The sequence below is a fragment of the Elaeis guineensis genome, chromosome 2 (assembly GCF_000442705.2).
Source record: "Elaeis guineensis isolate ETL-2024a chromosome 2, EG11, whole genome shotgun sequence".
Lineage (NCBI taxonomy): Eukaryota > Viridiplantae > Streptophyta > Magnoliopsida > Arecales > Arecaceae > Elaeis > Elaeis guineensis.
Window position 1 is genome coordinate 103,570,920 of NC_025994.2, and position 123,995 is coordinate 103,694,914.

Consider the following 123,995-nt stretch of genomic DNA (forward strand, 5'->3'; position numbering starts at 1 on the left):
TATTTTTATATTTTTAAAAGACAAGTATGTTTGCTATAGTCAAATTTGTTTAAAATATAAATATCATGATAATAATTGAGATAGTGGATAGGGCAAGGGAGGAGAGGAAGTTGGGGAAAGAGAGGAGAGAAAAAAGTTTTGCAAACCGGCAAGATGAAGGAATAATATAAAGTAGTAACAATGGTACACCATATTTGTGACAAAGGAGGTGACAATAATGATTTTGATGGAAATGATAATAGCAATGGAAATGATAATGGTACGAACAACTACAATGATATATCAATAGTGGAAACAATGGTAGTGATATGGTAGCAATAATGGAGGGAGCGATGAACATAGTGTCAATACTGGTAGTAAAAAAAATAAGTTATTTATTTTTAAAAATAATAAAAATAATTTTTTTATTTTTTAATAATTTTCAAAATAAGAAACAAAAATAGTAGTACCAAACTTATTTTTCTCAAATTTTTGTGATTCTATTTTTTTAAAAAAAATAAAAATAAAAGCAATACTTAATAAATTTTTAGGGTGATATCTAAGGAGCATGATCGAAATAGACAGTCTAATGATGCCTATCTTGCCAAGAGACACAGCTATCAAGCATGAACTATAAACCATTGCCAAGAGATGTTTTCTATGATATCATACCATACACTTTTAAAACATAAATCATGCTCGGACATAATTTTGCTGATCTTATCTTATATATATAATATTTGTATTTTTTAAACCAATTCAATGGGAGATTGTTTGCATTAAATTATGGGTGTAACAACGGACCTAGGAAACATAGTCTCCGCATTCATTTGACAACCTAATATCATCTATACTCCTAGTATCAAGGAGCTTGGATCTTTTGACTAAAACATTATTTTGTTTTCATGATTATGAATGTGAGTGGATCAAGATAGATGTTTTCCCCTTTATTCTCTTTCTCCAGATATTGCAACATAAATTCCTTGGTGGAGGATACTTGCCTGGAATTATCAAATGAGCTAAGCAATTTGAACCCGATTTGACTTCAGTTTGAATCATTAGTCCAGATGTACCAAATAAATAGGCTTGAAATTAATTCCAAGACAGGCCAAAAATCAATCTATATGTGTCTGTGTGTGTTTCTATGGGATGGACTTTATTTCTTGAGAGGAGAAAGCTTCCACTACTCTTTAAGTCTAACATCAATAATTAGATGCTCACATCGAAAATTCATATCATTGATCATGATATATACCGCCAAAAATACTTAGAAACCAAAATTACATATTTTAACGATTTTTAATCTATCCATCAAATGAATACAAAAATGTAAGATTAAAATAATATGAGACAATACTTTACTATGATGTAAATATTAAACTATTGATTTTCAATATACATGCTTTTAACACGTTTAGATGATCATTCTTGGTATGTATGTGTGTATATATATATATTTATCATGTATTTAGCATATTAACATAATGAAAATCAATTATTTTTGTGTCTATATGATGGATGGGTTGGGAACCACCACAACACATGATGTCTTATTTTACATATATTTAGTAGTATAGATCATGATTTATATCTCTTTACAGGTAAATGATGCAAGCTTTGCTCCTATAGAGAGATGGTATATACTTCTTCCAAATCCAAAATCAGTAATTAAACATCCAAGCTGAAGATCCACATCATTATTTATGACCTATACCAATAACAGCATTTAAAATTGAAAACTATATATTTTAATGATTTCTAACCTATATATCAAATAAGTGCAACAATGAATGGTTAACATAATATGAAAACATAATATTATGATCCAAGCACTAAAATCTATTGATTATTAAATATATATTTGTTTTAGCATTTGTGGGTCATAATCACTAAAATGGATTCTCAATTTACATTTGCATCATATATTCCAATAGGTTACAAAAATATATATATATATTCCAATATGCTAGCACAATAAAGACTGCCAATTTTTTATATATATGATGAGAGACCTCCAAAATATATGATTATAGCATAAATTATGATCAACGATATGTATCTTCAATTTAAATGTCTCTTTGTTGATTTTAAACTCGAGAAGAGTAGAAACCTTCTTCTTTTGAGCATAGTATATGTGTCTTATATACTATATAGAGCGGACTATCCTCCTGTTTAATGGAAGAAAATTTCTACTCCTGGGTTCAAAATCAGGAATTGGACATTCAAAACGAAGATTCATATACCATTATCTAATCTATGTATCAAAATGGATGCAAGAATATAAGGTTAAAAGTATGAGACTCTGCTTTGCCATCATCTAAGGACCAAACTCTATTGACTTCAATTTACAGAGGTTTTCACATGCACAGAAGGTGACATGGGGGTGCATGGAAAGAAGATTAGAACAAAAACAAACAGATCTCGGCGACGCAAACCAGATCAACTTGGACTATAACGAAACAAAAGCTGCATTAACAAAATTTGACGAAGAAGCACAAGCACCCATAAGCATGATAACACAGGAAGAGCACATAAGATGGCTTGTCAACATAAACGTTCTACCATATATTTTAGCATATAAGCACAACAAAAAACCATCCATTGTTATGCTTACTTGGTACATAAATTGGAAACTCCAAAACAAGTTATCTTTAATTTCTATGTATTTTAATAATATAGACCATGATCTATTTCTCTACATATATAGATGAACTTTGTTTCTCTTGAGAGAGAGAGAGAGAGAGAGAGAGTATCTACTCAAGTCTCAAGCCCAAATCAATAATGGAGCATCCAAATTGAAGATTCACACAATTTAAATATTTTATTTTATATTTTAGTAAGCTAGCATAATGGAAACTATTCTTTTTCCAATTGTCATGACACATAGGATGAAAACTATACATATGAACATGCGCGCATACATTCATGCATTCATACATACATATATATACACACACATACATACACACACATACATATATGTATCGGTGTGTGCATGTGCACATGCATATATATAAAATAAACCTAACTTTTCTTGGGAGTAGAGGTTATTTATTCATCTCAAGTCCAAAATCAAAAATAAGAAATCTAAGTTCAAGATCCACACTATTGATCATAGTCTATACAAATAAAAATATTTAATCAATATAGCCTTGTGATCTCCAACCTATATATCAAGTGGGTGCAAAAATGAATGGTTAAATAACATGAATCCACATTTTGATATGAACATGAAGAATCTACTGATTTTCAATTATTTTTTCTTTTTAGCATATGTAGATAATGAACAATACAAATGGATTCTAAGTTTAAATGTTTTGACATATGTTTTAGTACACAAGTACAACAAAATTGTCCATTTTTTTATCAAAAGAATGCTTAGGTTGGAAACCATCAAAGATGTGATTTTTGGTTTCTTCTATTTATTTATCCAACCAAATGTCAAAAGATAATTATTCCTGTAGTAAGCCCATCCATTCTATACTGGCCCAATAACTTTTTCTTACTCCCTCCAAGAGAAATATTTTGTGCACCGCGTGCGATACAATAAAATTGATGTGGAGTGCACCGCACCATCTCATTGGACCACATAACCCCCATTTTTCAATGCTCATTGAATTTCTATTTTTTTGTTTAAAATTTTGAATGACAAAAATATCTCTCTGTTCTGAAATTATGACATCCGTGACTTGTCATGACATTCTGAGATATATGACTTCTTAAAAACAGGAAGTCATAAGGGAGGAAAGGCATTTTTGTTATTAAAATTTTCATAAAATTTTTAAAAAGATTAATTTTACACCACTGTTACCTCGTTTAAGAAGAAGCAATTCAAAAGCCAAAAATAAGAGGAAAAAGCTTAAAACCAATAACCCAACCACTCAATGAAACTTGAAAAAGGGAGAAAGAAAGCTAGGTTATAAATAGTACTACCAAAAGAGCTTGTACAAAAAGCAAGGGATTAACCATTAAGAACACATCAAATAAATACAACAAAATGCATACCAAATCAATAGTTAGGCTTTAAAAGAGAAGCAGACGTACTGAAAAGGAAAAGAAAATAATGACAAAAGAAGAATAAAGAAAGAAAAGAAAAAGAAAACAACAAAAAAGATCAAAGATAAAGAAACTACAACAAATAAAACAAGTATAGACATGAAAACAGCGGTCCTCTGAGTGGGTGGCAACACTGGAACAGCGGTCCCCTCTGCCATTTAGTGTGGGTGGCAACAGTGGAACAACGTCTGATCTACCGAGCCTATTCCGAGCCGGTTCAATTAAAATGCTACAGAGCAGTCCTCTTCTATGATCATGTTCCACGATCCAAGAAGAAGTTATAGTCAGGATTTTCTACTTGTTTCATTGCGATTTTATCGGGTCACATAGGTGGAAGGTAGTTCATGGATGCCATCATCAAGGTTACCTGTTATGATCACAGGCAAGCCAGCTGAAATAGGGTGGATATTCTCCCTATTCCAGAACTTAGTTGGGCCATCTCAAAGTGGAATGAGATAAGGTCACTTTCTAGAGTGCAAGTAGACATCCACTTCCTATCCTTTCAATCGTTGCAGGCGGAATGGAAAAGCTTGAATCGCACCGTACGCACGCATGCACAGACATGCAGTACTGTCATGCAATTAGCATTCAGGATGGCTTAATGGATGGAGCAAATTAATGCCCAGCAATGAGCGTACTAGCTTATCTTCTATCCAAGTCTATACAACGATGAATGTGCTCACCCACACCGCAGTCATAAAACAGAACTCCCAACTATACAATTTAGCATTCAGGACGGCCTGATGGATGGAACAAAATTACTGCCTGGGACAAGCATACTAGCTTGTCCGCTGCCCTAGTTTAGGCGGCTAAGCAGTAAATAATACAGTGCGGGACTAGTCTTTGGACCCAGTGTGTAGCTTGGAAGTCCTTTCAAGAAAACCCAAAAGAATTCATCTGAAGATATTAGCTTTAAATAGCAAGACCAACAACTTACAAGACCTACGTAATTGCAAAATCTGTGTCAAAGTAGCACATCGTAGAAATTTCAAAAAGAAATCGTCAGAAATATACTGGCTTTAAGATGATGATATCGGCGACTCATAGGACTGAAGTAATTGCAAATATTGGTGTCAAAGTGAGGTAATAACTCCGGGGCCGCCAAAATCACAGCCTTATACCAAAAACACACGAAAAAAATATCCCATTTCTTCCTATAGAATGGAACGAAGAGCTTGCCTTTTACTCCCAGAGGCGTTTCCTTCACTGGAGATGAAGACCATTGAGAATCAAACGAAAGCCAACATCCATTGGGATGTTGAAGAATTGAGGAACATACCTTCTGAGACGCAAGGAAAACAAAAAAGAAATCAACAGGAAGATACTAGTTTTAATATCAATTAATCATAGAAGTAAAATAATTGCAAATTTGTATCAAAGTGGGGAATTCAGAAATTTGAAACCCAAAAGAAACAACAGAAAGATACTAGCTTTAAGATGACAATATCAATGACAGGAAGACTGAAGCAATTGCAAACGTTGGCATCAAAGTTGGGAAATTATATAAATTGCAAGAAAACCGGAAAGAAATCTTAAAGTTCACGATATTACCGACTAATAGCATTAAAAAATTCAAGAAACCAACGCATCGGTGAAACTTCATTAACTTTGAATTCGAAGATCAAGAAGTCATCAAACGAAAAGGAAGGGGAGAAGAAAATAAAACAAAAGAAAAGAAAAGCAACTGTGCAAGAAGATAACGAAAAAGAGGAAGAGATAATGATAAAGAAACGAGGACAAAAATAATAGATTAAACTTGGCTTCTCAAAAAGAAATCTGATCCCTTTCGAACACTTGGAGAAAAGGAAGCAAAGGGGAGAGGAAACATTTTGAAAGAAATCTAAAATAATTAGGGTTAGCCTGCTCAGAAAGAAATATAATTCAGATCGAATTCATGGAGCACAGGGGAGAGGAAATTTTTTTAAAAAAAATCTAAAATAAATAGGGTCAACCTTCTCAAGAAGAAATATAATCCCGTTCGAATTCTTGGAGCAAAGGGGAGAGGAAAGTTCTTAAAAGAAAATACAAAATAATTAGGGTTACCTGTCTCAAGAAAAAATCTAATCCCATTCGAATTCTCGGAGCAAAGAGGAGAGGAAACTTCTTGAAAGAAAATCTAAAATCAAGAAATGAATCGATCGCGCTAGAATATAAACCCAAAAAATTAGGGTTAACCTTCTCAGGAAGAAATATAATCCCGATCGAATTCATGGAGAAAAGGAGAGAGAAAAATTTTTGAAAAAAAATCTGAAACAATTAGGGTTAAACTTACCAAGAAGAAATATAATCCCGTCCTAATTCTTGGAGCAAACGGGAGAGGAAACTTCTTAAAATAAAATCTAAAATAATTAGGGTTACCCGCCTCAAGAAGAAATATAATTCCGTTCGAATTCTTGGAGAAAAAGAGGAGAGGAAACTTCTTCAAAAAAAATCTAAAATAATAAACCCTATATATTAGCAAATTCGATGCGGCTGGAACTGTCAAGTAAGAGACAACTGAGTTCTTCTCGTCACCGATCAGAGCGACCGGAGAAAAGACGACGCCTTCGGCCCCTCCATTCGCAGAGAAGAAGGTCGAGGTTGGAGAGTAGCCGGGGGGGTATTTAATTATTTATAGCAGGCGGGTCGGAGTTTTAAGCTAACCCGGATGACTGAACCGGCTTCAAATAATCCGAAATGGACCGAGACGTAGCCTACAGTGTCGGTCGCTGCATGAGCCGGTTCAGGCGTTCAGCGTGAACCTTCAGCTCGACCAACGGCAGATCTTAATGCAAGTGAAATATGTGAAAGAGGAAGTTAGTGGAAACAATTTTTGCACTGCTGCTTTATTCATAAATAAAGAACTTTCAATGACGCCTGTTGCTGCAAATCTTCAACGAAACAGCCGGCTGAGAGCCGAGATATTGCATCTGAATGTTGGAGGACATGAGATTTTTAAAATCAAATTCGTTCATCAAAAATTATCCGGCGAAAGGTCTTCCGATACGTAAGTCAATAGAACATAAAGAACAGTAGAAAAAAACAAAGTGTGAGAGCCAAGAGTTTAACAAAAAAATCTTATTAAGTCTCCCCACTTACCTCCCTTTATATAAGGTGGGAAATACTATTATTGTGTAACTCTCGTCCTCTAGAATGTAGGATCTAAGAGTTATTATATTTAGTAGACGATTATCTCATTAACTGTTATTAAAACTGAATAATAGATTATTAGTGGATGATTATTGTATCCTATGATCTCGTGACCACAAATAATTAATATCCACGTCGAATAACTGTTGTTCGATTTCTATTCTTTCGGGATCAAAATAATTGGTAAAACATCAAAGAAATCATCAACCGACTATCATATAGGAATGTCGGTTGTATGTTGAACTTAGCCAGCTGAATCTTGAATTGAATCATCAGTTGATATCAAAGTCAGTATAGTCTTCTTAGTTAGTTGACCACTCAGACGATTATGAGCCAAAAATTTATCCCAACAATGCCCATGATCACCAATAAGATGGCCTCAAATAGATCTGATTGCATGAATTCCAACTAATTTCATGTCGCAGACACCAATAAAAGGGAGTGGAGACGTGCAAACCATGAGACATGTAGTTTGCCTAATGATGGTAGAGATAAATATGCCATCATCATACTTTATGTTGTATGGGTATAATTACTAGTAATGCTTAGTTTAATGGCATTTTCTTGAAAAGACATTGGAGCTTCGGTTGATCGGTTATTATGATTCAAGATTCGGCAAATAAATGGACATCCAACAAAATAAGAAAATCAGTATAAAATATAACTGATTTGGATACCTGCAACAGTAGTAGTATCACATTCATGGACACATGCTACCGTACCTTATTCATATCATATTTTTTTTAAAAATATTTGATTGAGGAGAATTAAGATTTAAAATCGAAACGAGAATGGATAATTTTTATTTCAATTATTTGATTGAAAAAAAATTTCATTCTGATTTCGATTCTTAGACTGAATGAAAATGATCTAATCTATCTAAAATTTAATTTTTATTTTTTTAAAAAAAATTAAATTTTTATTTTGATTTCGATCACGGATCAAATACTTCAAAAAATTTAATCATCTCAATTCTTATTCCGATTGTAAATCAAACACATCTTTATTATACTTTTACTTATCCGCTTCATATCTTTTATATTGTAACTTCACTTAGGATGACAGAGGACTAGCCACCCTATATATTGATGATTTCTATGTTCCATAAACCAATTAAAGCACAATGATTCTCCATGCCGGTTTGCACAACTTTCGGCTCACCGTATCTGCATTTCCCTTTTGAATATAAATATATGCATACATTGTTACAATTGAAATTAAAAAAAATTAATTATTGAATAATTGATACTAACTAGTCACAAACCAATTTGAATCTGCTGTGCCATTAAACAAACACAATTTGAGCTGCAAACTTATGATCTATTAACTAATGCAGAGCATATGGTTAGCTTCCTAAATTAGCCTGAACTTTTCAGTTCCTGACCAAAAATCATCGCTCATAAACATCTGATCCAGAACCTATGCATCAGAATCCAGAATGGGGCACCGTTGGACCTTTCACAGGCAGACTGGTGTCACACCGACGACTCAGCGAACTCATTGATTCAATTTTCACATGACAAGACTTCTTTTGACCACCACAAATATCGAGAAAGAATGAAAATTGCCCTTGCAAATGTCTTAACCATTATTCCTTGTACTACGAGCCTGCTTACCTGGTGCTCAAAACACTTGCGATCTCGCAGGCAGCCCCTATACAATTTATATAACATCGAGTACTCCTATACATTTTACATGGTATCGAGTACTTCCCATTTCTTTACAACCAAAACAACAAATTGCGGCTATTACTGACAGACAACTTGCACAAGATATTGCACACAAAAAATGGTGTGGGTGGGGAAATACAAGCAGTCCTCACATTACAGGAGTTGGGTACCAAATGGATTGGTCTGGTGTTGAGGGTTGTTTGCTGGGAAAGCTCCAACACCAACATCACCAAAGGGATTTGATGCGGCCCCAACAACCATATGCTGCTGAGGGATAGGCTGAGCAAACGGATTTGATGGCACCATCATCGACATCTGCTGCTGCTGCTGCTGCTGAGCCATGGCAGCCGTTTGAACAGCCGGAGGGGCAGTTACTCGGTTCGACATCGCAAATGGGTCAGCTGACAAGAATGGATTTGGAGCTGGTGCTCCATAGAATTGCTGCTGCTGTCGTCTATATGCAGCCTCATCATAGAGACTATCTAACGTGAGCTTGTCAAAACCACCACCCTGCCAATTATCAACAGATCACTTTGCCTGATATATTCTTAAACAGCAAAAATAATAAAAGAGGTGTTTCTAAAGTCCAGTCTTCCTAAGAGCAAAATTTCCAGAATTGGAATAATCGATGCATAAGGAAACTTAACATGGGTATAACCAACCAGAGGCAAGTACATGATGAGCACAGTTTGGATGTTGATAACACCTAAGTACTATTCTCAGGGACTCAGCTCTTCTTTCGTCCTTTTCCCAATTGCCCTTGCCTTGATGTCTAACACACACGCACTTTCATTTGCAAGATGCAGTCAATTTATTTGCATATGTCTTGGTATCTATCTGGAGAGAGTCGTTGAGGATGCGAATCTAAATTTTTTTTAAAAAAACATTTACAAATATTCCAAGTGTATCATCTAGCCAAAATTTGCCTGGATGCTTAGGACGACCATTGAAGGAACTGTTAAATCTGTTTTTTCAACACAATGGCCAAAACACTATGGAGAACACTATTTACAAATATTCCAAGTATTATCATCCAGCCAAAATTTCCCTAGATGCATAGGACCATTGAAGGAGCTGTTAAATCTGCTTCTTCAACACAATAGCCAAAACACTGGAGAACACTTTGGGCCCTACAGACAAATACAGAACATCATGGCACAAACTACACCCCCATATTGACTGTTCGTCATAAAAGCCTTGGCATGGCACATGCACGTACCCAAGTATGCCTTGGTACAGGACATACCATCCAACAGCGTGATCTGTCCTTCAGACCTTGGAAACCAATGGGCCCAATGATGATATCCCTTTGTATTTGAGCCTCGATTTTATTCACAATCGAGACATATGCTGTGTCGGTTGCAACAAAATGAGGTCTAACTTTATGGGATTCAACTCAGAGAATCCTCCTGTTCCCCATTTAACTAATGTAGAACACCAAATGTAGGTTCTGAGTATTAACTCAGTTTCAGCACTAAGTGGGTCCTAGATAACATTCTCCTAAGATAATATGAGTGACATTGAGATGCTCCAAGTGAGTCCTAGTTGATTTGGCAGCACAGATCTGAGTTGAAACAACACAAAGAACTAAAAATGAAAGTTTGTTACCACTAAATTGAAAAGTGTGACATTTATTCAAAAGAAATTCAAACCATCAGAGTCCAAAAATGCCAGGAAAAAGTTCTCAACTTTAAACAAAATAAGAGAAAAACAGAAAGTACTCACAATCTGATGCTATCCTCTGCTAAAGATGTAACAGGATTAATGCAAGGCAACAAGTCAATAAGGAATCACACCTTGAGGTTTGACTTGTTGAGCCTACATATGATACTTTTGGATTTTTTTTCCTTTTTCTTTTAAAAAAAAAAGGACTTCTAGATATGTTGTACAACTGTCTCCGAATCTAGGGACTAAGATCAAGCGTCCACGCATGCTACAATCATTGTGGATGACAGTTATAAGCAAGTCTTATAAGCCAAGAAGGTAACCCCTGTGAACCTTTAGGAGGTTATCGATAACAACGGGTCCATTATGCTTGGTAGGCAAGGCAGAACACTTAGGGCAATTATTGCCCAACACATCTCCTACTAGCAAGGTTATATGCCATCAAGCAAGAGATCCATGAAGAGATTGCACTATGAGTTAAGACCCAAAACATAATATTAGACTTTGCAGTTGGAAAGTCTACACCAAAGGGCTGCATGTCGATGACTACATTAAGCAAGATGCTTAAAAATGCTTTGAGGGAAATCTTCTAATAATGATGACATGGCAGACGACTACAAGTTTGAGATTCCTTAGGCTACCTTGGATGTTCAGATACTTACTGATGCACAATGACTGTAGTATGCATTTGTTGAGATGGAATATTATCTGCAACACTTATGGTAGGTAGTAAGCAGCGAATGACCATCATCAACCCAAATAGCACTAAAACCTTCTCCCAGGAAATGATAAACAAGATAAACCTGAAGACCACAGAACAACCAACAGCACTTATGGGCTGTTTGGAATCCTATAATTCAACTCCACATGCATCTCAACTTGCATGCAGCTTGAGTTGCAAGCAGGTTGAGTTGCATATGGAGTTTGCTTGTTTGGATGGTGAACAGAAGTAAAGAATACAGAATTCTGACAGAAAGATTGGATTGGAGACATCAAAAATGAGAAGAAAAGGTCAAGATCCAGCAAGATGACCACATGGAGGCCGGAAAAAATAGATCAGTGGGGAAGGGACGCCAGGAACAGTTGAAAAATTAGGGCAAAGTTAGTGCAATTGGGGATGAGAAAGGCGAGGTGAGCAGTGGTGACAGAGTGGAGGTGGGTCAAGCAAAGAAGGCAAGGGTGTTGTGGTGGAAGGTCCAATGAGGTAGGGAGCATGCAAGGTCAGCGAGGGACGGTGATGGGGAGGAGGCTGGACAGGGTAGGGAAGGTGAGGTGGGCAAGGACACTATGGTAGAAGGTCAGCTGGGTCTGGGCAGGAAACTAGTGGGGTGGGCAACGGTGATAGGGTGGCAGTCGGGTGAATCATAGAAAGGAAGGCAGAAGAAGACACCATCATGGAGACTAGATGAGGTGAGGAGCTACTGAGGTGGGTGAGGGTGGTGGAACAAAGTTCAAGCAAGAGGGAAGGTGAGGTGGGACTTGTGAGAGGGCAAAGGCAATGACAATGCCAAGGGTGGGGGACTTGGGAAGCAGGCATGTGATTAGGGCTTGATTTGAGAGAAGAAATGGGTAAGGGAGAGATACATGCGATGCTGCAGCTTGTCTCGAGCATGCTTTGACAATGGGTCGAGCTGTACCTTTTTGGCTTTAGCTGCAGGTGGACTGCATCTTAACTTGCAGCGTGCAGCTGAGATGCAGTCCTTTAAGCATTCAGCATGCAGTTGAGATGCAGTCCTTTAAGCATTTGACTGGATTGCAACTATAGCTCAACCTGCAGATGGGTTAAGCTTCAGGAGTCCAAACCTTGCTCAATGGGTTGGTACCTTTCTCCTTAGTGCATGCACCCGAAGAGTTCTAGGTTCAATCATAGATGGTTGCACATTCCACCATATTTCTCAAAAAAAATATTTAAGAAAAGAAGAACAAAGGACCGATGGACTCTAACTATAGTTTGCAAGCCTTTTAGAAGATTTAAGGTTTTTGGGTTCCACATGTATCAACAATCATGCAAACTATTCCATCATAAAAAAAGGTATTTCTTTTATGTCATAAAAAAGAAATCCAATTAGCTAGTAATATTAATAAAAGAGGAATGCAAAGGAACCAACCAAATGGCTTTCAACCATGGATGAATTGGTGCTACTGGGTGTAGTAACAAGTGCTAGTTCCCATCCTGATGGATCAAATCCTTTTTCTTGCGTCATACCAGAATCAATGGAAGTAGTATCACCTGCCAAAAGTCACCCATAATAAATATTAAGCATGATGTAGATAAACAACTTATAAATGCGCTACAAAAAAGAAATAACCAAACACACCAGATGGAACAATAGCCAAGGCTAATGCATTGCTTTCCTCTATTGCTGATGCATCAGGATTTGTTTCATTTAATCCCTGTAATCAGGAAGAGATTACAAATTATGTACAATAGACAAGACAATGACACAATCTTCTTAAAGACTTACCAGTAGGTCTCCAGTATCTTCAGTAACAGCCGTACGAGGAGATGCAACCTCAACATTAGATGATGTTGGTTTGGGTTCATCAAGTGGTGGCTTTTCCTCTTCCAAGGGAGCAGAAGTTGTTTCTGGTTTGTATGTCAAAAGAAGCCTCTCTGGAAATTCCTAACTCAAAACAAGAACTTCATTTAAGTTGTTTGAAGTACAAGTAATATCATTACACGAGAGAATGCTATATTAGTAAATATTGTTATGCATTTGATTGATAAAATTGATGACATATACAAAATAAATCAAGCCTCTGCCCTCCCCCCCCCCCCCCCCCCACCAAACAAAAAAAAAAAAAAAAAAACAAATTTCAGAAATAGTATTAGATTGTGTTGGGTGTAAAACCCCCCAGCCGAAGTTCGTGTCAGGAGTGACCCCTCGGGGATTCTACCGGCGCTCGACCTACGGTGGCAGGGAGACTTCGTCCGGACTCCTACGGGAGCCGAACTTCGTCTTCGACTCCAACTACAGGAAGGCTACACTCGGACTCCTACGGGAGCCGGACTCCGTTCCCGATTTCAGCAGCAGGAAGACTTCGTCCGGACTCCTACGGGAACCGGACTTCGTCTCCGACTCCAACTACAGGAAGGCTACGCCCGGACTCCTACGGGAGCCGAACTCCGTCCCCGACTTCAGCAGCAGGAAGATTTCGTCCGGACTCCTACGGGAGCCGGACTTCGTCTCCGACTCCAACTACAAGAAGGCTACGCCCGGACTCCTACGAGAGCCGGACTCCGTCCCCGACTTCAGCAGCAGGAAGACTTCGTCCGGACTCCTACGGGAGCCGGACTTCATCTCCGACTCCAACTACAGGCAGACCTCGTCCGGACTCCTACGGGAGCCGAACTCCGCCCACAACTTCAATCACAGGTAGGCTTCGTCCGGACTCCTACGGGAGCCGGACTCCGTCTCCAATTTCGACTACAGGAAGACTTCGTCCGAGCTCCTACGGGAGCCGGACTTCGTCTCCGACTCCAACTACAGGAAGGCTTCGTCCGGACTCCTACGGGAGCCGGACTCCGTCCCCGACTTCAGCAGCAAGAAGACTTCGTCCGAGCTCCTACGGGAGCCGGACTTCGTCTCCGACTCCAACTACAGGAAGGCTTCGTTCAGACTCCTACGGGAGCCGGACTCCGTCCCCGACTTCAGCAGCAGGAAGACTTCGTCCGAACTCCTACGGGAGCTGGACTTCATCTCCGACTCCAACTACAGGCAGACCTCGTCCGGACTCCTACGGGAGCCGAACTCCGCTCACGACTTCAATTACAGGTAGACTTCGTCCGGACTCCTACGAGAGCCGGACTCCGCCCACAACTTCAATCACAGGTAGGCTTCGTCCGGACTCCTACGGGAGCCGGACTCCGTCTCCAACTTCGACTGCAGGAAGACTTCGTCCGAGCTCCTACGGGAGCCGGACTTCGCCTCCGACTCCAGCTACAGGTAGGCTTTGTCCGGGCCCCCACGGGAGCCGGACTTCCGCCCTGAACTCCTGCTGAAGGTCTCGACCGAGATTCCTCGACAAATGATCCCCATCCAGGCTTCTACGGAAATCAGACTCCAACCGAACTTCGGCCGACAAGTCTGGACCCCCTAGCAGGCCGCAGTAACGGCCACGACTCTGCTCCACTCCCTGCGGCAGATCCTACGCGGCTCCACCACTCCCTGGCAGGCCGCAGTAACGGCCACGACTCTGCTCCACTCCCTGCGGCGGATCCTACGCGGCTCCATCACTCCCTGGCAGGCCGCAGTAACGGCTGCGATTCTGCTCCACTTCCTGCAACGGATCCTGTGCAGTTCCACCACTCCCTGGCGAGTCGCGACAACGGACGCCGCTCCACTCCCCGCAACTGATTCCACGTGGTGAGCCATGGTGACAGCCACGACTCCACTCTGTTACTCTTCATGATAAATTTCCTCCTGGCCCCGTACGGCCCATGACGAGGCGATCATAAACAGTAGCTATCAATCCTTTGCTCTCCCCGTCTATAAAAGGGGACCCCAGATACATTATTCTCTAAGCTCAAAATTCTATCCCAAAACTCTGCTAAAATTTTCGTTCGAGCACTCCATTCTTGTTGAGGCAGAGAACTGACTTGAGCGTCGGAGGGTCTTGCCGGAGCAACCCCACCTCCGGTTTAGACTTTTTTTGCAGGTCCCGGCGGCGACCGCGATTCCCTCGACTCCAGCTTCTCCGGCGCAGGCGGATTTTTGCACCAACAGGATTGGCGCTAGAGGAAGGACTGTGTCTTCGCAGTACCCTTGTTCTTAAAGGAGCGCTCAACGGGACCGCCTCCGGTCATCTTTTCCGGCGTCTTCTCCTCCTTCCCCCACTAGATCCTCGTCCGATGCCTTCTCGCGAAGCATCCACACGGCGACCAACGGCCTCCGCGGCCAGATCTCAGGCTCCGGCCTCGCCTCCAGTTTTCCAGGCCCCACATCCTCCGGCAACGGCCGCCGGCATGGAGCAGTCGAACAATCGGCCTCCGACGGATTTCGCCAACACCATCTCGGAAGAATCCCGACGGGGAGCGACCGACGTATTGGCCGAACTTCCTAAGCGGCAAAAGATCGAGGAATCCATAACTTTCATCGAAGAAGATGCTCAGGGAGTTCAATTTCCTCATAACGACACGGTTGTAGTTTCCTTGAATATAGCTAATTACGACGTCCGCCGCATCCTGGTCGACAATGGAAGTTCGACCGACATTTTGTTCTACGATGCCTTCTCAGGAATGTCCATCCTTGACGACCATTTGAGGCCGATTTGCTCCCCTCTAGTAGGGTTTACCGACGACGCTGTCCCGGTGGAGGGAGTGATAACTTTGACTGTAACTGCGGGTGGATATCCAAGACAATCCAGGGCTCTGGTGAATTTCCTGGTGGTGAAGGCGCCGTCAGCCTACAATGCGATCCTCGGCCGACCTGGCCTCAATGCTCTCCGAGCCGTCGTGTCAACCTACCATTTGAAGTTGAAATTTTCTACCAACCAGGGGATCGGAGAGGTCAGAAGAGACCAAGCCCTGGCCAGACACTGCTACAACATAGCCTTGTAAAGAAGCGACCAATCCGACCCCTGTCCAGTTGATGGGCTGGATGCCCGCGACGACCTCACTGAGGAGAGGGGCGGCCCAATCGAAGATCTGGTTTCGATCCCTTTGAACGACGGGAATGCGGAGCATGTGGTGAAGATCGGCTCCAACCTAGGGGAAGAGGTGCGGACGCATCTCATCGATTTTCTACGAAAGAATGCGGACGTTTTCGCTTGGGTTCCAGCAGACATGTCGGGGATTGACACGGAAGTCATGGAGCACCGCCTGGCCGTCGATCCCAAGCATCGATCGACGAAAGAGAAAATCCGAGGTCATGCACCAGAGAGGCAGAAAGCGATAGCCGAGGAAGTGGACAAACTCCTGAAAGCCGGATTCATTAGGGAAGTCAATTATCCTGACTGGATTTCCAACGTTATCCTAGTCAAAAAGGCAAACGACAAGTGGAGGATGTGCATAGACTTCAAAAAGCTGAATAAAGCCTGCCCAAAGGACAGCCACCCTCTGTCCAGAATTGATCAACTGGTGGACGCGATCTCGGGCCATGAGCTCCTCACCTTTATGGATGCATTCTCCGGCTATAATCAAATCAGGATGGCGCCGGAAGACGAAGAAAAGACTGCTTTCATTACTAACCGTGGCCTTCACTGTTACAGGGTCATGCCTTTCAGCCTCAAAAATGCAGGCGCAACCTACCAATGGCTGGTGAACAAAATCTTCAAGGAACAGATCGGCCGCAATATGGAGGTCTACGTGGACGACATGCTCGTGAAAAGCAAATCTTCCATGAACCACGTCGCCAACCTCAAGGAGGCCTTCGACGCCCTCCGGAAATATAAGATGAAGCTGAACCCGACTAAATGTGCCTTCGGAGTGACCTCGGGGAAGTTCCTGGGCTTTATGGTATCGGGACGCGAAATCGAAGCCAACCCAGAGAAAATTCGTGCCATCCAGGAGATGGCTGCCCCGAAGTCGATAAAAGAGGTTCAGCGCCTTACAGGGAGGGTAGCAGCTCTGAATCGCTTCTTCGCGAGGTCGACCGAACGATGTTTACCCTTCTTCCAAACCTTCAAGCGGCCGAAGAACTTCTGTTGGACCCCTGAGTGCCAACAGGCGTTCGAAGAACTAAGAAGCTACCTCGGTTCACCTCCGCTGTTGGCGAAGCCAGAGCCTGGAGAGGAACTGTTTTTATACCTGGCGGTCTCTCCCCTGGCTCTCGCGGCAGTCCTTGTCAAGGAAGAAGCAAAAGTTCAATGGCCGATCTACTACGTCAGTCGCGCGTTGAGAGACGCCGAGACCAGATATACTAAATTAGAAAAACTGACTTACGCCCTGTTGATTGCAGCTCGAAGGCTCCGACCTTACTTTCAAGGACACACCGTAACGCTGCTCACTGACCAACCGATCAAGGCGATTCTACACCTGACGGATGCCTCCGGGAGGATGGCAAAATGGGTGATCGAGCTCACGGAATTCGACATCAACTATCGACCCAGGCCAGCAGTGAAGGCCCAGATATTGGCAGATTTCATAGTGGAGTGTACTATCCCAGAGGAGGCCGAACCTGAACAAGGTGAAATTGACGGCCTGGAGTCCCGACCGAACTCCCCCAAAGAAGAAGCAGATCCCTCTGGTTGCTTTTGGGCCCTCTACGTAGACGGGTCTTCCAACATGTCAGGCGCAGGTGCGAGCCTGATCTTGATCAGTCCAGAGGGAATCGTCGCGGAGTACGCTCTGCGCTTCGAGTTCCCCGCAACAAACAATGGAGCAGAATATGAAGCTCTGATCGCAGGACTGAAGATCGCCAAAGAGCTGGGAGTAAATCGGCTCCAGGTCCACAGCGACTCCCAACTAGTAGTAGGACAAGTCAACGGAAACTACGAAGTACGGGAGGACAGCATGGCTAAGTATCTTGAAAAGGTAAAGGAGCTCGTCCCTGCCTTCAGTATCTTCAACATCAGGCAGATTCCGAGAATGAAAAATACCAGGACCGACCTTCTCTCCAAGCTGGCAACGCTGGCTCCGGCCGAATTGCCCAAAGGTGTTCTCTTTGAAGTTCTAAAGTGCCCGAGTACGGAAGAATCGCGGCCCGTGATGGAAATTGACCACGAGCCAAGCTGGATCGACCCACTGATAACATATCTCAGAGACGGGGTTCTCCCCCAGGATGCAAAAGAAGCTCGGAAGCTCAAAAATCAAGCCTCCCGATACATCCTTTATGAGGGCAAGTTGTACAAGAGATCATACTCTTTACCCCTTTTAAAATATCTCCGGCCTTCGGAAGCTGACTACGCCTTGTGGGAGGTGCATGAAGGAATCTGCGGAAGCCATCTGGGGGCTAAATCTTTATCCCACAAGTTGCTCCACCAAGAATATTACTGGCCGACGATGCATCATGACTCGATTGAATACGTCAGAAAGTGTGACCGATGTCAGAGATATGCCAACATCCAGAGACAGCCCGCCACCGAGCTTACACCCTTGAGTGCCCCATGGCCTTTTGCGCAATGGGGGATGGACATCCTTGGACCCTTTTCCGTGGCGTCGGGGCAGAGGAAGTTCCTCCTGGTAGCGATTGACTACTTCACCAAGTGGGTCGAAGCCGAACCACTGGTGAAAATCACAGAAGCTAAAGTGCAAGATTTCGTCTGGAAGTCAATCGTTTGCAGGTTCGGTCTGCCAAGAATCCTAATCACTGATAACGGACGGCAGTTCGCGAGAGCAAGATTCGCCGAATTCTGTGAAGATCTAAACATCTCCCACAACTTCACATCAGTAGCCCATCCTCAGGCGAACGGCGAAGCTGAAGTGACCAACAGAACCCTGCTGCAAGGGATCAAGACAAGGCTCGAAAAGGCGAAGGAAACTTGGGCAGACGAACTTTATCATGTGCTGTAGGCGTATCGAACTACCCAAAGACTGCCCACGGGGGAGACCCCCTTTGCTTTAGCCTTCGGAACGGAGGCTGTTATCCCAATTGAGCTCAAACTCCCGTCGGCGCGAGTCGTGGCATTCAACGAACATCACAATTCGCAAGGTCTTAAAGCCAACCTCGATTTGCTGGAAGAAAAGCGGGAGGTAGTTCAAGTTCGGATGGCAGCCTACAGACAGAAAGTCGCCCGCTATTACAATTCCCGGGTCAAGAATAAAGTCTTTAGAGCAGAAGATCTAGTGCTTCGACGGGCCGCTGTCTCGCAACCTCAGGATCGAGGGAAGCTCGCCCCAAACTGGGAAGGCCCGAATGAAGTCAAAGTAGTCCGGCCCGGAACTTACTACCTCAAGGAGCTCGGAGGAGCAGACCTCCCGCGACCATAAAGCTCGAAAAACTTACGAATGTATTACCGATAACTTTATGTTAAATAAAAGTTGCATATCTACATGTCTCCTCTCTTGGCACAAGCCTATATCGACAGGACAGTCAAAACAAACCGTGTCGGAAGCAGGAGGAGAATTTCGTCTCGACAAAGTCGAAGGCCCGATTCTCTCTAGACCGGATGGGGGGAGAGGCCAAGCAACGCCCATATGTGCCCCCACAGTCCTGTTAGGGACAGGAGGAGAACCTCGCCCTAACTTGAGCAAAGCCGAAGGCCCGGTTCTCTTTAGACCGGATGGGGGGAAAGGCCAAGCAACGCCCATATGTGCCCCCACAGTCCTGTTAGGGACAGGAGGAGAACCTCGCCTTAACTTGAGCAAAGTCGAAGACTCGGTTCTCTTTAGACCGGATGGGGGGAGAGGCCCTGCAACGCCCATATGTGCCCCCACAGCCCTGTTAGGGACAGGAGGAAAACCTCGCCCTAACTTGAACAAAGTCGAAGGCCCGATTCTCTTTAGACCGGATGGGGGGAGAGGCCCTGCAACGCCCATATGTGCCCCCACAGCCATTTAGGAACAGGAGGAGAACCTCATCCTAACATGAGCAAAGTCGAAGGCCCGGTTACACCTAGACCGGATGGGGAGAAAGGCCCAGCAGCGCCCATATGTGCCCCTACAGCCGCGTTAGGGACAGGAGGAGAACCTCGTCCTAACCAGAGCTGAAACCTGTTACGACAGAAATAGGGGCAGAACCTCGCCCCGACACCAATTAAGGTCTGGTCATTCAGACCAGAGGGAAAAAAGAGGACCTTCCCAGCGGCCCCTTCGCAAGAAGACTTCGTCCGGACTCCTACGGGAGCCGGACTTCGCCCTTGACTTCGATCGCAAGAAGACTCCGTCCGAACTCCTACGGGATCCGGACTTCGCCCCCGACTCTGATTGCAAGTAAACTTCGTCCGGACTCCTACGGGAGCCGGACTTCGCCCTCGACTTTGATCGCAAGAAGACTCCGTCCGGACTCCTATGGGAGCCGGACCTCGTCCCCAACTCCGGCTGCAGGAAGACTCCGCCCGGACTCCTACGGGAGCCGGACCTCATCCCCAACTCCGGCTGCAGGAAGACTCCGCCCGGACTCCTACGGGAGCCGGACCTCGTCCCCAACTCTGGTTGCAGGAAGACTCTGTCCGAACTTCTACGGGAGCCGGACTCCCGCAACCCCACCAAGAGCAGAGAAAAAAATCCCACTCGAAAATGAAAAAGGAAAAAGGAGAGAGGAGTTAAAAAGGAAAGCGATGGACTACGTCAGCGACGAATGAAAAACAAACAGCATCAAAGATGCAGAGAACCTCGTCTCAGCAGGGATTGGGGTTCTTATCAAGAACCCCAGCTTTCTCTCAACGCAAGTCCGAGATAAGACGACTTCCTCAGGATGACAAAAAGCTCAGGCCTCCGAGCTCGAGCCCCGATGGGGGGCACCAAACCCGAGCGACCCCAGGCAAATCTGAGGCCATGGACGAAAGGACGAATCGATGCGATGGCAATCGGGTACCTCCAAACGACGCAAAGACCGAAAAAAGCTCGGCAAGCGACAATTCAACACATGAATAAAAGAGGTAGCAGAAAATTTTCTTCTCATATTATTTATTAAATATGCATTATAGAGCCATTAAGGCTGAAGGAGAAGGATAACTGGAAAGACGAGCCGATGTGGCAACAACCGGTAACCTCCGGACGACATCAAAAAAAAAAAAAAAAGAGAGAGAGAGAAGGGAATACAACAATAACAATGGCAAAGGAAAGAAGTTCGGCAGGCAGCAATTCGACGCAAAGTGCGGACGAAGTAACAAAATCTCCTTCTCATTTTTCGATTAACAAGATGTACGTTACAAGACCCGGAGGGCCAGAAAAAGAAAACATTACTACAAGACTCGAAAGGGATACACCGGAGACCACTTCAAGCTGTCGACTTCTCTTCCCGGTTCCGTCCTTCTCAGCAGTATTTTCCAGTACGTGTGATAAACCTCTCGGCTCTCGCCCCCCGCCTCGTTCCGCTCCATCGCCGAAACCCCAACCCTAGGGGAAAAAGGATGGGATAGAATTCAGAGGGCAGCGAAGGCAACGGCAGCGGCGACGACGACCTGCATCAAGAAGAACTGGAGGTACCCCAGAGGCCGCGATGGCGCCGGAGGCATGCGCCACCACCGTGTGCTCCATGACAACCACCATCCTAGGTACTCCGACAAGGTCGGCATGCGCTACTTCCACCGTCCCCGCAACAAGTTCTACTGCCCCACCGTCGGCGCCGACCGCTTCTGGTCCCTCGGCCCCGACGACGTCAAGAATCCCGCCACAGCTTGTGACGACAACTCTGCCCCCTTGATCGGTGTCGCCCCGTTCAGCTACTCCGAAATTCTCGGGCGGAACGCCCTCACCGGTTGTCCCCGTTATTAAACCCCTGTTGTTGAAAGAATTCTCCCTCGAGCCCCCTTTAAGGCGACGGGAACCCTCGGTGACAGTTTGACGATCGGAGAACTCGCAGGCCGCTGTTTTCCTCCTCACACTCCTCTTGATCCGTGGCATCCTCTCGAGGTTGGCCTCCGGGGTGGGGGCTCCGGTGGGAGAACCCCTCGGAGAGGCTCGGGGGACTGAAGACGGCGGAGAGCCGATGGGGATGGCAAAGACTGGTGCGAAGGGCGCTCGGAGTCGAAAAGGGCACCGATGGAGTGGCTGAGTGGCTAAACTCTCAGGCGGAAGAAAGGTGTCGACCCTCAAGCGAAGTGAAGCCCCTGGAGGAAAGGCGGGGGCTTAAATAAGCAACAGGACCTGGCGCAGTTATAGTGGCAGATATCCCTAGGTCAACTAGTGCCCGCCACGTGTCCCACTCACCGTGGCATGGGGTTGACCGTTCGCGGACCATTATGGCGTGACGCTTAGGATTACGTCCTGGTGGGAGTTCCGAAAGGACTCTTCGGATCGCCCTAATCGGAAAAAGGCTCCAGCACGCGCGCATTAAATGCCAAGATTTTCGAGGGCGGTCGTGTGTAGAATTCAAGGAAACGACTTCGGCTGTGAAAATTTTCTGTACTTCCTTCGATCGAAACTCGAACTCGAAAGTAGGGGGACTGGTGTTGGGTGTAAAACCCCCCAGCCGAAGTTCGTGTCAGGAGTGACCCCTCGGAGATTCTACCGGCGCCCGATCTACGGCGGCAGGGAGACTTCGTCCGGACTCCTACGGGAGCCGGACTTCGTCTCCGACTCCAACTACAGGAAGGCTACGCTCGAACTCCTACAGGAGCCGGACTCCGTCCCCGACTTCAGCAGCAGGAAGACTTCGTCCGGACTCCTACGGGAGCCGGACTTCGTCTCCGACTCCAACTACAGGAAGGCTACGCCCAGACTCCTACAAGAGCCAGACTCCGTCCCCGACTTCAGCAGCAGGAAGACTTCGTCCGGACTCCTACGGGAGCCGGACTTCGTCTCCGACTCCAACTACAGGAAGGCTACGCCCGGACTCCTACGGGAGTCGGACTCCGTCCCCGACTTCAGCAGCAGGAAGACTTCGTCCGGACTCCTACGGGAGCCTGACTTCATCTCCGACTCCTACAGGCAGACCTCGTCCGGACTCCTACGGGAGCCGAACTCCGCCCACAACTTCAATCACAGGTAGGCTTCGTCCGGACTCCTACGGGAGTCGGACTCCGTCTCCAACTTCGACTACAGGAAGACTTCGTCCGAGCTCCTACGGGAGTCGGACTTCGTCTCCGACTCCAACTACAGGAAGACTTCGTCCGGACTCCTACGGGAGCCGGACTCCATCCCCGACTTCAGTAGCAGGAAGACTTCGTCCGAGCTCCTACGGGAGCCAGACTTCATCTCCGACTCCAACTACAGGAAAGCTTCGTCCGGACTCCTACGAAAGCCGGACTCCATCCCCGACTTCAGCAGCAGGAAGACTTCGTCCGGACTCCTACGGGAGCCAGACTTCATCTCCGACTCTAACTACAGGCAGACCTCGTCCGGACTCCTACGGGAGCCGAACTCCACTCACGACTTCAATCACAGGTAGACTTCGTCCGGACTACTACGGGAGCCGGACTCCGCCCACAACTTCAATCACAGGTAGGCTTCGTCCGGACTCCTACGGGAACCGGACTCCATCTCCAACTTCAACTGCAGGAAGACTTCGTCCGAGCTCCTACGGGAGCCGGACTTCGCCTCCGACTCCAGCTACAGGTAGGCTTTGTCTGGGCTCCCACGGGAGCCGGACTTCCGCCCTGAACTCCTGCTGAAGGTCTCGGCTGAGATTCCTCGACAAATGATCCCCATCCGGACTTCTGCGGAAATCAGACTCCAACCGAACTTCGGCCGACAAGTCTGGACCCCCTGGCAGGCCGCAGTAACGGCCACAACTCTGCTCCACTCCCTGCGGCGGATCCTACGCGGCTCCACCATTCCCTGGCAGGCCGCAGTAACGGCCACGACTCTGCTCCACTCCCTGCGGCGGATCCTACGCGGCTCCATCACTCCATGGCAGGCCGCAGTAACGGCCGCGATTCTGCTCCACTTCCTGCAACGGATCCTGTGCAGTTCCACCACTCCCTGGCGAGTCGCGACAACGGACGCCGCTCCACTCCCCGCAACTGATTCCACGTGGCGAGCCATGGTGACAGCCACGACTCCACTCCATTACTCTTCATGATAAATTCCTCCTGGCCCCGTACGGCCCACGACGAGGCGATCATAAACAGTCGCTATCAATCCTTTGCTCCCCCAGTCTATAAAAGGGGACCCCAGATACGTTATTCTCTAAGCTCAAAATTCTATCCCAAAACTCTGCTAAAATTTTCGTTCGAGCACTCCATTCTTGTTGAGGCAGAGAACTGACTTGAGCGTCGGAGGGTCTTGCCGGAGTAACCCCACCTCCGGTTTAGACTTCTTTTGCAGGTCCCGGCGGCGACCGTGATTCCCTCGACTCCCGCTTCTCCGACGCAGGTGGATTTTTGCACCAACAGATTGGAATTACAACCCAATTTTTCGATCATGTTTGCTTGCATAATTCTAAACAACCTTATAGGACTTAAAGAGTATCAAAGCCTATCACAAAATATGACCAACAAGGAACCTGCCTAGCCACTATCTGTAGCCATTTTTACCATGACCCACATTCCCCATGGAGATAATCCCACCCAAAAACTTAGGTCTTGGCAAAACGTCCCATGTGATTTTGGAATGGGGTACCATCTTGAGTGTCGAAACAAAACCGTCCCACCATCATCCTAGCATCCCGATTGACACATCTTAAGATATTTTCTGTCCCAAGTGTTGAAACAAGACAGGACGGTGGCACACATCCCATTCTATGGAAAAACCGAGACAGTGCAATCCCATGGGATTTAAAACCCTGCTTCCACCATACCTTTATATCTCTTACCTCTTCCCCCATATCAAAGATGGTTTCCCTAACAAAGCAAAGATTCTGTGCAACAAAAATACCTAAAAGACACTAACGAAATGATGCTTTCCTTTTTCATGCATAATAGTTTCAGTTATTAAAAGCATCAGATGCTTGACATGGTATATGGTACCCATGATCCACAAGAAAATTAAAGAAAAACTAGCCAGTTGCAAGGAGCAATTAAGGGAGAACTAAGGTCCTAGTTCCCGAATTCTTAAATTCATCACAGTTAGGAAACTACAACTAAAACAGTTAACTCGATATCCCACCTAATTTCATTCATAAACAGATATCCCACCTAATTTCATTCATAAACAAATGTTAAGAGAACATGATACAAAAGCCCAAAACCAGATTTTGGAGGCCAACAACATTGTATCAAGGGTGTACGACCCATATCAACAGGCATCACTCAGTTCCTTTGGTCAATATGGTCCTTAGCACACTGATTGCTGTACCAACTCACAGCTGGTACTCCCTCGTACGTCAACACTTTGAATCTTACTTGATATACACTCTAATCATGCATAATGTCTGTATAAAGCTTTAAGTGTACAATAGCATATACTATAGTATTTAAGTTTAGCATGCGAGTCCACACACACACATACATACATACATACATATATATATAAACATATATTGCACATACATATGTATTATATACATACACATGCATAAACATATATTAATATATATATATATGACCATTTCTTCCATTTTTATTTGCCAATTGAAAGAATCAGAGCCAATCAAATCTTCCCATAAAAGGTATTAAATAAGGCGAAAGGCATACATCTTAGACATGCCTCTCTGCAGAATATGTATGTATCACTACACATGGTCTTACCGGTTAGCATCAAGCATTTTATGTATGTATCACTACACATGGTCTTAGAGAGTCTCACTTCAAGAAATGATGAGAGGTAAGACTCAAATAAGGCTTTCGTAAAAGTCATCTGTAGTCCAGAAGAATTCTTGAGTGTTCCGTTTAGAGGCATGATGAAAGGTAAGACTCCAATGTAGTTTTTAAATGATGCCTATAATCTACAATATACGTTGTGGTATTGAAGCAACAAATGTTGTGCACAAGCTTTTAAAAACCACCAGAATAGGATGGTACAAGCTGCACCTTACCCTTCTGGCAGAAAACCAGCACACGACATATTGGTACAGGTCACAGTCCTGTATTCTGTCAGTAGCCAGTACCAAACTAGTTTTTTCGCCAAAAAAAATATTTTAAAAAAATAAAAAAAAGAAAAAAGAAAACCTCCAGTACCTGTTTTCAAAACCTTGTTTGTGCATACATTAGCAAAATTCTGATCTTAATAGGTTAAGTTATATCTTCCTTCAAATTTATGAATTATCTAGTTAACAACAACACCAAATTTCAAAGATTCCCTAACCTATTTTAAAAGGTTGAATTTTCACATAGCATGCATGGTAGAAAATCAGTAGAGCCGTGCTCTGATACTGCACTGACTGGAAATGGTAGGTACTATATGACACCAGCACATACATCAAAGGCATATCCATAACAGGAAATAAAGACATTCATAAGCATATTCCTTTGGTACTGAAGGAAAATTGAGTTACATAAAACATATTAAATCAACTAAAATATACATCAAAGATTTAATATATCAATTTGGAAGGAAAAAGGGATGCATTAACTAACCAATTGCTCTCTAGAAACTGGAACCACTCGTGGAGCCTCTCTTATATATTCTTCCATGGTTGCAAGAAATGATTGTGGAGGCTGCAAGATGATTATTAAGAAAATGAGTTGTCAATCCAAATAATAGCCCTAAGAAGATGTGCAAACCATCAGAATTCAGAACCATGTTACTATCATTACTACCTCTCTCAATATTGGAAACTGGAAATTTCTAGCAAGTTCTAGTCCCCGACAAACTTCATAAAAATCAGAAAGACTTCCAGCCTGCGAGACCAAGAAACAACATTCTTCAATAGCCAAAATTTATGGACCCTCTATGCTTGTTGTAGGTGCTCTAACAAGAACCCTACATTATTCCTTTAGTTTCTGAGGGGAAGCCACTAATTTAGTTCACCTGGAAAGAACCCTCACTATTTTTTTTTTTTAAAAAATGGTGAGTACAAATACACAGCATGATGTACTTAAATGTGAGATGGCAGGACTACCTGCTGTCCAGCTTTCTTGTAGATTTCAAGAGCTTTAATTGCTTCATGTCTTGGCATCTCAAAAAACTGAAATGAAATAAAAAGACATCGGAGACAATTTATTGAAACACTTTGTGAATCACCTCAAATATAAGATCTGAAGAACCAGTGAATATTGTATACCTTATCAACAAGGTTGATAATTCCATCATTAATAGCACAATAAATTTTAAAGCTCTCCTTCAATACCTGAGAACATATGATGCCAACAGAAGCATGGCCAAATATTATTTTTCTAATATTTTCATGAAACGCTGCAGAATATATGGAGGACTGGGCATAGAGGTGGTGTGCATCAGAAATAAATCTTGGCATTATAGACAAGAAAATTATGATAGAATATCGAAATAACAGAATAAATATTTAATCTATTTCTAAATAAATGAGTTGGCAATATCCCCAAATAGCTCCTAGCTTTTGCATGTTCATGAGAACCGTAATTAGAAGTTACCAGTTTTCAAAGCATTTTTTCCTCTCCTCAGAACATAATAGGTACAGCTGACCCGAAACTTAAGTAATGGAAAATAAGGAAACCTCATCCAAAGTAACTGGATATTCAACAGCCAGCTGATTTAAATATGATGTGGATAAAGCATTTTGGCAGTTGCTTATGGTACTAATTCTCAGTTTGGTTAACAAAGTTTTTTTAATGTGGCGTCATAAATATAAAGCATTAAAAAAAACTGATATAACTGAGAGAAAGCACCATCAACAGATCACTATTTGTTTGAACTGGAATTGGCAAGCTTCAAAGTAAAAACTGTAGGATGGCCAAAATGCTAGACTTACCAGAGCTAAGGCATACTGCACCACATAATTGCTAACAGCAGCTCCTTCTGGCTGCACATTAAAACAGCAACCAACATTAATATGGATTAATCACCATAATTTGCAAAAAAAAAAAAAACAGATGACCTTTCTTATACAGTTTATAAGCCTTGGTCATTTCTTATCTATTAATTCAAGAATAAGACTAATGATTCTCCAGTTTGTGGCAGAAACACTAACATGGCATCCAATAAGACGATATAATAACTGCTGTAAAGCAGGCAATTGCTCCAACAACTCTTCAATATCCAATTCTCTAGTTCTACTGTGACCCTGACAACAAAATGCATCAAAACATTCATAAAAGGGACAAAATTTTTCATAGCATAAAATGTAGCTATGTATATAGCCATGATATTATTTGAGTAAAATAAAAAAACATTCCAATCTGATCAGATACATAACTACATATACCTTTTCAGACCCTTGAGCAGGCTTTGTCAAGCGCTCCGCTTCAACATCATATTTTAAAACCCTGAAGCATTCTAGTCTTTCCTCTAAAAATAATGCATAACTGCGAACCCAAGCAGAAAAATCCCACGCTGCAAAGTAATAAACGTAGAATGATATAAACTTTCTGATTGATAATAGATTCAGATCTCTGCTCCAAACAAAAGAAGTGCTCTTGTATCATGATTATTGCAGGTGAAGATGAATAACCAATAGGACTCGAGTCATCCTTGAAGTTTGATAATTGAAGGATGCGTCCCCTCTGGGAGAAATTAAGCAGCTCTTCACGGAATGTAGGGTCACCTTCCCTAAGAAGCCTATGGATAACTATGAGTGTCTTCAATGCCACCTGCAGCACCAATGAAAGAAATCAATAATCATAGCACCAATGAGGGAAATCAATAATCATAATGGGAGGATCATCTCCACCAATGTATGCGAGGACTATAAGAAAAAGAATCCAAAAGTGGGACACATGGGTCACATTTGGTTATAGAATAAGTTATTGTCATGCCTCGAATCCAGGACATAACACAACCATGCTACCATGGGGTACCACCCACAATAACACAAAACCAAACATAGTAACCTGTATAAAAACTCAACTCATACAAAATATAATAACAAGGAATCCAAAATCTTCCATCGATTAAATAAGAATCAAGTGGCTGGTATAGAGCTCCTAAATCCAAACTTTAGATGCCCAAAAACCCATAACCTCAAAATTCCATAAAATCAGAAACTAACTCAATAATCAACTAATAAAATAAAAGTCTGCTACAAAAGTCTCTTAGCACAAACTCCAAGTCTAGATCATTCCCCGTTCCTTGTGACCTTGGCTCAGAATAAATGGATTAACTTACTCCTATTCCTCTTTACCCTGAAATAAATTATCCCCCTATATAATGTTTCTGTATTAAGTGAAAAAAGTAGATCAACTTTTAAAAGAAAATACCAATCTTACCAACGAAATAAATAGGTTATTTTTTTTAGTTTCTAGCAGGTTAAACTGGAGTAAATGTGGTAAGAGGGATTTCTATTCCATTTTAAACCCCCTCTCTCTCTTTTAGCCTGCAACAAAAAGCAGCCTTAAGATCACAAAAATAAATGAATGAATCTCTAGAAAGGTCATATGTGTGTTCATTGTTCTTTTATCTCTACAATCAGCTTCTACTTTTTACAACATTTCCACTGCCTCTTATCCTCTTAAGTAGGCTCCCCCACAACACCTTGTCCCAATAGTATGATCTGATCAATCTGCACACACGCGCACACATGCACACTTACACATTGTCCCAATAGTACGATCTGCTCAATCTTGTGAAGTAGCCTCCTTTTAGATTATGATCTACAGCTGGACACATCTTGATGGCCTCGATTGTCCAAAAACAAGGAATGTTAAACCATATCATTAACGATAATCTATACAATTTTAACATACCCAGAGCCAAAATCAATATATTAGGAATCACTTACCAAATCAAGTGACTCATATATGCAAGGTTTTTAATTTCATGATAAATTATTTGCATAGCTAAATATCAAAGCTGAGAAACCACACAATTAATGATAATAATACTTAAAATGCCTAAACACTAAAAGCATATGTTTCTTATCAATGCAAAAAGTAGAAAATAGTGCACAGTTTTCCACAGCCAGTTCAAATAAATTGAATAGTTAAATACATCAAGAAAACAAACTATAAGCATGATATAAAATTTTAGGATACATGCTAACAAAAGGTTCCAAGTCAAAGTGAAAGCAAGCCCTTTATGTTATCTGAAATTGTCCATCATGTGACCACTTGATGCATAAAAACATCAAACACTTAATTTTTGGTTTTTAAGCACTCTCCATGTTTTATATTAAGCTTTCTATTGTGACTTCTCAACTTTGATGGCTCATAAGTATTTTGCAGCCCAAACCCTAGTGGCAGGGCAGTAGCTCAAATCTCTAAAAGTTCCAGGCCATCATATTACAAACTCCTGCACTTGCCTTGCCCCTCAATAGACATGGGTTGGCTCACTTGGGGCTCTACGACATAGGCTAAGATGCGGGGATGTCCGATAAGGTCCAAAGATAAGCCTACACAATTAACAATATAAGTTTCACAAGCCAAAACTGCATACAAATGAACTAAAACAAAATTGATCGTTAAACTAAAGATGAGCTCCATCTAAAGGAACCATAGCTTCATATAACCAAATTGAGACACAGCTAATTTTTGAGTGATAACACAATGACCATTGTAGAAAAGATACTTTTGAGCTGATGCTAGTTTTTGAGTGATAACACAATGACAATTGCAGAAAAGATCCTTCTGAGCTGATTCGAAACATTTCTCATCAATAGAAGAGTGTAAAGCCATTAAACCACTACAGTCTACATGTCATGAAGGGTGCAAAGGTTGACCGCTTAGGGTCCTGTGACATAGAACAAGATGCTAGGAAAGTCTAATAAGGTCTGCCGATAGGCCAATACAATCAACAGTGTAACTGACAGAAATGATGGCCATGCATAGGCGGTCAGGCAGTTTTTTTTTTTTTTTTTTGGATTGTTAAACTAAAGATGAGCTCCCATATAAAGGAACCATTGCTACATAAGGTTGAACTGAGATAAAGCTGAGTTTCAAGTGTTGTAGAAAAGATCCTTTCCAGTTGATATGTGAACATCTTGCATCAATAGAAGATTATCAAATAACTAAATGTCACAAAGGTTGTAGACCATTGAAAAAAATGGTTCATGAAACTTGGCAAGTAGTAATTATAGATATAATCACCAAACAGCAATCCTGCAGGGCAATATCATGTTCCTCATGCTTCATGATCTCGGGAATTATTTATTTAGGAGAATGACTTCCATAGATTTGCACCTAAGATGGGAGAAGACTTTCTAAAATGTTTAACAAAATGCAAAAATATTGACTGTGACATACAGAATTAAGCTCACTAAAAAAATGCATAACTTCAAAACTTTGAAGGTTGTGACAAACTCCTTTTTCCTTAATGTCCCAATAACACAAAGCAAGCATTCCCTTGTCCATAGTAATGCCATCAGAGTGCTCACTCCAAACACATGTAAAAGATGATAACAGATAATTCCAATTTGCTTCAAGAATTATTTTCAAGAAAATTCAATAGTAAGGGGACTCAACATCAAGCCTAAATCCTTGTTGTTGTGTCTTCCAAGAGGCACAAGTGACTTCTAACGGTTATGATGTAGAAAAATCTAGATTGGAAAGGTGAAAACGAAAAAAGGAGTAAGATGGAGAAGTGAAAGATGACAGCCATGTGGAAATCTTCACTCAGAAGTTTCAAAGCTTTAATAATAAACTCAACATTCAATCACTCCACTCTAGTTGCGAGGCTAGAAGCATAGGCGATTTAGAATTGATCACAACCATCGATGCTTAACTCTAAAACTGAAGAATGTCAAATCATGGGATGGATGGTCTGACAACTACCACTCATAAACTCTTCAAAAGAAAAGGTTCTTCTAAAGCTTATCCAGGTTTCAGAAGATCATCTAGTCGATGACCAATTTGTCCCTTCATATTCCATTAAATGTTTGAGAAAACAAAACACCAAACAAAATAACAACTCAATATGAATGAGACTGTACCTGAAAGCAATAGTAGCCAGCACAGCGACCGTGAGTGACAGAATTTAGAATATGAAGCTATAATAAACAAGAAGAGAATATGAAACGGATGAAAGGATGAAGAAGTACAGTCCAGTTGTGGGTCTTGGCGAGCCGGCGGGCGAGAGCGTGGATGCAGTAGGCGACGTCGGCACGGGGACGGGCGATGGAAGTGGCCGCCAAGATCTCTGAACAGCAGGGTTAGATTAAGGTGGGAATCAATGATATGGCTGTCAAGAAGACAAAAATAAAGAAGGAAAAAAACGAGGGGAAGGTGAAAAAAGAGGGGAACCAAAACGCACTCCTGAGATGCCTCTCCTTGGGGGGGCGCTCCACATGATTCGTGGCTTTGACGATGGCAACATCCAGGTCCTCCGATCAGGCAGCAGCAGCGCGCGGATCGGTCCGGAAGGGGTCAGATCGGATTCGAGTTAGTTTAGGGTTTCGGAATTGTTTTCTTTTATTGGATGCCGGAAAAAAAAAAAAATCAAGAATATCTATGAATAATTGTCTACCTTTACCTTGAAATCGCTGTTGAGGTTGGCGAGGCCGACGGTGGTGGTGTCTTTGAGGGCGCCGTATGCCTTTCGCCAGCTCTGCAGCGACGCCATCCGCCTCCGCCTCCGACTCAACCGCACCGCCCCCTTCGGATTTACCTTTTTGCTTCTATTTTCTTGAAAGCAGACTACGTTGGAGCGCGCCCTCTCCTCCAGTCGCTTTCGAACCCCCCTCGGCACTCGTCGCTCCCTGGCTCCCCGTTGTCTCCCTCGTGTCCTTGCCCTCGTGGCAATAAAAATGATCGACCCCGTCACCCACTGTTACTCTTATTCTTATTTGGTGTTGTATTTATACGGTGGAAACAACAATGTTCTTTGATCAAACGGCTGGATGATCGGCAGGGCCCTCCTGCATGGACCACGTCCAAGTAGACCGCCGCAATCGGGAATTGGTGACATACAAGGGGTAATATGGCGTGTTATCCACCGTGGGATTTGGCATGGTCCCTTGGACCTCGTCCAAGTAACTGTTAAACGTCCATCAGAGGGTCGGGGTTGTATCCATGATAGGGTTCGGAAAGTTTTGATATATGCGGTAGTTCTGTGCAAGCGACGAATGATAGAGCGCGGAGCGTTTTGATCTGTGCTGTAGGTGATCCAACCGTGAATTTGCACTAAGGGGGATCCTTGTCTTAGACCTCCTCTCTCTCTCTCTCTCTCTCTCGCATGTCCGACCCATCCTCTCCTCCAGCCGATCCTCCACGCCCTCGGACCCCTACTTTTTCTTCTTTTTCTAATTAAATGGATGAATTATATATCTGTGAATTATACCTATCTAGTACAAATACATCTAATAAAATTTTAAAAAATAAAATAACTGAAATGGTAGCAACGTTCATCCATGAGTGTTACTAAAATATATGACGCCATCTAATCTAATGCTCCAAAGAGAATGCATCTTCCCTTCTTCCTCCATCATTTCTTTTCTCTTAATTTCTCTTTATCTGTCTTTTCTCTCTCTGCTCCATCATGCCAAACTTGGACTCAAGGTTGTCTTACTTGGGCTCATTTTGGACTAGGAGCAAACTGCATAGAAATGTCACTCAATATGGCTTGGTCCAACACCATTTGGTTTGTGTTGAGAAATGTAGAGTTTATAAGAGGGCAAGAACAAAAGAGATGCCATCCAAATTTGATGACTTTGCAGCCTGCACAGGAATTTGGGAGGTCTAATTAATAGGTATTTTATTTTAAAAATATCTATTAGGCTTTCATGAGAAAAGGATCATATGATTAACCACGAAATGTTATTTACGTTCTTTGACCATATATAAATATTCAAGATCTTATAATTATTAAGTTCAAATTCATATATTCATTTATAAATATCATGATCAACCTATGGTCAGTCCCAGTGAATCCGTATTGCAGTCTACAGTATCTTCTTATCCACATTGACTATAGATTTAATCGGTTCTAATATAATTTATAATAATCCATGATCTTAGCCAAAAATATTAGCCATAAGATACTATTTAGATTTTTGGACCCTATATAAAAGTATCCAACATCTTTCTAGAGAATAATCAATATGAGACTAAATATATATGGGCCTTCATAATTATGCTAAGATTATTAGAAAAAAAAATAAAAGTTACTGAAGGTTTTTCGAAATGTACCACTAACCACCATATGGTAAGAGATGAGATAGTGCCTCGTATAATTAGTTTAGTATTAGTGGGCTGGCATTGTTCATAAATGACTCTCTTTTTTTTTGATAAATTGAAAAAAATTGGAGGGGGGCATCCCAGCATGGCTACCTCCCTTAGGCATGATTATAGAGCCCCAATCTTGCTGGAGAATATTCGATTCGAAGAGCGAGTTTGAAAAATGACATCTCTTCTCCACCATATGGATGAATCCAACAGATGAATACGTCATCCCAACACTACCGAGATCTGATGGATCAAAAATTCATTAGGATTAGTTCTCTTTCGATCATTCATGTCTTGCTATTTAATCGAAATCCAAATATTTATTGAGACTCGAATTCGGATTACTTACGTGAAAGCAAAAACCTATTTCGCCGGACCACTCTGGATGGTTAGATAATTCTTTTTATCAACAATGTGGCTAACGGGGACTTTTCAGTTTGACATAAAAAGACAAGCCCTTTGACCATTGTTTCCTTCCTAAGTAGGTGCATTGAGGATTAAAAGTTAAGAAATGGCAAAATTAAAGGGAAGTGGAATTCTTTGTTAAATAAATGTAAGCATTAAAAGACTGTTAAGGGAGAAGGAGATTGTTTTTTGAAAATTTAAATGTATCACTGGATAAGTTTGAAACATTCTGACCTCTTTAAATCATATCTAAAAAATTGACTATAGATATCGAAAAATGGATCCATTATTCTTATTCCTGCCTTTGGTGGAAAGATCCCTCTTATTCATTTTTATTTTATTCTATACCAATGAATAAATAGGAGAGAGAAAATAATTTATAAATTCAAAAACTCAAATATTAATAGAAAGGAGGGATTTCTAGTTTCTCAAAAAAATATATTTGGAGTTCTACAGGAACGCCCACTCACACCATAAACATACATTCTTAAAATTGCTAATATTCTGACTAACTATAACTAATTTTCACCCCATGAAATCAAACCAAGTGTGCAGCCTAGTATATGACATGAAATTTTTTTGAAGTAAATAATAATTAAATGATAAAAATATTCATATATCCGGTTAATTTTGATGAACTCTAATTTTCACTAAGTAATTTCATAGAACCACTTTCTCCTCTCTCCTCCTCTTTCTAGCATCCATGCACCACTTATCAAAACTCAATGATATGCTATTTATTGTAACTAAGCATCTATCCCCCCTCTCTCTATATTTCTCTCTCCCATTTCTTTTGTATGAGTATTTATCTCCTTTATTTCTCTTCCATACCGAGTTCATTATTTATTATATTGAATGAATTATAAGGTAAACCATATTTTATGAAGTGTTACTCAGCAATAAAGTTAAAGCATACATAAAAGTATTTTTCAATAATTCCAGGTGGTATCTTTTGGACTTTCATGTATTTTTTTGATAACTATTTTCTAGGTTATATTGATGCAAGTTTATATAAATGAGAAAAATATGGTTGCATACAATGCAAATTTAAAAAATTAGAAGAAATGAAACCATAATTATATATACTTATATTATATTATTTTAAGATAAAAATAATAAATCGAATATACACCACCATCGAGATGATGAATAAAGTTAAGAATTCAGCCATGTGGATCCAGTAAATAAGAAGGTGTGCTCCCAAAATGTTTAAATTTGAAATTAGTGGAGAAATTTTTTTTTTTTTTTTGTATATTGATTAGACTAGAGAGAGATAATATTTCATATAGTTAAAATAAAAATATAAAAAATAAAACTAATTGTTCCATGCATTTATCTAAAAAAAAATCGATAACATGATTTTTAAATAATATATTTTTAAATTGGATAAGAGCATTTTGTTAAGTAAATTTGACAGAAAAATCTGCATAATTCTATTTCATTTCGTAATTTGGTATATATATTATATATGTAGGTTATATGCACACTTACGTGCTTACATGTACTTGCGGATTAGAATTGATCATACGTACATAAACTACATATATTTTAGTTGGATTTCGAGCCAAATCTCTTTAAAAATTTACATTTTCAGTGCCTCAATGCGGTTTGTGATTAGCTCTACTAATGATGACAAGAAAAACCTATAGCACAGAGGATTAGGACTCACCATAATCATTTAAAATTTGACATTTTCTGTAGAGGAGCTGATCATTTGTCACTCACCACAATCTCTGGCATGAAGGACCTCCCTTCTTGTTATTGGACCTAGCATTGCACACATGTAAGATTGTAGTTGGTTGGCATCTTGACCCTTTCAGTTGCCATCAGTTTCGCTACTAGATCAACTCAGATTTGAGAACCTCTTGAACTAGACCTTGATCTGCCGATGAATTTGGATCCACATCTTAAACCAAAACGAACCCATCCAAGAATCAGGTCACTGTGGCTCTGGTTAGGATAGGGTAAGGATGTGGCCAAGGTTGGTCTGGGTTTTATAACATATGGATCTTTATCAAATGAATGCCACAAGCAGGCACATCATCAATTTCCTTCATGCTTTCAAAAAAATTTCTTAGAACACGGCTTCAAAGTATAATTGATAAATTTTATGAGAAATCTGAAGAGTGTGAAAAATCATAAATCTGTTTTTGAGGGAAAAAATCATAAATTTGTTAAGTTTGGGTCGACCTGGTTTGAAAAAAACTGCTCCCGTATTTCCATCTTACGGGGTACTAATGGGCCAAGCCGTCGCAGCCGGGTCGACTTCGGACCGGGCCAAGATCACCCAAACGGATGAGAGGCACGGACGTCTGCTTTTAGGGCCCAAAATAACTTGCAAGATTTAATTGGGCAGGCTCAGTCCCAGCCCATGGCTTGCGGGTCAACGAATGGTAGTGGAAGAGAGGGTGGGGATGATTAACAGCTTTTTTCCAGAAGGGAGCATCGGGCAGCGGAGTGGAGGTGTGGTTGGGAGAATTATTATTCCGGACGTGGAGCACATGGCACCATCACATTGGAATAACTTTCACCAGCGCAGCCATGGAATGTCCTCCATCAGCAGCGTTGAGGTGCAACAAAGAGACATTATCTGCAGCCAAGTTTCTCGCTCTTCTCAGCCAAGCGAACCCTCCCATTTCCATGTGTCGTCCTACAGATATGAGCACCGATTTTCGTACCGTGAAGTGAGAACAGAAGATGGGATCACTGGAAACGTCCAGCGAGGCCACGAGGTACAGCTGAAGGCCATTGTCCATGTTATATGGATCAGATTGGATCCAGAACATTTTTGCTGCAGCAAGACCCTGAAAAGAAAAAAAAATGATGGTCCATCTCTGAGATGATGTCCAGTGAACCTAATATATATATATATTATAAAATAAAAATAAAAAAAAATTAATATTTGAGATTATCTACGTAAATAATTTTTTTTATGTCATATATTTTTCTATCTGACAATTCTTCAAATATTAAATTCAAATTTTAGATTAATAAAAAAATTATATTAAATTTTATTTATATAAATTAAATTATATTATTAATGTATGATATTATTTTATTTTATAATTAAAATTTATTTATATAAATTGTTGAAAATATAAAATGATATTAAAAATTTGAATAAATATTATTTTATTATTTATATATATATATTTTTCGATATGAACGAACCTGGAAGTCCTACGTAATGCATGAGCTTAAAACTAATTAATATGATGTTAGTGATGGCGCCGGATGTGGGAAAATCCCTGAATTAACAATGATAGAAGCGAAATTAAAGTTTTCCGTGTTTAATTTTGTGCAATTTTCGGTCTTAAAATAAATACTTCAGTCGGACAGAGCTATTTGTACTACGGGTAGGCAATCTAGACTTCCTCCAGCCACCCGTCCTCCATTTGCTGTGAACTGCTCCGGCAGTCACAGCGAAAGTTCTAGTTCTCGAGTTAGCAGCAAAAATTCGTAACAATTTAGACCTCCTGTACCACCGGCCATTTAAGCGGAACTGGGACTCTTTCGTTAGCAAATCTTTGAATTTGTGCAGCGCGTTCTATTCCACTGGGTCAATTCGTGCACAGCTGGAAACAAATGGCAAGGGATTCCACTACGATCCAGGTGGTAGAAGAAAAAGAATAATGTACAATATTTTTCAACGGAGCATCATAAATTGTAGGTACCACAAACGCGGATATTGACACGGCCACGAGACTCCACCTTAGTAAAATGCCGTGAGATTATTTTTAAACCATGCACTTGAGCTGACTTTCCGTTTTCTCATAATTTGTTAAATCGCTAGAATTCTTGGAATTTTAAAGCCATCATTTCAAGTAGAAGGAGAACGCTTACGTCGACGATAATCATAATAAAATAAATTATATATAATAATCCAAGAAAGTGGGAAAAAGTTATAAATCACCATTCAATTATCCGAAACTGTGGAAATAGATGATTGGCTACATGTACACCGGTCTGACGGATACCATCTATGTCATCATATTTGATATCAATTTCCGAGGCGAACGTCATTGGATGATCGGTGGCACTGAAATGCGCAAGTGTGTTTGGTGGGTCAAAAGGAACCAACCAAAGAAAAAAAAAAAAAAAACCCGAACCAACCAAAAAAAAAGGAACCAACCAAACTGAAACTTTCAATTAGAACGTGGAGTCCAGATAAGAAGAAATCATCCCCTTTATCGCGGACCACATCAGTGGTTTTCGTGGGCAGTCGGCTATCCCCATGACTTCGAGCGCAACCACTTGTCTCTGCATCCTCAGATATGACCGTTGCATACTTGCATGGGAATATGACCGTTGAACGGGGCAACGGAGTCCAGACATGGAGAAATTATATAATTTCTCCCAGATAAGACCGTTGGCTGGGGGCAATAGAGTCATTTTAAGTGATCCTTCATTTTTTTTATGAGCCGCGTGTCTCGTGGGCAGCCATCCATTTCTGTTGACGGGTATTTTTCGTCCGTTTCGCCCACCTCGCTTTCAGACGGGTCGGCTGCGGCGCCCACCGAGATCCGAAGCGATTTCAACGTGGTTGGTACTGATATCGTGTCGTACGGTCGTTGGCCAACGTCTCGCAACATCGGGTGTCGGCAAGGGAAAAAAAAACCAGAAAAGGAAAAAAAAAATACAGGATACCTCAACATAACAAATCATCACCCGGTGGCATGCGGGAGGAGAGCCGCATTTCACAATTCTTGATCAGAATCGACAGAATAACGTCTAGACATGCCTTCTGGAATTAAAATGTTCAGCAACAACGGTAAATTTACGTCTAAAATAACGATATAAATTAAAAAAGAGCAGGCAGAGATGTATAAGATTGCTGGTGACTAATGGATTAAAGTGCCCATTAGCTCCAATTTCATTAAAAAAAAAAAACAATTCTTGATCAGAATCATTAATTTTGATCCTTGCATAAACATCTCTCGATTAAGAAATGAAGTTAGAAAAAGTAGAAATAGACCCAAATTTCACAATTCTAGATCAAAATCATTAATTTCGGCCACCTTGATAGATAACCAAGATAGAGGATTATTAATATTTTGGTTTATCTTGGTAGGTCCACGTAAAGTAAGAAATATCCAGAATCTCTCAGGAATCTCTCAGATTATGACAATATCATGGAAAGCAAGTAATTAGCTCAACCAATGAGATAAAATAAATTTAATTACCATATCACGAGATTGGTTGGAGTACATAGTTTTTGAATCCATAGATTTACCACAAAAAAAAAAAAAAAAGAAACAAATTTTGTAAGCAACCGCAATCTTAGCCATTATATTGACATATTGTTTTGTCTAAGATGTTAGGATATATCAATACGTAGAGGGTTTATATGCCAAGATTATGAAAGATGATATATTAATCTTATCATATCAAGAAGTGCCCAATACAAATATAATTTGGAAAAAAAAAACTCAGTATTGGCTAACATATTGAAAAAAAATCTGATCTATATCAATTGAAATAGTAAAGACTAAGATATTACTTATATTTGGGGGTGTAACCAAGCTGATTGAGCTTCATCGCACACGAGCTTGTTCCAGTTCTTTTTGAAATTTATGTTGAGCATAAATTCAAGATTAAGCTTCATTCTTTTGTCATTTTATTGAGCTCAATGTTAGCTTTATTCCCCATTTAGCCAAAATGAGCCCATTCTATCATCTTTACGGTGTTCAATTGGAATCAACTAAAGTTTGTATCAAGCTCGAATTAGCCTTGATTCTGTTTTGAATTAAAATTTCACTAATTCAAATAATCAAATTCAAAACTAAATTAACTATAATATTTGGACAAAAATAATTAAGTATACTATGAAATATCACATGAGCCATCAAAAACAGAAACTTTGTATAAAATAATAACATATTATATGTATATATGCTACCATATACAGTAAATATTATATGGTATAATATTTTCAGCCCTTATCAAGCATGTCATATGGAGCTGGATTCATTTTGAACTACATTTAATTTTAATTTCAAGCGTCATACCAGGTCCGTACTCAGTTCAATTTAATTAAGTCTAGGCTTATCAAATTGATTAATAACCATTGTTTTGTATCTTACATGGGAGTGCCCAATACCAATGCAAGCTAGTGTCTTCGCTAAGATCTTGAATGAGATGAAAATTTTAGCATGGTTTTGCTGAGAGAGGAATACCTACAATCAAATCCACGATTGGCTGATTCAAGAGATGGGACTTCAGGGACTTGTTAAGGATGAATTTTCAAAAGCACATTATAGAAGTAGAGATAGGGATATTAGAAAATGTGTTTAAATAATTTCAGAAATCATGAATGATTGCAACTTTTGACTTGATTAAATTTTGTTAATATTCATGTATCTCGATGATTTAATGCGTGTGTATTTCTTTTGTTCTCTTGCTTAAATCAAGAAATGAAATAGATATTTGTTTTTTAGATAATCTATTCAGTGCATGAGAAAAATTAGAGAGTCCCATTTGGTTGAAAAATATCCAACAAGTCTTTGCTTCATGTGGTAGTAAAGTTGCAGTGCAAGTTGGATTTGCTGTGACTAGGAAGTTGCATTATTTCACTATTCGAGAGGATATCTTCAATTCAAATCTTGATGGATATTTTTTCTAGATGGATGAGTAAGGATGTAAATGGGTCGAGTTCACTTGTAACTCGACCCAACCTAACCTGCAAGGTTGGGTTAGATTCAAATATTGGATTTGTTTCATGAAGAAGGTTGGATCTAGATTTCATAAAATTTAATTTGATCTGGCTTTTAAGCTACGCAGGTCTACTTTGGTCTATATGTAATTTACGTAAGATAATTTGGTTCGACCCAACCCAATAATTGTTTCAATTTATATTTTATTCTCCCCTAACTTTCCTAATCCCCAACCTAAATATTGTGCCCTTTAAATGCAAGATCCTCGTCTTGCCTCGATCAAACTGTTTAACAAGATCGGTCTTCTTCATGATCCAATCTCTACTAGATATCTTTCTCTCACATTTTGTTCTATCTCCATTATCTTCAAACTTTTATGATTCCTAAACCTAAAATTTTGTTGGATTATCTCTCTAAATATCATGTCCTCTCACCTCAATTTGACCACTCAATGTTAGTGACCTCTACAATTGTTAGAGTCCTCTTTTCTTCTTATCTTTCCTCTTGTCCTCATTTCTTTGCCTCTATTTTTTTTATAATGAGGAGAAGTGAAGGAGGAGAGAGGCTACTATTACTATCATAAGAGAGATTGGGCCTAACCCAAAAGTTAGGCTTCTAATCCTTGGAGCATCGGAGTGTCATAAAAAAACTACATAAACATCACAAATAATTAACTTATCCATTTTAGGTACTTCATTTTTTATTTTTTTATTTTTTGGCTGCAAAACTCTTGCACGAAGGATTTCATATACGACAGTATGTAAGATGTCTGATATAAAATTTTAATTTCACTAGAATTCCTTTGAATAAATGCAGCAACATGCTATTTGACCTACCAACTTGACCAGCAATTATCATACTTTAAGTAGGTCCTAGGTTCGATAAAAATAGATTTTGATCATAAATGAATTTAAGCATGTGGACTGTTTCTTCAATAGATCAATTTTAAGTGTAGATTTTTGACCTATTTTAATTTATCTTAAATCCACTTAACTCATCTGAGAGCTATTTAACTCAATTTATTTGATCCGTCTAAGATTTGCTTAATATATTTTAAACTTTTCAAACTTGTTTAGGATCGACTTAACTCATTTAACTTAATTTGATCTATTCATCAAATAGGTTATATTGGTTGGATCAAGTTACATCTAAATGAGAAGGTTTGTTTGGAGAATTGGGATTGGTTTCGAGAAGGGCACCGGTTTGATAAATGGGTGGGTTCCAGAAAAGTAGTTGATCCGGTTGCCATCGTTTAAACAATTAATTTTTATATAACATTTTGGATTTATTAGCCATATAGCTGAACATTAGAGATAAGTAACGGCGGGGCGTTGCACGTGGTCGGCACCGGCCATCCCCGGTGAACGTGTTGCAAAATCAGTAAGATTCGGCAATCACATCAAGGAAAAGGAAAGAAGCGTTTCGTCCGCGTACTCGTGGGTGTTGTGGTCTCGCGAGTCCTAATCCGGTCTCCAGCGTCCCGCTACATAGTATCCGCGACGCCGACGGCCTCTGCCACTCTGCTCGCTCTCTCGCCCGCCCGCCCACCCTATCCATTCTATCTCTTGCTCCGTCTCCTTTTACTGGGAGAGCAATGCAGTCTCCTGACATCTCTATTTCTTGATCTTGGATTTAAAGGTAGGAGAAGAAAGGAAAAAAAAAAAAAAAATAGCGGGTGGTTTCTTTCGACTTCTTACTGCGTTCTACCCCTTATTTCTTTCCAGACCCTCGTTTCAGACTTTCAGTCGCGGCTCTCCTGATTTTATGTATAAAGGGGTGTAAAGATTGCAAGAAAAATGAAGAATTAGCACCACCTGACCCACTAGAAAAGGCAAAAGGCAAAAGGCAAAAGAAGCAAAAAGAGTGCAGCACTAATTTCTCGTTCTCGCCCTCCTCGGAGTTGTTGGAGTTGGTGTTGTTGAGAGAAGAATTCCTAACCCTCCCTTGCTTGGAAGCCCTCCGGCAAGACGTTTCCAGATATCTTCGTGGTCTCTATTTCCGTCGGTTTCCTTACTCAACTTTGGGTACGCATCTGTCTAGGTCAACGCATATTGATCCATCTCTCTCGTTTTCTTTTCTTTTCCCTTGTTCGTCCTTTCTCGTTAATATAAGTATTCGAATTTTTTCGATCTGGGTGCTCGGGGACAAATTTCGTTACAAAAAGATTCGACCCAACTTTGTTAGATTTGGTCTTGGTGGTCTGCCGAACTTGTGCTTTTTTTTTTCTTCTTGATAGGCACGTTGGCTTTCTAGTGATTTCTATGCTTGCCTATTAACTTCTTTTTTTTAAAAAAAAAATATTTTCGTTAAATTCAAAGAATATAAAATATTTTTTGGATAAAATATTTCATTTTCTGCCAAGAAGAAATAAACACTTATAATGGACACTCGTCCTGCTTCTTTGTTGGATGAATTTGCTGATAGAGCTAATTGACGACTATTATTCTGTGCTCATGCAATGGAGGAAATTATATAATTCTTTGTTCCATTTCTCCAATAATCTTTTTTTTTTGGTGGACTTCATGGACATTGATGTCAATTCTAACCTTATCTTGTGGTTTTGTGGACAAAATCTATATGACATGTTTTCCGCTGAGATCGCTAATCAACTTGCAATCTGTTACTCACTTCTGGGGACCACCAGTGTGCTGCATCTTGGTTTATGATTAAAAAAAAAAAAAGTGGTTTTGATTGAAGTGTGAATCAAATTTGAAAAGCTTTGATGAAGATAAAAACTATATTTGTAATATATCATGGTGTTTGTAAGTCGTAGCAATATCATAGTTGCTGAAAATGAAACTGAAAGTAAGACTATGGAGTATGGAGTATGGACTATATAATCAGCAGAAAGCATTTAAGGAAGTTTTCATTTTAGAACTTTGTGAAAAAGAGAACCTAAAGACATCTTAATAGTTGGGGCTTTTGCAAATATGTTGAAATTTTAATACCAACAGGCAACTTATGTTCCCTTTGATTTAGCAAAACAATTGAACAGGACAAGAAGGGGAATTATATCATAAACAGGAGAAACATATATTTTCTGTCCTTTGATTTGGTTGGCAAACATAAAGGACAGCAAACATAATACTTAAAATTGGCAAACTTTAGCCCATTCTTGTATGTTTCTTGTTTGATGGAAGTAAGACCTGTCAAGGAGAGAATTTAATATTAACATGAATTGCTTCCCAGAAATTGGGAAAATTGTTGCCCATCTACGTGCTTGAGTTTTTCCAGCTTACCGATATTCTGGTGAGCTGAATCATTTTTATTTCTTAAAGACTGTCAAGGTCTTCGGCTTTGATTTTAGAGGTGGGTGTTTGCCTCTCAAGTTATGTCTTTTGAGCTGCTTAAGCAGTTTTTCCCCCCTTTGTGTTTTAAGCAGGATTATTTTTGGGGCAAAATACATTGGCACAATTTAAGAGTGCTTATTCTCTTCGTTCTTAGTTTATTGCTTATTGCTTTTGTTGGTGGATCTGTGCTTTTAGTTTTTGGTGAGTGATGTTCCTCTTCCTGATAGAATGTATGTTGTTGTCCCTCTTAGTAATGAGTTTCTTATTGAACTGTTCCTCTAGGCAACTCTTTGATTATTCCTTATAGTTATGGGTATTTGAGGTCTACTAGTTTGTTTTCATACGTTACCAGTACATGAAACTCTCAGCTTGTTCAAGTTTGTTTGTCTTCTTAGGTTAGGGCATTGTGTGTAAGAGTTGTCAATATATACTCTATGATTATTTATCAGCTCATCTCCTTATTATCGGCCTTACTTCTCACTGATGCATATTCTATAAGCTATTCTCATATCCTTAATGTATGCATGGTAAACTTGTGGTGCCCTTCGGTTATTTATACTAGTATCTGGCACGTGGATACACAATTGATCACCCGATTCACAGTGCCACAGAATTTCATTGAAACATTTTTTGTCTGCAGTTTATCATAGTGATTTATTATCTTGACATCTTAATCATTGTCAATTAATGATGCCATGTAAAGGCTTTGCATGTGCCTTCATTCTCAAATTTAACTTGTTAACTATATAACATGATACAGATTTTGTGAAACTTGTTATATTGATGATGACTGGTCACCTGAAGTGTTATACTTCTGAAATATTTAAGAAGTCATCTCTCAAATTAATCTGATGTAGCATCTCAATTGCCTGAAGGAATGAATACTTCATCTAGTGAAACAAAATCTCTAGAAGGATGAATAGAGAGAGTGACCTAAATTCGTAAGTTCTCATTGAGATTTGAGATCTCTGTTGATGGTGGATTGACGACAAACAATAGGATTCTGGTATATAATGTACAGAATAAGAGTATTAATGCTTTGCTTGATGCACTGATGAAATCTGTCATTACGTTTTGCTATGTCTCCCATAAAATTCTTTGAAGCTCTAGCAGGGTGCTTTAATACCATTGAAACTTTAGAAAGAAGTGGGATGGACATTGATTTGACACCTTTCTACTGGTGGGAGTTGCCATATATTAACCCTGATGAATATATAAGAGGGTAGTACAAGTAAAGTTAGTGCATTTGTTATACAAATATGAAGAAGAATATGCCTAAAATTGCCAGATTTTTTTTCTCACTAGTGAAAATTCTACATATTTGAGAAAAATCTTACTTTCTTATTGCTACTTTTATTTAGTTGATTATGGTGAGAAGCCTACATATTTAATGAAAATCTTACCTTCATCTTGCCAGTATTGTTCAGTCGATCATGCTTCTCTAAACTTCTGCAATTGATCCCCCCCCAACCAAAACAATGTGTGGCTGTTGACTTTTAATACATGATTGTTTATCTTGTTTTGTCCTTTTGTTGTTGTTTTTATGGATAATAAAATTGATCGATATTATAACTTAGATAAGTTTTGTAGAAGGTGATACTTTGGCTCTTCTTGATAAGGCCAACCTACAATGTGAGGTTTGTGTGTTATGCATACTCATTATTAGAATATTATTTTCCCTTTCCCTTCTATTAATGTTAGAGAAGTCACAAGGCACTATGTAATACTAGTTTTAGAAGTGACATGCTTTTCTTTCATTATTATCTATGTTGATCCAATGATTACACAATTGGTTCCTTATTTGATGCATATAATGATTTATATCTGCAGGGAGATTGGTATTGGTACTTATTGAGAGGTGCATATGGCCACGCTTGCTGACATAGGGGTTGCTGCAGCTATTAACATACTAAGTGCTTTTGCATTCTTGCTGGCATTTGCCATACTACGTCTGCAGCCAATAAATGATAGGGTTTACTTTCCAAAATGGTATCTTAAAGGTGTAAGAAGCAGTCCAACACATTCTGGAGCTTTCGTGCAAAAGTTTGTCAATCTAGAATGGCGTTCCTATTTAAGGTTCTTGGGATGGATGCCAGCTGCCCTTAAAATGCCTGAACCGGAGCTAATAGACCATGCAGGACTTGATTCTGCTGTTTACCTGCGGATATACTTGATTGGGTATTCTAGTTATATTCTAATAAGTTTATTATTGATTTATTTTATCATTTCCTTGTTTTTCTTAGATTTTCTATAGTTATTTCAATTTATCAGCTTTTTTCCGATTTTGTTATAATTGCATAGGAAAGAAGGGAAGTCAAAATGAAAGGGGTAAAATGCCTCAAATAAAAAAAAAAAAAATCATATGTTTTGGAGATTTTTGCTATAAAGGAAGTCATTCAAAAATTGACACACTATATCTTGTCAGAACAACTATTAGTTTGTTTTTATGATTTGATTTATAGGTGAGAGATCTCCAAAATATGCAGGTTTTCTTTTAGTCCTTGTAGATCACGTACTATAGTTTAGTTTCTTATTTTATAATGCCGCCCCTTGAATTTTGAAATGGGTGTTATACATAAAAACACACATATATTTGTTCTGATGGAGAACAAGTTGCTTCCTAGAGAAAGGACTTATATAGAATTTTTTGCATGGTGTTCTTTATTTATCTGTAAGGTTGCAGTGCGACTTTTTCTTATTGAAGATTTAGGTTATTAAAAGTAAAGGAGGAACAGTATGCTAGGGTTGGTGAAATAGGGGACATAAGTAATCTGCACAACACCATTTTGATCCCATATTTTGCCTTACTACATGCTTGCTGTTCACCCCCCCCCTTTTTTTTGTAGAAAGGTTTTGGCTCACTTGTTCTCAGACAATGCGTGTGACTCCAAGGTGGCATTGTTGAACTTATAGGCTATGATTTGTCTCATCCAAAGAAACTTCTTTGCTCTTCTTAGATTAATTGTTTGTTGTGCATTAAAACTTAATGATATTTGATTCATGACTGCTGTTTCATGTCATTTTTGTCTTATTCTTTCTCTTCTTCTTCTTTTTCTTCCCCATTCCAGCCTTAAAATCTTTGTTCCTATCGCAATCCTGGCATTTGCTGTGCTTGTACCAGTCAACTGGACCAATTCCACTCTGGAGAATTTAAAAGTAGTGTACAGTGACATAGACAAGCTTTCTATATCAAATATCCCTAAGGGATCACAGAGGTGAGCATTTATTGATTTTATCAACAGATAAGTTGCTAGTTAAACTGATTCCTGGTTCCTGTATTCTTAGTGCCTGGCTGCTTTTCAAAAGTTTTCTGCTCCCTGAGCTGATTAACTGATCTTTCTGTCATGCCCTTCATGTAGTTTTGTGTTAGATTACTAAAAATTTGTTTCTGTTATGACTAACACTGCCACGTATATCCTAGATGTCATGGAAGTTTTGTGATCACAAGATATCTGACTGAAGTTTTACATTTGGATAAATTTTCTAATTGCTTGACATGCTATTGTAATATCTGCTGTTGGAATTATGGACAATGTAATCAGCTATGCAGGAGGTGGTGTACAACCATTGGAAAATTCATTCGTGATCTTTAGTAGGAGTGTGAATCCAGTCACAATCAATGAGTAAGACATTAGGTAGCTTTGCTTTTTTACATGCAAAAGAACATGAAGATGGTCGAAAAGTTTGTACTAGAATTGGATTGATTAAATGAAGACTGGTTCGAAGTATCATTTGTTATCTTGATCTATTGATCAATATTCACCTATTTTTGTGTTTATTAAACATATTACTTTTATTGGATGGTCTTGCCTTGGACATTTATTAACCTAGCATTAATTATATTCCTTTGTGTTAGAAGTGTTGGTTGGTAAATTATCATCCATAGGAATTCACATAAAAAGAATAATAGTTAAACCATAAACTTTTGACAATGTAAGTTTTCTTTTGCAAAATCTGCTTTTCTTCATCAGTTATCATGGTTTTATGCAAGGTTTCCTGTACTAGTTGACACCTTACCATATTGGATGTACCGTGCCATACTAGTATGCAGCCTTGTACTATATCAACACTCGGTACGCCGCACCATCTCATATTGCACTACATATTGATGTTGCAATAGGGTTGGTACCAGTATGGGGTCTAGTACCGAGACAGCGGACCTTGGTTTTATGCCTTCTAAAGTCTACGTTATGGTTTGTTTGATAGTGATGGTTATTTCAGACACCAAAGTATGTATGAAAGAATTGGTAGTGCATAGTGCATTTGAGATTTTTATTGCATACAAAATAAGGTTGTCATACCATTGTTCTGATGTCCTCTTCAAATTCTAAGCTGGCCACAACTAAGAGTTTGGCATTTGGATTGGTTGTAGAATCAGTAGTAGATCTACCAATTAAAGTTGGAGACTAAGTAAAGATGAACGACAAGGTGACTGTGAGGCAAGATTCAGATAATGGTTCGGTAGAGATGCTTGAATATGCAGAGCTATGAATAGTGCATGGCTGCATGGAGTAGGAATAGGATCTGTATATAAGACAATGGGTCCACAATTATGTAAGCTCAGGTACAGGCATGAGCGTGCATGTGGAATGGATGACATGATGGTATATGAGAGCATGGGCATGAACATAGGCCACATGTGATGACAAGAGTTGGTGGGTGCATGGAGGGCAAGGTGACAAGTGCACGAACGTATGAGCACAAGCATGTTTGTGTTGGGTGCTTGTCGGACATAAACAAGGGTGCCCCCATGAAACACCATTTGCTTGTGTGGGTCAGTCCATGTATTTTCCTCCTTTATGCCACAAGGCATATGCTTGCTTGATAACACGTTAAGCGTGCAGCCTAGTTGGGCCCAGGCTTGAGTAGGCTCAACTTGGTTACGCCCTTAGTTTGAAGGAGAGCCAATAGTAGGAAAATATACAGTTGCTTATTAGTGTTGCAGCCCATAGCAGACAAGAGATATGGTAATTGCCATGGTAAGGGCATACTGATTAGGAATGAAGTATATACAGCACACTGATTACCCTATTTGTATATTTATCTTATTCTATGTTTTGTCACCTACTTTATTCATGTATATCTCTGACAATAAAATTGTGTACAAACCACTTGAATGGGTATTACTATGTTCTCAATATTAATATGTAATACTTTTGTTTGTTTAGTAAATTCCACTGCAAAAGACCCATTAATTCCTTGTTCTCATGCTATTATTGTGCACCAAATGTATTAGATGGATGACATTTGACAAGTCTTTTTGTAATTGGATGTGTCCCATGGAAGACCAATCTTTCTGCTTATATCTTAAAAACTGTTTACTTTTTGTTGCAGATTTTGGGCCCATTTGGTGATGGCATATGTCTTTTCCTTCTGGACCTGCTATGTGTTGCTTAAAGAGTATGGAATAATTGCATCAATGAGGTTGCATTTTCTTGCATCAGAGAAGCGCCGTCCAGATCAATTTACTGTAAGCTCATCTCAATTTTTGTCAAATTATTCTTTGGTATAAATAAATTTCAATTTTATATCCACGCCTTTTTAATGGATCTGAAAGGTTTGTTACTCTGTGGTACATCTCAAAATTATTTTTCTATAACTGAGGAACATTTTCATCTTGTCCTTTTGTATTGGGCAGGTTTTTCTCATGTTGCTCTCTTGTAATTTAGAATAACAACTGTGAATGGAGTATAAATCTGTGTGTACTTGTTCATTGTTTAACATGCTGACATTCTTATTCCAATGCTAATGTTTTTATGCATTTTTTGATGGAATTTTGTATAGGGCATAATGTGTGGCATAGAAGTTGGAAAAGCAAAATGTTTTGGAGAATGACTTTATCCCATTTGTTTTCTTAAATAGTTATGTCTTTTTGAACATTGTCACTTTTTATTCTTGCATTTGGTTCCTATTAGGGGAAGGATTATCAATCATTGGCCATAAACAAGCAGCTGTTAATAGATGTATGTGCCCATACATATGCATGTGTAATGCATTATTTTTCCCATACTATTTACATTTACGGTGTTACACAACACTGGTTCATGGACATTCATAATCAATCTTCTAACAAACATAAGGAATTATATTTTGTACCAAAAACCTATGTTCTTGTCGCTTCTATTTTCTTTAGTATGCATACTTATAAATAATTGTGTACACATACTTACATACATGCATGTTAAGGGACCATTTGTATTTTGTAGTAGCATTAGTTTCATTTGATGAATGTGACGATGTTCATGACAACAAATTTTCTTCTTTTACTTTTTCCTTTTCTTTCCAGGTAACTTGGCTTTCCTAGCTTTATTTTCTTGGTTCTGAAATAACTCATGTTATATTTCAATTTTTTCAGGTCCTTGTACGGAATGTGCCACCTGACCCAGATGAGTCCATCAGCGAGTTAGTTGAACATTTTTTCCTTGTCAATCATCGTGACCATTATTTGACTCATCAGGTTATATTTGGGCCCAGTTTCCAAATTGGTATATTTTGAAGCTTTAGAATGGGGATGTTATGAAATGATGTGATTGACTTTCTAAATTATACTTTTTACTTATTGAAGGCTTTTCTAACTGTGCTATTTTTTCAATGGCAATCTGATGGTGGATACAGCCTTATATGACATCTTTTATATTGTTCGCATAAAATAGTTGTGTTTCCAAGGTGCAGTGTACCTTTACACTTAATGCCATCTACATCATTTTGCTGAAACATGTTTATATAGAGGTAACCTTTCATATTCATTCTTAAGGAGTGATTTTTGCAAATATCCAATCTTAGATGCAAAAGGGAAATTTGATTTTGTGACTGAGGGCCCATCCAAAGTAATGTTGAAGACCAAGCGGAGTGAAGCATACAAGTGGCGGCAAGATTAACAAGCAACATGCATCAGCTAACAGAGAGAGTGAAAAAGCAAAATTGTTCGTACGTCATACCAAATGAGTCAACATTTAATCCATAGCATTCTTGCCTGTGTGTTTTACTTGTTAGGGTGACCGCTAATGAAGAAAAGAAAATGAATAAAGCCTGTCACTGTTGGCCACCTTTAGGTTTGGATTTCTATGGTGGGAATATCTTGAAGCGACAAAAAATGTTGACACTCCATTAATCAAGAATCCAGCAACATTGTGGTCCCCGAGTAATAAATCTTTGGATCACACCTTCATTGTCTATCATTCAAATCCCAAAATGCAAAATATGGGAAATAATGTTAACCATACCTACACTAATGAATTTGATTGTTGATATTAACTTGTATGGAGCTACAAACATGTAAAATAGAAGATAATGTGCTGGTTGGAGGCACATTATTCCATAGGTTTGTTAGCTTGGATCTGTCAAACGATAAAATCCGTTGGAGAGGTGACCTTATAAAGCCATAATTGGATATTTTAGATATTTTATCAATGAGATGTAAAGTTATTAATAAGTTAAAATATTTCCTTTTTCCATGCATATGAGTACACATAATATAAAATTCTGAAAGCCTATACATGAGTTGTAGAGAACTCATTTAATTGATTTTGGATGACAGCATCGAATGTTTTTTATAAACCAGGGCAAGTAGACTGAACTTGACCCATTTATCTAGCACGTAAAATGTACCAAAACCCTTTCCATACTAGATTTAAGTGAGTGATCTTGTATATTGATTGACATGAGAAATTTATATATATTATGGATATTACTGCAGCTATTCTGGTATATGTTTATATTGTCATAATCTCCTTCAATCTAATTTAAGGTTGAGAATTTTTGTTACTAACTCATGGGGCCTCCTAAGATATCTTAGAACCTGCTGAGGAGAGAAGCACAATAATGTTTAAAAAATATGTGATGCAAACTGTTGAATAGGAATTGCTTTGCAAGTCAGGGGTAGCAACTGAAAGAAGAAAGAAAGTGAAGGAGATGAGAACGGAAATGTGGACTCCACCAAAAAGAGAGTTAATTTGTTTGAAATAACTTATCAATTCTTTAACATTCATTAATGTACACTTGACTTTACCACAAATATAATCATTAAACAAGATTTTTTAAATCCTACAAGTACTCTCGACATCTTTATGATGAAAGCAGGTTCATTAAGACATACTTTGGCGATCAATGATGGGACTTACTCCAATAAATTTAATAGTATAACTTCCTAGATAAATATGCAGCTTATCGTAATGGTCAAGGCATATCATGGACTCCTAAATTGGATCAACCAACCTGGAATATTTTAATGACTCTATAAAACTCCACCTGAAAACAAATCCAAAAAATGCAAAAGAAAAGAAATATAAAGACTTTCTTCCTATGCCAATATGAATATGGTGATGTCAATAATATTATGTGGTTATTGGAAGCTTTTGGGATTTAGTTCTGAGTGGTCGCATCATATGAATTTATGAAATGCCCTTCAGAGTATATGCTCTCATTTTGAAAGATTTATGGTATTTTTAGCTCTTTGGTTTTTGAAAGAATTAATAATTTCATTCCAGTGATTGTTGGTTTCGTATAAGTAGTTTGTATTTTAAGTTGGAGTGGATTATGGTGGAAGGTCAAGGAATTTTAACACTCTTAAGGAAAAGTGCATGGTATTATTAACAAAGTATTTCTATATGAATAACAATAAAGCTGTCTTTATTTCAATTAATGAATGTGGCAACTGTATGATAAGAAATAATACATTGGTGCATAGCAAGGTTCGCTGTACTGATACCGGACGGCGTGCTGGTACCGGACCGGTACGGTACCGGTACCGTACCGTACCGACACATGGTATGCTTAGGCGTACCGGTTCGGTACTGGTACACTATTTTTTTTCGATTTTTAATTTTTTTTTGGATTTTTGAAGTAAATAATTGATAAATACAACCTCAATATGGCATTATATTGCATATTATTGACATATTTGAGTTCAATTTGGAGTTAGGTTGCGGTACAAAGACTCTTGATCCAAAATTTCAAACATATATTTATTTACATTATATTTCAACTATGTCATCTTAAAACTAAAGAAAAAATATATAAAATATGTATTAAAATGTATCTAAATATTTAAGTACAAAGCGCAATAACTGATATACGAACCTTAAGATGTACTCTGCATTTAATTTCTTATCGAGTGTCTGTGACGCTCGTAGATGTCTGGATCATCAACATAGTCTGAAGGGATATCAGTCCAATCCTCTAGCCAAGCTGCACCGTACTCTCGAATATTCATCATCCCATAAGGCATCCTCTCTGAATTGTAAGACATCTCAGATCTCTCGCTAAAATTCTGACTCTGAGAAGTATCCTCGAGATGATGGTACGGTTATGGAGGAGCTCATCCAAATATGCCAGTAGCAAAATCTGATCCGTAAGATGCTCCAGACTGCATAGGGTAGTAACCACTAGAAGATGATGCCTCGGATGCACCATATGCATATGGATCATAAGGTGGCTGTGGATAATAGGATCCACAATGCGAGGATGATCCAGATACATCCATGGACCCTACTCCACGTGCAAGATCGTCCGCAGTATATATATATAATTAAAATATATGCAAGTATAACAAAACACGATAGTTTAATGATAATTAAAATAATTATATATAATTTTAAAATAATTTTAATAATTATTTTAAAACTTATAAATTCAAAATAAATATGTTATATGCTTCAAATAATATTTTTAAATTATAAATTTTTTTTATTTTATAATTAATTTTTTTTAATTTAAATAATTAAAAAAATAATTTTTTAATTTTAAATATTTGAAAAAAAAATTTGAAATTAGATTTAAGTAGCTTGAATCATTCTAAACATGATTCCCAAACTCGAATTTTTTTTCCTAAAATTTATTTATTTTTATTTTTTAAATAAATACATATTTAAAAATATTTAAAAAATATATAATTAACAAAAAATAATAATTTTGGTGTCATCGTGTAGATCTTCCAAAGATCTATCACATATAATTAAATCATACCAAAATCATAAGATTTTGGCATGATTTTCTTCTATTTTTATTTTACCTCATTTTTATCCTATTTCTAACAACAAAAAAAAATATTTACTAATAAAATAACAGATTATCTTACCTCCGGCCAAAGATCAGCCTCTTCTCAAGTCATTCCAATTTCACAAAATTTTGCCTTCTTTTCTAATTTTTTGGAGGTCTCAACGATTAAGTTGCCCACGATCATGGGTGTTCTCTGAGAACTCTTAAAGAACACCGAAGGCCTGGTGCTTATTAAAGCACCAGACCCTCCCCCCCATGTGAAGTGGGCCACGCCCATTTCTCTCCCCCCTCCCCCCAACCACGTGAAAAGGCCCCCACCTTCCCCCCTCCCCCCTCCCCCATGTGAAATGGTCTTCTGGGCGGTACGGTTTGGTTCACCTCGAACCGACGGCGAACCGAGCTATACCGCCCGATTCCGAGCGGTATGGGCCCGAACTGCACCGAACCGGGCGGTTCGGGGTCGTTTTCCGAAAAACAGGCCCGAACCGGACCGGTAAGGGATCGGTCCGGCTCGATACGCCCCGTACCGAGCAGTTCGGTCCGGTACGGCAAACCCTGGTGCATAGAATGAAAGACCATATATATTATAACTTTTATTGAACTATTGTCCTTGCTGACATATTATGATGTGAATTATCAGTTTTGATCAAAAAATTTATTGGAAGTCTCAGGAGTGTTTAGGGGTTAGCATGATTTAGAAATAAGTGCAACGTGTCACTGGAATTTCCTCAACTACTATATTCTTATATGTCTGTGGGTGATCTACTGCCTAAAAATGCTTTGATGGAAGATATGGAATTCCACTACCTTTTAGGCTTTCTACACTGCTGTACTTTTCTTGGATGCACATTCCTTGCGTTTCTTGTTGCTTAACTAGCATCATTATGGGCAAGTCCAATCTTTTTTATTTGGTGATGGTGGTATACAGCTTTTTGATTTTCTTATTATTTAACTGACCCTTACTTAAACCAAGCTAACCTGCTGTAGTCTATGTTGCAGACCATTTGCATCAGTAATAACTTTGGCTTGTCTCTTTATGAGCAATCAATGTACTCATTTTGACTTTGTCCTCCATTTTATGACAAATTCTGCTTTTCCATTGCCTTCTTTTATGGGTGCCGGTCAAAGCATAAGGAAAAGTCTAGTCCAACCAGTCATGCTGCTCTAGTAAACAATAACTTGACTGATAGTCTGATGAAGTGTCTGGTGATCCTCCTGTTCCTTCTAGATCTTGACAGTTGTTACCTGCTAGGTAGAGTCATCTTCCTTTGGCTGTCCTTTGTCAGACATTTTGCATGTTATTCATATTATCAGTCGGTTCAACAATGTACTTTACTGTGCAGAAATGGGACTCTGTTTTATATCCTTCGACGTCGCACCGCACTGATCTTCTTTTACATCCTTCAGTGTCTTGGAGGCACTGTCCTGGTCTGCTTGCTCGTTGGAGCCAATACTTCTACTGGACTTTCATTCCTATATAGGTGTTTTTTGGATTTGATCCAAATGAATGGCATTTGCAAACAATGAGACATTGAATTGCATATTCTCTCTCTTGAGTAACAGTAAGCAGTGGATCATTTTCCCTTAGATGTAGGACTAAGGTCCAGTGTTAATCGATGGCTTATAACTTTCAAGTTTGCTCAAGTCAATTGTCATTTCATGGACCTGGATATCATACTTGCTCTGCTTTTTATTCAGGCTGATAGCAAGTTACAATTAACGCTTCATTGGAACAGATGGTTACTCTTTCTGCCATCATTGCCTTGTACTTCGTTAATTTAACTGTAGAGCGATAGCAATTTCTTGATGCGGTACCATGCTAACTTTTGCCTTAAATTCATATTAGGCAAACCGGAAGTATACAATCTGCCTTGATCAAGGTGGATGGCATGTTAGAGAACTAATTATTTATCATGTTTGATTCCTGCATCACTTTCTCACAGATTTTAGAGAGTGTTGAGGATATTGTCTTTTTTGTGCATATAAAGTTATATCACATGTACATGTGTGTATTTCTGTGTGTGCTTTCTTGTGGGTTTCTCACCCATGTTGAATTTGTTTTTTCATGGCATTTGATCTGATTTTACACTCCAGGATTTGCATTATATTTATTCTCCTCTTGGTGCAAAATTCTCATAGACAATTTGATTTAGTTCCTCAGTTGTCTAGGCCTTAGTCTTGATATCGAAAACTCTATTAAGAGTATTCGAGTCTTCTTATTTTTAAAAAATCTTATCCAGTAGGGGATGTTTGCTTTTGATTAGAGTCTTGATATTCGTTTCAAAAGCCTAGTCATATAAGATCGTAGACCTATCTTTTCATTTTATATGTTTCAGGTCCATTATAAATTGCTAAATTTTGACATGTATTGTGTTTGTCATGTTTTACATTTTATTCATTGACGCAATTTAGGTTATTTGTGATTTTTGTTGTTTCTCATATGGACTGTGTCTTGTAGGTTGTGTATAATGCAAACAAACTTGCTAAGCTGGTCGAAGAGAAAAAAAATATGCAGAACTGGCTTGATTACTATCAACTCAAATATGATCGGAATCCATCTAAAAGGCCAACTCGAAAGGTTATTTGTGCAAATGATGTTATTTGCTTTATTTTTGGTTACTATCTTGTGCCATTTTATTGTCTTTTTTATGTTGATATTGATAATAACAAACATTTGTTACGTCTCTTGGAAGATTCATATTTTATTTGAATTTGTTTTGTTTCATCAGACTGGTTTTCTTGGACTATGTGGTAAGAAGGTGGATGCAATAGAATTCTATACATCTGAGATTGAGAGGCTATCTAAGGAAGTAAGCAGTACTACATCCCATATTCCTTGCATAATGGTTGTTCTTGGAAAACTTTGATGGAAAGGATCATGATATACATTTCATGATTACTATAAAATCATATTTACTAGTTCATGAAGGCATTGTTGAACTGTTTTTCTTGTGTATAGATTTATCTTATCAAGAAAATCAGTTTATATGAAATTGCACTTTGTTTTCTTGCAAAACCTATGTGTTATGAGAAGTAAAACAAGTGACTTTCATCTCTAGGTGTGTTTACATTATGTTTTATTTTTGGTTCATATGGTTTTACAAATAGCATAAGGCAGTCATAGTTTAATGATTGAGGCCTCGTTCAGTCCTTGCCAGTATGTTGCTTAAATAATAAAATATATGCTTGTTATTTTTTCATAGAAAACTTATCATTGCTGTTTTATGGGCAATGTTATGTTCAGGAGGCCACAGAACGTGAAAAGGTTAAAAAGAACCCTAAATCTGTTATGCCAGTGGCATTTGTTTCTTTTCGAACACGATGGGGGGCAGCTGTTTGTGCGCAGACACAACAAACCCGTAATCCAACCCTATGGTTAACTAAGTGGGCTCCAGAACCTCGTGATGTATATTGGAAAAATTTACCCATTCCTTTTGTTTCCCTCACAGTTCGAAGGTTGATTATAGCAGTAGCATTCTTCTTTCTTACCTTCTTCTTCATGATACCAATAGCATTCGTGCAATCTCTTGCTAATATTGAGGGGATCGAGAAGGCTGTTCCCTTTCTAAAGCACATTATTGAAGTGTAAGTAAATAGCACCCTTTAAGGTCTCATGCTTCCTTTTTCTTTTTTTCTGTTCCTTACTTCGTTTTGTGGTTATTTTTCTTACTTGCACTTACATCATTTAATCTCATCTCATATTCATTTTCCATGTTGTCTTTCTTATCCTGTAATTTTGCTGCAGTTTACTTCCATAAGCAGCTATGGAATGTGATATTATTGAATGATTTTCCTTCCTTTTTAGCAAAAGTTATGAAGAATCTCCAAGATTGAGGCCATATGCATGTGGCCTGCTGTACACTTTGGATAATTGAACTTGGGATATCTGCATCATGGATGCAAAGTTTAAAAAATAAAGCAAAAGGAATAATCAGGTTTTAAAAAAAATATTAAAGAAACTGGATTGATCCAAAAAGCATGCTTATTTCTTGGGATTTTGTAATACTAAAAAAAGAAAAGATAAAACATTGCTAAAATCCCAAATTTAAAATATACAATAATCTTAGAAAGCTAGACTCATAAAATCACAATTTTCTATCTCTAAATATTTCTTTAACTTACAATTACTGGTCGTAATCAGGACATGGAAGTAAAAAAGCACAATATGGTTCATTGGCATAGGAGATCCTAGAGGAAAGGGGACACATTCTAAGGGGGCAACATAGTTGGTTATTCATTGCCTTTTCAATCTTTAACTGTTGCACCTCCATAACCAAGTTGGTCATTGCCTATAATATTGCATGAGTTTGAACAGTAGCTTGTCACAATTGTTCAGATGCCTATGTAAAACATACAATTTATAGTATATGCAGGAATTTAGGTGCTGCCCTGTGCCAGTCCACGCTGACCAGTGCCAAAACAAAATGAGTTGATAGGTCAAAACCAAGATAAAAATTTTATTTTCTTTTTCCAAAAAAAATTCTTTTAGTGTGTTGGCATGGAGATTGTCATTCTGGCTACTGTTCTAGATCAGTTAAATCCTTGAGTATGCGTATATATGCCCTGGGTAGCAGATTGTTGCACTCATCTGTTCTTGATTTTTCTTTTTTTCATCGTTATTGTTGTTAAAACTATTTTTCTGAACTCTGTGCATATTTTCCTTTTGCTTAATGGAAAGTTTCTTATAGAAAATTAATGGGAACAAAGAATTATTATATGAATTATGATGTCTAGCTTTAAATAATATGCTTGGAGTTTCATAAATCTGTTTTATGATTGCAAGGTTACTCTACATCTTTCACTTTCATTGAACATCATTTGACTTTTGCACAGGCACATTATTAAGTCATTCATCCAAGGTTTTCTTCCTGGAATCGCTCTGAAGATCTTTCTTATATTTCTGCCAACAATACTGATGCTCATGTCCAAGTTTGAAGGATTTATATCCTTGTCGGCTTTGGAGAGAAGATCTGCATCCAAGTATTACCTCTTCTTACTTGTAAATGTGTTTCTAGGGAGCATAATCGCTGGAACTGCATTTGAGCAACTGGATACTTTTATTCATCAGTCGGCAACTGAGTATGTGTTTGCACCTTCTCGTTTACTAGATAAATGGATCTCTGAAACTTTGTAAAATTACTTGTAAAATCTCTTGTTGTTAAAAGTTGATGATGTGGAGGTACCACTTTTTTTGGCCATGGTTGTGCATCAAGAGTAGTGGCTTCATTAGCTTTGAGTTCCATATCAACAATTTATGGATCTTTACCCCATTCCCTCTACAAGGATAACAACTTGTAAGAATCATTGATAGTCTGAAAAATAGAAATATCAATTGGTGAATATGTAACTCTCTCTCTCTCTCACACACACATGCACAAGCATATGCGTGCACATTAGTGCTCTGAAACATAAAATTTTGTCTATGGGTCACTATTTATGATGTTTATATGCTACCAAATCCAGATCCCATGCTAAACATATCTCATTTGAATATTTATTTCCTCTGTTGAACAAGGAATTGACTAAGAACTATATAATCCATGTCTTTGAATATTTATTCTTCTATTGGATCAGAGTTTGATCGGAAATTATAGAATCCATGATAGAACAATGTTTTCTTGAGAGAAAATGTAATAGAAAGGCAATTTTAAAAGATGAACATTACACCTGTCAGCTTTTTTTGGTCAATCAAACCTTATATTCTAGCTTGATATGCAGGGGATCTGATTAGATGACAGTAGATGCAAATGACATTACTGTGGAAGTAAATCTGTATCATGCAAGTTATGTGATGAAAAATTAAAAGACCATCTTGATATTATATAAAAAATTTATACATTATTGAGATTTATTTAGATGCTTATATTGATGAGCCCAAAAATGGGTTTATGGAGGGGGAAGATGGTTGTTGGTGGTGAATTAAGTGGCTATGTAGGCAGAAAATGTTGAGGAGCTGAGAGGCATATGATATACCAATGTCCAGAAATAGGAACACAACAAGGTTCATTTTCTTAAGGTTGCAGAGTCCTACAATAGAACAGCAGTTATACATGCTCGAGGAGCATCTTGTGACCTTCATGAGTAGAGCAGGTGAGCTATACAGTGATGATTTTCTCCGGAAAAACAAAATATATTTGTGATGCAAAGAAGAAATGACACTGAATTGCAACTTGCCAAGAATAAGTTGGTAGACTTTAGAGTTGAAAATATAAATCCTTTCCAGACATACAACGTGGGAATCTGGATATTGAAAACCATTATTTTTATGATGGAGAATTAGACTTGTGACTATATTACAAAGGTTGCTATGACAATACTTCATGAAGCAAAGAAGGTATTTTACGTACATATAAAGGAGCTAGGTAGTCAGAATTGTCGAATGATGATTATGGAGTAGAGGTCATGCTTCAAGCAATGATAATTTAATTAAAGACATGAGTGATTAGAAAAATGTACTGTGACTGAAAAGTTGTAATGCTGATTATGCAGCTTGTGATGATTTCTATCAATTATTAGGCTCAACATGGATATGCATGAATAATTAAGATGCGGAGAAGAGGAACTATCTATACCAGATCTGAATTGGTGTGCTTTAATTATGGAGAATATGATTTGTGTGATGGATGTTGATAGCTAAGTGATCTATAACTGGTCTCCTCCTATAAAAATCGCAACATTCTCCTAATGAACTTGAATGTTTTTTCAAACGATTGCCACCTAATGATTCTGATGTACAAAGAAGTAATGAGTGCACTAGTGAAGTCCTCTTGGACTAAGTCAACAAGTTAAATCATCAGAATTGTTAGTTATTATTGGTATTATGCACTTGAATCTCTACTGACGAAGTATCTTGATATGATGGGGCTATCCTAATTTTCCCATGGAAGAGGACGGGCCGCCGTCCTAATACTTGGAATAGGAGATGTCCCAAGACGTCCCGATTGGGATGCTGGGATGCTAGCAAGATGGCCCTATCCCGACACATGGGATGGTGCCCCATTTTGGTATCCCATGGGACGTCCTTATGAGACCTGAATCTTTGGGTATGGATATATGGATAAGCAGGATGATGTTTCATTGGAAAACATCAGATTTTTGAATTATTATGGGTCTACAGGAAGGATTGTCCTAGAGATTTTATATCTTCCTACTGTTTTGAATCAACTAATATCGATATGAATGAAGTATGGCTTTTCATGTTATTTTAAACTAGATTATGTTATTTATAGGGTCTAATTCCTGAGTTGAGTAATGGAGAAAGGTTTATTAAGTTGCTTAAAAAAAAAAAATCTAGATTCATCATAGTGCAATTTTAGTGGCTTTCTGAAATTTTTGTATTGTTTTCTTTCTTTCTTTTTTTTTTGTGGTGGAAGTTACGAGCTAAATTATTTTTACTTATCTAGGTATATTTGTGTCTAAGGTTCTAATGCCCATGCCAACAATTGTAATAATGGATCTTATAATAGTTGAAGTGCTTCATAGAATATACTCCATGTGATTTGGTAATTGCTTACAACAATTATTAGTAGGGAACAATTCGTGATAGCAAAACTCACTACATCTCCCTTTTGTTAAATCAAGGGATCATGGTCTGTCAATCAAAATTTATTTCAACATGTTATTTATATAAATCTTGCCATGTCTTCATGCTTCATATTTGGTCTTTTTATGCAGAATTCCAAAAACAATAGGTGTGTCTATTCCAATGAAAGCAACTTTCTTCATAACCTATATCATGGTTGATGGTTGGGCTGGAATTGCTGGGGAAATTTTAAGATTGAAACCTCTAATAATTTACCACTTGAAGAATTTTTTCTTGGTAAAGACTGAAAAGGATAGGGAAGAAGCAATGGATCCAGGAAGTGTTGATTTTGGTTCATCTGAGCCTCAAATACAGCTATATTTCTTACTTGGCCTTGTCTATGCTGTGGTCACACCATTCTTACTTCCTTTCATCATAATATTTTTTGGTCTGGCATATGTCGTTTTCCGTCATCAGGTAGGCAACTCAATATTATTACCCTGCTTAATCTGCTGCAAAACTTTTACATGAAAATTGTCTTAGTTATGCATATGGTTGTCTAGCTTATATATCACATAATTTTATGTTTCATTCTAAGTTATATTGCTTTTTAACTTCTGATGGAGTTCAATTGCATCATTTTCTAGGAACTTGAACATAAATTATGACCACTGTTTTCGTGAACAGTAAACTTGCTGGAGATTCAATGCAAGCATATTTCAAACCTTGATCTGGACATCTTTTTATGGCTATGGAAGATTATTTGCTGCGTCATACTAGATTAATGAATCATGAAGGTGTGGTTGCATGGAGTACATTTCGGATATCTAAAAAGTGACTGGTATGATCAGTCATGAAAATAATAAATACCTTAAGGAGTACATGTTGAAAGAAACTTGGTACTGAATAGGTTGCACTTAGTTGCATATGGTAGGCATGATGTCTCATAGCGAAGCTTGGTGCTAAAAGATTGAGAGAAATTGAGCCCAAGATGGAAGCACATTAGATGTGAAAGGAAAGAAGTGCAACAATGAGGATTGTTAGCTGGATGGCCATTAGATTAACCAGCTCCATTGTTAACATCTGTAGTGGCTGTTAGCACCATTTTGTTTCTTGTCTAGATGTGATTGGTCTCAAGCTGACTAGGTCCAGTCTATTTGCAGCCGACATCTTAATATGGGATATTCATAGTCATTGATCCTCATTAGGTGGCTATCTATTATCTTCACTCCTTGAGCCTAATTCTTGTAATTCTTTCTTTTCTTTCCTTCCTTTACACATCCTAGGCCTATTTCCATTCTAAAATGTCAGATTTGTGCTACCAATGGATGAGACCTAAATTTTCTTGATGTTATTAGAGGAGAACTTGGTTGATCTTGTTCTAAACATTGTATTCACAAGCCAGTGTTGTTGAATTGATGATCCTTTGGCCTGGTTTTACCATGAATGCAGACATTTTCCTAAGATTAAATGTTCATCACATACCTAAATAGATCTATATTAGCCAGTGTATAAAATTGCTTGGACATTCAAACATTCATGATGCTTGGTCACATTGTTTTCATGGATGTGGCACTGAAATCACTAGTATTACAAAAGAAATAATCATTGAATTAAAATGGCCTGTTTATCATGGATCAACAACTCTATCAATCGGTCAATATCTATTTGTGATTGGACACATCAGGATTTTGACGTGACAGCCTCCAATCTCCAACTTGGTTGTGAGGGCACAATATCATAATGTTTGATCCCACTATTTTAACTTATGATCATATAATCCATGAGGGCCTTAGTTGCATATTTTTCTCTTGCAGATGACACAAGCCAGCTTGATTACAAAAAAAGTTATCCTACATATCATGAGGCTATTCGCATTTCTGGACCATCCATCACAATGTTAATACTAGAAATTAATTACTTGAGTTACATTAACCTAATATGTTTAACAAAGGTATTTTGCACATATTTTTGAACACTTGGCTCAAATCTATTAATTGCAATACTGCATTATTTTATCACACTCAAATAATGCTAGATATTCCTAACATTTTGTTCAATTTAACGTAGCTAACCTTGAAAACTTTCATGAAAGGAATATACCGACGGTCAGTTTGCTCAATTATTTGAGTGTGGCAGATGACATACATTCTCATAAAACCAAGATTTGAAACTTTATTGCATAGCAGTAAATTGGCCAAAAATAAATTTATGACCATAAAAGGTGCTAAATAAATGAATGCCTACTAAATTTATTATGTATGGCTAGTTTTGTGAGCTTCAGAATTGGTTATGCTAGCACTTCAAATGCTAATTGTGATTATCAATCTTGTTATATCAACAATAATTCTTGAAATCATTGAATGATAATCAACATGGGATACAAGACTAGTAGTAGGATGGTAGACTTCTTACATATTAAATCGACAGCATATTGGACATTGCATGATCGATCTCATAAAAAATGTAAGTCCTATCTCGTATGATTAATGCAATTGCATAATAATAAATACAAGGTTAACAATGCATTGAAGGCTTAATTATGAAACATCCTTATAAATCATAAAAATCCTTATGAAACATAACCTCCTTCCTTATGAGTCATAATCATCCTTCTTATGCAGATTCCCGTAATTGTGGAGCTGCAACCACCTAAAATTTAAATCTATTTAAAATTGCTCGCCGCATGTTGATCTATGATAGGGAGTTTGAATTTATTTTACATCACATACTCCTACTTCCAAGTTTGAGCTGTTTTCTTCAGCTTGGGCGAAGAAAGTAGTCATATTGCTTATTGACCTATTTTATGATCCAATGTTTTGAGTGTTATTGAAAGCAATTCTAATTTTTGCTCGTACCTTATTGCTATGATGTCTGTATTTGAGGTTAGCTTAGTGAAGTCGAGGTCGACTTCCTATCCCAGGGCCTCTATTCTCCCAACCTAAAGAGGTTGGGTTATAGGAGTTTAGCTCATTGGATCTTGGTTGGGCTTTTGGATATCTAGCACCTAGATAGTTGAGTTGGGCATGTTTCCTCTTATCTGAGCCTAGTTTTTACTAAGACTTTCCTCTTGGTTGGTGTTATATCACCACTTGCGATCCCAAACCTATCTTGAGCTAGAATTTTTCTGCAAGGCCGGAGCCACCTTTTTGCCTGGACGGATCTAGGTCTTGAATTCTAGAGGTACCGGGAGTAATGAAAGCTAGATCTTGTGCATTTAAAACTATTTAAAAGTGGTTAGATCATAAAATAATTCACACATGATGTGCAAATACCTATTCAAGGCACATGTGATACACTGAGGTGCTTGTGGATGCATCAATGGTGAGATTGTTGCTGAAGATGCTCAGATCTGACAGAGAAAGAAAATGGGATTTCTTCTTGATTTTTCATAGACGATGCCATTTTGTTGATGCCGAAATCCTGCTCGACACGAAGAAAGGAGCTTGCCAAATTAGCTCCAATTGGATCCTCCAATTCTCAAGTCAGAAGGGACTTTGGAATAACAATAAGAGAAACAATAAAATATAAGAAAAAAGATTAAAGTAGAGTGATCTGCCCAGATTGTTCGGCATGGAGTGCTTGACATCAGCTTTAGTAGCTTGGCTCATGGACCTGCAAGTTGTTAGATAGGCCTGTAAGAAAGAATAGCATAATGATAGTATGAGTTGATGGATAAGCTATGAGAGTTTGTAGCTATGAGGTCCCTTGGCTATGCTTATATAGAGGAGGGAGCATGGATCTATTACAATTGGAGGTGGAAATCAAGGGATGAGTCATAACCATCTTTATGTGGATTCCTGTAATTGTGGAGTTGTAACTGCCCAGAATTTAAATCTGCTTAATATTGCTTGCCATGTGTTGACTTATGATAGGGAGGTTGAACTTAGGCCATATCAAGCTTTTATGCATTGAAAAATAGCTCTGGAATTTATTATCCATGTTCTTTTGTATTAATACTTTTTCGGATAATTTGTTAAGATATATCCATACTTCCTATAATACCCTTTTTTATATATAATATAATAATATTATGTAATATATATGATAGTATGTTATTATATAATAATATAATTATAGATAATTATATAATAATAATAATATTAGGGTTAGGGTATTTTAGAAGCAAAATAAAAAGGTTATTTTGTCGGTCGAGGGAAAAATAATTTACCCATCTTTTAGGTGGGTTAGACTTTGCCCCAATTTCAGGGGTAAATGCTACCCATGGAAATATAACTTATCTATCTAGAGAAGCATGAGAATATGGGTAAGTTGGTTGATGGAAAAGTTGGCCAACTATTCTATGATATTTATCCACCAAAGAATGGGCCTTTAGTATTTGCTGAGGGAGGCTAGGAACTATACTATGTAAGATTAGGATAACACCAAAGGCATGAGCTACATTACTCAATATGGTACCGAGGAGTGCATAAAGATCATGGTGTATATGCCGTAAAGATGAAACCATGGTGCATCATTGCCTAATAAGTTTTGATCAGGTATTCATTGTTCTTATGGAATAACAAATTACATGAGGGAGTTGGACTTTTCCATTTTCATGCAAGATTTCTAATCTTAATTATCATCTTTGTATATCACTCTGAGCTCACTAAAGACAACTGTTTTAAGTGTCAAATGACTTCTAGTACAAGTTATTAGAGATAATAATTAAGCAAGAAAGCAAGAAAATTCGCTTTGTTATGATTTTAGTAAAACAAAAACCACATGAAAAATGTTAATGCAACAAACTTGAGGTATTTGTTGTCCAGATCATGATTCTGATCTACGACTCTTTCTTCAATAATGTTATTTTTCCTGAAGCTAGAATGATGTGCCTGGGCTCTTTCTGCAGTTATACCTCTTATAGCAGATAGAAACCCGCCTACTATTTATATGCATGTTACTGGTTCATCGAAATTTTGAGCTTTGTATAATAATGTTATTTTTCCTGAAGCTAGAATGGCATGCCTGGACTCTTTCTGCAGTTATAACTCTTATGGCGGATAGAAATCAGCTTACTATTGATTATGCATATTAGTGGTCCGTTGAAATTTTGAGCTTTGTATCCCGATATTTCTAATAGAAGTTTGTATTCCAGATCATTAATGTCTACAATCAAGAATATGAGAGTGGGGCAGCTTTCTGGCCAGATGTCCATGGTCGCATAATCACTGCATTAATTATATCACAGCTGCTTCTACTTGGATTGCTAAGCACAAAACATGCTTCTCAGTCAACACCTTTGCTCATTGCACTTCCTATATTGACCATATGGTTTCACAGGTTTTGCAAGAACCGTTATGAACCTGCTTTCGTTATATATCCACTTCAGGTAATTCTATAGTTACAATATTATCATATTCATGAATAGTGCAAGTAAATCAGTCTTAGATTCCCCCCCCTACTTTTTAGTGATATTAAGTGCATAGAAATGATGCAAATTTGATGATACCAATTGTCTGTGTTTGATAGACTTCCTAATAGGTACTTAATATGAAAAATGAAGAGATAGAAGTTTATGTCTTATAAGGGCACTTTGTTCATCCACTCACCATCATATTATATTCCCATTATTATTTCTTGACATCTAACCTTCCCCATATAGCACAATAGCAACATATTAAAGATGTCATTTTGGAAGAGTAAGGTTTGTAGAATGTGGCTATATGCACATGTACATGTCATATGCAAATACTCTATGCACCTGTACATGGTTGACATGCCAGAAAATGTTTGCATGAGACATAGGAATTGTAAACATGAAGTTCGCAATAAGAAACAACATTAGTTAGAGAAACATATATATGGTTTTTACCCAAAAAAAGAGGAGGTGGGGGGGGTGGGGAGAGTTTTATAATGTGATGCAACAAGCAATAAATGCTTAACGTTCTTTTGGCAATTAGATGACTTGTGAGATACAACATAAGAACAAAAGGGAAGTTAGAGAATATTGTAGTAGCCTATACTATTGGATGAGCATCACAGCATATGTATGCTTTCAGTGTTATGCTCCTGGTGTACCTTCAGGTTTGGATTGATAACTTACATATCCATATCCAATCCATATGTGGAATGTGTCATAGTTTCCAATCCAAGCCTAACCCAAAAACCTTTTGGATTGGACTGGATTAGTTTCGGATCGGTTGCAGATCAGAAGCAAGTCAATACAATCAACTTGCAGCCCTGCCCAAATTATTTATCTTCCTTATCAGGTGGTTGATCTTTGTTCTCATATGACCTAATTAACAATAATTTTTTCCTCACCAAACAGACCACTTAATATAAACTTACGACATGGTCTATAGGACCAGTCAACGAAGTGTCAATTATTGATACTAAGAACATGTATTCTCTAGGAGTGCAAAGCAAAGATTTTGACATAATGATGGTGAAATCTATCCTAACAATGTGGTTATTAATTGGGCATGTTCTCAATCCGGTGAAAAAATATGCTACGACAAATTGAAGTGTTCATGTGGTGTCACTGCTCCAGCAATTGCAAAAGGTTTTATCATTGTCTTGTGGTCACCTTACATAGTTGGTCCCTATGTGAATGAGTCACTGAAACCAAGCCTATCTCTAGCTGTTTAACTAATGTAATGAACAAGAAATTAAAATTCCTACAATATTCCCAAGGATAATAGTCATCCACTGCCCACAAGGTTCTAAATATTGGCTATGGTATATGGGTTGCTGCAGTATTGCATAGCACCTAGTTAGTTTGTAGTTGCCCAGCTGACACCTAGGACACTAGTATTTGCAAATTTTATAAAATTCATAAATAGATATTAATTAAAAAATAGAAGTAAAATATTGAAAAAAATCTGAAGAACAAAGAAGGTTAGAAAAAGGCAGATGGGGATAATGACAGAGGAAGCAAGATAGTAAAGAAGGGAGAAAAGCATGGACTAGTGCTTGACATCTTCTCCCATCTGCCATCTCGTTAGCTTTGGCATATGCTAAGCCATTCACCATTATTCACCGCTCTTATACTCACGAAGTCAGAGCTCAGGATTGTTTTTGACCCCTTGGAGAGAGATGAGGGACCTTTGTAGCCTCATTTAACCCTCTTCACAATCTGTTACTGTCATGCTCCGAATCGAGCACGTAACAGACACTGCATGCCTACAAGGCGGACCCCACCGACATTCAAGGCTAACTGAAAGATAAACTTAATTATTTTATAATAATTTTAGATCGATAACTAGATAACTTTAATCATGAAAAGTCAAGATCTTCTAAATGCTCTAGACAAACTAGCGTGCTCCCTCAAATCCAGAATCTGAAAACAAAGAAAGAACAATGATGAGCTACACCAGCTCAGTAAGCAACAGAATACTTTAAGGTGGGTCAAAGCATATTAATTTACAACAAAACTAAACACATATAATTGATTGAGCAAAATCTAATAATAACAAATATCGGAGAATAATATTTCTTTTTCTTTTTAAAGTATGCTTTTCCAAAATTGATACTAGATCAAACATTTGGCTACGGCCACATAACCCAGTGGCATGGGTCAGATAACAGATAATCGCCCAAATACTACTATTCTAATCACCAATGGTGCGGTGTCGAAACTAGTTTCTCAGATTATAAGTCGACAGGATGAATTTATAATCCCTATTGGCGGGGTCAGAATAGATATAGCCATGCAGGATATATATGAAAGTGATTTCACAAGTTGCCCAAGAACATCTTGTAAAACCATTATTTGGAACAGATCATATATTCCAATTAATTTATTTACAGAAGTATCACAATATATATTTAATTTTTATACCAAAAATAAAAGTAACATGCTTGACCATTTAATCAGATAGATATAAATATTATTAAACTATTTTAAAAACACATCAGTCACTTAACTAGTAGATATTTAAAAATTCCTGATAATCTAATTTGTTTGTTGGTGTTCATTGAAACCTGATAATTCAAAATAACACAAGTATCAAATCAGTGGCACAGTAATAATTTCAAATAATTTTTAAAATTCTAAAAATCTCAATTTCTGAACTAAACTAAACTAAACCCAACCATTAACCTGGTCTCATCTGTCTCCTCAAAGCAAGAGACAAGCAGCACCATGCTGGCCCCTCTAGGCTTAACTCATAGAAAGAGAGATAAAAAAGAGAGGATGGAGGAGTGGGTAATGGTTGGTTGTACGTGAAAGGTTGAGTTGTTGGCTGGATAGAGAGGCATGTAAGGGCAATGGGACAAAGGTGCAAGAGAGAGGAGAACATATCTGGTATTTTTAGCATATCTGGTATTGTGGGCTTTCCTGCTTAAGTTTAAGGTTTCATACTTTCATCCATTGCAGACTCAGTATTTCCAAAAGAATCTTAAGGTTCCATACTGCTGCTGGCAAATCCCAGGTCAGATGGAACTCCTGTAATTTATACAGGCCTCCTTGAAACCATGTTAAATCACCATAACCTTTGAGTATCAAGGGCATCAAAGCAAGATACAGAACAATCTGACAGACTCTAGTATGTGAGTTTAGTCATTTTTGTTTGGTCATCTTTGGGATGTCTTTCGGTTGATGCAGAATCGTTTTTCTATGGTATGCATGCAAGATAATGTTTATAGGTTCTTGATTCTGAAATATTGCTGGAATTTTCCTTTGCAGGAAGCAATGATGAAAGACACAGTCGAACAAGCCAGGGAACCAAACCTAGATTTGAAAGCTTACCTTTTGAATGCATACATACACCCAGTGTTCAAAGATGGGGAGGATGACGACAATTTTTCGATTGGAGAGGAGCAAGAATATGACAACACCCTGGTACCCACCAAGCGGCAGTCTCGCAGGAATACACCAGCCCATAGTAAATGTGATGGTTCATCATCACCTCCCCAACTATAGCGTAGCATAGCACCGTACGCCAATGTGTTATATATATTATCATGTACATTAGTATCACAATAGAAAGTGGGATGGGTCAAATGCACAGCCTTGCATGTGCATTTGTCTGTTTTCTTTGAAGCAAAATTATATTGTTGTATATTTCTATCCGGCATTATGCAAACTGTAGCTTCAATACCAGGTTATGGAACTGCTTTGAGATGTCTCACATGGAAAGGAATCACCAAATATAACTGTTATTCGTAATCAATCATATGCTTAGTATGAATTGATAGTCCAGTTGCCTTGGTGATGCATGCCATTCTCCAATAGAAGATGTAAAATAAATGATCTCACTTGAACTGTGATGCTTCATCATTGTGCATGTTACATGGCACCGCGGACAGACCACCGAGAGATGTACCAAAGCTGGAGGCTTTTCTTGATTGGATATCAGAGTCGATTTTCCTTGGCTCCCCAACCACAGATCCAATGGATTATACTTGGTCTAGAAATTGTGACACGAGGGTGATGCTGACTGCTGAGTGCACAATTTTGAGACTCATCCATGATGGCTCAGTGTTCCTGTGGAGTTGCCTTTCTCGACAGAGATCAGTGAGGCTGGTTGAACATTTTCCTGTGCAGCAGCACGCCGATATCTTTACATACATGCAGGCCATCTACCGTAAGAAATCCTTAAAATCATCGAGTTTTGGATTTTAGGCGACTAGAACTATTCCAACTTCCTGTGTAACTGCTGGATGGTCCAAGGCTTGCACCGGCATATACTGGGAAGGATCGTAAGCCAAACTATCGGACCGAGACTGACCCCCAAGTCATGCAGTGCCGAGAGGCTTTCTAAGTTATCCGACCCACTTCTATCCACTGTCATTAACTCATTAAATTGTTGCTACTTAAGACCTTCTGGCCAAAGGTGACAAACAACCTACCATGAGGTGTGCAGAAGCACCTAAACGGCTCAAGAAGATAAATTAGATAACTATCTCTAGCCTTAATTGAAAGCAGGATATACCCTGGATAAATTTTGTGATTTCTGATTATTCTGACACATGGCCTAAACTTACTGCCACAATTGTAACACTATATAGTGCGGCAAGCCGAGAAAATCTCAGGAACCACTGTCACATACGTACCCTGGAAAGGAATCATCCTAAAGCCATTGTCACACAATAAGCTTGATAGACATAAAAATGCCCCTTGTAAAGCTTTATACTTTTACGAACATATTAATCGGTATTAGTGTCATATAATATTATGATATTATAACAGATAAATTAGTATAATAACTGTATACTTGTATATACGGAATGTAACAGTATTATACTATCATTATAATATTTACACATTACCATAATATCGTATATTAGCCTATCAACATTGTATCACACAATACATCATGGGTTTTCCCACATCATGTAATAACGAGTATGACATAATAATACAGTTATATACCACATTCAAAATATAATATATGACATAACAGTAATACGAAAATATATTCCAATATAATATATATACACAAAATCTGTATCCACGTCAAAGTATAGTTATGCGTGTATATGTACTAGTAGTAATGAACACGCAAATGCTTGTGATGCTAGGGACTTTGTGACCAGAAACAATGAGATGAAACTTGAAGGACTGAATTATTCTCATGTAATAATAATCCTAAGGAATATCATCATCTTCTTGACTCATGGTGCCCTATGATGGATTTGGAGTTAAAAAAAATGATGCTAATTCTGGAGACTTGATCAGATTTATGAATGGCCATATTCAATTAAATTATATTTTGGAGACTTGATCAGATTTATGAAAGGCCATATTCAATTAAATTATGTTTTTCAAATTTTTTTCAATTTATCATTTATGGTTAAATAACACTATTCTCTAAATATCATGTAGCTTTTAATTACTTCATCATGGATTGGAAATTTGCACCTCTCTATTTGGGAAGTATGCGCCTTAATTTAGAGGTTTCTCATTTGAATATTTTTTAAATGTTCGACATGAAATGCATGTTTATCTGCTCTGTACTCATATGCCTCGCAATGTACGTTTTTTCCTGGTCGAAGAATTAACAGGGCTGTATGAGCAACCTTCAACCTCTTTTTTATCACTCGTCGCTAGTAAATCCTGACAGGGCAGTTGAGTGCAAGTTCTATAGGTTCCTCACATATGCATTGCCATTGCTCAAGCTATGGAGATGGTTCCCGAAGGCTTGAACTGAGATGTCTTGATATTACCGTGGACCAAGCATGGAACATCATCAACACACTTGATATTTACATTTCTTACCATAGTCATTATCACCAATACGTCCATTAGATCTTTAATCATGACAAATCTCTATAGATAACCTATTCAGTTTGAGAAACTTTAAGAACATCAACCCAACCGTATACCTAACGTCCATACATGTATAGCAAATCTGAGCAAGCATATGCTGCAGATTTTAGGATTATCCATGAGCCATAACTTAAACAAACTTCTTTTCATGTGGAAATCTGAGAAAGATTCATAGAGCTAGTACTCTATTTTTTACAATTTTTCTGGCTGAAGATCAAGTCACAACCCATATACAGCATATGCTTTACCTAGCGTATTTGACATGATTTTTGCAAGTGAAAAACCTATTCAAACTTTAATTAGTGTGTATATATATATATATATTAAGAAGGCCATTAATTGTTAAAAGAGTAACTGTTGTTCTAGCAAAAGAAATTCCCAGCTGAAAATGTGTCAAAGCTTCTATTGTTGAAGTTCACACAAGAAAAGAAAACTCGGGATACAAGCCAAAGCCACTAACGATATAAAACCATGAATATTGTATTTTGGACAGCACTTTCATGCCGTAACTCAACACAATTTGCTGGAAAAGGAGGTAAGCTGGCATATACAAAGCAAATATAAAACAGATTGCTCTTCAAAGCACCAAAATCCCCAGAACAACTAAATTGAAAGGATTGTTGAGCAAAAGAAAGCAGCACAGCAGTCAGCTCTTCTGATGCACAGCAATCACATGGATGTCCATCTCCTTCAGCATGACAGAACGACCACATGAATCACATGGTGCCGTTCTAGATCCACAAATACTTTCATGTTCTGACAGTCCTCTGAGCCGATCCCTGGCATCCACTGGTTCATTCCCAGCTTGAACCATGTCACCACAGAAACGACATGTAATCAATCGCAGAGGACAGTTTGAGGACTGGTGCTGGATCTGCCACAAAGAATGAGCAAATGATTGCATTAATTTCCAGGTAACAAAGTAACTATATTTAAAGAATCACAAATGATACACCTATATTTCACGAATGCTATTGAGCTCCTATCAGATTATTAAAAAAAAAAAAAACAAAACAGGATAACATGAACAGCTAGCAGTTCAGCACATTTCAGAGGGAAATTGACAAATTGAAGGCTAACTTATTTGCTGCAGAAAACAGAATAACAAGAAATTAAAGCTTTCTTTGCAAATTTACAGCAAAGACGAAATAGTTTTGATCAGGAGAACATAATGCAGGCTTCAGAGGAATATTAGCAATCGAATTTGGGGACTTCTGATCCTACTTTTCAGAACTCCCAACCAAATGCCCATCTTTTGACATGGCTTAACATGCTTTTTTAAAATAATCGAAAAGAAGATATCGACATGGCCCAAGCCCGCCAAATGGAAACTAAGGCATCTGACCAACATATCTAGAAACTAGAAATTACACCAAGTTTTACCAAAAAGTCACAAGGCAGCATCTGATGTGATAGATGATCCAGAGAGCCTGCAAATATGTGTTGGATAAGCAGACATTATGGCAGGCTTGCTGGTTTCTAATAAATTTTACGATCTATTTACATCTTCACATGCTTCCATCGGTCAAAGATAATTATAAAACCTTTCTGAATACAATGTATTACAATAAGCCTAGCAGAAGATAGTTAAATGCTTGCACTATTTATGCGGAATGCCAGATTCAGCTCTCAGTATTCTTGAACTTGGAAAACATGAGGAAGAGGGGAGTCAGGGTGGCAGGTGAAGAAGCCAAGAGTAGATATCTGACTAGTAACTAGCATGATATGCACTAGAAGCATCTAAAAAGCAGCAAAATTAAGCATAACTAATGATATTTTTCAACAATATAGTTCAACATGAATGATGCTACATAAATATACAGCAATTAAGCATGCAGTAAAATCCATGTGAAACTAGTTCAGGTAGCAAATTCTCATGCATGATTGTTACACAGAGAGCAGAGAAGAGCATTGCAAAGAAACAACGGTGCAATTCCTTACCATTTCTTCCTTCTCTAGGACAACTCCACAAGGACAATGAAGTGGCTCATGAAACACCTTCATGTGCTTCTCCATCTCCGCCTGTTGGAAGGCTTGCCTGCATTTACCACAATGTACATGATCTGCTGCTTCTTCCTTCCTAAGGACAACTCCACAGCCATCATGTTTGCAAAGAACATTGTGTCTGATACAATAAGCTTCATGAATTACGATGCTGCGGGTGGATATAAAATGTTTACAGTTCTGACATTCTACAGAGTCAGCATCAACTTGAGATGAAGAATTAGCATGTTCTCCAACCCTTTGCCTGATATTATCTTTCACAGCCACAGAAATGTCATATTTCGCCAAACCCTTGAAACCAAAGACACCAACACTGTATGTACCCGCAACCAGGCCTGGATCCTTTGGCTTGAGTATTAAAACCTTGGAACCCATCTCATGGGATGACCATTCATGACGATGCTGAGTTGGGAATACCAATGGATGCCTAGATACATAAATATTGGTATCTGCATTGGATGTATCTGCCTCAATCTTTACCTCAATATTCATAAACCCAGTTGCAACTTTCTCACTGATGGCGTCATCAATAGAAAACTTGTAATAATTAAATTTCCCTTCTTCAACAATTCCTGATTCACCCTTACCCAAAACAAGTGGCATGAGCACATGCTGATTCTTGTTGCTATCCAAAACAGAGTCAGACCCTTCTATATCAACTTCAACATCTGTATCTAGAACAGATACACTAGAAGCAGGTTTTAGTTCAAGAATCCTTAGCTTGTAGCTTAGTTCTCCATAATTAACTGTGATGATATCACCTTGAGAAAGGGTTGCATGTCTACGGAGTGTTGTTTCAAGTACAGCCTTGTGGTTAGGAATGTCAGAGAAACCCATCCCATCAGGTTGTAACTTAGCATAAGTTCCTTTGGGCAAGCTAACATAATGCACCTTAATTAGAGGAACATCTGGACTGTCACCAGCGAACAAGTTGCTCCACACATGGGGTGGCAGTTCGGCAGAACCTTCTTTTGCAGTAAATTCCAAAACCCCTGAATGAGTTGTTTGACACTCTTGTTTTGCAGTAGCATCTGAACCTGGAGGACCCGAGTCATCAATTTTTGACAGCCTGAAGTACATGGGGCCTTTATCTAGGGCTCCTTGATCAGATAATTCTGTGAAGCAGGAGGATGGCAGTTTGATCTTATCTCCATATCCATTATAAGGAAGAGCTTCAAGAATTCTGGAAAACAAAATTCCTTTCCCAAGAAGCAGACTTTCTTCAGTTTGTTGATCCACCTGCAAAGATAATCAAAGAGCAAGACAAATAAACTTCATAGCCAATGTAATAATTTGCAAGACCAAACAACAAGTCAAGATATTATGATACACTTGAATAAGACTAATAAGTCATATACATTATTCTGCAACACCTTGATAACAAATTATCACGGAATTACTTGTCCATGGGCTAGCATTTCCCAGTCCAGAAAGTAATAAAGGTAATATACTCTTGTATTTCACAAAAAATATACTTGTAATTGTAAACAATGCTGATACTGGTATATTGCCACTGAAAATGCAGAGATAAGATGATACAGCACATGAGCATAAGATAAGCTACTAGGAGTGGATTTGATAATTAAGCTAAATCATCCAGTCAAGTAAACTTCAAGCTCAAGCACTCAAGTCACATCATATTGGTGCAAAACTTGAGAAGATTAAAATCCTTAAACAATGAAGGTCTTTCTTAGTGGTGAGAAATGTACATACTGGAGGGAGAAAGAAAGACTAGATGAAAAGAGCTCGTTCAAAAAGCCAGCTTCTACACTGGATTACACAGTCCCAATAATGTGGTAATGTCATCCAAACATGATCATAGTTCATCACAGTAACCAATTACTTCAGTTCCAAAACCTTAATGAATCAAATTCAGATCCTTAAACCCTGTATGATTCCAGCATAGTTTTATTTGGACCATTCAAATAGGAGGAATAAGTTGGTGGCAGAAACAAAAGAAAAAAGCTGAATAATCTATTCAACCATTTTGGTCCAATAGTTTTATCCAGGTTAAAGAGGAATACGTACCTAAAAGTAGAAGCCCCAATTTCTAAACCCGATTCATCAACCAGCCAAGTTCCCACAAAAAAAGCATGTCTCATTGAAAGCTTATGATAATCAGGTCAGGTCTGGGGCAGTCAAGAGGAACCCAATTACAGATAGATCATGTTTGGTTTGACACCCTGATGCAATGGGCACCACGGGTTGGATAGGCCCCTAAAACCTAGTCCTAGGCCACCTAGATTAGTTGTGAAAGTGCTATTGCCAGAATGAAGCTTGATAAGTCAGATTTTTTCAGATCTCTTCTAATTTATTCATGAGGCAAACAGAACCAATGGATCTGAGTTTACTGGTTATAGGTCTACATCTTAATAAACTTTGTTGGGTATAAAATACCCACAGCCGAAACCCCCAGCGGAATCGACGACGGAACAGAACGGCTCCGCCCGGACTCCTACGGGAGCCGGGCTCCGCCTCCAACATCAGCTGCAGAACAGCTCCGCCCGGACTCCTACGGGAGCCGGGCTCCGCCTCGGTATCAACTGCTGGTAAGCTCCGTCCGGACTCCTACGGGAGCCGGACTTCACCTTTAACTTTGATTGCAGACGGCTCCGCCCGGACTCCTACGAGAGCCGGGCTCCGCCTCCAACATCAGCTGCAGAACAGCTCCGCCCGGACTCCTACGGGAGCCGGGCTTCGCCTCCAACATCAGCTGCAGAACAGCTCCGCCCGGACTCCTACGGGGGCCGGGCTCCGCCTCCAACATCAGCTGCAGAACAGCTCCGCCCGGACTCCTACGGGAGCCGGGCTCCGCCTCCAACATCAGCTGCAGAACAGCTCCGCCCGGACTCCTACGGAAGCCGGGCTCCGCCTCGGTATCAACTGCTGGTAAGCTCCGTCCGGACTCCTACGGGAGCCGGGCTTCACCTTTAACTTTGATTGCAGACGGCTCCGCCCGGACTCCTACGGGAGCCGGGCTCCGCCTCCAACATCAGCTGCAGAACAGCTCCGCCCGGACTCCTACGGGAGCCGGGCTCCGCCTCCAACATCAGCTGCAGAACAGCTCCGCCCGGACTCCTACGGGGGCCGGGCTCCGCCTCCAACATCAGCTGCAGAACAGCTCCGCCCGGACTCCTACGGGAGCCGGGCTCCGCCTCCAACATCAGCTGCAGAACAGCTCCGCCCGGACTCATACAGGAGCCGGGCTCCGCCTCGGTATCAACTGCTGGTAAGCTCCGTCCGGACTCCTACGGGAGCCGGACTTCACCTTTAACTTTGATTGCAGAGGACTCCGCCTGGACTCCTACGGGAGTCGGACCCCGCCCGTAGCTTCAGCTCTGAGAGGGTTCCGCCCGGACTCCCACGGAAGTCGGGCTCCACCCACGACCCCAACCGACAGGAGGACCCCTCCCGGACTTCTACAGAGGCCGGACTCCGACCGCTGCCAAGCTTCAATCAACAGGTCCGTACCCCCTTGCAGGTCACAATAACAATCATGATCCTGTTCCACTTCCTGTAGCGGATTCCGCACGGCTCCATCACCCCCTGCGGCGGACCCATTACTCTCTGACAGGCTGTGTCAACGGCCACGATTCTGCTCCACTCCCTGCGGCAGGTGCTGCACGACTCCACTACTCTCTGACAGCTAGCACGGACGCCGCTCCACTACCTGCAACTGGCTCTACGTGGTAGGCCGTAACAATAGCCACGTGTCTACCCCACTATCCTTCGCAATCAATTCCTCTGACCATGGGCGGCCCACTACCAGACGGTTACAAACGTCGCCATCAATCCGTTGCCTCCTCCGCCTATAAAAGGGGGACCCAGATACGTTATTCTCTAAGCTCATTTCTCATCTCAAAACTCTGCTAAATTCTCCGTTCGAGCACTCCATTCTTGTTGAGGCAGAGAACTGACTTGAGCGTCGGAAGGTCTTGCCGGAGCAACCCCACCTCCGATTTAGACTTCCTTTGCAGGTCCCGGCGGCGACCGCGGCTTCCCCGACTCCAGCTTCTCCGGCGCAGGCAGATTTTTGCACCAACAGGATTGGCGCTAGAGGAAGGATCTGTGTCTTCGCAGCACCCTTGTTCTTAAAGGAGCGCTCAACGGACCCGCTTCCGGCCATCTTTTCCGGCGCCCAATCCTCCTTCCCTCATCTGATGCCCTCTCACGAGGTCTCTGCACAACTACCTCCGGCTATGGTCGCCGATAAAGGGTGGCCGGATGACCGGTCTCTGCCGGATTCCGTCAACGTCATCTCGGGGGAATCCCGGCGAGAGGCAATCAGCACATCAGCTGCATCCCTCAAGCGGCAAAAAGTTGAAGAACCCATAGCCTTCACTGAAGAAGACGCCCAGGGAGTCCAATTCCCTCATAACGACGCGGTTGTAGTTTCCTTGAACATAGCAAACTACGACGTCCGTCGCATTCTCGTCGACAACGGAAGTTCGGCCGACATCCTATTCTACAACGCCTTCTCAAGAATGACCACTCTTAGCGGTCATCTGAGACCGATTTGCTCCCCCTTGATAGGGTTCACCGGTGACGCCGTTCCAACGGAGGGAATGATAGCTCTAACTGTGACCGCGGGCCAGTATCCAAAGCAGTCCAGAGCTTCGGTGAATTTCCTGATGGTAAAGGCGCCATCCGCCTACAATGCAATCCTTGGCCGACTCGGCCTCAATGCCCTCAGAGCTATTGTTTCGACCTATCATTTGAAATTGAAGTTCCCCACCGGCCAGGGGATCGGAGAAGTCCGGGGAGACCAAGCCCTGGCCAGACATTGCTACAACATCGCCTTGCAAAGGAGCGATCAAGCGGACCTCTGTCCAGTCGATGGATTGGATGCTCGCGATGACCTCACTGAAGAAAGGGGCGGTCCTATCGAAGACCTAATACCAATCCCTTTGAATGATGGGAACACGGAGCATGTGGTGTTGATTGGCTCCAACCTGGGGGAGGAGGTGCGGACGCGTCTCGTAGATTTCCTCCGAAGGAATGCGGACGTTTTCGCATGGGTCCCGACGGATATGCCGGGGATCGACACAGAAGTCATGGAACATCATCTGGCGGTCGACCCTAAACATCGGCCTACAAAAGAAAAAATCCGGAGTCATGCCCCAGAGAGGCAGAAGGCGATAGCCGAGGAAGTGGATAAGCTTCTCAAGGCCGGATTCATTAAGGAAGTCAATTATCCTGAGTGAATCTCCAATGTTGTTTTGGTCAAGAAAGCAAACGACAAGTGGAGGATGTGTATCGACTTCAAAAAGCTGAATAAGGCTTGTCCAAAGGACAGCTATCCCCTTCCCCGAATCGACCAACTGGTGGACGCTACCTCAGGCCATGAACTCCTAACTTTTATGGACGCGTTCTCCGGCTATAACCAGATTAGGATGGCATCGGAAGATGAAGAAAAGACAGCTTTCATTACTAATCGCAGTCTTTACTGCTACAGGGTCATGCCGTTCGGCCTCAAGAACGCGGGCGCCACCTATCAACGACTGGTGAACAAAATCTTCAAAGAGCAGATCGGCCGAAATATGGAGGTTTACGTGGACGATATGCTTGTAAAAAGCAGGTCTTCCGGAGATCATGTCGCCGACCTCGAGGAAACTTTTGGCGCTCTTCGAAAGTATAAAATGAAGCTGAACCCGACTAAATGTGCTTTTGGGGTAACCTCAGGAAAGTTCATGGGCTTCATGGTATCGGGGCGCGGGATTGAGGCCAATCCGGAGAAAATTCGCGCCATCCAAAATATGACCGCCCCAAGGTCGATCAAGGAGGTTCAGTGCCTCACGGGAAGGATTGCGGCTCTTAATCGCTTTGTCGCGAGGTCGGCCGAACGATGCTTGCCCTTCTTTCAAACCCTCAAACAGCCGAAGAACTTCTGTTGGACCTCTGAATGCCAACAGGCATTCGAAGAATTAAAAGGCTACCTTAACTCACCCCCACTGCTGGCGAAGTCCGAACCTGGGGAGGAACTATTTTTGTACCTGGCAGTCTCTCCCACAGCCCTCGCAGCTGTCCTTGTTAAAGAAGAAATGAAAGTCCAGCGGCCGGTCTACTACATTAGCCGTGCGCTGAGGGACGCCGAGACCAGATATACTAAATTAGAAAAACTGACCTACGCCTTGTTGGTTGCAGCTCGGAGACTCCGACCTTACTTTCAAGGGCACACGGTGACGCTACTCACCGATCAACCGATCAAGGCGGTTTTGCACCGAGCTGATACCTCTGGAAGAATGGCAAAATGGGCAATCGAGCTCACAGAATTCGACATCAACTACAAACCTAGACCAGCAATAAAGGTCCAAATATTGGCAGATTTCATAGTAGAGTGCACCATCCCCGAGGAGGCCGAACCTGAGCAAAGCAAAGCTGACGACCTGAAGACTCGACCGAACTCCCCCACCGAAGAAGCCAGTCCCTCCGATTGCTTTTGGACCCTCTATGTGGACGGATCTTCCAACATGGCGGGCGCGGGTGCAGGACTGATCCTGGTCAGCCCGGAGGGAGTCGTCGCGGAGTACGCTCTGCGTTTCGAGTTCCCCGCAACAAACAATGGAGCGGAATATGAAGCTCTGATTGCAGGATTAAGGGTCGCCAAAGAGCTTGGAATAGGTCAACTCCGGGTGCACAGCGACTCCCAACTTGTGGTGGGGCAAGTCAGCGGGAGCTATGAAGCACGGGAGGACAGCATGGCCAAATATCTTGAGAAAGTGAAGGAGTTCACCCCTACCTTTAGCAGTTTCGACATCAGGCAAATTCCAAGGTCGGAGAATACCAGAGCCGATCTTCTCTCCAAACTGGCGACATCGGCTCCGGCCGAATTGCCCAAAGGCGTCCTCTTTGAAGTTTTAAAACATCCGAGTACGGAAGAACCGCGGTCCGTAATGGAGATCGACCACGAGCCCAGCTGGGTCGACCCACTGACAACCTATCTTAAAGATGGGATTCTCCCCCAGGACGCGAAAGAGGTCCGGAAGCTCCGAAATCAAGCCTCCCGGTACATCCTTTATGAGGGCAAATTGTACAAAAGATCATACTCCTTGCCCCTCTTAAGGTGTCTCCGGCCCTCAGAAGCTAACTACGCTTTATGGGAAGTACACGAGAGAGCTTGCGGAAACCATTTGGGTGCCAGATCTTTATCCCACAAGCTACTCCGCCAAGGGTATTACTGGCCAACAATGCATCATGATTCGATCGAATATGTCAAAAAGTGTGATCGATGCCAGAGATACGCCAACATCCAGAGACAACCTGCTACCGAGCTCACACCCTTGAGTGCCCCATGGCCTTTTGCACAGTGGGGGATGGATATTCTTGGTCCCTTTCCCATGGCGTCCGGTCAAAGGAAGTTTCTCCTTGTAGCGATCGACTACTTCACCAAATAGGTCGAGGCCGAGCCACTAGCAAAAATCACAGAAGCGAAAGTGTAGGACTTCGTCTGGAAATCAATCGTATGCAGGTTCGGTTTACCTAGAACCCTAATCACTGATAATGGACGGCAATTCGCGGGGGCCAGATTCGCTGAATTCTGTGAAGATCTAAACATCTCCCACAACTTCACATCAGTGGCCCATCCTCAGGCGAACGGCGAAGCTGAGGTAACTAACAGAACCCTTTTGCAGGGGATTAAGACAAGGCTCGAAAAAGCAAAAGGAACTTGGGCGGACGAACTTTATCATGTGCTATAGGCGTATCGAACCACCCAGAGGTTGCCTACAGGGGAGACTCCCTTTACTTTAGCCTTTGGTACGGAAGCCGTCATCCCGATCGAGCTTAAACTCCCGTCGGCACGAGTCGTGGCATTCGACGAACCCCAAAACGCACAAAGTCTCAGAGCCAACCTCGACCTGCTGGAAGAAAGGCGGGAGATTGCTCAGGTTCGAATGGCAGCCTACAGACAGAAAGTTGTCCGATATTACAACGCCCGAGTCAAGAACAAGGCATTTAAAGCAGGAGATCTAGTGTTCCGACGAGCTGCTGTCTCGCAACCACAGGGCCAGGGGAAACTTGCCCCAAACTGGGAGGGACCTTACGAGGTCAAGGAAGTAGTCCGGCCTGGAACTTATTACCTTAAGGAGCTCGGAGGAGCCGACCTCCCGCGACCGTGGAGCTCAGAAAACTTACGGATGTACTACCAGTAATTTCGTCTTAATCAAAAAATGCGTGCCTATATGTCTTGGGACAATTCAAGCAAACTGTAGGGCAACCTCATAAAGTCGAAGGCCCGGTTCTTTTAGACCGGATGGGGGGAGAGGCCTCGCAACGCCCATATGTGCCCCCACAGCCCTGTTAGGGACAGGAGGAGAACCTTGCCCTAACTTGAGCAAAGTCGAAGGCCCGGTTCTTTTAGACCGGATGGGGGAAGAGGCCTCGCAACGCCCATATGTGCCCCCACAGCCCTGTTAGGGACAGGAGGAGAACCTCGCCCTAACTTGAGCAAAGTCGAAGACCCGGTTCTTTTAGACCGGATGGAGGGAGAGGCCTCGCAACGCCCTAATGTGCCCCCGCAGCCCTGTTAGGGACAGGAGGAGAACCTCGCCCTAACTTGAACAAAGTCGAAGACCCGGTTCTTTTAGACCGGATGGGGGGAGAGGCCTTACAACGCCCCAATGTGCCCCCACAGTCGTGTCAGGAACAGGAGGAGAACCTCGTCCTGACTCGAAGACCCGGTTCTTTTAGACCGGATGGGGAGAGAGGCCTTACAACGCCCCAATGTGCCCCCACAGCCGTGTCAGGAACAGGAGGAGAACCTCGTCCTGACTCGCAGACCCGGTTCTTTTAGACCGGATGGGGGAGAGACCCCACAGCGCCCTAAAGCGCCCCCGCAAACCAGGCTGGTAACGCGAGGAGGACCTCACGCCAGCTCGAGCAAAATGAAAGGTCCGGACTCCTACGGGAGCCGGGTTCCAACGACAAAAAAGATTCCACCCGGACTCCTACGGGGGCCAGGTTCCGTCCGCGACGCCAAGGAAGACTTCACCCGGACTCCTATGGGAGCCAGGCTCCATCGCCGACATCAGCTACAGGACAACCCCGCCCGGACTTCTACGGAAGCCGGACTTTGCCTATGACTTTGATTGCAGGAAAACTTTGCCCTGACTCCTACGAGAGCCGGGCTACTCCAACTTCAGGAGGGCTTCTCCGTTCGGACTACCAAGGGAGCCGAACTTAGCCCCGACTTCAGCGGAGAAAAATCCAAGCAAAAAAGGAAAGCAAATAGTGCACGGAGGCAACGGAAGCTCGAATCCCCGAATTCAAGCCCTAGGAGGAATCTCGGGCCCGAAGGGCCCCAAGCAAACCTGCAACCATCAACGGAATGACAATTGGGTATCTTCGAACGGCATAAAAGCCGAAAAGGAGCTCAGCAAACGACGACCCCACATGAACAGAAGAGTTCGTCAATGACCTTGGGACGACGTGAAAAAGAAAAGAGGAAGAGAAGGAAGAAAGAGGAAAGGAAAATGAAGAAGTTCGACAGATAACTATTTAATGCGAGATACAGACGAGGTAACAAAATCTCTTTTTCATTTAACAGGAGTATACGTTACAGGACCCGGTGGGTCAGGGAAAAAAGAAAAAGAAGATACACGTCATCGCAAGTCTCGCAAGCACGGTTCGGGCAGGACGAACCGGAGGCCGCTCCGAGCTACGAACTCCTCTCTCCGTCTCTATCCTTCTCAGTCGCGTTCTCCAGTGCGTGTAACAGCTCTCGTCCCATCTCGCCTCATTCTGTCTCCGAAGTCCCAACCCTAGCGGGAAAAGGGTGGGATAGATCTCCGAAGGCGGTAAGGGCAACGGCGGCAGTAGCGAAGACCTGTTTCAAGAAGAACCGGAGTCACCTCGGAGGCGGTAGCGACGCCAGAGATGTGCCTCATCTCCGAATGCCCCACAACAGCCGCCACCCAAAATGCTCCGGCAAGGTCGGCATGCGCTACTTCCACCGTCCCCGCAACAAGTTCCACTGCCCCGCCGTCGACGCCGACCGCCTCCGGTCCCTCGGCCCCGACGGCGTCAAAGATCCCGTCATAGCTTATGACGGCAGCTCTGCCCTCTTGACCGGTATCACCCCGCTTTGCTACTCCGAAATTCGCGGGCAGAATAACTTCACCGACAGCCCCCGTTACTAAACCCCTGTTGTTGAAGGAATTCTTCCCCGAGCCCCCTTTAAAACGACGGAGATTCTCACCGGACGCCATTCTCCTCCTCACCTTCCTCCAAGCCCTAAAAATCCCCTCAAGAACAGCCTCCAGGGTAGAGGACATGGTGTGGAAACCCTCAGAGAAGGATTGGGGGGCTGAGGAAGGCAAGGACTGGTGCGAGGGAAGCAAGGCTCTCAGGCGAAAGAAGGGCGCTAAGATGAAGCCGTGAAAGGACTAGGGGGTTTAAATAGCCGACGGATCCTGGCGCAGTTATGGCGGCGAGTCTTCCTGGGCCAACTGGTGCGTGCCACGTGTCGCGCTTATCCCCTTCATCGCTATCGAGGGTTGACCGTTCGCAGATTCCCGTGCACGGCGCTTGGGGATCGCGTTTCGACGGAGGTTCCGAAAAGACTCTTCAGGTCACCTTCACCGAAAAACGGGCTCTGACGTACACACATTAAATGCCAAAATATCTGGAGGCGGCAGTGCGCAGGATTCGAAGGGACGGTTCCGGCTGTACCCATCTCTCTCTCTGTACTTCCTTCGTTTGAAATTCAAACTCGGAAGTAGGGGGACTAGTGTTGGGTATAAAATACCCACAGTCGAAACCCCCAGCGGAATCGACGACGGAACAGAACGGCTCCGCCCGGACTCCTACGGGAGCCGGGCTCCGCCTCCAACATCAGCTGCAGAACAGCTCCGCCCGGACTCCTACGGGAGCCGGGCTCCGCCTCGGTATCAACTACTGGTAAGCTCCGTCCGGACTCCTACGGGAGCCGGACTTCACCTTTAACTTTGATTGCAGACGGCTCCGCCCGGACTCCTACGGGAGCCGGGCTCCGCCTCCAACATCAGCTGCAGAACAGCTCCGCCCGGACTCCTACGGGAGCCGGGCTCCGCCTCCAACATCAGCTGCAGAACAGCTCCGCCCGGACTCCTACGGGGGCCAGGCTCCGCCTCCAACATCAGCTGCAGAACAGCTCCGCCCGGACTCCTACGGGAGCTGGGCTCCGCCTCCAACATCAGCTGCAGAACAGCTCCGTCCGGACTCCTACGGGAGCCGGGCTCCGCCTCGGTATCAACTGCTGGTAAGCTCCGTCCGGACTCCTACGGGAGCCGGACTTCACCTTTAACTTTGATTGCAGACGGCTCCGCCCGGACTCCTACGGGAGCCGGGCTCCGCCTCCAACATCAGCTGCAGAACAGCTCCGCCCGGACTCCTACGGGGGCCGGGCTCCGCCTCCAACATCAGCTGCAGAACAGCTCCGCCCGGACTCCTACGGGGGCCGGGCTCCGCCTCCAACATCAGCTGCAGAACAGCTCCGCCCGGACTCATACGGGAGCCGGGCTCCGCCTCGGTATCAACTGCTGGTAAGCTCCGTCCGGACTCCTACGGGAGCCGGACTTCACCTTTAACTTTGATTGCAGAGGACTCCGCCCGGACTCCTACGGGAGTCGGACCCCGCCCGCAGCTTCAGCTCTGAGAGGGTTCCGCCCGGACTCCCACGAAAGTCGGGCTCCACCCACGACCCCAACCGACAGGAGGACCCCTCCCGGACTTCTACAGAGGCCGGACTCCGACCGCTGCCAAGCTTCAATCAACAGGTCCGCACCCCCTTGCAGGTCACAATAACAACCATGATACTGTTCCACTTCCTGTAGCGGATTCCGCGCGGCTCCGTCACCCCCTGCGGCGGACCCATTACTCTCTGACAGGCTGTGTCAACGGCCACGATTCTGCTCCACTCCCTGCGGCAGGTGCTGCGCGACTCCACTACTCTCTGACAGCTAGCACGGACGCCGCTCCACTACCTGCAACTGGCTCTACGTGGTAGGCTGTAACAATAGCCACGTGTCTACCCCACTATCCTTCGCAATCAATTCCTCTGACCATGGGCGGCCCACTACCAGACGGTTACAAACGTCGCCATCAATCCGTTGCCTCCTCCGCCTATAAAAGGGGGACCCAGATACGTTATTCTCTAAGCTCATTTCTCATCTCAAAACTCTGCTAAATTCTCCGTTCGAGCACTCCATTCTTGTTGAGGCAGAGAACTGACTTGAGCGTCGGAGGGTCTTGCCGGAGCAACCCCACCTCCGGTTTAGACTTCCTTTGCAGGTCCCGGCGGCGACCGCGGCTTTCCCGACTCCAGCTTCTCCGGCGCAGGCAGATTTTTGCACCAACAAACTTGATGATTGATTATATATTAGTCCAGTGGGCTCCAATTGCATATATACAAATTGATGACCTGTATGTTTGTTTGATTATATAGAAATAAGAATGCAGGAATCAACAGCTCATCAATCCATCTCCCAAAATCTGTGTCGGATACGTATTTGAATCTGTATGCATTGGGTACTTGGATGCTTATGAAGTTCTTTGGCAGCCACCTTTAAAGATTGGAAGAGAGTTACAACTCTGTCAACAATGAGTCGGTTGGAAGAGAGTAGTTGTTCTTTTTTTGAGATTTCTTAAGGATGTAGGTATCGAAACAACTTTGCAAAATATTGTTTTGACAATATCCTTGAGTTAATTGAGAAGTTTGAATAAGCAATGTCTATATTGAAAGATCTTAACAAACAATATCTTTTTAATATTTTCTTTGTAATGTTTAAAACTTTAAACAGATAATATTTAAAGGTATAAACAAATAATTTAGTCAAATTTATATGTTATCCTACATATCCCCCATACCTCTCTTTTTTCCTCTTGCTAAGCCAAACACTTGGATACATGTTTGAATCCAATTCTTGTATTTCTCTCTATGCAACATTGCAGCTCTCATATGAAGTCAATTCCAGCATAAATTTGTATAGGTGGGTGATAGAAGTAATTCTAAAATGTATTAAGCCTGGTGCCCTCCTTAGGAAAAAAATGCTGTAGAGATCTATACTTCCGGAAATATCTTAAATGGCTAGGTAGAATTTAGAAGGTAGGATATAAAGCCTAGGAAAGGGCCAGGAGGTAAGTAGGAAAAACCAATATTTCATATGGAAAGGTGGGCAAAAAAAATAGAGCTCTGTGTGGAAAAATGTCTTTGCTTGCTGATAAGCAAGGAAAAGGTAAGCAAGAATAAGAAGAGGTGAAAGGAAATGTGGGCAAAGAATGATGGTAGAATATTCAATTTCTGGCTTGAAAAGAGTGGTGCTGATGAAGAGGCTATCCTAGTCACCTCAATCTCCATAAACAGGAATTCGTGCTCCTATAACTATCCTGAAAGTTTGCTAATTTAGTATTTTTGGTTACCAATAAAATAGAAATGCTCCGGGCACCCATTTTGTGCACAAGAAAAGTTGCTCTGTTTACTAGTGCTAATCTAGTAACTTCAAACTCTACCAACATCTATGTGTGGCACTAATTCCCATGAGAGACATCAATCTCCCCATGCCATGGGGCAGAATGGACTTTTTGTGTGCATGAAAGCAGCACTCATAGCATTAATCTCAGCAAAAATATGACGATAACCACCTCCAACAATCTCTCATTCGTTTTATTTACACTGCCATCTGCTCCACCTTTTTTTTTCCTTTCGGGAGGGGGGGGGGGTGTGCAGTGTTGGTTTACTTGTGACTCCGCTTCTCCACATGTTGCTTTACTTGTTCTTGCAACATGATTTTGAATATTTTCAATAGCCCTCCCAAGTCTATATGCACCAAGATACTGACTTCAATAGTAGACAATTGCAGAAACGCTGGTTGAATAGCTCAGTTCCTCTTTTTCTTATCAGGTCTAATATTGGAAGGACACGATGGCCAAAGCCAGCAATAACCTAAACGAATTTCTAATATCAATATCAACTTTGACAAAGAGATTGTGTGTGCTAAGTTTAATTGGTGGAATGATGAAAAGTGGATCAGAAGGAAAAATATAAGGAAGAGGTAGGGGAACAGGTAGAAGATATGATGAATGCAAGAATGCAGTAGAAATTATCAACTCAAAGTCCCAAAAGCTTTTATCACAAAATTCCAAAGATTTTTGTCGAATCAGATGTTTAATGATTAATCATCATCACAGATATCAGATAGAAAGAAGGTATTATTGTCTTAAAAGATTTGATGATCAGGCTACCGAGATGACTGCCTAGGTTTAGACAAGTCCATCAGTTTAGGATCCAATTGCCTAGGCAACTTTTATATGCGAGCAACCCAACTAGGTCAGGTTCAGACCATCCTTTTTGGAATACGACGAGCCAACCAGGTATCAATTGGGGTGCCACAAAGAGCTTCTATGGATGTCTTGGCAAATTCCAGGTGATATTAAGATTACCAAGACAAAGTGCACTGGATCGGATAACCTCTTCTGGCACTGATCTAACCCTAGATGGTCTGAATCTTCCCTGCAAAAAATGTATCTAATTTGAAGTATATCCTCTCACTTGCAATCAACTCATCTCCATGAGAAATAATTTTAGAACTAGTGCCCTAGGTCACAAAGTTTATGAAGTGAATCAGGATAGCATCATCTGAGAGAATCCCCGCTCCAAAAGGAAAAAATCTCTTCTCTATTCTAGCAATAGCAAAACCGTATGAATCAAGAACATAATAAAGGAAGAAGAAAAGATGGATGGATGGATGACCTCGAGACGAGCACGTTCGGCGTCGAGGCGTTTGGCCCTCTGGGCAGCCTCGACGGCTTCGCGCTGACGGGCGGCCTCGGCCTTGGCCCTCCTCTCCCTCTCCAGTCGGGCCTTGGCCCTCTCCTTCCGCTCCCTCTGATCCCTCTCCAGCTTCTCCCGCGCCGCTCGCAGCTCGAAATCCATCGTCGATCAGTCGATCGATCACCTCTGCAGTATATTTCTACGCTTATAAGCCAAAGAGACCGATCAGCGAGGCAAGGCTCCTCCAGTGATCAATCCAAACCAATCAAATCAAATCCAACCTAGAGTCGATAGGCAATCTTGCTTGTTGCATGAATGAATGCTATGACATATATTTATACGTACCGGAAAGGGAGGCGACCGGTGGTTTGTTTGATTTCGTGGAGGAAAAGGAAGCCAAGCAGCAGGAACAGACACTTTTCTCCTCCGCCCGCCGACGGAAAAATATCGAAGCCTCTGGAGAAAGAATGAACGCGTTTGCCGTGTGCCCATCGATGACCAGACTTTATCGATTGGGTCTTTCGACGATCGAGCGATGAGCCGGTTCAGCCAGCCTGGCCGGGTCTTGAAACGGGGGGTGGCGGGTCGGAGCAAAGGCCTGGTCATCCCACATGGGTAATTCCAGAATACGATGGGGATAATATATCAGAAGTTTTCCTTCAGCCGTAAAAGATCGGAAAATTGCAGAACGGTCTTTTTTTCTGAAATATTATTTTTATCCTCATCTTATGAATCAAGATTACGTTGATACCTTACATTGGGTAACCTGGGTAACGCCGTTGTCGGTATGAGATGGGATAATGTGAAATGAGTTTTTCTTTTTTTAAAAAAAAAAAATTATTTGGATGCACTATTTCTGTCCTTATCTCAGGATGCATGATTACATTGTATTATAAGGTACTTCTCCTATAAGATGATATTATATGCTATGATTTTTTTTTTTAATAAATTATTTTTATACTCATTTTATGAAATTATGATTATATCGTACTATAATATACCTTATGATACGGAGATTATATTTGGATGAAAAGATGTTAGACTTACTATTTATATTTTTGGACTAGTCTCATGTAGAGTGGTTCACACCATACTAATAGATATTGGGCATGAGTCTTATTAATAAAATATATATTTTTAAATAATAGTCTAAGAAGAAAAATAAAATGAAGGGGAAAAAGATAGAAAAGAAGTAACTTTATTTTTTCTATACACAATAAGAATTTTTCATACAGGGTTCTTTTTGGATTGAAGTTTCAGACATAAGAATTTGATTCTCTTCACTCATCTCATCTACAAGAGTATTTAATGCTTCTCGAAAATTCGAGATTTGTTTCTTTTCGGATTTATCTACAAATTTTGTAAGTTGAAAGTTTGTTGATATTTTTTTATAAAAATTTTTTTATGCTCTTGCATTATCTTATTGTTGGGAACCTTTTGTACTCTTCATATCATTGATTACTTGTACTTCATGATTTTTCTTTTTGAAGAATTTTTTACATAAAAATTTAATCTGTTTCATTCTTTTTGTTATTTGATTTTTTTACTTCTATTGGATTACTATTTGTTATTGTTAATTGTGCTTGTGAAATATTATCTGTTGGTGCAAAAATCCATCTGCGTCGGAGAAGCTGGAGTCGAGGGAGTCGCGGTCGCCGCTGGGACCTGCAAAAGAAGTCTAAACCAGAGGTGGGGTTACTCCGGCAAGACCCTCCGACGCTCAAGTCAGTTCTCTGCCTCAACAAGAATGGAGTGCTCGAACGAAAATTTTAGCAGAGTTTCTAGATAAAAATGAGAGCTTAGAGAATAACGTATCTGGGATCCCTTTTTATAGGCGGAGGGAGCAACAGACTGATAGCAATGTCTGTAACCGTCTGGCAGTGGGCTGTCCAGAGTCAGGAGGAGTTTGTTGCAAAGAGTAGTGGAGTGGAATCGTGGCTATCACCGGAACATGCCACGTGAAGCCTGTCGCGGAGAGTGGAGCGGCGTCCGTTGTCGCGACTTACCAGAGGATGGAAGAATCGCGCGGTATCCATCGCAGGAAGTGGAGCAGGATCGTGGCCATTATTGCGGTCTGTCAGGGAGTGATGGAGCCGCGCAAAATCCGTCGCAGGAAGTGGAGCAGAGTCGTGGCCGTTACTGCGGCCCACCAGGGAGTGATGGGGCCGCGCAGAATCCGTCGCAGAAAGTGGAGCAGAGTCGTGGCCGTTGCTGTGGTCTGTCAGGGAGTGATGGAGCCGCGCGAAATCCGTCGCAGAAAGTGGAGCAGAGTCGTGGCCGTTACTGCGGCCCGCCAGGGGGTCCAGGCCTGTCGGCCGAAGTTCGGCTGGAGTGTCTGGCAGAGAGAGATGGTTAGCTACCCGTCTGAGAGGAGCTCGGAGTCCGGCTCCCGTAGGAGTCCGGACGAAGTTTTCCTTCAATCGAAGTCGGGGACGAGGTCCGGCTCCCGTGGGAGTCCGGACGGAGTCTTCCCGCAACTGGAGTCGGAGACGAGATCTGGCTCCCGTAGGAGTCCGGGCGGAGTCTTCTTGCGGTCGGAGTCGGAGACGAGATCTGGCTCCCGTAGGAGTCTGGGCGAAGTCTACCTGCAATTAAATTCAGAGGCGAAGTCCGGCTCCCGTAGGAGTCCGGACGAAGTTTATCAGCGGTCGAAGTCAGGGACGAAGCCCGGCTACCGTAGGAGTCCGGGAGGAGTCTTCTCGTAGCTAGAGTCGGAGACGAGATCTGACTCCCGTAGGAGCCCGGGCGAAGTCTACCTACAACCAAAGTCAGGGGCGAAGTCCGGCTCCCGTAGGAGTCCGGACGAAGTTTACCTGTAAGTGAAGTCGTGGGCGGAGCCCGGCTCCCGTAGGAGTCCGGACGAGGTCTGCAGGTGAAGTCGTGGGCGGAGTCCGGCTCCCGTAGGAGTCCGGACGAAGTCTGCCTGCAATTGTAGTCGTGGGCGGAGCCCGGCTCCCGTAGGAGCCCGGGCGAAATCTACCTGCAGCCAAAATCAGGAGCGAAGTCCGACTCCCGTAGGAGTCCGGACGAAGTCTACCTGCAATTGGAGTTGTGGGTGAAGTCCGGCTCCCGTAGGAGTTCGGACGAAGTTTATCTGTAAGTGAAGTCGTGGGCGGAGCCCGGCTCCCGTAGGAGTCCGGACGAGGTCTGCAGGTGAAGTCGTGGGCGGAGTCCGACTCCCGTAGGAGTCCGGACGAAGTCTGCCTGCAATTGTAGTCGTGGGCGGAGTCCGGCTCCCGTAGGAGCCCGGGCGAAGTCTGCCTGCAGCCAAAGTCAGGGGCGAAGTCCGGCTCCCGTAGGAGTCCGAACGAAGTCTACCTGCAATTGGAGTTGTGGGTGAAGTCCGGCTCCCGTAGGAGTCCGGACGAAGTTTACCTGTAAGTGAAGTCGTGGGCGGAGCCCGGCTCCCGTAGGAGTCCGGATGAGGTCTGCAGGTGAAGTCGTGGGCGGAGTCTGGCTCCCGTAGGAGTCCGGATGAGGTCTGCAAGTGAAGTCGTGGGCGGAGTCTGACTCTCATAGGAGTCCGGACGAAGTCTGCCTGCAATTGTAGTCGTGGGTGGAGTCCGGCTCCCGTAGGAGTCCGGACGAAGTCTACCTGCAATTGGAGTTGTGGGTGAAGTCCGGCTCCCGTAGGAGTCCGGACGAAATTTATTTGTAAGTGAAGTCGTGGGCGGAGCCCGGCTCCCGTAGGAGTCCAGACGAGGTCTGCAAGTGAAGTCGTGGGCGGAGTCCGGATGAGGTCTGCAGGTGAAGTCGTGGGTGGAGTCCGGCTCCCGTAGGAGTCCGGACGAAGTCTGCCTGCAATTGTAGTCGTGGGCGGAGTCCGGCTGCCGTAGGAGCCCGGGCGAAGTCTGCCTGCAGCCAAAGTCAGGGGCGAAGTCCGGCTTCTGTAGGAGTCCGGACGAAGTTTACCTGTAAGTGAAGTCGTGGGCGGAGCCCGGCTCCCGTAGGAGTCCGGACGAGGTCTGCAGGTGAAGTCGTGGGCGGAGTCCGGCTCCCGTAGGAGTCCGGACGAAGTCTGCCTGCAATTGTAGTCGTGGGCGGAGCCCGGCTCCCGTAGGAGCCCGGGCGAAGTCTGCCTGCAGCCAAAGTCAGGGGCGAAGTCCGGCTCCCGTAGGAGTCCGAACGAAGTCTACCTGCAATTGGAGTTGTGGGTGAAGTCTGGCTCCCGTAGGAGTCCGGACGAAGTTTACCTGTAAGTGAAGTCGTGGGCGAAGCCCGGCTCCCGTAGGAGTCCGGACGAGGTCTGCAGGTGAAGTCGTGGGCGGAGTCGGGCTCCCGTAGGAGTCCGGATGAGGTCTGCAAGTGAAGTCGTGGGCGGAGTCCGGCTCTCATAGGAGTCCAGACGAAGTCTGCCTGCAATTGTAGCCGTGGGCGGAGTCCGGCTCCCGTAGGAGTCCGGACGAAGTCTACCTGCAATTGGAGTTGTGGGTGAAGTCCGGCTCCCGTAGGAGTCCGGACGAAGTTTATTTGTAAGTGAAGTCGTGGGCGGAGCCCGATTTCCGTAGGAGTCCAGACGAGGTCTGCAAGTGAAGTCGTGGGCGGAGTCCGGCTCCTGTAGGAGTCCGGATGAGGTCTGCAGGTGAAGTCGTGGGCGGAGTCCGGCTCCCGTAGGAGTCCGGACGAAGTCTGCCTGCAATTGTAGTCGTGGGCGGAGTCCGGCTCCCGTAGGAGCCCGGGCGAAGTCTGCCTGCAGCCAAAGTCAGGGGCGAAGTCTGGCTTCTGTAGGAGTCCGGACGAAGTTTACCTGTAAGTGAAGTCATGGGCGGAGCCCGGCTCTCGTAGGAGTCCGGACGAGGTCTGCAGGTGAAGTCGTGGGTGGAGTCCGGCTCCCGTAGGAGTCCGGACGAAGTCTGCCTGCAATTGTAGTCGTGGGCGGAGCCCGGCTCCCGTAGGAGCCCGGACGAAGTCTGCCTGCAGCCAAAGTCAGGGGCGAAGTCCGGCTCCCGTAGGAGTCCGGACGAAGTCTACCTGCAATTGGAGTTGTAGATGAAGTCTGGCTCCCGTAGGAGTCCGGACGAAGTTTACCTGTAAGTGAAGTCGTAGGCGGAGCCCGACTCCCGTAGGAGTCCGGACGAGGTCTGCAGGTGAAGTCGTGGGCGGAGTCCAGCTCCCGTAGTAGTCCGGACGAGGTCTGCAGGTGAAGTCGTGGGCGGAGTCCGGCTCCCGTAGGAGTCCGGACGAAGTCTGCCTGCAATTGTAGTCATGGGCGGAGTCCGGCTCCCGTAGGAGTCCGGACGAAGTCTACCTGCAATTGGAGTTGTGGGTGAAGTCCGGCTCCCGTAGGAGTCCGGACGAAGTTTACCTGTAAGTGAAGTCGTGGGCAGAGCCCGGCTCCCGTAGGAGTCCGGATGAGGTCTGCAGGTGAAGTCGTGGGCGGAGTTCGGCTCCCGTAGGAGTCCGGACGAGGTCTGCAGGTGAAGTCATGGGCGGAGTCCGGCTCCCGTAGGAGTCCGGACGAAGTCTGCCTGCAATTGTAGTCGTGGGCGGAGTCCGGCTCCCGTAGGAGCCCGGGCGAAGTCTGCCTGCAGCCAAAGTCAGGGGCGAAGTCCGGCTCCCATAGGAGTCCGGACGAAGTTTACCTGTAAGTGAAGTCGTGGGCGGAGCCCGGCTCCCGTAGGAGTCCGGACGAGGTCTGCAGGTGAAGTCGTGGGCGGAGTCCGGCTCCCGTAGGAGTCCGGACGAAGTCTGCCTGCAATTGTAGTCGTGGGCTGAGCCCGGCTCCCGTAGGAGCCCGGGCGAAGTCTGCCTGCAACCAAAGTCAGGGGCGAAGTCTGGCTCCCGTAGGAGTCCGGACGAAGTCTACCTGCAATTGGATTGTGGGTGAAGTCCGGCTCCCGTAGGAGTCCGGACGAAGTTTACCTGTAAGTGAAGTCGTGGGCGGAGCCCGGCTCCTGTAGGAGTCCGGACGAGGTCTGCAGGTGAAGTCGTGGGCGGAGTTCGGCTCTCGTAGGAGTCCGGACGAAGTCAGTCTGCAATTGTAGTCGTGGGCGGAGTCCGGCTCCCGTAGGAGCCCGGGCGAAGTCTGTCTGCAGCCAAAGTCAGGGGCGAAGTCCGGCTCTCGTAGGAGTCCGGACGAAGTCTACCTGCAATTGGAGTTGTGGGTGAAGTCCGGCTCCCGTAGGAGTCCGGATGAAGTTTACCTGTAGTAGAAGCCGGGGACGAAGTCCGGCTCCCGTAGGAGTTCGGACGCAGTTCACTTGCAATTGGCGTCGGGGGCGAAGTCCGGCTCCCGTAGGAGTCCGGATGAAGTCTTCCTGCAGCCGGAGTTGGGGACGAGGTCCGGCTCCCGTAGGAGTTCGGACGTCGCGAAGAATCCGGTCGATGCTGGCGGGGTCCTGTTCGTCGGCAAAACTTGAGAGTGCTGCGGAGGCTCGGCTGCCTGGGAGGTTTGAAGAGACGTTGTCGGAGGTCGGAAGTTGGTTAGATCTCCGGAGGGTCACTCTTGTCACGAACTTCGACTGGGGAGTATTTTATACCCAACATTACCCATAACTTATTTGGGAGAAAAAAAAACTTTTATTCTAACAAAAGACAGAAGTACTTGCAAAATTTTCTTGTTATTTTTTCCTAGTAAAGAGGTTTTTAGGCATTTCAATAATATAAGTGGGACAACATAGAGCCAGTTGTGGTATTGCTAAACCCCAATCATCCTCTAGTTGGCTAAATTGTCAAATTAGCAATACCTATCCACTTTTTAATGTGTTTGCTATTACTTGGTTCTTTGGTTGGTTTTGTATTAATATAGATTTATATACCAAAAATTGTTGTCTAGTAAAGAACCCAATCAACATGACTAGGGTTGGAAAATATTTTTAAAATATTAAAAAATATAACTAGAAATAGGATCAATAGCTATGAAGGTTTACAAAATATAAACAAATAGAAACCTGGGATTGCTAATAAAAGAAAAATAACCTACATTGTTGGAGTATAAGTTCGTGCACCATTCATTTTATGTAATTGTCACATTTTTCAGCAAGAGTATATATTGATTTGTAAGTATATTTGACATGAAATGTTTTAGGAACTCCCTTTTTATTGCCCATGTAAACTTCAACGGCTCCTTGACTTCCCCCCCATTCAAAATCTTAACCCTTCTATATGCTTAGAATTCCATTATGAACCTCTTAAATCCTGCTGTTTAAGCTCTTAGTAACCCAACACGCGTAGAATCTAAATGCGATGACTATTATTTCCAAAATTTCGAATATCATTGTACTACCAATTGGCGCATTTTGCAACCATCCCTAGGTCACCCAGATGACCATTAAACTAAGTAATCCTGGTTTGCCATTTATCCCATGTATAAGGCAGGATTGATATCTTGTCCCAGCAGTTGGTTCCAAAGTTGATAATAGTCTTCCTATCGTGTGACATGGGAGAATCTTGCGATACATTGTAGTTGGTTCCATCACGTTTTGTCGCACGTGCATCATGGTGATCCGAGTAGCTTTTTGGGCAATGGCCGTTGCCCCATAACAATTTCTCTTGGTTTAATTTGAAGAGATGGTCGTAGAAAATGAGCAGTAACGGTTTGAGAATGGGAACTGGACCGAATCCTCGACTAGTTGTGGACCAATTATGATATGATTCGTCGCTCAGAAGCTTGGGATGGTATGAATTTGGTTGCTGGAGAAATGGATGGATTGAATTGGTACATGGTTGATCAAATAACTGACCTGATTTTGTATGCTATAAAGCAATGTAATGAAATAATACCTGCTATTTGATTTTGGCTTAGCAGTGGGGATGGGATCTGTAATAAGGATAACAATATGCCTAACGTAACCGGGTTTTGAAGCTGATTTTGTTGTATCAAATTGGTTGAAAAATATTTTACTATGTTGTCATGCTTGTATAACTCAACGACAAGCTTGAGGGACTCAGGAGGAATTTTTGATAATTATCTTTTTTTTACAAAAAGTGACTCTTGATATTTATTACAGGCTCTTGATCTTTTTTTTAAAGTATGAAATATTAGAGTTGTATTATCCTGTTTTAGCCGATTTGTTTCTTCAGAAGCTTAGCTTTGAGAAGTTGAACTCTAGAGATCTACTTTGGAGAGTCGGCGACCTAAGTTTGATCTCCATTGCAGTCTCATTTTTGATTTCGGTCTGAAGCCTTGATCTGAGCGCTCAAGAGCCTGTGGTCCTATCAAAAGGAAAGAAGGCGAAATGACGGGTAAGGGATTAAGAGCCTCTTGCTTTGAAAGTTTTATGTAGGACTTTTGAAGCTTGTTTTTTTTTTTTCGATCCGGATTATATGCCCCTCGTTGGCGTGAGGTTCTGTGTGGCGTCGGGACGCCTGGAGTCGATGGCGCATAGAACCACTAGGGGTGGAATTATCATGCGCCAGCTGTCGTTGGGCAAACTATTGATTTTAGATTATGATGCTCAGGGATCAGTAGTTTTTCGATTGTGAGTTGACCGTGAGGCTGAAAGGATGTCTGATGAAGAATTAACTGACTAGGGGTCGGTCACTTGATGCCGTCATCAAAGGAGGAAGCCATGAATAGAGCATGTTGGCCTTCCAACTTTGTTTCTTCTGGGAACTGGCAAAAGGAGTTGTGAGGACGCCTTCGGTAGCTAACATAAAGTATAATCTCTGACCTAAGCTGCTGCTGGCAAGTGTTCTTTGGGTTAAAATGCCTCAAAGACACTCTTCGCGATAGCACGATAAAGGGTTGTGCGTTCTTTCCCAAAAATGGGCAAAGTCTCCCTATCTAACGTGTCAATCTATTGGGGTACATCCTCATCACTAAACCGATCTCATCAGAAGATCGAGATCATCAGAAAACCGACCTCAGCGGGAGACCGATCTCATTAGAAGATCGAGATCATCAGAAAGTTGATCTCATCGAAAGGTCGAGGTAATCAGAAAGTCGATCTCATTGAGAGGTCAGGCTCATCATAAGTCCGACCTCAGCATCATCTGGACATATAGCATTGGCCCATGATCGATCTACCTTAAAATAAGTGAAATGCTCACCTCAGTTTATTTTCGATCTCTTTCATCTTACTCCAATTAGCGTCCGACCTAAATCGACGATTGGGTGGCATCACTCAACAAGCTCATTTAGCCGACTTTTGGATCTCCTTTCTCTAACCCACATCAGGCCCAGTCTTGATCCAAGTTCTCATCCTCCTGTCGACCACGGTCCCTACTTGTGAGCCAAGATCCCAGAGCATGGATATCGATTGAGTAGCTGAGCCTCAAGCATGACTGCCACGCCATCCCATCGTGTCACATCAAGTCACATCATCTCTGAGAAGCCCATGCTGTTCTTAGGATTCTGTCAGATAACTCTTACCTCTAACTATGATAGCCTCTCACGTGCTATGAAGTTACAATACTTAAAAGGGTCAAATGGCCAGGCACAGCACCACTTAGAGATATAATTAAGGGCAAAAAATCTTTTAAGATCTCTCTCTTCTCCTCAAGGTTCTAATCTCACCTACATAAAGAGATAACAGGGATCATCTAGGTACGTACAAAAATAAATACAGATGTCTCATCTCCCTCTCGTAAACGCTCGCTCTTTCTCATCTGTTGTGGTAAATTTGACTTGAACATCGAAGGATTCTCACTGGAGTCAACTCCGATGAGAGTTTTTTTTACAGGTCCGACCACCGTCGATGCATCGGATGTTGCTTGCCTCCAGTCCAGGATGGAATTCAGCCGCAACAGTAACCATATTTTTTGCATCTAATTCAAAGTATTTTTCATCTCTTTTTATAACATGTCAAAAATAATATAAGACTTCTTTCACACCATTTTATCTGCAGTGCATATAATGGTATCCCGAGAAAATAGCTCAATCCTTATGTTCTTAAAATAATAATTATAATTTGCCAACCATACTTTTCTTCATATACCACAAAATATGAAAGATTTGTATGAAAGCCAACTTTAAAATGTCAAGTCTATATCAAATACAATAATAAAAAATTAGCATTTAGGGTCAAAAATATTATTAAATATTTTTAAAATTTATTTTTTTTTTCATAACGGTAGAATGAGAAGTATTAAAGAATTAGACTCTAAAAGTCTAGTAATAACTTCTCATACTTGTTAGACTTACGAGTATAATTCATTACATAAAAGATTAAGAAATATCTAGTTAAGAGTTTAAATGAAAAATTGAAAAATCACTTTAATTATATACAATATTATTGTAAAAAAAATTTAAATAAGCTCCAAAAAATATTTCAACCATAACTTATGAATATTTTGCTTTCACATCTGCATTGTTATAAGTGGGGAGGGAAAGAGTAGCGGAAGAAAAAGAAATTATCTTATTTTTATTGAAAAAGTACATATATTAAAAAAAATAAGGAGCTTGGAGTGATTGTTTTGCCACATTAATCTTTTTCTGTATACAAGCATAGGAGAGTTCAGTAATAGTTGGAATATGCTATATATGATAAAATGAATTAATATTTGTATATACATACATGCATATACATGCAGGTATACATACATATATTACACACACACACATATATATATATATATGCGTGTGCGTACATACATGTATATCTATGTGTGTATCCTGTTTTGTAGCATGATTTATATTTTTATATAATTTTCAATTATTTTTGATTTTTGAAGATATTGCCCGTAGACCAGGTCACCTGGCTAATATCCAGTCTGGTCTGCCGACCATCGCTCTCGATAAATAGCCTTGGCTGATCTCTGGTTTCGCAGTCCACCACACCTTCGGCATGTCCGTCGAAGGGTCCATTCCCATGCTTCCATGCCTCGCCGCGCTTGCTTGCCGCGTGGGTTGGTTGGTGGTGGATTACTTGAATCGGGTCACCAAGATCACGCAAATAGACCCATCTCCTGCTTCACCTTTCAAAGTACACATTGCCACGTAGCACCTTACAAATCTCCTTCAAAGTATTTGATATATTATTATTATTATCATGATCTGGTAGAAGATATCTGAATTTTGACTGCATGCGGCCTGTGAGACATTGCGTCATGCCCACTCCTACAAGCCTCGTATTGCTAAGAATATGTTGTTAACAACTAACATATAAACTACTTTATAAAATATATATTAAACGTCTATTCTAAACGAGTAAATCGTGCATTGTCATTTGCCATCGTTATTGTCACGACAAAAGCGAGGCGGCAAAACGGTATTAACTGTGCAAATTATATATATTTTTTAATTGAAAAGTTTAATTCTTTACCTAGAGGCCGCGTTCTCACCACCCAAAGGACGTGTCCATCCCGGACACCGTTCCAGGACTCATGGTGAAGAGGATTCGCACGCTCGAGTTCGGACACGTGACGGGCGGCGCAGAAGCTCACGATGGCGGTGGACTTTGGAACGGCCGTTGACAGAGCGATCCGATATCAATTGTAACATCACACACGACCGGTTAGGCGACCAATCTGGAAAAAGCCAGGTGGCACGTGAACGGAAGCACAGACGGCCGTGATCGTGCGTTAATTCTATATCAGGACAAATAGAAACTTAACAATAGCAATTATAGTTCCCTTAAATTCTTTAATACAACCAAAGATGGCGTTATTAACTAGTACTAGTAAAATAAATAAATTGCTTAACCGAGGTTTGCCGCTGAGTTACGCGGAGCCAAGGAAGCGGGCCGCGTGGAATGCGCGAGAGAGGCGAGAAAAACAAAAGAAGGAAAGAAAGATGGGAGCATTAAGCAAGCGGAGAGGGTAGGGGGATTTAGAACCGGACCGGCAGCACTCCCGTAGTCCCCACCACACCAACCCCATATAGTTTAAATCACCACCCAAAAAGAAGAAAGGAGTACCGCAACAACGCCAACGCTGTACCAATACCACCAATACCAGGACGATTCCCAGTAGTAACAGTATAAGAATTGAAGAAGAATAGAAAGGGTTTATTTGGCGGCAAGGGAAGGCAACAGGAAGCCGTGGTGACAAAGGGGAAGGAATAGAAAGAGAGAGACGTGACGTCCGGGACGATGATCGCCAACTGAATTTAGATGGCGTTGTTTTAATAAATGCGAAAGGCTCCTCCTCCTAGTCGTTTCTTTCTTTCTTCTTGGCCGTGACGCTGACGGTGACGGTGACGGTGGCGACGATGACGACGACGATGAAGAAGAGGCTGCCGCCATCTTCGTCGCCGTCGATCCGGCAGCACTTCTGGTTGGGGCTGCAGCTGGTGCTGTCCCTCTCCGTCCTTGTCTGCGTCCTCGCCCTTCTCCGCCTCAATTCCCAATCCCAATCCTCTCCCGCCGCCTTCTCGCCCCTTCGACGGCCCTCCTCCTTCTCAGGGCCTCCCAAGATCGCCTTCCTGTTCCTCGCTCGCTCAAATCTTCCCCTCGATTTCGTCTGGCACGCGTTCTTCCAGGTATCGTCGATCGTCTCTCTCTCTCTCTCTCTCTCTCTCTCTCAATTCGTTTCCTTTTTCTTTTCCTTCGGTTTCACATGAATGATTGGATGGTGTTCTACAGAATGCCGACGAGGAAAACTACTCCATTTACATCCATTCCGAGCCAGGTTTCGTCTTTGATGAGTCGACCACGAGATCCCCCTTCCTCTACGGCCGTCAGCTCAAGAACAGCGTCAAGGTCTCTCTCCTCCCACTTTCTTGATGACTCTTTTTTTCCCCCTCTTTTCGTTCTTTTAACAAGGAGGGCGTGTTTGGTGGTCCGGTGCAGGTGGTGTGGGGAGAGTCGAGTATGATTCAAGCTGAGCGCTTGTTGCTTGCAACCGCCCTCGACGATCCTGCGAACCAACGCTTTGCTTTAATCTCTGACAGGTATTTTTGTGTCCACCACTCCTTGGTGTGCTAGTGCTATAATTATTCATGTTTCTTACTGTATCATGTTAAAATTCAGAGTTTTTATTCTTTGTTGCAGACTAAAATAACACGTTCATGTTCTTCTTTCATGCTTAATTCTAAAATTTAAACTTTTGCCTTCCTCGAGCAGTTTGCTTGGGGCATGGTATTCCGTATGATCTGATGATCATCCTTGTTTCTTATTCATATTTGTAGAATCAATATTCACATGTCGGGATATTGTGTAGCTAAATATTTGTGCAATAAGAAGGTGGGGATTACTTTCTTCTTCGTATGAAACAAGCGGGATGTCACCTGCTTGGATTACTAATATCCAGGAGATTGAATTATGGCTGAGCCGGTAACTGATTCATGAGTCAAGAAAGGCAATGGGCAAAACATAGCCACTGTTAGTATCATCTTATTTTCCAAGCAGTTAGATGGAACATGCAATTCAACCTCAGCTTTTGATTTAGGGCAACTCCTATTACTACTCTTTCAAGCTTAGAAAATCAGTTCTATCACCAAGATTTCCAACCTCTTGTGCATAGCTTTAACGTCAATGCATTGGTGAAGCAGAGAAGCTTAATTTTATTTTCTTCACATTTTTCTATGCCTATCCCAACAACTTGGTTTTCAATCGTTATTCTATCATTTGATATACCTGGCTAGATGAAAACAAAGAGTTCTTCCTTTGAAGGTAAGGTAGAACCTGCAAGGGTTTTTTTATCTTTTTTAATTAACCTTTGCCTCCCCCCTCCCCCCGCCAACGGCTTTCTCGCCACCCTCCGCCTCCTTCCCACCTTTACTGGTCATTGCGAGGCCCCCTTGGCGCCCCTGCCACAACTCGCACAAAAATCCGTATGCTTGAGAAAAAAATCCAAATGGAACCTAAGAAACCCCTTCGATCTCCGTGCTCTCCTTCTGGTCCCTAGCACCGCCACCATCGCCTGCTCCAGCACCGGCACCGCCTCAATCTCCTCAGCCCTATTCACACCGCCACAACTCGCACAGAAATACTTATGCTCGAGAAAAACCCCAACCGGAACCTAAGCAACCCCTTCGAGCTCTGTGCTCTCCTTCCGTCCCCTGGCACCACCGCCACTGTTTGCTTTAGCACTGGCGCTGACTCCTCCTCCTCGGCCCTCTGCCGCTCACATCACTACAACTCGTACAAAAACTAGTATGCTCGAGAAAAAACTCCAATCGAAACCTAAGAAATCCTTTCGATCTCCATGCTCTCCTTCTGGCCTCTGGCACCACCGCCACTGCTTGCTCCAGCACCGGCATCGCCTCCTCCTTCTCGATCTTCTGCCGCTCACACCGCCACAGCTTGCATAAAAACCCATATGCTCGAGCAAAAAACCCCAACTAGAACCTAAGAAACCCCTCCGATCTTCGTGCTCTCTTTTCGACCCTTGACACCGGCGCTACTGCTCGATCCAGCATTGGCACAGCCTCCTCATACCACCCTAGGCTGCAGTAGATCATTGTCGTCACAGCAGGCTTATCGCTAGCTCCAGCGCACCCGTTCCCCCAAACTCTTGAACGCCCGCGACGCATGCAGTGTGTTCGCAGGCCCTCGCCCCTTTTTTTTTTTTGCACATGCGGTGAATGAAAACATCTACGTTTTGCACACGTGGCGGATGGAGGCACTACCAACGTAGTGTGTGCATTTACACACACACACACACACACACACACACACATATATATATATATAAGATTGGAGTAGATATATGTTTGTATGATGTTGCGAGAGTTGTGATAGTTGCAAAGTATCCCATAAGCCAAGGAATACCTGGGCATGTATGCAGACTCATACATAGACAAACACCAGTCAAGTGCAAATGAGAGGGATTGGACCAATATTCTTTAGTGTTTTCTTTTTAAAATTTAGATTTGTCAAAATCTGCAGGGATGCTACTTAGTTACACCACATATTGCCTTGTTAATTTTTTTTTTTTACATTAATATGTTAGTTAATGCACAACTTATCCTAGTAACATGCAGTCTGCAATCAAAATGTTGCCCTTTTATTCAAAGTAAGGTTGTTTTGAAATGTTTTTATTAGTTTCCAATTTACTATTTTTTAAAAAGATTGTATCTCTTTTTCTCCCCAAGATTTGGTCGAATTGATGTTTCTTTTCTTCTCTTATTTTTTTTAAATAAAAACTGAAATGGTGCTTCTTTAGTTTCACAACTCAATTCACATTTATTATAGATGAGGCGTAATTTGTTGAAGAACTCCAGTAAAATTATGCTGATACTTCCATATAGTATAGGTAAAGTAGAAGACATCTCTAAATATCCCCTAAGGGATCTTAATTACCATTACTTTGGTGATTCTATGTGGAATCTCAAATCAAGAAGCATCAGTTCTTCACTCTTTTTTTTTTGGTTTTTTCTTTTGAAGTAATATGTTGATCTATTGCTTTTATGGTGTCATTCATTGTGTGAGATAAGTATTGAAGTTTTGACTGAAACCTATAATTTTTGTAATTTTGGTTCAGTTACCGAAATTAATCTATTTCAGGCTTTCAGTCAGTTTCAATGGTTTCCCTAAGTTGTGTTGTTTCTGCTAAAAGCCTAAAATTGGCTTATACAAGGCAAAAAGTCTAAATTGTATGTTACATCCATCTGTTTTTAGGTTCAGTTTGCTTGCTAGTGATTAGTTGACCTCTCAAGAAGCATTTTGTAAGAGAAATCTCAAAGTTTGCCAGTTTTGAGTGAGTGCAAAGTTGTTTGGTCGCAATAAATATAAAGGAAGCAATTTTTTTTAAAACCTTCTTATATTTTAGCACCTTGATCTTCGGGTTGATTGAAAAACAAGATGTTGTCCAGTCCTTTCTTATGTCTACCTAACAATGTTTGACTTTGATGGTTTCGCCTCTGTGATGGATTAACTGGTCTAGTTGGTTAAAGATTAAAATCATATAATTGTATTTGAACACTAGCCTTTCACAAAGTATGCAGTTATGCCAGCATATTGCGGCTTCTTTGTAGAACATTGAAGTGTGATGTTACATTTAAATCATAGATATTACACAATGAGTTGTTTCGCTACTTTATGTCATAAAGTTAAAATCATGATGGCTGACTATCTTATCTATCTTACTCTAAACTTGAAACAAAAGATCTTTGAGCTGATAGAGCTTGCTATGGTTGAGGTTGTTTCTTTGGAAAATTGACTTGCAAATCAGTTGTGATTTCCCCTATCCTCCTCAGGTTCTGTCAAGACCATCACATAGATATAATAACAAAGGAACTTCTTTCCCAACTTGGGATCAGCTTATCAAGTAGGAAAAGGAGAAACAGAAGTTAAACTGTCTAGCTACTGGAGATATTCTGTTTGCCTCCTTGTTACCCTTGCATTTCTGATGAATCATTCTGATTGGTTGATGCCTTTTTCTAAACTAATTATCTCATATTCAGAAATCATTCCAGAAATGATTCAATTATTATCATTCATTGTATCATTTTTTTTCATATGTTTTGCATGCCAACCTTATAACCTTCCTAATAGTATTTTCCCCGCTTTCTTGCCCAACCTTTTAGCCAACTACTGTAATTTAATGTTCTTAAAGTTGGATACCTTGAAGCTTTGTAGTTGATACTGGTGGATTCAGTTGTTTGATTATGATATTTTTATTGCAGCTGTGTTCCTCTTTACAACTTCAGCTATATATATAGCTACTTGATGTCTTCTTCACAAAGTTTTGTGGACAGGTAGTCAATGACAAAGGCTGAGTGTTGTTTTATCATATTGAAGTTTGTTTCTTATGATTCAGCAAGTTTATAACATATGAAAAAATAGATGGTACCAAGCTTTATGAAATCTCCTATGCTGAATTGCTTCCCTCCAGCTTTCTTGACAAAAAGGAAGGACGCTACAATCCCAAGATGTCTCCTGCCATTCCAAAAGACAAATGGAGAAAAGGATCCCAGGTTTTTCATTTTTTTTTCCCCTCTGTTATATATGCAATCAAATATTATTTAGGTCTTTTCTTTCAACTGTTAAATTCCGCTTCTAATTGCATTGGCTGTTGTATTTCAGTGGATAACCTTGGTTAGAAGACATGCCGAGGTTGTCGTTGCTGACAATGTTATCTTTCCAACATTCAAGAGATATTGCAAGGTAAGGCAATGTTTAATAAACAAAGATAGTTCTTCTATTAAACAAGATAGTTCTTCTATGTGTGATATTGATTTTTTTGGATTTAGTCAGATGTATTTTAGAAATTTGACCATAAATTAAATATCCACTATTCCTCTTCATTTGTTATGCATGTGATTATCATGGTATGATGCAACTAAGAATGACAACAGGATATTTGTGCACATGCATGGCCTCATCTCATTATTACTCCTTTTCGTTTCCACATGCATATATACCTAATTACCAGACATGTGTCAGCTGTAAACAACTCTTTTTTTTTTTTTAGTAGAATCTTAAATTTGATTCACATGATGTGCGGGAAACCAAAATTTTGGTTTTTTGTATTTCCCCTCTCAAACAGGGAATTCAGCCAACATATATATAACCAAGCAATTAAATTCAACCAAGTATCTCAGTCAAGCCCCGAACTGCACAATAAAATTGCCTGCTGAAATTGTGAGATAGAATTTATATATCTGTTGTTAGACAGTAATATGATGAATTAGAGAAAAAATCTTACATTGATTGCCCTGGAGACTCAACCTCTCACTGATTTATAGAGGTTATTTATGATTGGTTTGCTCACCAGACAGTAACGCCTTTTGATTGATGAAACTCTATTATACTTCTTTGCTCAGTGTTATTGCAAATTTGACACTATGGCACTTTCCAAACTTTTTGAACGAAAAGGTTTTGGTATGTAATGTTTTGATATGACTATGAACTTCATTAGGATTATCTAAAAGATCTTTCTTTCTTTCTCTTTTGCAGCGACAAACAGAACTAGACTTTGGGAGAAAGCAAATTATTGTGAGTCACCTTTTTCTTTTTTGGATTGTTGTAGTTGCCCCAAAAGGGCCTTTTGAGGTACAAATATAGTTCTTGGTTGTTTTTAGCTGTAGATGTATGGTATTCTGTTCATATAATTATGTTCTGGAAAAACTTTTTTGGTTTTCATGGTAGATGATAATACTATGAAATTCCTTCTGGCTTTAATCTATTTGACATCTTTCTTAATTTTATAAGCTTATCTGACGATATAGATCCTACAATCCCATATGGCTTAAGCTCCGTATGGAGTCCACACACCCCCACCCTCACCAAAAAAAAAAAAAATCATGGTTTTGAATTTTTTTTCTTAATTCAAAATATCTAGGTTTTGATATTTGAGTGCTTTTCAGCAGATGTTTGGCTTGTAACAGGCTGAGTTTAAGTAAATTATTAAGATGATAGGGAGGGAAGGATATAAAACTGGAAAATTCTACTCAGATTATAACTTTCCAATCTTGTGGTTCAAAATGTGATTGTCTACTACACAATGAACACCTGGTTGTACAAATCCAGAACTTGTGATCTAAGAAACCATGTAGATTGACTAAATTTCATGGTTTCCTAGTACATCTGTCCGCACCCTCAGTGAGCTTATTCCAGAAGGAAAGTTATTCTATTTGCATGTGGATTTACTTGTTGAATTTACACATGATATTTTCCTCGAAGTACTAGAAATAAGAATGCTTTCTTTCATCTCTCTGATTCAAAAATTTGGTCTTGCTTGGTATCATAGTAAAAACCAGTGGGTTAAGAAAACTTTTATAAGAAACAAACTGATCAGGAAGGGTTGGTGCTGTCGAAGAGGCAGGGAAGCAACAAAGGTATGATGATGACTTAAAAGAAGTGGTCAGCATGCTAGATGAGCCAAGATGATGCTTGAGAAGACACAGATATCATAAGAAGCCACAACTTGCCATTCTGGTGATGCATTTATGCTTGCTGGTGCCAGATATCACAACTTGTATTGATTGGAAGCCACAACTTGTATTGATTGGAATTATATCTTTTCCAGTTTATAATTTTCTTTTGTAAATTTTAGTATGCCTTTGGAAGAAATTCATGCTAGAGCATGAACTGGCAAACCTAAGAGGATTCTCCAAGATGTTTCTCAAGTTCTTTGTGTCATAATGAGGCTTTCTGGTTATGCACTTATGCTCTATGGTATCAGAGATTATATTTTCTGATAAAAGTTAATATTGGTTGAAAAATTTTATCTTGCCTAGTTTATAATTTTCTTTTTGGATTTTAGTATGTCCACCTTGAGAAATGGCTTAAATCCTTTTCCTTGATTATTTTATATATTGAACTCTATTTTTCTCTACTAAACTTTAGCAGCTTGAGGGGCTGATTGTCTTGTTCTTTTTGATTCATCTTTGATGAGCTTGTTTTATTTGTGTGCAGAATGCAGCAGCTCAGAAGCAACATGATTGTATTCCAGATGAACACTATGTGCAGACATTACTATCTGTAAGGTTTTATATTTCATTTTTCATCAATTTAGCAAGATACTCTTTGTTTTTTTTTTTAATTAATTATATTGGCATTTTGTTGTTACATCTCATGATTATAATTTGTAATCACTGATGCTGGAGATTAGGTGGTCTATGGTACATAAATAGCACAAATATTTATATTAACAGAAAAAAGGTTCTTTCCTTTATTTCTTTATTCAGGATCCTTCTTTTGTTTTTTGCTAGATGAGTGAGCTTGAAGATGAACTAGAGCGAAGAACCTTGACTTATACTTCATGGAATCAATCTTCAAATGATAAGGAAAAGCAAAATTGGCATCCTATGACTTTTGAATATGCTGATGCAGGCCCTCAGCACATAAAGGAAATAAGGGTAAATACCATTTTGGATGGCTGTTGAAGTGCTTATGACATAATTCATTTTTGTCATTTATGTATATATGTTTTACCATAACTGTATCAATGTCCTTTTTTCATGAGTTGGTATCTTTATGCTTTGTAAGCTATAGTGATGCCTTCCTGTGGCATAAATCTGCATAATTTGCAATATATGTTCTAGCATATTTACATCAATGTCCGATATACATTTATGAATATCTTAGAAAAATTCATGCAATTGTAAATTTGTAAATAGTGTTTTATATTTATAGTTTTATTTTGATGATGGATTTACTAGAGCATGAATGACTACAAAAAAATGGCATATTCAAAATTTTCGTATCAAAACTTAATCTCGTAGATAGTTGTATAAGATGAAAGTGGATGGAAGATGGTTGCTGGTTTGCTTGATTTTATGTTTTATGATTGTTACTGACCAGCTAAGTTTTAGCCATGATCATCATAGTGCATTAAGACTTTCTATATGATATTTCTCTCCATTTGAGATGGTCATAGCTGGCATCACATATAGGGCATGTTTGGTTAGGGGAGTTGGACTCTGGGAACAAGAATGAGCGTCTCCCATTCCAACCATTTGGTTGGGAGAAGTCCTATTCCCATTCTGATTTTGGGGGGATTGGGAATGTTCCAATCCCCTAAATCCGGTCCCTACTCTCTCTTAGTTTCAAATCTCTTTCTAATTCCAATTCCGGTCACAAACCAAACACATTAGGAGATATGGCCATTTCGATTCCAATTCTGATTCTAGTTCTAATTCTAGTTGCGAACCAACTGAGCCCATAAGATATTGTTGCCATGCTACATGTTGTTTCAGTAGTTTTATTCTTTGGACTCATACATTTTAATTGCTTATGGGAATTAACCAAATATGTCTTTTTGTGTAAAATTGCAGATATTGATTTCATTCATATTAATAGAGGCCTTAAGAATGTATGTGTTACATATCATATGTGATGATAGACAGAATCAATCTGTCTTTCTGTTGTTTATACCAAACATCATGCCTTAGATTGCCAGCCTAACCTTGTTTATATGGTGTTGGCTTAATGAATCCAAGTATGATTTGATAAAACTTGATTCATAGCCTCTTCTTTTTTTGACTTATCGTTGGTGCTGGAGTTTTGACCAAGATATCCCGTTTCGGTACCAAACCTCATACTAGGGCCCTATTACTATGTTGGTATGCCTAGTACAGAAGCCAGTTCGGCATACCGAGTGTTGGTACGCCCTCCGTACTGTATACCAGTGTCAAATCAGGATGGTGTGGTGTGGTATGGTATGGCGTACCTTAGTTTTTGATTAATCATACTTTGGCATGTGGCCTTCACATTAATCTTCAATGATTGGTTCACAAGAAGGGAAATCTTTCCTTTCGGTTAAGCAAGTCAAGCTAGTGCTATGCGGGAGTGACCCTCTAGGACTTCCCTTGATGTGTAAGATAGAGGGAAAATGCAAGGTGTAGGAAACTTCATTTATCTTTGAGACATCAATGATTAGTCCAAAGGCCACGTTCCAACTAGACCAACTTCACAGAACGAGACCAACTTCACAGGTAAGTTGGAAAAACCCTGATATCTCTTTTTCTTTGTCATTTTAAAGTCTAAAAATTTATTAAGTGAGAGAGAAAATAGACAATAGTCCTCAACAAGACAATGAGCTAAAGTAGATCAAATGAAAGAAAATAAAGGAAAGGGGGAGAAAAACTTAACAAAGAGATTCTAAAAACAAGGTTCAATTCTCCATGCACAAAACTTTCAGCTGAGGATAGAAACATATGCAAAAGACAGTGGATACAGTGTGCATTGCCTCTCCACATCAAGACTTTGCTTGAAAATACCATGGTTTCTTTCTTCTGACGTCTTCCCTGAAACATTGTTGGATATGATCTTATAAACCCCCATAATCTTCTTTGTTATGACAGCTTCCTTGAAACATATTATATATGATCTTGTAAAGGGTCATAATCTTAGAGTCAAAACTATGTGGGTTTTTAGGAAAAGTTGGGAGGCATCTTCCTAAATTGGTTTCCTTAAAACATGCTAATTCCAGCATGCTCTCCCATACTTGTTCAAAGTAGTGAAAAGGTAGGTGATGAAACCACTTGTCCTTGACTGAACACCTTTATGTCTCACACAGCAAGGATTTTTTAATTTTAAACTTTCCATGGGACAGTAATTCAAATAAGGATTTAACATCACTAGGAATCAATGGATTGGCCTCCTTTCATCAAAGTACCTTAAAGGAGTGGTGCAAATATTTCAAAGATCATTGTAGTCGTATATGAGGGTGTTTTTAGCTGTGTGTTTAAGACCATGGATGAGCTTGATTTGGGAGGCTGATCGATTAAGTATTTGTGTTCAGTATGTATCAAGTATGTAAACAGCACGTAACCTGAGGTGAATATGCTTCTTATTCTGGAATTTTTTTTAAATTTTTAAATTTTTTTATTTTTTTATATATTTTTACTTTGTTGACTTCATAGTTGAAATAATTTGGGAAGTGTTGAACTGCATGCTAAAATAAATTATCATCTATGCGATTGTTCAGCTTATATCCTTTTACTCTTTTATTATTTTCACTGCAATTGTTCAGGCTGTATCTTTATACTCATACAAATCTATGGTTACTCTGATTAAGATTTGGAGGATCATTCTTCACTGATTCTTTGCTTCACATTTTTGCAGAATATTAACTACGTATACTACGAGACAGAATACCGAACAGAATGGTGCCAGTGCAATGCTACATTTGTTCCATGTTTCTTGTTTGCAAGGAAATTCTCACGGGGTGCTGCCATGCGCCTTCTGAATGAGGGATTAGTTGGGCCTTTTGATGCTTCTACTTTGTTATTTAGTTCCTCATGATCGTAATCTCTTTCTTCCATACATCTAATTCTACACAGCAAGTAGCATGGCACTCACCCAGCTGGGCCATCTCAGCCTTTGCAACTTACATGACGCTAACATCACAGCAGCAAAAGTAGGGATGACCTGCGATTGCCAAATAATCTACGACCATCAAAGCGGCAACACATTCCTCTATACAGACTGAGGATAGCAAGAAGCGTACTGTCTGACCGATTGGGTACAAAGTCTGAAACAGTTATTTATCAATCAGATCCGTTCTTGGACAAGATGATGCGGGACAACACGGCATGCAACATTTATAGCGGAGCATGGCAAAAGCGGAGAAGCTATCACTCGGATTTATGCTATTACTAGATTATGAAGAGAGGATTTGTGGTTAGCTACCTACCAAGCTGTCAGGACAAGGACTGCTATATATGAGTTAAATCATTACTACTAATCAATTTTTCTTTTTTCGGCTGGTTGATCATGCTTCAACGCGAGCAGTTCCATGTCTTAACATGGCATTTCCTGTTGCGCATTTTCCGAATATCTTGGTTTTGAGACTATACGTCTAGTGGTAAATGGGCAAGTGATTGATCTGTTGGAATTCTTTGGTTTCCTAACTATTGTCTCTTAGTATGTGAAATGGGACTCACCTAATGACGCAGCTCTGCCGCTTCCCTTGTTTGAAGGACATTAAAAATTTCTATAAGCAGATTAGGTTTGGATTTGGTTGTTGGTTCTATTGCGGCTAACTCCCCATCGTCTATCATCAGGAATGAACATCTGCAAAACAGCGTACGCATGGATCAGATTTGTGTTCGGCGGAGATCCTTCGATGTTTAAATCAGAGAGGAAAGTTGGTAAACAGGAGTTGAATGTAAACAGTAGTAGAGTTTTGATCCAGCGTAAGCTTACCAGCTCTGTTTCCTTACTCTCTTTTTATAGATGAGGTTGTTGTAATCGTTGAATATGGTTTCATATTTTATGGCATTAAATCATCGGACCATAATCATGTAATGGATCGTTAATTTTCACTCATCGCGCTGTGATATGCGGTCGATAATCGTTTATGACGGTTATGGTATGTTGAGTAGATTAGTAAATTATATGTCGGTAGAATTGATCATATGTCGGTAGAATTCATGCGTGATCATTGACTGGTAGCTCTGTTATGTCGATGGTTTAAGTCGTCCGCTGTCGATCGGTAGTAGTCGAATCGTTAGTCGGTCAATCGGTGATAAGTCGGTGCGGTTTGCTCAGTTGGTTGATTAAGAGTCGGAACCGCATATTTAGTCGATGTAGAGTTGGGGTTGTATGTCTAGTCAGTCGGTTTTGGTTGAATTGAAGTCGATAGTCGGTTGACTTGAGTCGGGAGTCGATTGACTTATCCCAACAGTTGTCCCTCACTCTCAAGTTCAAGGAGAGTCGACGTGTATATTACTACGTGGTTTGTCACGTTGGATAAAGAGAGTTATCTTTTTATCACATCGAACTTTGATTTTGATGTCGTTTTTTTTGAGATATGGGTGATCGATTAGTTTATCGTATTGACAGGTACAGCCACCTGTCACACTGATCGGACGATTCGATATCAGTTGTCAGTGTCAGGCATCGTTTCGGAAAGTCAATTCGATGTCTGACGATATGATTCTGACAAGTAGATTTGTTCCACGTGTCTGAATATTATTGGGTCAGAATTATTCACGCGGATAGAGGTGACGTGGCTCAATCAGGGGCAGGTGCGTCGAACCGTCCGATCAATGGTCGGTCCAGATATTGTCATCTGTCATCATCTGGTAGATCTTCGATTTAACCCCCTTCATCTTGGTCGTTGAGGGATCCTATATATATAGGGTCACTCTCAGTCAAATTTTTATTTTTCACTGCTTTTGGTGTTGAGATTCTGCCGGATTGTTGCCCCAACGCCCAAGATTATCGCTCCCAGCTTTCAGATCAACTTTGCCTTTGTTTCAAGTCCTTTCTTCTTTCCTCTAAAGTCTTCTGTCTTCTTCAGAGTTATTCTCATGGCTAGAGCTTCTCCTTCTCGAGAAGATCGATCAGAGAATCCGATTAATGAATCCCAATCGAGTCTAAATGTGGAGTCCTCTTCACTTTCGGGATCGAATGTCGAATGGTTCTGGGAGCATTTTTGTATCCCAGAGCAGTTTTAACTTTTCATCCCTGGAGCCGATGGTCGGGTGAATAACCCACCTTCGGGCTAGGTGGCCTTCTACATTGAAGATCTTCGGACGGATCTTCAATTTTCGATTTCAGAGTTGTCCTAAATATTTTGGATTATTATGGACTTTGTCCGGCTTAGCTGGCACCAAACTCGGTCCGACTGATAATTAGCTTTGTTTTGCTGTGTCGGATGTTGCCGACCATGCCCCGTCCTTCTCTTTTTCGAGTCTTCTTCATCCTCCGACCTTATCCGAAGGCCCAAGGGTGGTGGTTCTTCAACCCCCGAAAAGATCTTTTCTTTATCATCGATCTTCCATCGTCAGTTCATGGATGGAAAAATCAGTTTTTCTTTGCTTCTTCTTCCCTTGGGGTTTTCCTTCTCATTGAGCCGATCCTCGAGTCGGTCCCAACGACAACAGCCGGATAGAGGTCGACGACCAAGAGGACTTTCACCATTTGAAGGACATGTCGGTGTCGAAGCAAAAAGAGCTTGTAACCGAATAGGCCCTTTATGACACCGGCCTTAGTTCGGTTTCTCATCTAGATATAGTATAGTTGATCGGTTATTTCTAATTTTTTTTTATTTGCTGAATTGTACTGACCTCTGTTGTAATTGCAGCCATGCAGCAAAGGGTGTGTGTGTCAAATGTCGACATTCATCTGCACGCTGCCAAGAAGAGGACAGCATTTGAGGTCGGACCTTCGCGACCACCGAAGAGGCATCGAGCACCGACTCCAGTAGGTGTTTCGACATCGGCTGTGGAACCCGACGCCCCATCGGCATCGATTTCTGAACTAATCTTAGCACTATCAGCTCCGACAGTGCTCCCTACTGCATCGTCCGAGGAAAGAATGGCGAGGGGAACTACCGAAACAACATCGGTAGTTCCGTCACTTGAGGTTCGAGCCGAGGCAAGAGAGTCCGAACAATCTGCGACTGCGCTAGTTGCTCCTTCAATTGGGGCGCAGTCAAGATCAAGCTTCCCCTCGCTTTCAAATGTGGGGCCACCGACCATAGATCGAGGGAAAGCTCCGATGGCGTCGGAGGATGATGCAGTATCGGAGGGTCACGTGGTGTACTTCGACCTCCAAGTGCCCGTCGATGAATCGGTCCTGGCTAATTCTGTATTGATCAAGCGACTGTGCCAGGTGACTCTCCTTCCGGTCGATCGAAAGCATCGGAGGAAACGGTCTGTGGTCGAAATATTTTCATCCTTTTACCCAACCATCATCGGGGTAAGTCTCTTTGATAGACTTTTTTTCTTCTTTTTTTTTTTATAACCTGACTTATCTTCTATCTGCAGTTGATCCACGACATGTCTGACTTGGAGGTCGGCTACACAAAGTTTGCCGACATTCGCAGCGTGTGGAAAAATAAGGTGGCAGCCGTCGATGCTGAGAAAGTGGCTGCACTTGAACAACTCAAGTCGGCAGCGGAGCGAGAAGCCAAACTTTAGGAGGTTTTTCGACTCACTAATGACTTAGCATCTTCAGGGGTTGAACTTGCGTCGACTCACAGGGCTATTTTGGCTCTTGAATCACAGGTCAAGAGCAAGTAGCATTCTATCTACCGGCTTCGATGAGAGCAAGATGGATGCATCGAAGAACTCAAAGCCGAACGTGGATGTCATTGAGCTAGCTTGGAAAGGTTGGCACTAGCCGAAGAAGAATTATCCTCTTCTCGAGCTGATGCTGATTTGGCTAAGGTGGAAGCAGAGTCGGCAAGAGAAGCACTGGGTTGGGCAGTCGAGGATTTTTGAGATTCGAAAGAATACAGGGAAAAGATCCTCGAAAATGACTTCGCTTCGTACTGCGTCGGGTATGAAGACGGTCAAGATGCGGTCGAAAAACTATATTCGAACCTTGACTTGAGCAGCATTGTCCCTCCAAGATCGGAAGATGGAGTTGCTGAAGAAGAAGCCGCTCTGATTCAAGAAGAAGCACCAACTGAGCCCGAGACCGTTCAAGTCGAAGATGCTACACTCGAGCAAAAGAACGATGATGAAAGTTAGTCAGTGTATTTTACTTTTTTTTTTGTAATCAGATATTTCTCATCGGACTTCGATCCAATTTTGTAACTTCTTATTTTGGCCATGAATGAAAGCATTTTTCTTCTAAGTTTGAACTTTGTTCGTCTGGAATATTGTCTGTAATGTAAAGTAGTCACCGAACATTAATCGGTGATCCGATCATTTGGTAGGATTTGTAGAATATCCATTAGTCGCGTAGTCGTTTTGACGTACTTGATAGAAATTAGGATAACAATTATAAGTCGAATATCCCGTGTCCGATATTTGTCGAGTTTGTACGTCGAATTATCTGATAATTGGTGGTAAGCCGAATATCCTTCGACTGACCGTAGTTTAGTCGGTATAGTTTCAATCCGACCTTGATCATTTTGACATTTTATTCTGCTTAGTTAGGACTAAATCGGTATATTAGTCTTTCGACTGTGGTCAGCTTTTACAGTAGAAAGCTGACATTGTAAATCGAGATATAATCGGTATTACGATTTTTGTGGTGAAAGCATGTGTAGTCGATGTCGGTTGAGATTGCAATCAGTATGTCAATTTTTGCATGAGAATCAAAATACAGTCGTCATCGAAGCAGTTGATTCTTCGATTTTTATAGTGGAGGCTGAGATAAATTTTGTATCAAAGTACAGTAGATAGCTCGGCTTTGGCAATGAAAGCTGATATATAGTCAGTAGTTGATAAAACTTGTCAAAGCTTGTGATTCTGAAATTCTGATTGTATTTTAAATAATGTACATATCGACATCTTTATTGATAATACATCTTCAGATTGTCGGCATTCCATGTTCGAAGAATCATCGATCCTTTGAGAGTTTCTAGCCAATATGCGTTCGGTCTAAGAGTTTTTGATATTTTATAAGATCCTTTCCAGTTCGGAGATAATTTTTCTCGATCCAGAGATTTTAAGACTTTTATGCTTTTCTTAAGATCAAATCATCTAGTCGAAAGATCTTCAATTTGACTCTTGCGTTGTAATACCGAGCTATCCTTTATCGATATGTAGCCATCCGAACTTGAGCTTGCTGTCAGAGTTTTGGGAGGAGATCTAAGTCGGCTCTCCGACATTCAGAGTTGCTCGGCTCACTATATTGCTCTACTTTTGTTGACAACAATCCGATCTCAAGCGGTATCATTGCTTCTGTCCCATAAGCTAAGTTGAAAGGAGATTTCTCAGTTGGTATGTGGGGAGTCGTTCGATACGTTCATAAGATCAGATATAATTCTTCTACCTAGAGGCCTTTGGCTTCATTCAGTCAGATTTTTAGCCCGTGTAGGATTGTTCGGTTGGTTACTTCCACCTCACCATTTGACTGTAGATGACCGACCGATGTGAGTTTGTGCATAATATGAAACTTCGCATAAAACTCTCTGAAATTTTAGTTGTCAAATTATCGATCATTGTTGGTGATGATGGTGTGTGACAAACTGAATCTGTAAATAATAAATTTCTGAATGAAGTCTTCCATCTTGCTTTCAGTGATTTGCACCAGAGGTTCGGCTTCTATCCATTTGGTGAAGTAGTCGATGGTGATCACTATGAATTTTTTCTATCCAGATGCTGGAAAAAAGGGCCAAGTATGTCAATCTCCTATTGTACGAAGGGTCATGGTGCTACAATCGACGTCAGCTGACTAGCCGATTGATGTTGTATATTTGCATACTTTTGACATGGTTCACACTTTCGGACGAGTTCAGCTGCATCTTTTTTCATGATGGGCCAGTAATATCCTTGTCATAGAATTTTATAAGCTAGAGACTTGCCCCCTAAGTGATTTTCGTATATCCCTTTGTGCACTTCTCTAAGTGCATAGTCGACATCCGTAGGTCCTAAACACTTCAGCAAAGAGAGAGAGAAAGACCTTTTGTAGAGATGACCATTTATTATTACATATTGAGAGGCCGTCCATCAGAGTCATTTAGCCTCTGAGGAGTCCGCAGGAAGGGTTCCATCGATCAAGTATTGAACGATCGAATTCATCCAGCTTGGTTCGATAGTGAGATACAATACCTTTTCGACTTTATCAATACTCGATTGTTCGAGACATTCAACAAATATCCGATCCAGCGAGTTGAAAGCAGTAGTAGCCAATCATGAAAATACGTCGGTCCGAGCATTTTTGGTTCTGAAAATATGAAAGATCTCGAAATATTTCAAGCTTACCATAAAATTTTTTACCTTCTAAAGATACTTCATCATAATGGGGTCGCGGGCCTCAAATTCATTCTTGACCTGTCCAGCGATCAGTTGTAAGTCGGTGAAGATCTTCAAACTGTAAATCTCAAGCTCCTTGGCTATCTTCAAGCCAACCAAAAGTGCTTCATATTCGACTTGATTATTTGAGGCTTTAAAGATGAATCGAAGGGCGTACTCGGTGACCATCCCTTCGGAGTTCGTGAGTATGAAGCCAGCTCTACTTCCTTGTGCATTTGATGCTCCATCAATGTGCAGCACCCAGATTGACTTTAAGTCGGGTTTGGAAGTCGTAGCCTCTTTTATTATGTTGTCATCTGTATCTTCTGGCTTATTGTCGAATATGGTACATTCGATAATAAAATCGGCTATGACTTGTGTCTTCATGGATGGTCGTGGACGATATTGAATATCAAACTTGCCAAGTTTCACTGTCCATTTTGCCATCCAGCCTGATGTGTCAGGTTGATGTAAGTATGGACGAAGTTATTGTACCGATATGATTAGGACGTAGATCATTTTCTCCGCCCTTGAGTATCGAACTTCGGCGTTGTGAAGTATTTTATTGGTGTAGTAGATTGATCGATGAATTCGATTCTCATCCTCCTAGATGAGCACCGAACTAACCGCTTCTACTGAAGTTGCCAAATAGAGATACAATATCTCTTCGACCCTTGGTTTTGTGAGTAAAGATGGAGAAGCCAAGTATTGTTTCAAATCTTTGAAGGATTGTCGGTATTCATCCGACTATGAAAAATCCTTCGCTGTCGTAAAATTTTGAAGAATGGCAAGCATCTCTCGACCGACCTAGAAATAAATCGACTGAGCATGGCAATCCTTCTATTGAGTTGCTATATCTCTTTCTTTGAGCTTGGATGCTTCATGTTGATAATGACCTTGATTTTTTCGAGATTAGCCTCGATTTCTCGTTGTGAAACAAGAAATTCAAAAAATTTCTCAGAGGTTACCCCAAATGCACACTTAGTCAGATTTAATTTCATCTGATGCCATCGGAGTGTGTCGAAAGCTTCCTCCAGGTCTCGAACATGATCTGTAGTTTGGAAACTCTTCACCAGCATGTCGTCCACATATACTTTCATGTTTCATCCGATCAGTGTCTTGAATATCTTGTTGACAAGTCGTTGATAGGTAGCGTCGGTATTTTTCAAACCGAAAGGCATTATTTTGTAGCAGTATATGCCTTTGTCAGTCACAAAAGCCGTGTGTTCTTCATCTTCTAGTGCCATGCAGATTTGATTATATCCAGCGAAGGCATCCATAAAATTTAGAAGTCGGTGGTTAGAAGTCGCATCAACCAATTGGTCAATCTTCGACAACAAAAAGCTATCATTCGGACAAGCTACATACAAATCAGTATAGTTGATGCAAATCCTCCACTTCTCATTGGCTTTTCTTACTATTACCACATTGACAAGCCAGTCGGGATATGTAGTTTCTCTGATAAAATCTGTCGCGAAAAGTTTGTCGACTTCTTCATCAATGACCTTTTGTCTTTTAGGAGCAAAAGATCACTTCTTCTGTCTCACTGGCTTAACATTTGGGTTAATGTTAAGTCGGTGAGTTATTATTTTTGAAAAAATCTCGGGCATGTCGGTGGCCAACCAAGCAAAAATATCGGCGTTAGCTCCGAGCAATTTTATTAATTGTTGCTGCTCTGAGTCAAGTAATTATGATCCAATTCGAACCATTTTCTCGGGATCTTCTTCTTTTAACGGGATGGAGACCAGTTGTTCAGCTGATTCACCTCTCTCCTAATTTTTTCTTTGGTCCAATTTGTCAACAGGCAAAGAGTCTTTAGGTTTGTTATTTTGGATGGAGAAAAGGAAGCAACATCGGGTGAATTATTGATCTCCACATATTTCTCCGACTCCATGTCTTGTTGAGAATCAGACTAATAGATGGTATGTCAAAACCACTTCTCTCAGAGTGTTAAGCTCAGGTCTTCTGAATAAAGCATTGTAAGTCGAAGGTACTCGAATTACCATAAACATTATGAAAATAGTGCTCTGTTGTGGTTCGGTCCCAGCGGTTAAGGGGAGAGAAATTTTTTCCTCCATTATGACAGCATCTCCTGTGAAGCCGACCAGTGGCGTCGAGACTCTTCTGAGTCGGTCAATCGGCAGTCACATTCGGAAGAAAGTCGAATAAAATAAAATATCGATTGAACTTCTATTATCTACAAGGATTCTTTTTACATCATAGTTTGCTATTGTTACCGAAACAATAACAGCATCATCATGGAGAGTCTAAATTCTTCGAACATCTTCTTTCAAAAAAGTTATTACATTATCGAGTCGTTGTCGCTTTGCCGACTCATCTTCGAAAATTGCCCCTCTGTCCAGTTATCCAGAGATCATGTTGATCACCCCCACAGTCGGTTGATTATTTACAACTTTCTCAGTTTGCAGTTGAGGTCGTCGATCAGCAGGAGGTTGAGTCGGCGGATCTCTCCGATATTTTTCGAGGTAGCCTCATCGAATCAGGACTTCTATCTCATCTCTGAGCTGAATGTATTGTTCGGTATCATGACTGTGATTACGATAGAACCAACAATACTTCTTTCGATCGCGGTTCCTCGGCAATATATTCATCGGTGGGGGGTGTCGTAGATATTCTGCTCCTTCGATCTTCATAAGGATATGCGCACAAAAAATAGAAAGAAGAGTATAAGAGTCATATTTGTCGTAACTCAGCCTTGGACTTCATCGTCGGAGCGAAGCTCGCTTATTGGATGGTGGCCGACTTGATTTGGCCAAAGTTCCTTTCTTCTTTTATTTCTTCTTCTAACTTTTACCTTCTGTCTGACGTCGGTCAGAAGCTTCTTCATCTGTGCGCATATATTTGTATGCATGCTCCAGAAGTTCAGCATAAGTTCGAGGAAGAGTTTTATCCAGAGAATATATGAATCGAGATCCCCTCAGACCTCTTTTCATGATCGAGATAGCCATATTTTCATTGAGGTCTTTGACCTCAAGCGTGGTCATATTAAAATGAGCCACAAAATTCCAAAGTGATTCAGTCTCTCCTTGCTTAATCGAGAAGAGACTATCAGAAGTGCGTGACGGCCTTCGACTGGTGCTGAAGTGAGCCACAAAAAAATGTTCTAGCTATCCGAAAGAATATATCATTTCCGACTGAAGCCTGAAGTACCAGGCTCGAGCAGCTTTTTAAAAAATTATCGAAAAGTCGATGCATAAGAGGACGTCGGTGGCCCTCTGAATCATCATGGAAGTCTTGTAGCTCTCAAGGTGATCGATCGAATCGGTGGATCCATCGTATGGCTCCACCTGAGGCATCTTGAACCGAGATGGGATTGATTGGTCCAAGACGTACCGAGAAAGTAGCTGGGCGGTGTGGAAGTCGTAGTCATTGGAGGACTTTCGATCTTCCACTTGAAGCTGAGCAAGTTGACGATTGATCTCTTGAAATTTACGTTCATAATCATCAAGTCGCCGTTGGAAAACTTCGGAGGTTGAACCTCCCGATGAGTTAGAGGGGGAAGCAGACGGTGTTCGCTGTCGCTTTTCCTTCTTTACTCGATCCAACTAAGAAAGAGAAGGATGCTGTGAATGGTGGGTGGCGCATCGAGAGCATCGTGAGTGCCGCTGCTCGTCCCTATGAGAGAGCCGAGATGGCCACTCTGATGAAGGAGACTGTGATCATCGTGGATGACGACGACTGTGCCTGGATGGCACCGACTGCACCATCGGTTGCTCCGTCAGTGGCTGTGGTGGCTAGTTCTGTTACTGCTGGAGGCTTCTGACCGCCTCCATAAGAACAGTTATCTGTTGTACGAGTGCAGCGATCTGGACGTCCGTGGTGACCACAGGACGTGAGAAACTAGGCTCTGCTATTGGAAGAGAGGGAGAAATCTCTTTCCGACAGGAAGAGTGCCTTGCTAATCCGGTCGCAGTCGAGCGTTGGGCTCTGATTTTTATCATTGCAAGTTATTTTTCTTCTCCTACCTAGCGCGCCAATCTGTTGCAGCCAACTCTCCATCGTCTGTCGTCGGGAATGAATACCTGCAAAACAGCATCCACACAGATCGGATTTGTATCCGATGAGGACCCTCCGATGCTTGAGTCAAAGAGAAAAGTTGGTGAACAAGAGTTGAATGTAAACAGTAGCAGAGTTTTGGCTCAGCGTAAGCTTACCAGTCCTGTTTTCTTACCTCTTTTTTATAGATGAGATTGTCGTAACCGTTGGACATGGTCCCATATTTTATGGTACTAAATCATCAGTTCATAATCACGTAGTAGATCGTTAATTTCAATTTATCACACCGTGATATACGGTCGATAACCATTCGTGACGGTTATGGTATATTGAGTAGATTAGCCGACCATATGTCGATAAAATCGATCATATATCGGTAGAATCCATGCGTGATCGTCGACTAGTTGCTCTATTATGCCGATGGTCTAAATCGTCCGCTGTCGATCGGTAGTAGTCGAATCGTTGGTCAGTCAGCCGGCGATAAGTCGGTGTGGTTCGCTCAGTTAGTTGATGAAGAGTCGGAATCGTATATTTTGCCGATGTAGAGTCGGGGTTGTATGTTCGGTCGGTCGGCTTTGGTTGAATCGAAGTCGGTAGTCGGTTGACTTGAATCAGGGATCGATTGACTTCAAATAGATCCTGATAGATGGATACCTAAATTGTGTTTAGTAACGTGTATAGGATAGTTCCTTCGACAGCACATCTATTGGCAAATTATCATTGCGGGCAATTTCCAGTTCTTCTTCTTGGGAGATAGATATTGACCGTTTATAGGGCCATGCCCTCCAAGAAAAAAAGACAACCATAAATGAAATGCGACAGCGCTCAAGCTTCTATCTTCTGTTTGAACGACTAGGTCCGGACTAAAATCTTTCTCTAATGAAGGTCCAAAAGGTCCAACCAAGTGAAGGTGCCTTATTATTTTCGAAAAAACCTAAAAGACAAAAAATGGTTAAAATGGCTTTCTTATTATACCAGCTTTAATTTGATTTAATTTAATTTAATTTTATTCAAGTTTAATTTTTGTTTTGTTGGTGGGTCAATAAGCATTTACCTCTTGTAATTGTTGGTGGATTCTTTTTCA

General features: G+C 41.2%; 4 protein-coding genes and 1 long non-coding RNA gene across 12 annotated transcripts; 2 read left to right on the plus strand and 3 right to left on the minus strand.

The window, feature by feature from the left end:
* Positions 1 to 4,732: 4,732 nt before the first annotated feature.
* Positions 4,733 to 6,620, minus strand: LOC140855766 (uncharacterized). Its single transcript, XR_012138965.1, has 2 exons — positions 6,530 to 6,620; positions 4,733 to 5,317 (listed from the first exon to the last, which is right to left on the minus strand). It is a non-coding gene; the product is annotated as an uncharacterized lncRNA (long non-coding RNA).
* A 2,089-nt stretch (positions 6,621 to 8,709) lies between these two features.
* On the minus strand, positions 8,710 to 32,699 carry LOC105044881 (putative clathrin assembly protein At2g01600). Of its 2 annotated transcripts, none has more exons than XM_010922950.4 (15): positions 32,455 to 32,699; positions 32,242 to 32,311; positions 32,030 to 32,127; positions 28,511 to 28,649; positions 28,265 to 28,392; positions 28,031 to 28,123; positions 27,812 to 27,862; positions 27,146 to 27,211; positions 26,984 to 27,049; positions 26,682 to 26,762; positions 26,499 to 26,579; positions 12,965 to 13,123; positions 12,818 to 12,893; positions 12,608 to 12,729; positions 8,710 to 9,344 (listed from the first exon to the last, which is right to left on the minus strand). In XM_010922950.4, the coding sequence occupies exons 1-15, from the start codon at positions 32,548 to 32,550 to the stop codon at positions 8,988 to 8,990; spliced, it is 1,683 nt and encodes a 560-aa protein (XP_010921252.1). In that variant the 5' UTR covers positions 32,551 to 32,699; the 3' UTR covers positions 8,710 to 8,987. The 2 variants fall into 2 exon arrangements, with proteins under 2 accessions (XP_010921252.1, XP_010921255.1); XM_010922953.4 differs by having other exon boundaries at positions 32,461 to 32,678.
* Positions 32,700 to 42,693: 9,994 nt separating this feature from the next.
* Positions 42,694 to 71,133, plus strand: LOC105044907 (calcium permeable stress-gated cation channel 1). Of its 3 annotated transcripts, none has more exons than XM_073252433.1 (13): positions 42,694 to 42,847; positions 42,934 to 43,249; positions 46,330 to 46,677; positions 47,568 to 47,714; positions 49,834 to 49,969; positions 50,855 to 50,956; positions 56,954 to 57,073; positions 57,225 to 57,305; positions 57,740 to 58,080; positions 59,329 to 59,574; positions 62,170 to 62,494; positions 67,116 to 67,349; positions 70,647 to 71,133. In XM_073252433.1, the coding sequence occupies exons 3-13, from the start codon at positions 46,364 to 46,366 to the stop codon at positions 70,881 to 70,883; spliced, it is 2,283 nt and encodes a 760-aa protein (XP_073108534.1). In that variant the 5' UTR covers positions 42,694 to 42,847; positions 42,934 to 43,249; positions 46,330 to 46,363; the 3' UTR covers positions 70,884 to 71,133. The 3 variants fall into 3 exon arrangements, with proteins under 3 accessions (XP_073108534.1, XP_010921296.1, XP_073108533.1); XM_010922994.4 differs by having other exon boundaries at positions 42,934 to 43,233; XM_073252432.1 differs by lacking the exon at positions 42,694 to 42,847 and having other exon boundaries at positions 42,861 to 43,233.
* Positions 71,134 to 73,607: 2,474 nt separating this feature from the next.
* LOC105044916 (uncharacterized) lies at positions 73,608 to 90,583 on the minus strand. Of its 4 annotated transcripts, none has more exons than XM_010923033.4 (4): positions 90,328 to 90,583; positions 89,962 to 90,181; positions 75,174 to 76,475; positions 73,608 to 74,106 (listed from the first exon to the last, which is right to left on the minus strand). In XM_010923033.4, exons 2-4 carry the CDS (start codon positions 90,142 to 90,144, stop codon positions 73,879 to 73,881), a joined length of 1,713 nt encoding a protein of 570 aa, XP_010921335.1. In that variant the 5' UTR covers positions 90,145 to 90,181; positions 90,328 to 90,583; the 3' UTR covers positions 73,608 to 73,878. The 4 variants fall into 4 exon arrangements, with proteins under 4 accessions (XP_010921335.1, XP_029122392.1, XP_029122390.1 ...); XM_029266559.2 differs by having other exon boundaries at positions 89,962 to 90,186; positions 90,328 to 90,555; XM_029266557.2 differs by having other exon boundaries at positions 89,962 to 90,224; positions 90,328 to 90,555.
* Positions 90,584 to 101,662: 11,079 nt separating this feature from the next.
* Positions 101,663 to 113,091, plus strand: LOC105044942 (glycosyltransferase BC10). 2 transcript variants are annotated; one of them, XM_010923049.4, is made up of 10 exons: positions 101,665 to 102,343; positions 102,447 to 102,563; positions 102,654 to 102,754; positions 106,433 to 106,504; positions 106,642 to 106,723; positions 106,833 to 106,913; positions 107,706 to 107,744; positions 109,167 to 109,232; positions 109,463 to 109,609; positions 112,320 to 113,091. In XM_010923049.4, the coding sequence occupies exons 1-10, from the start codon at positions 102,074 to 102,076 to the stop codon at positions 112,497 to 112,499; spliced, it is 1,155 nt and encodes a 384-aa protein (XP_010921351.1). In that variant the 5' UTR covers positions 101,665 to 102,073; the 3' UTR covers positions 112,500 to 113,091. The 2 variants fall into 2 exon arrangements, with proteins under 2 accessions (XP_029122388.1, XP_010921351.1); XM_029266555.2 differs by lacking the exon at positions 106,433 to 106,504 and having other exon boundaries at positions 101,663 to 102,343.
* Positions 113,092 to 123,995: the final 10,904 nt, after the last annotated feature.

Coding starts and splice junctions, on each gene's coding strand:
- LOC105044881 (XM_010922950.4), bottom strand. CDS start 32,550: ATGGCGTCGCTGCAGAGCTGGCGAAAGGCATACGGCGCCCTCAAAGAC. Junction 28,650..32,029: donor CCAAGACCCACAACTGGACT/GTACTTCTTCAT, acceptor TTGGTGCTGCAG/GTGGCATTGAAGACACTCAT. Junction 27,212..27,811: donor TGCAGTATGCCTTAGCTCTG/GTAAGTCTAGCA, acceptor ATATGTTCTCAG/GTATTGAAGGAGAGCTTTAA.
- LOC105044907 (XM_073252433.1), top strand. CDS start 46,364: ATGGCCACGCTTGCTGACATAGGGGTTGCTGCAGCTATTAACATACTA. Junction 47,715..49,833: donor ATCCCTAAGGGATCACAGAG/GTGAGCATTTAT, acceptor TTTTTGTTGCAG/ATTTTGGGCCCATTTGGTGA. Junction 62,495..67,115: donor ATGTCGTTTTCCGTCATCAG/GTAGGCAACTCA, acceptor TTTGTATTCCAG/ATCATTAATGTCTACAATCA.
- LOC105044916 (XM_010923033.4), bottom strand. CDS start 90,144: ATGGATTTCGAGCTGCGAGCGGCGCGGGAGAAGCTGGAGAGGGATCAG. Junction 76,476..89,961: donor CCGAACGTGCTCGTCTCGAG/GTCATCCATCCA, acceptor TTATCTTTGCAG/GTGGATCAACAAACTGAAGA. Junction 74,107..75,173: donor TCCTAGAGAAGGAAGAAATG/GTAAGGAATTGC, acceptor TCTTTGTGGCAG/ATCCAGCACCAGTCCTCAAA.
- LOC105044942 (XM_010923049.4), top strand. CDS start 102,074: ATGACGACGACGATGAAGAAGAGGCTGCCGCCATCTTCGTCGCCGTCG. Junction 107,745..109,166: donor TTGGGAGAAAGCAAATTATT/GTGAGTCACCTT, acceptor ATTTGTGTGCAG/AATGCAGCAGCTCAGAAGCA. Junction 109,233..109,462: donor ATGTGCAGACATTACTATCT/GTAAGGTTTTAT, acceptor GTTTTTTGCTAG/ATGAGTGAGCTTGAAGATGA.